This window comes from Pseudorasbora parva, chromosome 2 (assembly GCF_024679245.1).
Source record: "Pseudorasbora parva isolate DD20220531a chromosome 2, ASM2467924v1, whole genome shotgun sequence".
Classification (NCBI taxonomy): domain Eukaryota; kingdom Metazoa; phylum Chordata; class Actinopteri; order Cypriniformes; family Gobionidae; genus Pseudorasbora; species Pseudorasbora parva.
This window is the reverse complement of record NC_090173.1, coordinates 53,958,588-54,080,483: the sequence shown is the minus strand read 5'-3', so window position 1 is coordinate 54,080,483 and position 121,896 is coordinate 53,958,588. Positions and strand designations below refer to the sequence as shown.

General features: G+C 38.5%; 6 protein-coding genes across 7 annotated transcripts; 3 read left to right on the top strand and 3 right to left on the bottom strand.

Annotated features, from left to right (window-relative positions):
* Positions 1 to 3,780: 3,780 nt before the first annotated feature.
* LOC137055441 (uncharacterized protein LOC796453 homolog) lies at positions 3,781 to 8,704 on the bottom strand. Its single transcript, XM_067429211.1, has 3 exons — positions 8,189 to 8,704; positions 7,282 to 7,393; positions 3,781 to 4,733 (listed from the first exon to the last, which is right to left on the bottom strand). Exons 1-3 carry the CDS (start codon positions 8,203 to 8,205, stop codon positions 4,494 to 4,496), a joined length of 369 nt encoding a protein of 122 aa, XP_067285312.1. The 5' UTR covers positions 8,206 to 8,704; the 3' UTR covers positions 3,781 to 4,493.
* A 2,851-nt stretch (positions 8,705 to 11,555) lies between these two features.
* Positions 11,556 to 58,237, top strand: hid1a (HID1 domain containing a). Of its 2 annotated transcripts, XM_067424545.1 has the most exons (19): positions 11,558 to 11,727; positions 30,934 to 31,083; positions 33,363 to 33,533; positions 34,391 to 34,513; positions 36,763 to 36,869; positions 39,704 to 39,820; positions 42,065 to 42,272; positions 42,406 to 42,462; positions 42,546 to 42,686; positions 42,770 to 42,860; positions 44,389 to 44,540; positions 44,660 to 44,738; positions 45,817 to 45,981; positions 47,043 to 47,270; positions 50,565 to 50,710; positions 50,780 to 50,869; positions 52,140 to 52,231; positions 52,311 to 52,469; positions 56,986 to 58,237. In XM_067424545.1, exons 1-19 carry the CDS (start codon positions 11,662 to 11,664, stop codon positions 57,047 to 57,049), a joined length of 2,406 nt encoding a protein of 801 aa, XP_067280646.1. In that variant the 5' UTR covers positions 11,558 to 11,661; the 3' UTR covers positions 57,050 to 58,237. The 2 variants fall into 2 exon arrangements, with proteins under 2 accessions (XP_067280640.1, XP_067280646.1); XM_067424539.1 differs by having other exon boundaries at positions 11,556 to 11,727; positions 50,565 to 50,869.
* A 383-nt stretch (positions 58,238 to 58,620) lies between these two features.
* On the bottom strand, positions 58,621 to 64,457 carry otop2 (otopetrin 2). Its single transcript, XM_067429200.1, has 7 exons — positions 64,414 to 64,457; positions 63,244 to 63,617; positions 62,198 to 62,334; positions 62,040 to 62,098; positions 61,577 to 61,710; positions 60,115 to 60,929; positions 58,621 to 59,200 (listed from the first exon to the last, which is right to left on the bottom strand). Exons 1-7 carry the CDS (start codon positions 64,455 to 64,457, stop codon positions 59,030 to 59,032), a joined length of 1,734 nt encoding a protein of 577 aa, XP_067285301.1. The 3' UTR covers positions 58,621 to 59,029.
* A 1,809-nt stretch (positions 64,458 to 66,266) lies between these two features.
* On the top strand, positions 66,267 to 75,394 carry ush1ga (Usher syndrome 1Ga (autosomal recessive)). Its single transcript, XM_067429186.1, has 3 exons — positions 66,267 to 66,574; positions 71,558 to 72,008; positions 72,727 to 75,394. Exons 1-3 carry the CDS (start codon positions 66,411 to 66,413, stop codon positions 73,531 to 73,533), a joined length of 1,422 nt encoding a protein of 473 aa, XP_067285287.1. The 5' UTR covers positions 66,267 to 66,410; the 3' UTR covers positions 73,534 to 75,394.
* Positions 75,395 to 76,103: 709 nt separating this feature from the next.
* amn (amnion associated transmembrane protein) lies at positions 76,104 to 78,129 on the bottom strand. Its single transcript, XM_067429174.1, has one exon. It carries the CDS (start codon positions 78,118 to 78,120, stop codon positions 76,693 to 76,695), a length of 1,428 nt encoding a protein of 475 aa, XP_067285275.1. The 5' UTR covers positions 78,121 to 78,129; the 3' UTR covers positions 76,104 to 76,692.
* A 1,625-nt stretch (positions 78,130 to 79,754) lies between these two features.
* Positions 79,755 to 85,722, top strand: zgc:112148 (uncharacterized protein LOC550424 homolog). The gene is made up of 7 exons (XM_067429162.1): positions 79,755 to 79,843; positions 80,055 to 80,125; positions 80,903 to 81,047; positions 82,885 to 82,974; positions 84,590 to 84,715; positions 85,248 to 85,376; positions 85,448 to 85,722. The coding sequence occupies exons 1-7, from the start codon at positions 79,832 to 79,834 to the stop codon at positions 85,472 to 85,474; spliced, it is 600 nt and encodes a 199-aa protein (XP_067285263.1). The 5' UTR covers positions 79,755 to 79,831; the 3' UTR covers positions 85,475 to 85,722.
* Positions 85,723 to 121,896: the final 36,174 nt, after the last annotated feature.

The window sequence follows — 121,896 nt, the reverse complement described above, 5'->3', positions numbered from 1 at the left end:
TGTAAAAATATAAACAGAAAAGAACAGTTTGTAAAGTATAAAAACCATTCCGCTTATGGCGAGTTCCCAAAGATAGCACCAGACATTCGTTGGTGTGTGTGTGTGTGTGTGTGTGTGTGTGTGTGTGTGTGTGTGTGTGTGTGTGTGTGTGTGTGTGTGTGTATGAACACACACACACACACACTTCATGTGGCACTAAAGACTGCGGCAATGATGCACAAAAATAGATTATATTTTACAATTATGGCTTGATGAGCATATGAGACTACTTTCATAATAGCTATCAAAAATGGTATATGAAGTCTTTACACGTCACCATTTCGCTCGCATACACTTCACATAATAGGCCTATAGGTGGCACTTGGGCTTCATTAACTATCATAGTTTCATTAAATATTAAACGGTATATTAATTTATACAAGTGGATTGAACACTACTTACCTTTGTAGTGCTTTCATATAATGAAGGGAAAAATATCGCTCCATGCACCTCATATTCCAATGAAATTTGAACTTTTGCCAGATCACGACTGGCTGGTGTATTATACATTACAAACGTGAACTAATAAATAATATCGTTTTAAATTAAATCAGAACACTTTAAATATTGATAAAAAAAATGTAAAGGTTTATTTTTTTCCTTCCGTCGACTGGTTGAAAGAACCATATGGCTCGAGAGCTAACGTTACCCATAGCAACGCGTTATGGCAACGGCTCAGGCTGACAGAAACGTAAACATAACCAGGACTTTTGAGCAATGCGTGACTGATTTTGTACACAGTGTAATGTTAATTGTTACTCAAATGCATTTTATTTTATTGACCCCGATATTATCATTGCTATTTGTCAGATAGGGGCATTTTTTATTCATTTTGAAGCCCCCTCCCCTCTGCACGTTTATAGTAATAAAAACAGTAATTATAACAAGTAACTAACCAAACCAACTTTATAAGCAGTTAATTAATAGTACTCAGTACTTATTGTAACCCTAAAACAGCTTAGCTGTGCACATTGTTAAACTACTGAAAGATGGATTCATTAACTCACTACTATAGTCTTTTTCGTGTTCTTCTTTAATGTGTCAATCTTTAAAAGATTTCCAGCCAATTATACAAATGTCATTGTCAAACGATAATTTTCTGTGAATAAGGTCCATTACGGTTATGGAAGAGATGTAATTGCTTGCTCTGAAATCTTTATTCAGCCCTTTGTAGGAGAGTAAGGAAGGGCATATTTAGTTTGAGGACAACATGGCCCTTGATGTGAAATCAAAAGTCAAGAGTTTATAAGATAAGATAGATGAGATGAATCTGGGTGATATAGAACATATTATAAACAATATGACTTGAGATTATTTATGTGGTTTGAATATTCACACTTGCAAATGCTCAATAATTTAAAACCTCCCATAGACTTGCACTGAAGGAGAAACCCGAGTAATTTCTAGTAATTTTCTAATTTGAGGTCCTGTTCACACCCATGTATTAAGATGCGTTTTGGTCAACCGGATCACAAGTAGGCGAGGGAGACACATTCCTGTTTACACCTGGTGCTTTAATCTGTCTCTTTTGTCCACTTTCAGCAACTTTTGTCCTGATTTCTTTGAGGGAGGGGTCTATGTATGGTTTTTTTTTTTTTTTCCAGCTCTCTCAAACACAACACCAGCAAACACTGTGTGTTATAAATTAAGAATGGAGGAAGAACATTTGTGCTTGGGTCATTTTTCATCTTCAACCCATTTCATCTACCAACTCAGCCGACAAAATTTAAATCCTATCTGGCTATGCGCCTCCCATAATGTTAGGTGAATAGACTTTTAGTGTTTGAGCAATCCACTCAAATGTGTTTTCCACTACCTCTGGAATTGGTGTAAAGTGGACAAGCTGAAAATGTTCTAGACCCCAGGTACACCTGTATTAGCGTCGGCCACTTGTGATCTGATTGACCAAAACCAGGTGTAAATGACCTTAGATTGACTCATTTCGCTATTAAGAAACTACATTTTTTGTCAGAAAATGTACAAATCTAGTGCGTTCTTCTGAAGATAAACTGGCCCGGAGTCATTTTGGACACATCTATCACGCGCTTGCAGGGAAGGAAGGAAGGCCTGTGTTTTCAGCAGGAGCTGTAATGAGGACGCAGAGACGGGGAGCCGTGCTTACCAGAGGCAAATTAATATATGTAATCTGTTATGCAGTGCAATGTGACAAGACAAGGACATGTAGTGCTCTAATTAAAGTGACCTTTTCCCACAACTCCTTGAAGCACAGGTCATCTCTCATTAATGCCTGCTCTGGCGCTGAGCTATAATTCACTGCACATCCAGAAAAAGGCAGATTTCCCCCCGTGCCTCTGTCGTCTATTGAATGCAGCCATGCATAAATGAGCGGACCGCACAAATTCTTTCCATAAATAAACATTTGATCCATAGAAAAGTACTATTTGAAAATCAGAAATACAAAGATACTGTAAAGCCTTTTAATAGGAAATGACAATCATAACAGAAAAATTACAATGTCATAGATTCTAATGTCATATATTTAGAGTTTATTGTATAATACGCAAACACACTACTCGGCTGTTTGGATTTAAATGATTGGATCATTATTACAGTGATTATTTCTAGCATGTTATATGTTTGGCAACAGTTCTTCTAACCCTAATTGGTGGAGTGTGTGGCTTTTCGTCACAACCATGTAGGAAGACACATCATGGCCATATTCCAGGAAGGCAATGTCAAGATTCATCAGCTCAAATTGTGAAAGAATAAAGAATCATTTTCACACATGAATTGGCGCCGGTGAGTCCAGTCCCTAAATTCACTGAAAGTCTTTGGGATGTGCTGGGGGAGACTTTACACATGGCTGGACTCTTGCATTGACTATACATGATATTGATCAAAAAAAATTATGGAAATAATAATCACAGCATTCATTTCCTGGATAAGTAATTCTCAATGATTTAAGGTAGTGAACTTTAACTGTTGAGCGAAATCGAATCCTGCTTAGATGACGTATTTTTGTTGGTCAACCTTTAAGATCACATCACATTCCCTCTACATTTTCCCAATGGATTATGATTATTATTGCAGAAAATAAGCTCTGTGACCAACAAAAGTTAACAATTAGACATTCTGCATCAAGACGATCTTCACAAATTAACGCAAATTATGTTTTATGAAGCCTAAAAGCATCACCAGAAGTAAAAAGCTAAAGTTGGGCTATAAACAAACTTCCACCTGATCAGATGATTTCCATGTCATCACCATTAACTTTCAGGCCACTCTTCTCTTTCAGTCTTTATTTAAAAAAAAAAGTTGAAAGTTGAGCCTGAATGAGGCCGTGAAAGCATCTAGTTTTGGCAGCAAAAGGGGGACCAAAACAATATAGGAAGGACATTGTATTTACTCAAATAAGTACGGAGCAATATTAACTGCATGTATTCTCTATAGAGATATGGTTACGGCTTGGTTTAGGGTTATTTACTTGCAATTATGCATAATTTAGTTATTACTATAGTAAGTACATGTAGTTTTGTGTACCTGTCACCTTAAAGTGTAAGCAAATGTGACAATATCTTGAGCTTGTGTTCACCACTTTATTTCAGACCTTTAACCAAAAACCCATTGACTTCAGGACGATGGAAGCGCTAAAATGCAAACTTTACCAGGTTAAGGACTCATTTATTCCCAGAAATCCTTCAATCTCAGTTCAGGACGTTCGTTAATGGCAAAAATAAGCAATTCCTCAGGAGTTAGTCACACAAGTTCAACACGGGTTTGCTTAAGAACATCCATCTTTATTTAGAAATGTAGATGATCTGAATGTAAAATGTAAATGTACATCTTTCAATACAAAAAGGTATAGTAAAATAAACAACAATCTTTAAAACGCAATCTGAGTTCGAACCGCACGCAAGAAAGCCTCGGCAGGGTCTCGAAGGCCTGACGCCTGGATGAGCAACCAGCTTTAGCGATGGTTGGGAGGCGAGAGATCCTGCAGAAGGGTGTCGAGATTAGCAGGACATCTCCCAGATCTGCACAGCCTTTGAGCGTGTCGACCGGCTTCTTTATGCATTCGTTACAGCACTGCAAACTAATCAACAGAATATCCTGGCACGCTTACATGCCTCCCACATGTGGTCCACATCAATATTTGATCAACAGAAATCCCCAAGTGCAAATCCCCACTAAAATGTTCCTTTATTCTCAATACAGCTGTACTCAGAAGAAAATTACACAGTGTGAAAGTCACAAAAGTTTGCATCATAGTCAAGCCGTTATTGCTTACAATGAACACTTTTGTGCTCTAGTTAGTCAAAGAGCTTACAGTACCAGGGCATGTTTTCCATCCTGTGACATATCAACATAACATGGGCTCTGGGAAAGAGGGGGAGAGAAGAGAGAGAGATCTAGAAAGTAGGAGTAGGTTTGAATGAGGATGGAGATGAAGACGTTTTACCCTGTCGCTACTGGGGTTTGTCGGTCCCTGAAAGTCATCTGTGCTTGGACTGAGTTCGGCTCTGTAAGCTGTGGAAATGGGCTTCCCTCAGGACACGGTTGATGTGCTGGTAGGACAGCAGGTCCATGGGGCCCGCCTGCTTGGAGGCACTGTGGGGACTGCGGGGGCCGGGGCCGCTTTGGGGCCCGATATGGTCTGCTCCACAATGGCTGCCGGTGCTGCTGCCGGCGCCGTGATCCGGACTGCTGATCCAGCTGCTCTCGCTGCTGGAGGACTGTGGAAAACCACCAGAGCAGGTTAGCAACATCACCTCGGAGAACCAGGAAACTCAGATTTGTTAAAGGGTTAGTTCACCTAAATATGAAAATTCTGTAAAGACTCTGTCTTTAAAAAAACAACCTAAATAACGACTTATATAGTGATGGGCTGATTTCAAAACAAAGCTTCGGACCGCCGTTCTCCAGCTTCTGAGTTTACTAGAAGCACGCAAGCGCAACTCAGCCGTCATTATATTAAGCCCCGTCCACCGACTCTATACACGATGTGATTGGCCCGACCAGAGTTTGGCTTTTACAGCTCAGTAAGTACTTTCGCGCAGAAAGTACATATACACTAGAGTCGGCATATGCTTATTGTGTTTATGTTGTTTCACGTGTTCATGTTGAGAAAAACAATAATATCTACATCTGGGTGACATCGGTGTTTCAGTCTGATAACAATACGGCCGGCTGCAGACGTCGCAGGGACACAAAGATAACGTGTGTGTGTGTGTCTGTCTCTCTGTGTGTGTGTGAGAGAGAGTGTGTATGTTTGTGTGTGCGTCTCTATGTGTGTATTAGTGTGACTAAGTGTATCTGTCAGTCTGTCTGATTGTGAGAATGACTGTGTGTGTGTCTGAGTGTATCTGTGTGTGCGTGTGTGGTCTGTGCGTATCTGACTGTGTTAGTGTGACTGTGTGTGTGTCTGAGTGTATCTGTGTGTGTGCGTGTGTGTTGTCTGTGCGTATCTGACTGTGTAAGTGTGACTGTGTGTGTGTCTGAGTGTATCTGTGTGTGTGTGTGTTGTCTGTGCGTATCTGACTGTGTAAGTGTGACTGTGTGTGTGTCTGAGTGTATCTGTGTGTGTGTGTGTTGTCTGTGCGTATCTGACTGTGTAAGTGTGACTGTGTGTGTGTCTGAGTGTATCTGTGTGTGTGTGTGTGTGTGTGTGTGTCTGAGTGTATCTGTGCGTATCTGACTGTGTTAGTGTGACTGTGTGTGTGTCTGAGTGTATCTCTGTGTGAGTGTGTGTGTATTGTCTGTGCGTATCTGACTGTGTTAGTGTGACTGTGCGTATCTCTGTGTGACTGTGTGTGTGTGTGTGTTGTCTGTGCATATCTGACTGTGTGTGTGTCTGAGTGTATCTGTGTGCGTGTCTAAATGTATCTGTGTGTGTGTGTGCGTGTGTGTTGTCTGTGCGTATCTGACTGTGTTAGTGTGACTGTGTGTGTGTCTGAGTGTATCTCAGTGGACCTGTGCGTGTTGTCTGTGCGTATCTGACTGTGTTAGTGTGACTGTGTGTGTGTCTGAGTGTATCTGTGTGTGTGTGTGTGTTGTCTGTGCATATCTGACTGTGTGTGTGTCTGAGTGTATCTGTGTGCGTGTCTAAATGTATCTGTGTGTGTGTGCGTGTGTGTTGTCTGTGCGTATCTGACTGTGTTAGTGTGACTGTGTGTGTGTCTGAGTGTATCTGTGTGTGTGTGTGTGTTGTCTGTGCATATCTGACTGTGTGTGTGTCTGAGTGTATCTGTGTGCGTGTCTAAATGTATCTGTGTGTGTGTGCGTGTGTGTTGTCTGTGCGTATCTGACTGTGTAAGTGTAACTGTGTGTGTGTCTGAGTGTATCTGTGTGTGTGCGTGTTGTCTGTGCGTATCTGACTGTGTAAGTGTGACTGTGAGTGTGTCTGTGTGTATCTGTGTGTGTGTGTGTGTTGTCTGTGCCTATCTGACTGTGTTAGTGTGACTGTGTGTGTGTCTGAGTGTATCTGTGCGTATCTGACTGTGTTAGTGTGACTGTGTGTGTGTCTGAGTGTATCTCTGTGTGAGTGTGTGTGTATTGTCTGTGCGTATCTGACTGTGTTAGTGTGACTGTGCGTATCTCTGTGTGACTGTGTGTGTCTGAGTGTATCTGTGTGTGTCTGACTGTTAGTGTGACTGTGAATGTATCTGTCTGTGTGTCTGTGTGTGTGTGTGTGTATCTGACTGTGTTAGTGTGACTTTGTGTGTGTGTTTGTTGTCTGTGCGTATCTGACTGTGTTAGTGTGACTGTGTGTGTGTGTGTGTGTGTGTGTGTGTGTGTGTGTGTGTGTGTGTGTGTGTGTGTGTGTGTGTGTGTGTGTGTCTTCAATGAAAACAGCACATTAATACGATGATTAAACTGACTGGGAACTAGCCGTGCATCAAACGGTTTTAACTCGCACCTTCCAGCCAATCAGAATCGAGTACTCAGACGGACCATGGTGTAAATATTTAATAATGCATCCTAAAATGTAAGGATTTAATTCATTATTAGCTTTTCATCCACTCACAAACTCCCTGCAGTTCACACCATGAAGGATAATGATAATGATAACGATAATGATAACTATTAGCCTCCACAACAAAGCACAATATTGTTCTGTTCATTTAAAGTGTGTCAGTTTTGTCGTCCATCTCTTTAAATGCTCAAGCTCTTCTGATTGGCTGTCAATGTTTTTATAGTTCATCAGCTAGAAAAAGTATTGATTCCAACTATATGGTTCTTCAGTGCCGTTTTATCATTATATTTGTGTGTGGGCCTTCATACCTCGGACTCCCATGATTCTCTGCCCGTCTCCGAGCTCTGGAGGGCCGAGCTCAGTCTCTTGGCCTGAGGCATCTGAGCATCTTCTTCATCACCTTCACCGCGCTGACGCTTCCTTTAGGACATCATTACAGCTTACAGATTATCAACATAACATTCGGAGTTGTGCCCTAGTATTATACATGCTATACTTCACTTAGTAATGTATAAATTGTGACCCTGGAGCACAAAACCAGTCATGAGTCTCACGGGTATATTTGTGGCAATAGCCAACAATACATTGTGTCGGTCAAAATTATCCATTTCTCTTTTATGCCAAAAATCATTAAGATATTAAGATCATGTTCCATGAAGATATTTTGTAAACGTCCTACCATAAATATATCAGAAATGTATTATTAGTAGTATTAAGCATTCCTAAGGACTTCATTTGGACAACTTTAAAGGAGATTTTCCAATAGTTACATCTTCAATAGTGTAATTAGATTACTGTACAAATGACTCTAATTTGTATTAGCTGACCAGAGTATTATAAATGTGAGAAGGATATATAAAAACATTTGACTTAAAATTGATGTTAATTTCACTACTGTATTATATATAATTGTTCAACAGACTATACACAGTATTTAGTTCAATAACATCAGAATTAAAAAAAAAACCCATAGGAGTAATCCCTTTCTTTACTTTCTCGAGGGGAAAGTAGTTAAATTACAGTAACTAATTACTTAGTAACACTGGTCAGATATAATATTTCAAAGCATATTACGTTTCTTTGTATTCTGATATGTATGCTAGGATCTAGCACAGCTCATCTGTGAATCAAGATGTATGATTAATAAACCCCCCAAACAAGTCGTATTGTTTAGATGAATTAATGATGATTATAAAGCATAATCTGTGGCCTCACCTGTTTTCTGTCAGCATTGTCTGTGGCTGTGAGAGGAGATGATCTATCTCGTGTTGTCTTGAGCTCAGCTCTGGTCAACAGCCTGCTGTGTCATGCTACACTTTAACACTAACACACACACACACCTCTGCTAGCGGCTTAACACACACATATACACGACATCTTCGGCTCGATGAAGTACAAAGCAGTAAATGGCATGTAAGAAAACAAAGTGAAGGTCGTATTTGATGAACTCCGCCGTCATAAATGTGTGAGACTCGAACTCATCCGGCTAGTCTCTATCATAGCTGTGTGCTAACTGACACTTCACTAGCTGTGAGCTCTCGCGGTATTTTCTATTGCTTTTGCCGCTGTATTCCTCTCGCAGTCGTACTTTCATACACGTAGCAGATGTAATATGGTTATCTGTGAATATAAACCGACTATTTGTCTGTTTGATGAGCCTGTGCGACACAAAACAAACCACCGCGGCTGCTGTTATTTACATGCCACTGCGCATGCGCGACACTCAAGCCTGTATAGCACGAGGGCGGAGCGGGATTGGCTGATCGTGCGATGACATCACGTCCGATGTTCACAAGCGCTCTCTGGCTGATTTAGTTTTTGTTGTTAAAAAATCTGTTTTGAGTTGTAACAGTGTATTTGCTTTTATATATGTTCAACATTAAGGAAATAATTATTCCACTCGCCTCACTAAAACAAATTTGTATTTTAGCATGTCGAGCAGACAGTTATACTGATATTATGATGTTTTTCAAATATTGCGATCGAGCACACCGAATCCATGACGCACGTGATCACTGCCGACGCCGTTTTTCATTGTAACGCTAAACAAACAGTGTTTTCCTAGCAACCATATGTATGCGTATCTATGCTAGCAACTGCCTTGTGCGTTTGGAATTTATGAATCCTACTATGGCTGTTTAGGCAGAGGCCTTGCTTATGAATATTAATTAGAGCCGACTGACGTTGCTTGGTAACCTTTCTGGGGCGTCTAGTTACGTAACAACCTATCTAACGGTAATATATTCAGAAGTCATTGACTAGTGGCCGCTAACGGTCGGCCAGAGCCATGACTCCCATGGAGGATGAAACCTGCAAAAACAATAAATAAACAAATACGCAAATAAATAAACAACATCTCTCTCTAATTGTGCCTGATCATATACATACATGTATGTATGTATATATATATATATATATATATATATATATATATATATATATATATATATATATATATATATATATATATGTGTGTGTGTGTGTGTGTGTGTGTGTGTGTGTGATCAGGCACAACATTATGACCACTGACAGGTGAAGTGAACATTTTGTTCTCAAAGTTGATGTGTTAGAAGCAGGAAAAATGGGCAAGAGTAGGATTGGAGCGAGTTTGACAAGGGACAAATTGTGACGGCTAGACGACTGGGTCAGAGCATCTCCAAAACTGCAGCTCTTGTGGGCTGTTCCCGGTCTGTAGTGGTCAGTATCTATCAAAAGTGCTCCAAGGAAGGAACAGTGGAGAACGCATCTCAGTTTGTTGCGTATGGGGCGGCATAGCCGCAGACCAGTCAGGGCACCCATGCTTGACCCCTGACCCCGCCAAAAGCACCAACAGTGCCACGTGAGCATCAGAACTGGACCACGGAGCAATAGAAGAAGGTGGCCTGGTCTATTGAATCACGTTTTCTTTCACATCACGTGGATGGCCGGGTGTGTGTGCATCACTATGGGGAACACATGGCCCCAGGATGCACTATGGGAAAAAGGCGAGCCAGCGGAGGCAGTGTGATGCTTTGGGCAATGTTCTGCTGGGAAACCTTGAGTCCTCCATCCATGTGGATGCTACTTTGACACGCACCACCTACCTAAGCATTGTTGCAGACCATGTTCACCCTTCATGTAAACGGTATTCCCTGGTGGCTGTGGCCTTTTAATGTTGGGGGAATTTTTTTAAAGGAAATGTTAAACTGAAAGTTGACTTTTAACTGTTTATTCATTTTTGAATGTAGCTCCGTATTTATTTTTCCTAATTAGTGGTGCCAACTATAGATAGATATGTACAGTATGTATGTATGGTGTCATGGTGCAGGTGCACAATGGGGCACACAGACCACCTTCTGATGTTTGATTGACACCTCCTTATTAGCATGTTGCGCCAAGGAAATATAAATACGGAGCTACATTCAACAATGAATAAACGGTGAAAATGAAAAAAGTCAACTTTCAGTATTTATTTTAACATTTCTCCACCAACAGCTATTTACTTATTTATCTCCTTGCACATTTAATTATTAATATTAAATGTTCATTCTGGAATAAGTTTAAGTATTTATTTGCACATTTATTTATTTATGTAGAATTTGGATTTATTTGGTTGTTTTTTATTATTTATTTATTTATTGTTTTTGCAGTTTTCATCCTCCATATGGCTCTGGGCTTGCCATGTAACGTCATATTATTTTTATTAAATGCATAAAAAAACAGTAACAATAATTTCCATTTCAGTCTTTTCTCTAAAGTGTTTAGAGAACTCAATGGTTTCAAAATACATTCATCTCAAGTTTAAATGCTTAAAAAGTTACATTTATGAATATGGTATTTGGCTTACAGAAAAATAAGGTTTATATAAAAATAGCTAATTTTTCATTTCACCTTAATGAAAACCAATTTTATATATATATATATATATATAGGCCTATGTAAATTCAAAATTAGGATTCACATAACATTTGATAAAATCACAATTCACACCAAAATGTCTGTAAAAGTAGATTCAGGTTTCTCTAAACAGAAAGAACAGAAGGTATTAATATCCTCCTAAAGTCTTCTGAGAGAACACTTCTCTGGGTAAATCTTATCTTACGATTTAACTTAAAGGTAATTTCTCTGATTTTGTTGGTTATCAGGTATTTTTGAGGCAATGTCCAAACTTTCTTCCAGGGAATATCACAAGTACAAACTATTCCAGTATTAGCTAATACAACTTCCTCCTGAAACAATACTCTCGTTTTCTTAATGTTTTTTATTATTATTATTCATATGTATAAGGCTCTAAAAACTTTAGTAGCGTATATATATATATATATATATATATATATATATATATATATATATATATATATATATATATATATATATATATATATATATATATATATATATATATATACAATCTAGTTCCTACACATTATGTGTCTAGATACATTGACTCAAAGGGGTCTCTAACCTGCAATATGCCCTTTAAAGTTTCGCCTACCGGCTTCCAGTCATCTATTTAATATTCATGAGCCAAGCCTAGCCCATAGTAGGAATATAAAACGCTCGGGTGCCGGAAGTGTGTGTGTGTTTAGCGCAGCACCGCCGCCTCCGCAGATGACACACACACACACACACACACACACACACTGGAGAGGAGGAGGTGACGGGGATTAGAGCTGCGCCTCATCATTAAACCAACATATCAGGAGAAAATGGGAAATACGGACTCGAAGCTAAATTTCAGGAAGGCGGTGATACAGCTGACCACAAAAACACAGGTTTGTGTCGCTGCAGTTATCCGAGAAGGTTATTAGGAGCGTGTGTTTGTTTCCAGATGGAGCTGCGCTCGCCGACCGCCAGACCTCAGACTATTATTATTAGGGGTTCAAGCACGAAGTGCTGAACACCTATTGTATTTGTGCTGATTTTTATTATTATTAGGGGTTCAAGCACGAAGTGCTGAAACACTATTGTAATTGTTAGGGTTTTTATTATTATTATTATTCTCCCCTAAAACGCATCGTGCAGACCAAACCGTAAGGGCTAGAGACTTGACACTTTGCCACATGGTAGCCCAAAAATCGAGGAGAGCTTATCAAATTATGACCCCGATTGGCCAATAGGGGGCGCTACAGCAATCAAAAGCGCAAAATGGCTCATAACTCCTAAACCGTTTAGTCCACACTCAAGTGCCTTATATCATTGGAAAGCTGAGACCATGGCGAACAAAACGTATATCTCCGATTTTATTTCCGTCTGGAAAAATTTTCCGCCATTTTGAATTTTGTCGAAAAACTACTTTTGCGAACTAGTCCCTGGTTTTTCGACCGATCAGAACCAAACCAGTGCCAAAATGTTTTCTGTAGTCTGAATATCAATATTCATAGAAAAAAAGTTGAAATTTCGATTCACGGAAGATAAGGGGATTCAAAATGGACGCTCAGGGCGGAGCCTATTTTACTAAAAAGACTATAACTCAATAATTAAATGAGATATCTTCACCAAACTTGGTACACATGTGTATAGGCTCAATTTGAGGTCACGATAAAAAAATCGCGACGATTGGCCACTTGGTGGCGCTATAATGTGAAAAAAACCTGCAAATAGCTATAACCATGCGACTGCTACTCCGATTTATCTGAAAATTGGTATGCAGTGTCTTGGCCCAAGGTAGCATGTATTTCCCTGAGGATATTGGCGTATCTCAAAAAACATGGCCGCCATCGGCCAATGAAGTTTGAGCACCTATTAGACAAGGTTATCGGAGGCGGATCGGAACGAAACTCAGTGGGCATGTTTGACTCATGGTCCTAGAGGTCTGTAAGAATTTTGAAAGAAATCAGCCACTAGTTGGCGCTAACGAGTTTTATGGCTCTGTAATCACGTGGTGTAGCATACATCGGCAAAATATGCATATCATTTGATAGATCTCCTCATGCTGAACAACTTTGCCTCTAGAACCATTGCTGTCAATCAAATCGTTAATTAAATATTTGCAATTATGTTAAAAACCTACTTTTGCGAACTAGTCCCTGGTTTTTTGCCCGACCGGAACAAAACCAGTCTAGGACAATTCTATACACTCTCTAGATAAATATTCATTGAAAAAAAGTTGAACTTTTGCATTTGGATGGCTATATCAGGGCCAATTAGAAAAGAAGCGTGGCAAAATATACTCAAAAGCCTATAAATCCTAAGGGAAAACTCAAAACTTCACGAAAATTGTTGGGTATATGTGGCATACCATGCTGATGAAGCATGCAACGTTTTACAAAGATCGGAGTATAGGTGGCGCTATAACTGTTAAAAAGCTTTAAAAACCATGCATTTCCTATGGTAAATTGCCCATATTGGCTGTAAATGGACTTTTCCATCTATTATTTTAGTGTTTAAAATCTTGCTAAATAAAACTTAATGTCTTTAATGCCTATGTGCTTAAAAGGCCTTAAAGGCTTGAACCCCGCTAAATGCTGCTTGCAGCTTTAATTAGGGGTTCAAGCACGAAGTGCTGAACACCTATTGTATTTGTACTGATTTTTATTATTATTAGGGGTTCAAGCACGAAGTGCTGAACACCTATTGTATTTGTGCTGATTTTTATTATTAGGGGTTCAAGCACGAAGTGCTGAAACCCTATTGTAATTGTACTGATTTTTATTATTATTATTATTATTATTATTCTGCCGTAAAACTCATCGTGCAGACCAAACCGTAAATGCTAGAGACTTCAAACTTTGTCAACAGGTAGTCCAAAAATCGAGGAGAGGTTATCAAATTATGAGCCAGATTGGCCAATAGGTGGCGCTACAGCAACCAAAAACGCGAAATGGCTCATAACTCCTAAACCGTTGCTCCTAAGGGTCAAGTGTCCTATATCATTGGAAAGCTGAGACCTTGTCGAACAAAACGTATATCTCCGATTTCATTTCCGGTATGCAAATTTTCCCGCCATTTTGAATTTTGTCAAAAACCTACTTTTGCGAACTAGTCCCTGGTTTTTTGACATATCAGAACCAAACCAGTGCCAAAATGTTCTCTCTAGTCTGAATATCAATAATTATCAAAAAAAAGTTGAAATTTTGACTCATGAACGAAAAGGGGCGTGGAAATGTACATTTAAGGCGGAGCCTATTTTACTAAAGAGGCTATAACTCCAGCAAGAAATGAGATATCTTCACCAAACTTGGTACACATGTGTATGGGCTCAGTCTTTGGTCACGATAAAAAAATCGCGACGATTGGCCACTTGGTGGCGCTATAACATGGAAAAAACACAAAATGGGCTATAACCACGCGACCGCTAGTCCGATTGACTTGAAAATTGGTATGCAGTGTCTTGGCCCAAGGTACCATGTCTGTCTATGAGAACATTGGCGTATCTCAAAAAACATGGCCGCCATCGGCCAATGAAATTTGAGCACCTATTAGACAGGGTTAACGGAGGTCGATCGGAACGAAACTCAGTAGGCATGTTTGACTCATGGTCCTAGAGGTCTGTAAGAATTTTGAAAGAAATCGGCCACTAGTTGGCGCTAACGAGTTTTATGGCTCTGCAATCACGTGGTGTTGCACACATCGGCAAAATATGCATATCATATGATAGATCTCCTCATGTTGAACAACTTTGCCTCTAGAACTATTTCTGTCAATCAAATCGTTAAAAAAATATTTGCAATAATGTTAAAAACCTACTTTTGCAAACTAGTCCCTGGTTTTTTGCCCAATCAGAACCAAACCAGTCTAGGACAATTCTCTGGACTCTCTAGATCAATAATTATCAAAAAAAAAGTTGATTTCTTGCATTTGGATGGCTATAACAGGGCCATTTAGAAAAGAGGTGTGGCAAAATACACTCAAAAGCCTATAAATCCTAAGGGAAAACTCAAAACTTCACGGAAATTGTTGGGTATATGTGGCATAACATGTTGAAGACACATGCAAAGTTTTATGGAGATCGGAGTATAGGGAGCGCTATAAGTGTTAAAAAGCTTTGAAAACCATGTATTCCCTATGGTGAATCTCTGTAATCAGGTGGGGTTAAAACAGCCACATAATATGCATATATTATGATAGATCTTCTCATACTGAACAACTTTGCCTCTATAACCAATACTGTCAATCAAATCTTTATTTAAATATTCACAATTATGTTAAAAACCTCGTTTTGCAAACTAGTCCTAGGTTTTTTGCCTGATCGGAACCAAACCACAGCAGTATGATTCTCTGCACTCTCCTGATCAATTCATATTTAGACTTTATAAAGTCATTATTATAATATTTAAAATCACATTTTGTCAGTTTATCACTTCATTTCACCTGATATCTCTCAAATTCATTCAGTGCTTAAAAGCCTTTCATGCAAAAGGTGTCAAATGCTTAAAAACCTTAAATGGCTTGAACCCCGCTAAATGCTGCTCGCAGCTTTAATTATTATTATTATTATTATTATTCTGCCGTAAAACTCATCGTGCAGACCAAACCATAAATGCTAGAGACTTCAAACTTTGTCAATAGGTAGTCCAAAAATCGAGGAGAGGTTATCAAATTATGAGCCAGATTGGCCAATAGGTGGCGCTACAGCAACCAAAAACGCGAAATGGCTCATAACTCCTAAACCGTTCGTCCTAAGGGTCAAGTGTCTTATATCATTGGAAAGCTGAGACATTGGCGAACAAAACGTATATCTCCAATTTCATTTCCGGTATGCAAATTTTTCCGCCATTTTGAAATTTGTCAAAAACCTACTTTTGCGAACTAGTCCCTGGTTTTTTGACATATCGGAACCAAACCAGTGCCAAAATGTTCTCTCTAGTCTGACTATCAATAATTATCAAAAAAAAGTTGAAATTTTGACTCATGAACGAAAAGGGGCGTGGAAATGTACATTTAAGGCGGAGCCTTTTTTACTAAAGAGGCTATAACTCAAGAAGGAAATGAGATATCTTCACCAAACTTGGTACCCATGTGTATGGGCTTATTTTGAGGTCAGGATAAAAAAAATGTGAAGATTGACCACTTGGTGGCGCTATAATGTGGAAAAAACACAAAAAGGGCTATAACCACGCGACCGCTAGTCCGATTGACCTGAAAATTGGTATGCAGTGTCTTGGCCCAAGGTACCATGTCTGTCTATGAGAACATTGGCATATCTCAAAAAACATGGCCGCCATGGGCCAGTGAAATTTGAGCACCTATTAGACAGGGTTAACGGAGGTCGATCAGAACGAAACTCAGTAGGCATGTTTGACTCATGGTCCTAGAGGTCTGTAAGAATTTTGAAAGAAATCGGCCACTAGTTGGCGCTAACGAGTTTTATGGCTCTGCAATCACGTGGTGTTGCACACATCGGCAAAATATGCATATCATATGATAGATCTCCTCATGTTGAACAACTTTGCCTCTAGAACCATTGCTGTCAATCAAATTGTTAAATAAATATTTGCAATAATGTTAAAAACCTACTTTTGCGAACTAGTCCCTGGTTTTTTGCCCAATCAGAACCAAACCAGTCTAGGACAATTCTCTGGACTCTCTAGATCAATAATTATCAAAAAAAGTTGATTTCTTGCATTTGGATGGCTATAACAGGGCCATTTAGAAAAGAGGTGTGGCAAAATACACTCAAAAGCCTATAAATCCTAAGGGGAAACTCAAAACTTCACGGAAATTATTGGTTATATGTGGCATAACATGTTGAAGACACATGCAAAGTTTTATGCAGATCGGAGTATAGGGTACGCTATAAGTGTTAAAAAGCTTTGAAAACCATGTATTCCCTATGGTGAATTGCCTGTATTGGCTGTAAATGGTATTTTCCATCTTGTTAATCAGGTGGGGTTAAAACAGCCACATAATATGCATATATTATGATAGATCTTCTCATACTGAACAACTTTGCCTCTATAACCAATACTGTCAATCAAATCTTTATTTAAATATTCACAATTATGTTAAAAACCTCGTTTTGCAAACTAGTCCTTGGTTTTTCTTGCCTGATCGGAACCAAACCACAGCAGTATGATTCTCTGGACTCTCCTGATCAATAGTTATCAAAAACATGTTGACCTTTACACTTTGGGTAGCTATAAAAGGATCATTTAGAGAATAGCTGTGGTAAAACATGCTAAAAAGCCTATTAATCCTGAACGAAAACTCAAAACTTCACAAAAATAGGTGGTGTGTGTGTGTGTGTGTGTGTGTGTGTGTCTCTGTCTGTCTGTTTGTCATGCTAGCAAACAGCACTTCCAACATGCTACACATGCTAGCAGTGATTAGCTAAGTGTTAAATCAGGCAAAGAACATAGTAAGAACTCTATAAACATTATAGTAACCATCTGTGACAGTTAACAACTGCCTAGCAACACCATAACAACCATCAAGAACAACCTAGCAACCACCTAGCAACATGTTTATCATGTTAGCAAAGTAAAATAGTAATTTTGTCATACAATTGATTAATATTGTTCTATAATTCATATTTAGACTTTATAAAGTCACTACTATAATATTTATAATCATATTTTGTCAGTTAATCATTTCATTTCACCTGATATCTCTCAAATTCATTCAGTGCTTAAAAACCTTCCATGCAAAAGGCGTCAAATGCTTAAAGACCTTAAATGGCTTGAACCCCGCTAAATGCTGCTCGTTATTATTATTATTATTATTATTATTATTCAGCCGAAAAACGCATCGTGCAGACCAAACTGTAAGGGCTAGAGACTTGAAACTTGGCCAATAGGTAGTACAAAAATCGAGGAAAGGTTATCAAATTATGAGCCCGATTGGCCCATAGGTGGCGCTATAGCAATCAATTGCGAGAATGGGCTCATAACTCCTAAACCGTTTGGTCCACACTCAAGTGTCTTATATCATTGGAAAGCTGAGTCCTTGGCGAACAAAACGTATATCTCCGATTTCATTTCCGTCATGAAAATTTTTCCGCCATTTTGAATTTTGTCGAAAACCTACTTTTGCGAACTAGTCCCTGAGTTTTTGACCGATCGGAACCAAACCAGTGCCAAAATGTTGTCTGTAGTCTGAATATCAATAATCTTTGAAAAAAAGTTGAAATTTCGATTCACGGAAGATAAGGGGATCAAAATGGACGCTCAGGGCGGAGCCTATTTTACTAAAGAGGCTATAACTCCAGCAAGAAATTAGATATCTTCACCAAACTTGGTACACATGTGTATGGGCTCAATTTGAGGTCACGATAAAAAAATCGCGACGATTGGCCACTTGGTGGCGCTATAATGTGAAAAAATCATGAAAATGGCAATAACCACGCGATTGCTAGTCCGATTGACCTGAAAATTGGTATGCAGTGTCTTGGCCCAAGGCCCCATGTATGTCTATGAGAACATTGGCGTATCTCAAAAAACATGGCCGCCATCGGCCAATGAATTTGAGCATCTATTAGACAAGGTTATCGGAGGCCGATCGGAACGAAACTCAGTGGGCATGTTTGACTCATGGTCCTAGAGGTCTGTAAGAATTTTGAAAGAAATCGGCCACTAGTTGGCGCTAACAAGTTTTATGGCTCTGTAATCGCGTGGTGTTGCACACATCCACAAAATATGCATATCATATGATAGGTCTCCTCATGATGAACAACTTTGCCTCTAGAACCATTGCTGTCAATCAAATCATTAATTCAATTTCCGTAATTATGTTGAAAACCTACTTTTGCGAACTAGTCCCTGGTTTTTTGCCCGATCGGAACCAAACCAGTCTAGGATAATTCTCTGGACTCTCTAGATCAATAATCTTTGAAAAAAAGTTGAACTTTTACATTTGGATGGCTATACCAGGGCCATTTTAAAAAGAGGCGTGGCAAAATACACTCAAAAGCCTATAAATCCTAAGGTAAAACTCAAAACTTCACGAAAATTGTTGGGTATATGTGGCATACCATGCTGATGAAGCATGTAATGTTTTAAAGAGATCGGAGTAGAGGTGGCGCTATAACTGTTAAAAAGCTTTAAAAACCATGCATTTCCTATGGTAAATTGCCTATATTGGCTGTAAATGGACTTTTCCATCTATTATTTCAGTGTTTAAAATCTTGCTAAATAAAACTTAATGTCTTTAATGCCTATGTGCTTAAAAGGCCTTAAAGGCTTGAACCCCGTTAAATGCTGCTTGTTATTATTAGGGGTTCAAGCATGAAATGCTGAAACCCTATTGTAATTGTACCGATTTTTATTATTATTATTATTATTCTGCCGTAAAACTCATCGTGCAGACCAAACCGTAAGGCCTAGAGACTTGAAACTTTGTCAATAGGTAGTCCAAAAATCGAGGAGAGGTTCTCAAATTATGAGCCAGATTGGCCAATAGGTGGCGCTATAGCGCAAAAAACAAAAAAAAGTCACTATTTTGCTTATATCTCAAAAACCCATTGTCGCACAATCAAGTGTCTTACATCATTGGAATTATTGGCTCAAGCCGAACAAAAAACATAGGAGGTATTTTATTTCCGGTATGCAAATTTTTCCGCCATTTTGAATTTTGTCAAAAACCTACTTTTGCGAACTAGTCCCTGGTTTTTTGACATATCAGAACCAAACCAGTGCCAAAATGTTCTGTCTGGTCTGAATATCAATAATTATCAAAAATATGTTGAAATTTTGACTCATGAACAAAAAGGGGCGTGGAAATGTACATTTAAGGCGGAGCCTATTTTACTAAAGAGGCTATAACTCAAGAAGGAAATGAGATATCTTCACCAAACTTGGTACACATGTGTATGGACTCATTCTGAGGTCAGGATAAAAAAAACGTGAAGATTGACCACTTGGTGGCGCTATAATGTGGAAAAAACATGATAATAGCTATAACCACGCGACCGCTAGTCCGATTGACCTGAAAATTGGTATGCCGTGTCTTGGCCCAAGCTGCCATGTATGTGTATGAGGACATTGGTGTATCTCAAAAAACATGGCTGTCATAGACCAATGAATTTTGAGCACCTATTAGACAAGGTTAATGGAGGTTGATCAGAACGAAACTCAGTTGGCATGTTTGACTCATGGTCCTAGAGGTTTGTAAGAATTTTGAAAGAAATCGGCCACTAGTTGGCGCTAACGAGTTTTATGGCTCTGAAATCACGTGGTGTTGCACATATCCATGAAATATGCATATCATATGATAGATCTCCTCATGATGAACAACTTTGCCTCTAGAACCATTGCTGTCAATAAAATCATTAATTAAATTTTCGTAATTATGTTAAAAACCTACTTTTGCGAACTAGTCCCTGGTTTTTTACCCAATTGGAACCAAACCAGTCTAGGACAATTCTATAGACACTCCAGGTCAATAATTATTGAAAAAAAGTTGAACTTTTGCATTTGGATGGCTATAACAGGGCCATTTAGAAAAGAGGCGTGGCAAAATACACTCAAAAGCCTATAAATCCTAAGGGAAAACTCAAAACTTCACGGAAATTATTGGGTATATGTGGCATAACATGTTGAAGACACATGCAAAGTTTTATGGAGATCGGAGTATAGGTGGCGCTATAAGTGTTAAAAAGCTTTGAAAACCATGTATTCCTATGGTGAATTGCCTGTATTGGCTGTAAATGGTATTTTCCATCTCGTTAATCAGGTTGGGTTAAAACAGCCACATAATATGCATATATTATGATAGATCTTCTCATACTGAACAACTTTGCCTCTATAACCAATACTGTCAATCAAATCTTTATTTAAATATTCACAATTATGTTAAAAACCTCGTTTTGCAAACTAGTCCTTGTTTTTTCTTGCCTGATCGGAACCAAACCACAGCAGTATGATTCTCTGGACTCTCCTGATCAATAGTTATCAAAAACATGTTGACCTTTACACTTTGGGTAGCTATAACAGGATCATTTAGAGAATAGGTGTGGTAAAACATGCTCAAAAGCCTATTAATCCTGAACGAAAACTCAAAACTTCACAAAAATAGGTGGTGTGTGTGTGTGTGTGTGTGTGTGTGTGTGTGTGTGTGTGTGTGTGTGTGTGTGTGTGTGTCTGTCTGTTTGTCATTCGAGCAAACAGCACTTCCAACATGCTACACATGCTAGCAGTGATTAGCTAAGTGTTAAATCAGGCAAAGAACATAGTAAGAACTCTATAAACATTATAGTGACCATCTGTGACAGCTAACAACTGCCTAGCAACACCATAACAACCATCAAGAACAACCTAGCAACCACCTAGCAACATGTTTATCATGTTAGCAAAGTAAAATAGTAATTTTGTCATACAATTGATTAATATTGTTCTATAATTCATATTTAGACTTTATAAAGTCACTACTATAATATTTATAATCATATTTTGTCAGTTAATCATTTCATTTCAACTGATATCTCTCAAATTCATTCAGTGCTTAAAAACCTTCCATGCAAAAGGCGTCAAATGCTTAAAGACCTTAAATGGCTTGAACCCCGCTAAATGCTGCTCGCAGCTTTAATTATTATTATTATTATTCTGCCGTAAAACTCATCGTGCAGACCAAACCGTAAATGCTAGAGACTTCAAACTTTGTCAATAGGTAGTCCAAAAATCGAGGAGAGGTTATCAAATTATGAGCCAGATTGGCCAATAGGTGGCGCTACAGCAACCAAAAACGCGAAATGGCTCATAACTCCTAAACCGTTCATCCTAAGGGTCAAGTGTCTTATATCATTGGAAAGCTGAGATCTTGGCGAACAAAACGTATATCTCCGATTTCATTTCCGGTATGCAAATTTTTCCGCCATTTTGAATTTTGTCAAAAACCTACTTTTGCGAACTAGTCCCTGGTTTTTTGACATATCAGAACCAAACCAGTGCCAAAATGTTCTCTCTAGACTGAGTATCAATAATTATCAAAAAAAAAATGAAATTTTGACTCATGAACGAAAAGGGGTGTGGAAATGTACATTTAAGGCGGAGCCTATTTTACTAAAGAGGCTATAACTCCAGCAAGAAATGAGATATCTTCACCAAACTTGGTACACATGTTTATGGGCTCAGTTTTTGGTCACGATAAAAAAAATCGCGTCGATTGGCCACTTGGTGGCGCTATAACATGGAAAAAACACAAAAAGGGCTATAACCACGCGACCGCTAGTCTGATTGACTTGAAAATTGGTAAGCAGTGTCTTGGCCCAAGGTACCATGTCTGTCTATGAGAACATTGGCGTATCTAAAAAAACATGGCCGCCATCGGCCAATGAAATTTGAGCACCTATTAGACAGGGTTAACGGAGGTCGACCAGAACGAAACTCAGTAGGCATGTTTGACTCATGGTCCTAGAGGTCTGTAAGAATTTTGAAAGAAATCGGCCACTAGTTGGCGCTAACGAGTTTTATGGCTCTGCAATCACGTGGTGTTGCACACATCGGCAAAATATGCATATCATATGATAGATCTCCTCATGTTGAACAACTTTGCCTCTAGAACCATTTCTGTCAATCAAATCGTTAAATAAATATTTAAAATTACGTTAAAAACCTACTTTTGCGAACTAGTCCCTGGTTTTTTACCCAATCAGAACCAAACCAGTCTAGGACAATTCTCTGGACTCTCTAGATCAATAATTATCAAAAAAAAGTTGATTTCTTGCATTTGGATGGCTATAACAGAGCCATTTAGAAAAGAGGCGTGGCAAAATACACTCAAAAGCCTATAAATCCTAAGGGAAAACTCAAAACTTCACGAAAATTGTTGGGTATATGTGGCATAACATGTTGAAGACACATGCAAAGTTTTATGGAGATCGGAGTATAGGGGGCGCTATAAATGTTAAAAAGCTATGAAAACCATGTATTCCCTATGGTGAATTGCCTGTAAATTGTATTTTCCATCTCTGTAATCATGTGGGGTTAAAACAGCCACATAATATGCATATATTATGATAGATCTTCTCATACTGAACAACTTTGCCTCTATAACCAATACTGTCAATCAAATCTTTATTTAAATATTCACAATTATGTTAAAAACCTCGTTTTGCAAACTAGTCCTAGGTTTTTTGCCTGATCGGAACCAAACCGCAGCAGTATGATTCTCTGGACTCTCCTGATCAATTCATATTTAGACTTTATAAAGTCACTATTATAATATTTAAAATCACATTTTGTCAGTTTATCACTTCATTTCACCTGATATCTCTCAAATTCATTCAGTGCTTAAAAGCCTTTCATGCAAAAGGTGTCAAATGCTTAAAGACCTTAAATGGCTTGAACCCCGTTAAATGCTGCTCGCAGCTTTAATTATTATTATTATTCTGCCGTAAAACTCATCGTGCAGACCAAACCGTAAATGCTAGAGACTTCAAACTTTGTCAACAGGTAGTCCAAAAATCGAGGAGAGGTTATCAAATTATGAGCCAGATTGGCCAATAGGTGGCGCTACAGCAACCAAAAACGCGAAATGGCTCATAACTCCTAAACCGTTCATCCTAAGGGTCAAGTGTCTTATATCATTGGAAAGCTGAGACCTTGGCGAACAAAACGTATATCTCCGATTTCATTTCCGGTATGCAAATTTTTCCGCCATTTTGAATTTTGTCAAAAACCTACTTTTGCGAACTAGTCCCTGGTTTTTTGACATATCAGAACCAAACCAGTGCCAAAATGTTCTCTCTAGACTGAGTATCAATAATTATCAAAAAAAGTTGAAATTTTGACTCATGAACGAAAAGGGGCGTGGAAATGAACATTCAAGGCGGAGCCTATTTTACTAAAAAGGCTATAACTCCAGCAAGAAATGAGATATCGTCACCAAACTTGGTACACATGTTTATGGGCTCAGTTTTTGGTCACGATAAAAAAATCGCGACGATTGGCCACTTGGTGGCGCTATAACATGGAAAAAACACAAAAAGGGCTATAACCACGCGACCGCTAGTCCGATTGACTTGAAAATTGGTAAGCAGTGTCTTGGCCCAAGGTACCATGTCTGTCTATGAGAACATTGGCATATCTCAAAAAACATGGCCGCCATGGGCCAATGAAATTTGAGCACCTATTAGACAGGGTTAACGGAGGTCGACCGGAACGAAACTCAGTAGGCATGTTTGACTCATGGTCCTAGAGGTCTGTAAGAATTTTGAAAGAAATCGGCCACTAGTTGGCGCTAACAAGTTTTATGGCTCTGAAATCACGTGGTGTTGCACATATCCATGAAATATGCATATCATATGATAGATCTCCTCATGATGAACAACTTTGCCTCTGGAACCATTGCTGTCAATCAAATCATTAATTAAATTTTCGTAATTATGTTAAAAACCTACTTTTGCGAACTAGTCCCTGGTTTTTTACCCAATTGGAACCAAACCAGTCTAGGACAATTCTATAGACTCTCTAGGTCAATAATTATTGAAAAAAAGTTGAACTTTTGCATTCAGGTGGCTATAACCGGGCCATTTAGAAAAGAGGCGTGGCAAAATACACTCAAAAGCCTATAAATCCTAAGGGGAAACTCAAAACTTCACGAAAATTATTGGGTATATGTGGCATAACATGTTGAAGACACATGCAAAGTTTTATGGAGATCGGAGTATAGGGGGCGCTATAAGTGTTAAAAAGCTTGGGAAACCATGTATTCCCTATGGTGAATTGCCTGTATTGGCTGTAAATGGTTTTCCATCTTGTTAATCAGGTGGCATTAAAACAGCCACATAATATGCATATACTATGATAGATCTTCTCATACTGAACAACTTTGCCTCTATAACCAATACTGTCAATCAAATCTTTATTTAAATATTCACAATTATGTTAAAAACCTCATTTTGCAAACTAGTCCTAGGTTTTTTGCCTGATCGGAACCAAACCACAGCAGTATGATTCTCTGCACTCTCCTGATCAATTCATATTTAGACTTTATAAAGTCATTATTATAATATTTAAAATCACATTTTGTCAGTTTATCACTTCATTTCACCTGATATCTCTCAAATTCATTCAGTGCTTAAAAGCCTTTCATGCAAAAGGTGTCAAATGCTTAAAAACCTTAAATGGCTTGAACCCCGCTAAATGCTGCTCGCAGCTTTAATTATTATTATTATTATTATTCTGCCGTAAAACTCATCGTGCAGACCAAACCGTAAATGCTAGAGACTTCAAACTTTGTCAATAGGTAGTCCAAAAATCGAGGAGAGGTTATCAAATTATGAGCCAGATTGGCCAATAGGTGGCGCTACAGCAACCAAAAACGCGAAATGGCTCATAACTCCTAAACCGTTTGTCCTAAGGGTCAAGTGTCTTATATCATTGGAAAGCTGAGACCATGACGAACAAAACGTATATCTCCGATTTCATTTCCGGTATGCAAATTTTTCCGCCATTTTGAATTTTGTCAAAAACCTACTTTTGCGAACTAGTCCCTGGTTTTTTGACATATCAGAACCAAACCAGTGCCAAAATGTTCTCTCTAATCTGAATATCAATAATTATCAAAAAAAAGTTGAAATTTTGACTCAGGAACGAAAAGGGGCGTGGAAATGTACATTTAAGGCGGAGCCTATTTTACTAAAGAGGCTATAACTCCAGCAAGAAATGAGATATCTTCACCAAACTTGGTACACATGTTTATGGGCTCAGTCTTTGGTCACGATAAAAAAATCGCGACGATTGGCCACTTGGTGGCGCTATAACATGGAAAAAACACAAAAAGGGCTATAACCACGCGACCGCTAGTCCGATTGACTGGAAAATTGGTATGCAATGTCTTGGCCCAAGGTACCATGTCTGTCTATGAGAACATTGGCGTATCTCAAAAAACATGGCCGCCATCGGCCAATGAAATTTGAGCACCTATTAGACAGGGTTAACGGAAGTCGATCGGAACGAAACTCAGTGGGCATGTTTAACTCATGGTCCTAGAGGTCTGTAAGAATTTTGAAAGAAATCGGCCACTAGTTGGCGCTAACGAGTTTTATGGCTCTGCAATAACGTGGCGTTGCACACATCGGCAAAATATGCATATCATCTGATAGATCTCCTCATGTTGAACAACTTTGCCTCTAGAACCATTGCTGTCAATCAAATCGTTAAATAAATATTTGCAATTATGTTAAAAACCTACTTTTGCGAACTAGTCCCTGGTTTTTTGCCCAATCAGAACCAAACCAGTCTAGGACAATTCTCTGGACTCTCTAGATCAATAATTATCAAAAAAAAGTTGATTTTTTGCATTTGGATGGCTATAACAGGGCCATTTAGAAAAGAGGCGTGGCAAAATACACTCAAAAGCCTATAAATCCTAAGGGGAAACTCAAAACTTCACGAAAATTGTTGGGTATATGTGGCATAACATGTTGAAGACACAAGCAAAGTTTTATGGAGATCGGAGTATAGGGGGCGCTATAAGTGTTAAAAAGCTTTGAAAACCATGTATTCCCTATGGTGAATCTCTGTAATCAGGTGGGGTTAAAACAGCCACATAATATGCATATATTATGATAGATCTTCTCATACTGAACAACTTTGCCTCTATAACCAATACTGTCAATCAAATCTTTATTTAAATATTCACAATTATGTTAAAAACCTCGTTTTGCAAACTAGTCATAGGTTTTTTGCCTGATCGGAACCAAACCACAGCAGTATGATTCTCTGCACTCTCCTGATCAATTCATATTTAGACTTTATAAAGTCATTATTATAATATTTAAAATCACATTTTGTCAGTTTATCACTTCATTTCACCTGATATCTCTCAAATTCATTCAGTGCTTAAAAGCCTTTCATGCAAAAGGTGTCAAATGCTTAAAAACCTTAAATGGCTTGAACCCCGTTAAATGCTGCTCGCAGCTTTAATTATTATTATTATTATTATTATTATGATTTACACACAGCCTTACTTCAGTGTTTGTGTGTGTGTGTGTATGGATGCGCTGGTCACTGGGCTTTCATTCAGAATAATGGTGCTTGTGTTTGCTCCTAATAATAAAGACAGGTGTCATGTGTTTATATGTCAGTATCTGCATTCTGTCGCCTATTCAAACTTCCTAATATATATTTTAGAATTTAATTGTATTGTAATATTGTATTGTAATATTATTAAAACGTCTAACCGCTTGAATTTTGAATTGTTTAAAAGATAAATCTGCGTAGCTCTAAACTGTTTTTTATATATAAATAAACCGTTTATCGTTTTTTTTCAGTTGAAGCATAAACCTTACCTAATAAAGCAAAATATCAATTTAATATTTATATCGATTTTAATGTTTTTTTGTTTTGTTTTTAGGTGGCAATAAGATGACGTATGTATGTTAGACCCCGCCCCTATACTGACGTGAGGTTTTCCGTTTTTTTTTTTTTTTTTATTTTTTTTATTTTTTATTTTTTTACTGTCAGTCATCTAAAAGATATTATAATATTAAGGTAAAATACCCCAGGGGAATTTGATAAAAATTGTAACTAGGCCTACTAGACATCACCATATTTCTACAGTTGATTGATTACAATAAGAATCCCATGCAATTGTCTGAAATCGTGTGCTTAAATGTGCAAATGAGACATTATCTAATTAGATATGAACTAATTTGCATACCTTGAGCACAGAAAACTAGACGTTAGATAAAACGACTCAACAGTTTTTTTTTATTTTTTTTACAGAGGGAGTTTTGAAAACTAAGCAGAAATGACTTTCAACAGCCAGAAAAATCAATAAATAAATACATGTATTACAATAAATAAAATTTACAATCATGAACAACCCCTTTGAATATTGATAGTATTAAAACTGTAACGTGTGGTGCATGTAAAGCTGCTAAAGTGGAGATTTTTGACTCAAATTGAGAAAACCAACTGCGATTTAAATCTACAAAATCAAATAGATAAAGTGCAAAAACAACCCTGTATTTTGGATGTTTTTCCGTTAGCCTGAAACACCACATTATGCCAAATTATTATTAGGCCAAACAACTATTAAGCCAAATAGACTGATGAAAACAGTTTTTGCCTGTAGTGTCGCGTAACAGTCGGTTCTGGAGGAAAACATTTTCTCCATAGAGAAATTGATTTTTAATAATAGCTTTAAAGGCAGCCCTACTGTGAGCTACGAGGCTGTTAGTCGATGGCATTTGCTTCTGCTGAAGTTACCCAGCGTTAGTTATAAATAATTGTTTAGTGGTGGTAAAAAACTACATTACCCATAATGCTGTACATAAAACTCCAACCAATCAGACAGCCCAAACAAGCCAAATGTGCCAAAAGATATCATTAGCTTATACTGTGAGACATTATTTGGAAATGATTTAGCTAGCTTGTATGCACATCATGGTCTCTGTTTTGTTTCACAGTGGCTCTAAAGGGTATTTGACACTTGTGTGAATGTCTGAATAACAAAAGACATCGGGCCCTGTTTTAACAACCTGAAGCTCATGGTGCAGGTGCACTAGGGTGCATCCGAATCCACTTTTGCTAGTTTAACGACGGAAAAAACGGTCGTCGCTCCAGGTTTATAGTCTAAAAGGGTTGTGCCTAGTTTCTAAATGAGTCAAAACGCTAGCGTCGTGCCTGGTGAATCATTGCACAGGGTGTATGATAGGGCCCATCAATTATTTTATAAAAAGATAATGCAAAGACACATTTTGAACAAAAAAAAAAAAAAAAATTACCCATGATAGTGTACAGAAAATTCCACCAATCAGAGAGTAGCTCCGCCCGCTCCCATGAAGCACTGTTAATGGCGTAATCTTGTTAAGCTTTATACTTAAATATTTATATATATATATATATATATATATAATGATAAAGATATAATGTATTTGTAAATCCGTACTTTTATATTTCTCCATCGTTTTTAATTTGATTGTGCTGTTCGCAATGCATCATGGGATTGTAGTTCTTTTCCTTAATAAAGCTAAATTACTTGCGCACAAAATAATGAATTGGTTTGAGTAGAGCCAACTCAAATTAAACATATTAGTTCAGTCAAATGAACTTTTACGAGTGTTTAGAACTTTCTTTTTCTTGAGTTCTCAAAACTCACCCATTTTAAGTAATCTAATGTTTTCTTTTAATTTAGACTAACTTAAATTTAACTGAAAGTAGGCTAGGATTTCTATTTCCCACAATTCTTTGCCATGACACTCAAAAGGGACAGTAAATACCAAAATTAAGTGTTATATTAGTTTTTTTAGTGCAAGATTAACGTTAAGTGGGAGATTTAGTGTGTAATATTATCATGCCTGTTATGTTGGGTTTGTAAGGTTTTTCCATCATGTGACGAGTGGAGCTTGCGCTTAGTTTGAGAACAGTTGTTGAAATGTTTTTTATTGCTGTCCTTATTCAGTAAGTGCTCTTCACAACTGTTCAGCGCTCTTCACAAAGTGCGGCGCAAGCATTTGAAACTGAAAGCCTTCTGTCAGTGAGTTTCCTATTTTAAATATATAAGCACTGCATCCAAATGACATAAATGAAGAGCCTTCGTAGAGCATTTAAGGAAAACCCAGCAGGCGAGAACACACATTCCCCAGTGTTGAATTAACACGGGTCGGTGTTCATATGGGAACCACCAGCAGGGTGTTAAAGTAACACTGGAGCAGTGTTAGAGTTAATAAGATACTGAAGTGATTAATTGAGGGATGATTGTTTGATTATTAACCACACCTGATGATAATGAGCAGAATATCTGAAGGAAAGATGGCGCTGTTTTCTTGACATGTTTGATCACCATTATGGAGATCAGTGTTTCCTTTAGTTGGGCAGTTTGACTCTTGGCTTCTGAGGTCGTTGATGATGTAGTTAACGCTGCTCCGCAAGCTAGAGGGCGCTCTCGTGCAGGGAACTCCAAGTAAATGCCGCAGAAGTACGATAGCATTCACGGAAATCCATGTGGAAATCGCTATAGCTATGAACATCATACTATCGGTGAGCTGAATAAACATATTAAAACACTTTAATTAAACATGAATAAATGCTTCTCATGTTTGAAAAGATGCTTTTTCAAATGCATGTTATAAGCAACTCAAACTTGCAGTGCTTTCAGATGGAACAGCATTTACTACTGATCACAGAGCCGTCCTACACTGACAAACTGCGCATAAAAGATAATCGCAGCCTTTGCGATTTGATAATCACGATAAGCCAAATCGCGATAAGCATGTTTTCATGTAAAATGCGATTTATCATGCAGCCCTAGTCAAAACATAATTTTCAACACACGTAAATGCATCTAATATGATAAACAGAGCTGCGTTACCTCATACTTATGAGCGGAAATGGCGCCGGCGACTGTGTCCCGTCATATTAAAAGTCCCGCTGCTCGTGAGCCGTGTGTTGTTCATCTCATTAACAATCGTTCCAGCTGCCGTGCTCAGCTCCACAACACTCGGTCCTGCTCTGCTTTACACTACAGTAACGTTAATAACCGCATCCATCAACATGATTGCTGGCAGAGGCCTATTTTCCACCGGCTGTGAGGTGAAGACCACATGTCCCAAGATGCTGCGCTCAAACTTGGTGTCATCAAACTGCGCCTTTGTTTTGCATAGGCGCCCTCTAGTGGACGGAAAAGTTACATAGTGCAGCTTTAGTATTATCACATGAGCAAGAGTGTGTTTATACTGAGTTTTATCACAGCAGCAGCTGTGCTGATATTCAATACAACAGCTTTTTGTATCATGATTAAATAATCCACATCATTTAAAATGCTAATCATATAAACTGAAATCATATTTCTTTTTTCCTCAACAACTACAACGCTGTATTATACCCCACTTTAAAATAGCTTTTCAATGAGAACATCACTCCATGGGTCGCCGATGTCACTGCTTTACTTGTCAAAACTTTACTTTTTTTATCTGGCAATGTGAAATAATCACCTGTTTCTTGTTCTCAGCTGGATTAATGTGATTGCATTGTTATTTTCAACTGTTAATCAAATATTGATGTGGTTTATGAACTCATTGTTTGGCTCAGCCCAGCTGTTGCTCCAGACTGGTGTGTGTGTGTATTAAACCTGTATGTTCCTCGCCCCCCCTCCAGCCCGTGGAGGCCACAGACGACGCCTTCTGGGATCAGTTTTGGGCGGACACGGCGACCAGCGTGCAGGATGTGTTTGCTCTTGTGCCGGCCGCGGAGATCCGAGCTGTGCGCGAGGAGTCGCCCTCCAATCTGGCAACCCTGTGCTACAAGGTAAACACAGTCCTTGACATTAAAGGGTTAGTTCACCCAAAAATGAATGACTCCCCCTAATGTCGTTCCACACCCGTAAGACCTCTGTTCATCTTCACACACACTTTAAGATATTTTATATTTAGTCAGAGAGCGTATGCAAGTGTATGCACACTATACTGTTCATGTCCAGAAAGGGAATAAGAACATCATCACAGTAGTCCATATGGGACATCAGTGGGTTAATTAGAATCTCTTGAAGCGTCGAAAATACATTTTGGTCCTCAGGCACACGTCAGCACTGCGCAGTCACGAACGCAGATTGAAAACAAACCAGTAAGAGAAGACAATGCTGAATAAAGTCGTAGTTTTTGTTATTTTTGGACCAAAATGTATTTTGGATGCTTCAAGAGACTCTAATTAACCCACTGATGTCCCATATGGACTACTGCGATTATGTTTTTATTCCCTTTCTGGACATGGACAGTATAGTGTGCATACACTTGCATACGCTCTCGAAAACTGTGTCTGAAGATGAACAGAGGTCTTACGTGTGTGGAACGACATTAGGGCGAGTCATTAATGACAGAAATGTCATTTTTGGGTGAACTAACCCTTTAAAGCTGTAGCCTCATCAGTAACGGGCAGTGAGAATCTGAAGCCAATGGTGGGACAGGAAAACAGCTGGCGCTTTCCCCTTCCTGTCTCAATCGTTGCGCTTCCGTTTTGAGGCGGCCCATCAGAAAGAAAACATGATTAGCAGTCTTCTTGGTCCTCAGGCTCACACGCAGACAGACGAGCGAGAGAGAGAAGGGTTACTAATACAAAAAAAGTGTGTGGCACTTGTGTGAGTGTCTGAATAACACAAGGGAAGATAACAAGAAGGGATAACAAAGGGAATTTATTTTATCGTACAATAGTACAAACACATGAACAAACCATTTCACAAAAAGATGCTTTATTAATAAATGGTTTAGTATACATTGCTGTTTAAAAGTTAGGGGTCAGATTACTGAATAAAATTCTTTTATTGAGCATTTGGATGTTTGAAATTGATAAAAGAAAATTACAGTAAAGACATTTGTAATGTCAAAAAAAATCTATTTTTCAAATAAATGCAGTTTTATTCATAAATTACTCCTGGGAAAAAAAGTGTCACTGTTTCCCCAGAAATCTGAATTTATGATTAATAATAATCATAAATGTTTCTTGATCATCAAATCCTGATATCAGAATGATTTCTAAAGGATCGTGTGACACTGAAGATGGAGTAAAATTCAGCTTTGATCACAGGAATAAATTATATTTTAACATATATTCACATCAAAAACAGCTGTTTCAGATTGCAGTAGCATTTTACAATATTACCGTTTTTACTGTATTTTGATCAAATAAGCATAAGTTATTTAAAAAAAAATTAAACAATCTTGCAGACCCCAAACCATTTAATGGTTTTGTTCAAAATAATGTGCAACTTTGTCAAACGTTAATGATTGTTAGTCACAGTTAATGGTGCAGTGTGTGAATTTGAGCGGCATCTAGTGGTGAGGTTGTGAATTGCAGTTGTCCACCGCTCGCCCCTATCTTTCATTGCACATAGAGAAGCTACGGTGGCCGACACAGGACGAAGATGTGGTGACCTGAGACAGCAGAGAGTAGCCAGGTCTCTGTAGAAAAGTTTGTCCCTTTAGGGCCACCGTAGAAACATTGCATTTCTGTCAGTAGATCCTCATAAAAACTACACACTGCCATCCAGTAAAGGCCGTTTACATGGGATCGCTTTTAAATAAAAAACAATTGTATGTGTTTTGGCCATTCATTTACACAACAGCAGCATTTTGGGTGCCTGAAAACACAAACTTTTGAAGACTGGTTTCAAGAGTGCACGTTTTTGAAGACGATAGCGATTACCGTCTCCGCCAAAACTACAAAAATTTAACATTTTGAAAACGGTGATATCATGCATGCATATTATGTGTTCAATCTATATGCATGCGTGTTTCGTGACATTGCCATCTACTGTTTTAGTCTGGCTGCATGTTTTGGCACCTCTGTATGTTTGTGGGTGTAGCGGGTGAACGTGTTTATACTGGCTTCTATGTATTCTGAGGTGTGTGTGTGTGTGTCTACTATAGGAAGCATGTTTGTTGGGAAAAGAACTGCATAATCCCTTAGAACTGCATAATCAGTTTAATCTGTTAGAATATTCCCCAAAAATGGATTGCCATGTTAAATTGATTTGTAATGTGGAACCAAATAAAGTATATAAAGTGTGTGTGTGTGTGTGTGTGTGGTCACAGGCAGTGGAGAAGTTGGTTCAGGGTGCCGAGTCCGGCTGTCCCACAGAGAAGGAGAAGCAGATGGTGCTTAACTGCAGTCGAATGCTGACTCGAATCCTGCCCTACATCTTTGAGGACCAGGACTGGAGAGGCTTCTTCTGGTCCACCATCCCTGGCGCTGGCAGAGCGGGGGTGATGCTCCAAATAATAACCATTTAGTCCACAGAAACTGATATCATCCATGTAACTTCAAACCTATGTTTAAGTGCTTGCGGAAAATAGCAGTGTAGGATTATGAAACCCTCTCAAATGAATGTCCTGTACATTCACACGAGTACTTTTTTGTCCTAGTTGTGGTTATTTGCTCTAGGAGAAATCCAACTTCCTAAAAACCCATTTTACACATTAGATTTTAAATGTTATCATCAAATAATTGTTATAAACAATTATTAAATTGTAGTCTATTAAAAAAGGCATCTGAAATAAGTGCAATGTAGTGTTGTCAAAAAATTGATTTTTCGATACAAAGTGCGCACACATAAAGCTGCCTTGAGACCATTTTTGCTGCTTATTGTGCTTAAACACTCAAATACACACAAAATAATGTCAACATGCCAGTCTTGGTGACTATTCACGTTAACACAATCAGTTCTGTTGTCTGTCCAAAGTGCATAAAAAAGTATTCATTGCAAGTATTCATCAGTCAGTTCGGTTGTAAGTGAATGCAAACAGTTGAGAAAGAAAACGCATGTGTGACCGTGTAATGGATCAGTGCGTCCAATGGTCTTAAAGTGACGGCAGCCTAATAAACCTGCTGCCAAATTTTGAGTTAATATTAAACATATCTATATAAGAGTTTTTCCCCATGGTATCAATTTCAAACGTGTGGCCAGTGAAAATGCTGAATGGCTAGAAACTTTGGAAAACCAGTGGCCACAGAGGCTGGCGAGCAAAAAAGTGAATGTCAAGCCCTGGTTATAAGTAATAAGTAAAGTAAACCAGTTGAAGTACAGTATTATTTTGAGTGATGTTTTTTTTTCTCTGGATAGATGGATGATATGGAGGATGAGGATGAAGGGGCCCGTCCGCTGGCAGAGTCGCTCTTACTGGCTCTGGCTGACTTGCTCTTCTGTCCAGACTTCACCGTTCAAAGCCACAAGAAAGGAAGACCTGTGAGTTCACCACTGTCTGTCTGACAAAATGCCCAGTAACCGAATCAAACATTTGATTTGTAGCCCATCATCTGTACAAGTGTTTTTAGACCGTGCAGATTTCCAGTCAGGATTTAGACCGTATCATAGTACTGAGACTGCTCTAATTAGAGTTACAAATGATTTACTCTTATCATCTGATCGTGGTTTTATCTCTCCATTAGTGTTACTCGATCTTAGCGCTGCATTAGATACTATCGATCACAATATTCTTCTGAATAGAATCGAAAATTATGTTGGCATTAGTGGAACTGCTTTGGCATGGTTTAAATCGTACTTATCTGACCGTTATCAGTTTGTAGCAGTAAATGAAGAGATGTCACACCGATCACAAGTTCAGTATGGGGTACCGCAAGGCTCAGTGTTAGGACCGTTGCTTTTCACCCTGTATATGCTACCACTGGGAGATATCATTAGGAAACATGGCGTTAGTTTTCATTCTTATGCTGACGATACTCAGCTCTATATTTCCTCACGCCCTGACGAAACCTACCAATTCACAAGATTAACGGAATGCATAGCTGATATAAAAAATTGGATGAATAGTAATTTCCTGCAACTTAATTCAGATAAAACTGAATTTTTAATTATTGGACAGAAAAGCTCCACAAGCAGTAACCGAGAATACTGTCTAACACTTGATGATGACTGCTCTGTCAAGCCCTCGTCGTCAGTGAGGAACCTGGGTGTGCTCTTTGATACCAATCTTTCATTTGAAAGCCACGTTTCTAGCATCTGTAAAAGCACATTCTTCCATCTTAAAAATATATCTAAATTACGGCACATGCTTTCAATGCAAAATGCTGAACAGTTAGTACATGCGTTCATGAGCTCAAGGCTAGATTATTGTAATGCTCTACTGGGTGGTTGCCCTGCTCGCTTAATAAACAAACTCCAGCTGGTCCAAAATGCAGCAGCTCGAGTTCTTACTAGAACCAGGAAATATGATCATATTAGTCCAGTTCTGTCAACATTGCACTGGCTCCCTATTAAACATCGCATACATTTTAAAATCTTGCTTATTACTTACAAAGCACTAAATATACTCCGTCATGTCTATTGCGGTCTCAAAACTCACGCCAGTTGATAATACCTAGAATATCTAAATCAACTGCAGGTGGTCGACCCTTTTCCTATTTAGCACCTAAACTAGGCCTAAATTTAAAATGTAAAACATTTATTATTTGAATTGCATATAACATTTCCATCCATTTGGATTACATGGTTTTAACATGAACAAAAAACATAATAAACATAAAAATAGGTAAGATTTCTGTAATAGTGCTAATAAACTGAATGTGTTTCATATATTTATGATCAATAAACTTAATGCATTTCAATCTCCTATATTTTAACTTACTGAATATGGCTTGTTGTAGCCAGGTTTAACTGTTCATACTTTTTAACTGAATAAATGTAATTGTTTTTACAATGAAGAGATTTATGCTGATTCTAAGCAATGTGGTTAAATTGATTTTGAAAGTATGATTATTTCAATAAAGTTATATACTGTAGATGCAATTAGTTAATAATAATAATAATAATAATATCAAAAATTATGCCATAATGGTTACAGTTTTGCATTTTCTGTTTTTATGGACTTAGTTTGGGCCCGAGCACTGATAGTGTGGATTGCTCAGTCTATTATTCTTCTTCTCCTAAAGTAATCACATTTTTGAGGGCCTAAACATGCTCGAAAACTCATGAAAATTTGCACATGCTTCAGAAGTGGTGATAATGTACGTCTGATATGGGTTTCAGAATTAGGTGTTGCAAAATGGCTCCATAGCGCCACCTACAAAATTTAAATAAAGTGCCGTTCGAGCTATGAAATTTGGTACCTACAAACAAAAGGAAGAGAAATATTTAAAATTTTCTCAGCAAATGTTTTGGCAGTTTTCGCCATTTCCAGGTTGGAGTTAAACTCAGCAAGAAAATGGACTTTAAGGGACAGAGTTGAGTGTGTGGATGAGAGGTCTCTTATTGTGACCTATGTGTCTTTAGAAATCACACCAAATGGGTCAAGTAAGGTCTTATCATTTTATATAAAAATACATTTTTCAGTGTTACACATATTTACTTCAATTCGAATGGGATCATACAGTGTCAATATGTCAGTGATGTAACAAAATGCTCTTAGTTAATTTGTCTCAGTCTGTCTCTGTGTGTACATTATATTCAGTCTCAGATTGAGTTTCTCTCATGTGCAGGAGTCGGTTGAAGACATGCAGTCCCTGGACAGCTGTGAATACATTTGGGAGGCCGGGGTGGGTTTCGCTCAGTCCCCCCCACTCAACTACATCCACGATCTCAACAGGTGAGACGTGAGCTTGGGCCTATTGCACAGAGGTCGACTGTAATTAAGTATATTTACTTAAGTACTTTACTTAAAGGGTTAGTTCACCCAAAAATGAAAACTATTTCATTAATTACTCACCCTCATATCGTTGGACACCCGTAACACCTTCGTTCATCTTCAGAACACAAATGAAGATATTTTTGTTGAAAGCTGAGAAAGGCTTCAAAAAGGCCTCCATTGGCATTCAGTACATTCCCACTCACAAGACCCATAAAGGCACTAAAGACGACTTTACAAAGTCCTTCTCACTACAGGGCCTGTACAATAATGTTACGAAGCGACGAGAATAGTTTTTGTGCACAAAAAAAATCTAAATAATGACTTTATCCACTAAAGTTATTGTCTTCTGTGTAGGTCTCTGACGTGAACTTACGCGATAGCAGCGCTCCTCCTCTTCTGGGTCATGATCCAAACGGCAGATCTGCGTCATATTCTCGCACATGCTCTTTAAGTACACTTTTTGAGTATCTGAACTTTACTTGAGTATTATTTTTTCTGGAAACGACTTTTACTTTGCTACATTTAAAAGACAAATATCATACTTTTTACTCCACTACATTTCTATCAAGGTCCTCAAAGTTGAAAGTCATTTCTGGAACCGCTTTGAAAGCCAGTGGATGATTTTTTTTCTTCTTTAAAAGGTGTTGGGGTTTTTGCAGAAAGCCTTTCAGATATCACTCTTGTAGGGTCACATAAAGTTCAATGACTTCCCAGCATTTTTTTTAACACTGATCAGTTTATAGCAAAATGGAGGAAGACTGATGTCAAAATGTTCATTTTGGCGAGTATTAACATAAACAAAGTTGATTATATCTTAAATGAAAGTAAACAGTTGGGGAATATCAGATGTGTATCAGTGTATTGGATCCGTGCATTCGGTCTTAAAGGTCCCATGGCATGGATTGTTTTATTATTTTATAACATTTCCTGAGGTGTACTTATATTGATAGTCTGGTTTTTACATCAAAAAATGTCATAATTTAAAAATAAAAGGCATTTTATCTACACTGATATTAGCCCTCTGTCTGGAATGCTCTGTTCCAAGAGGCGTGTCTGCTGTGAGTCTTCAGTGAAAACACCCACTCCTGTGATTGGCTGACATCTTTGCATTTGAAATGAGATTAGGCGGGGGCGTGGTTTAGTCCGGCACGAGCATCAGCACTCACTGCCAGTCGAGAGAGAGAAGGAGAGCTGGGGAAAGATGGCTGAGGAAGTGTTATTGTACCGAGTTGTTGAGAGCGCAAGTTTATTTTGTTTGTATCTGAGAGCTCTGAATAAACACGAGTGAACTTTGCAATGTTATTTCACTCACAAAATGCTTTCACCACAGCTAACAGCAAAGACGACATCGGCATCGACATGAATAGAGTAAGAGCTTCTGTTGAGCATAATGAGCAGCGTCATTCAAACTGCAGTTTGGACAAGTGTGCACTGCAGATAAACGCGTGATTGACCGATCCGAACATTATAAAGAGTGTTCTTTGAGTGCTCTCTGTAGTTTAATCATTTAAATAACAAATTTGTCTCATGCTGCTAACAGAAATGACGTGAAGTTGATGGTTTTAGTCACTGGCTTGATTCAATGATGCATCATGACAGCCAGCTGCAGGACTGATAGTTTTAAACGATTTAGAAAGAAAGTGTGTGTGAACTTGAATGATTAGCTACACATCAGAACTCACTGATCCCAGATCAGGCTTTAATGAACACTGTTACTCACTGTTTGTGGCGGTGCTGTCGAATCCATATTATAAATCCTGTGCTGCTGACATCCACTGATAAACTGAGTCCATTCTCTACTAATTCTCTGGGCGGGCAAAGCAGAGGAAGGGGAGGAAACCTTTCCTGGTATGACGTCATAACAGGAGAATTCAAGATCAGCTCATCTGAGCTCTCATTTTCTCAAAGGCAGAGAAAGAGCCAGAACTCAGTGTACACCAATCAACATTTCTAGCCAATTGGGGACAATATTCAGGCTAGGAGAACTCATATTAATATGTTGAAAAACCTCATAAAATAAAATGTTTATGCCATGGGATCTTTAAAGTGACAGCAGCTTTGTAACTTTTATACAGGTTTATAAATTAGTTTAATGTAGTCGTATGCTAGCATGTCGGATCGAGCATCACTGACTGGCTTAAACCATGATGGCATAAGGTGCATTCATACAACAGTATAAAACAATATTTTATATATACAGTATAAAATAATGCTGTACATTTGAAAACAAATACTTCTGTACTTTTACTTGAGTAAAAATCTCTTTTTACAACTTTCACTTGTAACGGAGTTATATTTGACCAGTAGTACTTTTACTTTTATTCAAGTAATGAAGTTGTGTACTTTGTCCACCTCTGCTATTGCACAAAACTAGGATAAGGGATTAAGCCGGGATTTCTTGGTGAGCTTGTATGCAAAATTTAGTACACCTCTGTCGTGTAAACGTACCCTGAAGGCACACTCACACCAAGAATGATAACAATAACGAAAAATAACTGTATATTAGTGGGGTATAGATATAACTGTATATTATATATCTATAAATTGAGCCAGGATCACCAAGATATCCCAGCTTAATCCCTAATCCTAGTTTTGTGCAATAGGCCCCTGGCCTCCATTCCCAGGGCCACACGTGTGTTTATTTGAGTTTCCATGGTGACGTTTTAATCAGTAACCAAGACGTCTAATAGCCCGGACCTGTTTTTCCACCCAAACGGATGATCAGATTAGCCAAACTGAGTAGCTTACACATATCCTCCAGTATCCCTCCTCTGTGTGTGCTGTGTTTGTAGGTCTGAGCTGCTGAGATTACTGCTCACCTGTTTCTCAGAGGCCATGTACCTGCCGCCAACAGCAGAGAACAGTATCCTCAACCCCTGGGTCACCTTCTTCTGCTCCGCTGAAAACAGGTCTGACACACAAAAGACAAACCACTGCACAAACATAACACTCCCCAATTAAACACCCGCAGCCGTACGAGTGGTGTTTGCCAAGTCAAGCCTCTAACCCTAAGCATTAAACCGCTGTAAACTTCATTGTGGGCTCTTGTGATCTGGGCTTGTAAGAAACCAGGCTTGGTGAGTTTGATCAAGGTTGGAGCTAAACTCTGACTGTTGTGCGAGGATGCTCTTATTGTGACCAGTCTTTAGAAAGCAGACCAAGTAGAACGAAATGGGTGTGATGTCAAGTTAGTTATTAACATTTTGTATAAAGTAAATGTGTCATTGTTAAGCATATTTAATGTTTAACAAACGATATAATGCGGTGTGAAAATGCCAGTGATGTAATAAAATGTGCCAAAAAACACATTCGCAGCCACATCAGGGAAATTAGCATAGCGAATGTGGAGAGCGAAATGGCTTAAGACATGCTTTTTTTCAGTGTTAATATATGCAAATACCAGTAAATTGACTACCACGGTTGCAAAAAAAGAACTGTGTCCGTTCCTTTTCATTGCTAATTTTTCACTGCTTGCCTTTAGTGAATCCAGACCGTCGCTTTTTTAACAGCAAAGGACGGTTTGGGCTGACTCAAATATGGCTCCTTATATCAATAGCATTGTTTCCATCAAAGGTGCAAATTTAACTTATGTGCAATATTGGAATCGGATAATTGCGCATTTGCAAATAAAGCAGCGTTTTCAACCAATGTGTTCAAGAGAACAAAATCCTCACTTCCTGGAAACTTAAGAAGGGAAGATGTGTTCGGAGTTTTGCCGACCGGATACGGCGAATGTTTAATCTGTAAGCGAGCTCTGCTTCACCTTCGTTGCTCTGGTTGGTTGTAGCGCTATCCTATCACGTGCAGAGGGAGTTTGAAAGACAACCGTTTATTGAGATTGGATTGAGCTGTCAATGGTGAGGAATTTGCTCCAATTGGGGAAGAAACTGTGGCCCTTTTTCCTCCATCATAAATGAGTTGGGTCTCAGAGCAAATACTGCTGTGTTATCTTACATTGGGATGCTGGTGTTTGAGACGCTTCTGAGAGGGAATTAAAGCTAGCCATTCTGATGACACACTTTGGCCAAAGTCCCTTTAAGACAAGTAATTTAATTTGGCGGCCATCTTTGAAACACCTCTCAGGCATGCGAGTGCAGCTCCATCTCTTTTAATGGGCAAACATCAAATTCTCCAAAACTGTTGGCCTAGCTTACAATTAAATTTCATATATGCAATTTCAAGACCACCAAACCAAAATGTGAAATTTTGTGATGCAACTGGTCCACTGGTTAGACCAGTGTTTTTCCATCATAGTTTATACGCTTGTCTAGCCTGACATGGTCATACTTAGTTCTAGTCAGAATATGAGCCTGAAACTGCTCCATTGGGCTGTGATTATGGGGCGTGTCATCCAGAACTCTCTAATAACTGCCTAGCATTACTTAGAAACACCCTAACAACCATCCAGAACTCTCTACTAACTGCATAGCAATACCTAGCAACACCTAACAACCATCGAGAACTCTCTAGTAACTGCATAGCAATACCTAGCAACACCCTAACAACCATCGAGAACTCTCTAGTAACTGCATAGCAATACCTAGCAACACCTAACAACCATCGAAAACTCTCTAGTAACTGCAAAGCATTACTTAGCAACACCCTAACAACCATCCAGAACTCTACTAACTGCATAGCAATACCTAGTAACACCCTAACATCCATTGAGAACTCTCTAGTAACTTCAAAGCAATACCTAGCAACACCATAACAACCATCCAGAACTCTCTAGTAACTGCATAACAATACCTAGCAACACCTAACAACCATCCAGAACTCTGTAGTAACTGCCTAGCATTACTGAGCAACACCCTAACAACCATCCAGAACTCTCTACTAACTGCATAGCAATACCTAGCAACACCCTAACAACCATCCAGAACTCTACTAACTACATAGAAATACCTAGTAACACCCTAACAACCATCCAGAACTCTCTAGTGACTGCATAGCAATACCTAGCAACACCCTAACAACCATCCAGAACTCTCAAATGACTGCATAGCAACACCCTAACAACCATCCAGAACTTTCTAGGAATGGCATAGCAATACCTAACAACACCCCAACAACCACATAGAGCACCTTAGCGACAACATTGGCTTCAACAGTATAAAAGTGTAGTAAACATGGTCAGTGTGTGTTTCTCTCAGGCACGCTCTGCCTCTCTTCACCTCCCTGCTGAACGTGGTGTGCGCTTACGACCCGGTGGGTTACGGGATCCCCTACAACCACCTGCTCTTCTCCGACTACCGCGAGCAGCTGGTGGAGCAGGCGGTGCAGATCCTCATCGTGACCCTGGAGCACGAGGGCGGGCCGCCGTACCGCCCTCCCTCCCCATCCAGCATGGAGGAGCAGGATGTAAGCGCACCACACCCCATAATGCACACAACATCCACTCTGCTAAAAAATATGGGTAGGCCATTTGAATAAAAGAACATGGTCTACTGATAATTGTGTGAGCTATACCTTTTCTTTTCCTCTATATTCATAGTCTGTTGGTCCAAATAACCTCTTTGTGAATTACCTGTCCAGAATTCATCGGGAAGAGGTATGAAGAAACTTCCTCTTAGGATATGTCTAGAATGTTATTGTTCTCTTGATGTGGGAGCTGTGAGGTCCTTGTGTCTGCAGGATTACGACTTTGTGCTGAAAGGTTTGGCACGCCTGCTGACCAACCCACTCACTCAAACATACCTGCCCAACTCAACCAAAAAGATCCAGTTTCACCAGGAACTGCTGGTCCTTTTCTGGAAACTCTGTGATTTCAACAAAGTAAGAGACCGGCACTTCAATACAGTCAGCTCCAAAACACGCCAGCGGCTAATTCACACTTAATCGCTGTTTTTCTGTTACAGAAATTCCTGTTCTTTGTGCTAAAGAGCAGTGATGTGTTGGACATATTAGTGCCTATTCTGTTTTACCTGAATGATGCCAGAGCTGACCAGTGTAAGTGTGCTCAATTGAAGTTTTGAAGGGATAGTTCACCCCAAATTGGAAATGGTGTCATTACTAACTCGCCCTTGTGTCATTCCAAACCTGTAAGTCTTTCATTCATCATCATGTTATCAACTCAAACTCATTGTTGTGCTCCTCAAACCATTCCTGAACTATTTTTGCTTTGTGGCAGGAGCATTATCTGCTAAAAGAGCCACAGCCACTAGGGAATACAGAAAGAGCCACAATACCGTTTCCATGAAAGGGTGAACATGGTCTGCAACAATGCTTAGGTAGGGGGTACATGTCAAAGTAACATCCACATGGATGGAGGACCCAAGGTTTCCTAGCAGAACATTGCCCAAAGCATCACACTGCCTCCGCTGGCTTGCATTCTTCCCATAGTGCATCCTGGGGCCATGTGTTCCCCAGGTAAGCCACACACACCCGGCCATCCACGTGATGTAAAAGAAAACGTGATTCCTCAGACCAGGCCACCTTCTTCCATTGCTCCATGGTCCAGTTCTGATGCTCACGTGCCACTGTTGGTGCTTTCGGCGGGGTCAGGGGTCAGCATGGGCACCCTGACTGGTCTGCTGCTATGCCGCCCCATACACCACAAACTGCGATGCTCTGTGTATTCAGACACCTTTCTATCAGAACCAGCATTAACTTCTTGAGCAATTTGAGCTCCAGTGGCTCGTCTGTTTGATCGGACCACACGGGCCATTTTTCGATCTCCACGCGCATCAATGAGCCTTGGCCGCCCATGACCCTGTGCCCGGTTCTCCACTGTTCCTTCTCCTTGGATCACTTTTGATAGAGACTGACCACTGCAGACCGGGAACAGCCCACAAGAGCTGCAGTTTTGGAGATGCTCTGACCCAGTCGTCTAGACATCACAATCTGGCCCTTGTCAAACTCACTCAAATCCTTACACTTACCCATTTTTCCTGCTTCTAACACATCAACTTTGAGGGCAAAATTTTCACTTGCTACCTAATATATCCCATCCACTAACAGGTGCCGTGATGAAGAGATCATCAGCGCTATTCACCTCATAATGTTATGCACAAATGTTATGTTTGTGTGTGTATGTATATGGCTATATATACCCTGGTGTAAGGGTCCTTCATGAAGGAATTCACTTTCATTTGGAAACAAACGGCGTCCCCTCCTGAAGTGAAGTGCCCTTCAAGTGCACAGAAACATTTGTGTTTGGAATTTGCCCCCCTGTCTCTTCAGAAGCCACTCCGTATATCTGGATTACTTTTGGAATGAAGGGGCAGAAATCTCTCAGGTTTCATTACAAACTCATACGTTTTTCAAAGATGAATGAAAGTAAGGAATAACATGAGGGTGAGTATATTTGGGTGAACTATCCATTTAAGGGTGTCACTTCATTCAAGTCCCGTAGAGAAACCCTCTCTGACCCTTGGTTTTTTGTTACTGTAGCTTTTTAAGGTCTCTAATGTAGATGCCTATAGTTATGATTGTCTGCTGAGCTCTTGATGTTGTTATTGTGCATGTTGAACTTCAGCACGGGTCGGTCTCATGCACATCGGCGTCTTCATTCTGCTGCTGCTGAGCGGAGAGAGGAACTTTGGTGTGCGCCTGAACAAGCCGTACTCGCTTCATGTCCCAATGGACATCCCTGTGTTCACCGGCACACATGCAGACCTGCTCATTGTGGTGAGACGCACGCCTGCTTTAGTTCTACAATTCACGTGAAAGGTTTTAGGTGGTGTTTTTGCATCTGGTTCGAATAGAAACATATAAGGTGTTTTTAAAATCTCTGGCTATGTCTGAAGGTTTTCCACAAGATTATCACCAGTGGCCATCAGCGTTTACAGCCTCTATATGACTGCCTGCTCACTATTGTGGTGAATGGTGAGTAAAAACAGGGTCTGTGTTTGCACTGGGCTTTACTTGGAATTTAGTTTCAATATGTTGTTATGTCACAAAAACTGGAGGTGACTTTTTTTCTTGCTATGCTAAGAGCCCAAGTGATTTATTCCACTTAGGGTGAGGCTATTTTCATCAAAGGGAACAAACCCAATCAGTTTCAAGAGATCAAAAACTTGTAATTGAAGATGAATGTAGAATGAATGCTTACTGTAAAAAAAAAAAAAAAAACGTTCAGGGTTTCCACGGGTCCTAAAAAATTCTTAATTTGACCTTCCACAAATAAAGACCTTAAAATGTCTTCAATTGGAGCAGGAAATCTTAAATTCAATATCATGACATAAAATTAGGGATTTTTGCGACACTAAAAATGGATTAAAACACTGAATTTGAGCAAAAAAAGGCCCTAAAAATGTATTTTTGTTTGTTAAACGTTTAATAAATTGATCCTAAATAGTCTGTTCCATGATTTCAGTTATTATAAATGCTTTTGATTGATAGAATTTAGTTTTACAATTAAAACAGAGAAAAAATAAATAGAATAAACTATTAAAAAAAAAAACTATAAATGAATGTATATGTCAAAAAATGTTCATCTACCTCAGGATTCTTTTTTTCCAGGACAAATAACTAAACATCCTTGAATAAATATACATTTACTTGAGATGGAAAGAAATTAAATTAAGAAATATTTATTATTATTATTTTTTTTTTTTTAGAAATGGTTCAAAACAAGAACAGATCTGTCAATGCATATGAAAATTACTTGCATTTGAAATAAGTTTGATTTTTATGAACACACTGGCAGATATTTGTTCTTGATTTAATCATATCTCAAACTTTAAGCTGTAAAATAAATTAAAACGTTATGAAGGTCTGTAGAAACTTTAATGTCTTGCTGATACAACTCAATTTGAACTCAATTGATGTGTTATGTTGCCCTAAGTTTATTTCTTAAAAGGTCTTAAATGTACCTCCATTTAACCTGCGGAAACCCTGATGTTTAATTTGTGTAGTTTGGTGCGTGTTGTGTTCTTTGTCACATAACAGCTTGTCCTTGTAGTGTCCCCCTACCTAAAGAGTCTTTCCATGGTTGCGGCCAACAAACTCCTACATCTCCTGGAGGCGTTTTCCACCAACTGGTTCCTGTTTTCTGCACCTCAGAACCACCATCTGGCCTTCTTCTTGCTGGAGGCCTTCAATAATATCATTCAGTACCAGTTTGATGGTGAGATCGACTCTCGTTCATCTTTGCCAGATAAATGCTAATCTTGAAAAAAGCCTTGTCTTACCGTTCATTGAAGTCCATGTGGCACTCTTGGAAAATATCGAATGAAACTCTTGTACATACTGTCGTCTTACTTCTGCTAAAATGTTACATAAAGATGACTCCAATCAGGGTCAGAAATTACCTTTTCCATTTAAAGGCCAACATTCCCAAAAAATACATTTCCATTGGCATTATAAATAAATATATATAAAAAATTTGATCCTGGAGCACAAAACCAGTCATGAGTCTCACGGGTATATCTGTGGCAATAGCCAAAAATACATTGTGTGGATGAAAATTATCCATTTTTCCTTTATGCCAAAAATCATTAGGATATTATTATCATGTTCCATGAAGATATTTTGTAAATTTCCCAACGTAAATATATCAGAAATGTATTATTAGTAGTAATATGCATTGCTAAGGACTTCATTTGGACAACTTTAAAGGAGATTTTCTCAATATTTAGATGTTTTTTACCCTCAGATTCCAGATTTTCCAATAGTTGTATCTCAGCTCTTATCCTAACAAACCACACATCAATGGAAAGATTATTTATTATCAGCTTTCAGATGATTTATAAATCTCAATTTAAACTCAATTTAAACAATTTACCCTTATGACTGGTTTTGTGGTCCAGGGTCACATATTGTTAAAATACAGTTGTTTTAATAGTGCAGGGGAATTTTTTTTACCTCCTAATTTTGAATTTGGGGGTCATCTTTGTTCATTTTGTTTGGATTTTGGCCCTCAGATTCCAGTAGATTTTCCAATAGTTGTATCTCGGCTCCTATCCTAAAAAAACACACACACATCAATGGAAAGATTATTTATCCAGCTTTCAGATGATGCTTACATCTCAATTTAAACAAAATGAACCCTTATGACTGGTTTTGTGTTTAATACATTTGTTTTAGTTGTGTAGGAGATTTTTTTGTTGCCTTATTTTGAATTTTGGAGGCCATCTTTGTTCATTTTGTTTGGATTTCCAGCCCTAACTCTGATAATGTTTTGACCAGGTAACTGTAATTTGGTGTACGCCATCATTCGGAAGCGTAACGTCTTCCACCAGCTGGCCAACCTGCCCTCCGACGCCGCCACCATTCAGAAGGCCTTGCAGAGGAAGAGGAAGTCTCCGAATGCCATATCTCGGACCAGCTCTCAGGAGACGGTGTCCATGGAGGGCTCGAGGCCGGCTGTGCCAGCTGAGCCCGGCACGCTGAAGGCCAGTCTGGTGGCCATACCAGGTTAGCTCTGCTTATTGGAGTGTTTACTGACTCGTGTGCTGCATATTAAATAGTAGCATTACTCAGTGTTGGGGGTAACGCATTACAAGTAACCTAAGTTATGTAATCAGGGGGCGTATTCACAAAACATTTTATATTACCACTAAGAGTTCTCCAAAATGGGAGTAAAAGTTCTTAGTTACGAGTTTTCTCTTAACCTGTTCACAAAGCTGCTGAGAGCAACTTTTACTAAATAATAGAGAACAGAGAGAAGTCTTAAAGGGTTAGTTCACCCAAAAATGAACTGTATGTCATTAACTCCTCACCCTAATGTCGTTCCACACCCGTAAGACCTCCGTTCATCTTCAGACACAGTTTAAGATATTTTATATTTAGTCTGAGAGCGTATGCAAGTGTATGCACACTATACTGTTCATGTTCAGAAAGGGAATAAAAACATAATCGCAGTAGTCCATATGGGACATCAGTGGGTTAATTAGAGTCTCTTGAAGCATCCAAAATACATTTTGGTCCAAAAATAACAAAAACTACGACTTTATTCAGCATTGTCTTCTCTTCTGTGTTCCTCAAATAAAGATTCAAACAGTCATTAAGAATCAGTGAATCGATCAATGATTCGGATCGCCAATGTCATGTGATTTCAGCAGTTTGACACGCGATCCGAATCATGAATCAATACGCTGATTCATAACCGTTTGACTCTTCATTTGAGGATTGAACACAAACCCAGAAGAGAAGACAATGCTGAATAAAGTCGTAGTTTTTGTTATTTTTGGACCAAAATGTATTTTGGATGCTTCAAGAGACTCTAATTAACCCACTGATGTCCCATATGGACTACTGCGATGATGTTTTTATTCCCTTTCTGGACATGGACAGTATAGTGTGCATACACTTGCATACGCTCTCGGACTAAATATAAAATATCTTAAACTGTGTGTGTAGATGAACAGAGGTCTTACGGGTGAGGAACGACATTAGGGAGAGGAGTTAATGACATACATTTCATTTTTGGGTGAACTAACCCTTTAAGCTAAGAGTAAGGGCGGGTTGACCTCATTGACCTCGTTGATGTCATCACGCTTGGTAACTATGTCCACAGTGATTGGCTGATAGGGGAGGAGTCTCTGTCAGTGATTTAATTATAGAAATATTTTGTTGAGGTTTCATGTTTCAAATAAAATTGTTAAAATAAGAATATTGCCATATTCAAATAAAGTAGGCTAAGTGTCACAAGTTAAACTGGTTTATGTTCAGCTAATTGTCAGTCTCTTATACATGTATCTTGAGAGATTGCAGAATTCAAACAAAAATTATGTTTTATACATTTTTTGTTGTATGTTCGTAAGGAGCATGTTCAAACTGTCGATCTAATCAGCGTGAGAGGAGGTATATATACTGCCGTTAGTCACCTCCACAGTATTGTGCATCCCCCATTCCTCAATCTCGGTTATCTTCATATCACAACAAAGCTTATCTTCAGACAGCAATTCCTCAATCTCGGTCTTTGATTCGGGGCAGGACTCTGGGTTTGGGATAAAATGCTTCAGACAGCACAACAAATACGCTTATATTGTTTTACTTTATTTAATCATTTGTAAGTGTGAACAAGTAAAAACAACTCCCAAAGGTAATCTGACTTTTTTGTTTTTATTTTATTAAAGAGACATTAATTATCAATATTGCCTCAATGGTTGTATAGTGTCTTTGGACAGATTGCAGCAACAGCCATTATGATTGTTTGTGATTTGGTCTTAGTGTCATAGGAGTCCTCTAGCTTTTTGTTGATTTAGGAGCTAGTTTTAGTGCTAAAATGCTTTGTGAAATACTCGGACTGACACGGCCATTAATTTTAAGAGTTTCTCCTAAATTGGTAAGTTAGGAGCTACTTTTAGCCCTAAGATGTTTTGTGAATACAGCCCCAGATTACTTTTGTCAAGTAACTAGTAAACTAATAAATTACTTTTAAATTTACAGCAAAATATTTTACATTTTTCAAATAAGTAACGTAAGTTACTTTGTTTTCCCATGTATTGACTGACACTTCTTCAGTCCCCTTGATGAGAGAAATCGTGAGTAAGTGCAGAGGCGCTGTGTGTGAACATGATGGGTATTGTAGTTCTTCACTAAATGTGAGCATGCATTTACTCATCTCACTTGCACAAAAACAGATTCAGTGCTCCTCAAAATGAATAAAAATTGTGAAATGTAAATATATTTTATGTATTTATTTAATCTCACTTTATTAACCAATGTCTTCGCTACTGACCTGATAATCCAATTCAACCATAAAAATAAGCACAAACTATTTAAATATCACATTTGCAGACATCCCACCTTTCAAAAACTCATTTCTGGAGAACTAACAAATACAATATCATTTTTTTAAAATGATATAAATATATTTATTTGCATAAACCGCCTAATACAGGTTTATTAACTCAGTGGTATCAGTGTGTCAAACGTGATGTAGTTTAGTGTGACCAAAAGAGACGAGGGTTTCCACAAAATCTGAACACAAGTGGTCACAGAAGACTGCATTTATGTCTCAGTTTTTATTGCTGACACAAGAGGGTTACAATTTCTTTTCCTGCTATAATTAAATGCTAAATTACACAAATATACTTTATGTATTTAATCTCACTTTAATCCAATTTAACTATAAATATCGGAAAAAAACTATTTAAATATCACATTTGCAGACATCCCACCTTTCAAAACTCATTTCTGGAGGATGGTGTAATCTGCCAACCCCACCACCACCACCCCCCAACACACACACACACACACACACACACACAACATAATACATGGAAATTGTTTTATACTATTATATTAATTAGCATAAATTAATTCAAAAGTATTAGTGAGCTGAACGTGATATAGTTTAGTGTGATGAAAAAAAGAGGTGAGGGTGCCCACAAAATCTAAACGCAAGCGGCCACGACTTTTTTTGTTTTGTTTAGTTTTTATTGCTGATGCAAGTGTTGTACTTTCTTTTGCTGCATCCTATTCTTTTGTGGTCCAGAATGCCAGCACAGCTTAAAGGTTTGGCTTTTACATTTGCCAAAAATATAACTTTTTATTATTATCATTAAAAAACAAACAAGCAAGCCCAGCCCTGGTGAGACTTTACTTATGGAAACACATTACTTTCCTTAAAATGTAACCAAGTAACGCAGTTAGTTACTTTTTTAAGGGAGTAATGCAGTATTGTCAAGCATTACTTTTAAAGTAACTTTCCCCAACACTGGTATTAGTGAAGACCAGCTAAGTCAGGCTAACTCTCTTTAGGCATCGATAAACTGACGGAGAAGTCCCAGGTTTCAGAAGACGGGACAATGATAGCAGTGCCACAGGCCGAATCTCCACAAACCCCTGAACACAGCGCCGCAGCCGGAGCCAGCGACACGGAGTCCATATCGGGGAGAGACAATGAGGTGAGACGCACAATCCCATTCACTACTTGCTCTTCAAACGAAGGGGATTACAGCGATGTGTCTTGCCAGGATGTCTTCTACACCGAGGCAGAGATGGCGAGGAGACGTCTGTCCAGCTCTTCATCGTCTGTCAGCCACTGGAACCCTAAGCCCGACTGGGTAAGAAAACCGAAACTACCGAAAAACTGGAAAGTGTTTGCCAAGTCTCATTTTTAACCCCTGAGTTTAAAGGACAACTCCGGTGAGAAATGACCCTAGGGGTAATTAACAGATGGTTAGCGAGTAGATCGTTCTCTGGGATGCGTTTCCATGAAAATCGAATGTAAAGAGTTTTATCTCTAAAAACAGATTCGCTTATAACGCTCGTCTATGGGGCACAGAGTAAGTAACATTAAACCGCTAGTTAATACCACTAACAAGGCTCAAAATAGCCTCACACTAACACGGTAGCATAATGAGGGTCCCTACATGCAAACTGGAGGATTGAGAACTTTGTAAGTGGACAAACAGTTTAAATAGACTATATATCACTATTATTTACACTTAGTGCGAATAGCCGCTGGTAATAATTCAATGGTCAATTATCCCTTACTTGGGCAAGTACAATGTGTAACAAATCAAAATGACTTTCAGTAGTCTTTTTATTTTCTCCAGCAATCCAAATTTGGTCACATTGCCTGGTGGCAGCACTTTACCACACCCTGAAAAAATGAAACCCCTATGTCGTTTATTTGAAGTGCAGGTTTATATTGACAAAATCAAAAATCATGGTTTTATCGAAGACACCCACATCTCAGTCAATGCCATTTTTTCTTTGGCGCTAACCTGTTACACTCGGATGTACAGTCAAACCAAAAATGATCCAGACAGCCAATATGATGTTTCACTAGTGTGTGCAGGACACTATAGTTAATTTATGTAAGTGAGGAGAGCAAAATAAAGTAAACTGTGACACATTACACCCATCCATTCTTCATACAGTGACTCCAGTCCAGTGACTTTTGCTGAAGTGTTTTCTCTTTAACTGCTAATGTGACCTTTGACACCACAGACTGGACAAAATGAAGCATTGCTTGGTCATTGTTTGAGCTAAATTGGTATAATCTAATCATGTCCTTAAATTGAACAGCTGATTGGTTGATTGTAATTCATTACACACCTTTCAATCAAAGTTATCTGACATTATCAAGATAAGTTTGTTCTGACACAGTTTAACTCTGAGCTCTTGTCATATTTTATTACCATTTTCTAAACTATAGCAAATAAACTGTGATCATGGGAGAAAATGTGAATACATTTTGGTTTGACTGTGATCACAATGTGAAAGAAAAGATGTGTCGATGCTTTCGTTTAATCAGTTAATAATTTTAAAGTCTGAAAAAGAGCCAATAAGAGCTCTGTTGACCTGTTTTCTGCTCTCCAATCACAGGTCCTGTCCTGGAAGAGTAAACTCCCATTGCAAACGATCATGCGCTTGCTACAGGTACTGGTGCCACAGGTGGAAAAAATCTGCATTGACAAGTAAGAGAAGAGTTTGTCTCTGATAGTTGCTTGTAGTTTGATGTGCTGCTGTGAATGTGACGATATGTTCTTGCACCAGGGGTCTAACGGATGAATCGGAGATCCTGAAGTTTCTTCAGCATGGCACTCTAGTGGGTCTGCTGCCCGTGCCCCATCCCATTCTCATCCGCAAATACCAGGCCAATGCTGGGACCGCCATGTGGTTTCGCACGTACATGTGGGGAGTCATTTACTTGCGGTTAGTGTGACAATACATTCTGTGGTTGGTTTTCTTGGGTGGTGTTTTCTGGACATGAAAACATACATGATTTATCCGTGCACACTATAAACAACTAGTTTTGTATGAGATTCTGTTAAACTCTGTGGGTCCGATAAAATAAAACAACCGGCGCAATGCTAGTGTTGTTTGCTAGTTTCAGCCCGACGCAGTTATCATTTTCACGTCCAGCTCGACGTAGTTTAAATGTCAAATGCACTGGGGCATCTGTTCCCTCATGGGCGTCTGGTCTGAAAACCAGGAGTGTTCAGGAGCATTGTTGGAGCGTTGCTATTTTGAGGAACTGAAAACGACTGAGCCATTGACCAACACAAACCTGCTCTAAAGGCAATAGTGCAGGATTTTAGTGTTATTTAAAAAGTGTGTTAGTAATGAGCCTATCGGCAGTGCACAATGTCATAATGGATAGTTATTGCATGTATCAGAATTAGCCTACCTACTGTATTTTCCAGACTATAAGTCGCTCCGGAGTATAATTAAGCTAAATATTAAGTTTATTGAAATATTAAGTTAATATTTCAGTTAACAGTTTTTTTTTCTGTTTTCAGTTCATTTTTTCAGAAGTAGGCTACAGGAGCTGCACAAAGCACCCTCTCGTGGTTATAGAGCTAAATGTTTATTCTTGTCAGTCAATATGAATTAAATTTGATATATAAGTTGTAAGGCCGCCCAAATCGTCCCAATGGATCGGCGGGTGAAGGTCGCTGCGCGTTCGTCTTTTCAGCGGGGAAAAGGGGGATTTTATTCCAATTCCTCGTTATCTGACTCCATTTAATGATAATTTAGAATTTAGGTTATGCCATTTGGTTATTTGCCATTTGCCAATGCCATTTGGTTATTTGGTCATTCATTTTTAATAGTTTAACTACACATTTAATCATTCCGTTTAACCCGTTGTTGAAATTATACCCAACCTGAATAATTCCAGAGCAAGTCAGAATCTATCAAAGTGTAACAATTTATTAACAGTCAGGTAAATGTATAATGCCAATTACATAGTCAATTCAAAGGTAATCCATATATAACATCAAATACTCTGAAGTAAAGAATGAAATATATACCTGACTTCTGAAAACTACATAATGCTGGCTATCTTGAGACATCCAGCATTACGGGCTGACCGGTTTAAAGTGTCAAGCCCTGAGCTCTTTGTAACATTCCCTTAAATACCCAGAAACAAATGCACAAACTCTTTGAAGTGTAAACACGAGTTCACAATGGGAATTTGCATTGATCAAGACTTGTGTTGATGTAAAGGCCAAATGGCTGAAAGCCACACCCACCAAACTAAGACCAGATATCTTTAAACTCTTAAAACATTGATTATCTTTTGGTTAACTTCTGTGGGGATGAGATCTTTGTACCAGTCACACTGAGACATTTCAAACGATATCAAACACATATAATACTGTATCGTGTGGATTGACATTGTAATATAGAGATTCTGGGTGTATTTTCAGTGATCTCAGCATGAGAGAGGGAAGGAATTGGGGGAGAGGGAGTCAATAGGGAAAGATGTAGATTAGCTGATAGTGAGGTGAGACTTGCGTCTCCAGTGGTGTGTGAGGGACAGTTCAGATGTTAATTTCCTTTATTTTCTCAGAGAGTCCTTGTTCCTCATTCAGACATTTCGGCATATACTAGTTTTTTCAGTCTTACAAAGTCGCACCTGACTATAAGTTGCAGGACCAGCCAAACTATGAAACTATCAGTTCTGTGTTGATTCAATGCCGTTGTAAAGATCAATTATTAAATTAGTTAATTTCATCTATAAAGCAGTTCTGCAGAAAACTCATCCAACAGCGTCAGTGCAGTCGGATCAATAACACTGTTGAGTATTAAGTGTCCCCAAAATAGGCCAAATTTGACGGTGGAAAGAACCCAAACTCCATCAGGTGACAATTATTAAACAATAATAGAAGGAATGTCCTTTTTTCACAATCAAATGCACAAGAATATAAAATAATAAGTGTTGGGAAGGTTACTTTGATTACAATGAATACAGATAACAAGTAATGTAAGTGTTAATCATTTTCAAACATTTAAACCAGTCAGAGTTAAAGGTGCACTATGCAGTATTTTTGCAGTAAAATATCCAAAAACCATTAGGCCAGTGTTATATATTTTGTTCAGTTGAGTTCTTACAATATCCCAAATGTTTCCAACTATTTGTAAATTGTGATAAAATTGCTCTTTTAACCAATGACCCGGGACGTCTGAGGGAGTCGCCTGTCAATGGCGTCATATCTGCGTTACCCCCGGTTTACGGTTTTATTCTGCAGAAACGCTTGGTGCTGCGTTCCACTTCACTTTTAGACACACTCTTGCAAACTTCCCTAAGCACTTCCCCTCGGGGGAATCCCCGCCGCCATTTTGAAGTGTGTTCCACTTCGTGAAGTGGACAAGGGAAGTTTATATGGACAGACCCTCACTCTCTCGATTTTGCGTATAACGCGGCTTTTGGCTTCTTAAGTCGTATTAAAAAAACTCGAGTCGCTGGTTGCGTTTTTTTGGGCTTATTTTAAAAAATGTGGTTGCTTGTTAGGAAAATATGACATGCAACTTTGTTTCTTTACATTTCATGTTGTTGTTTTGTCCAATACATTGCCTGACTGACACTGTCTTCTCACAACTAATAGCCATTCAATGCAACGAATCAACGATACAAGTACTGTAGTAATTCGTCCTCATAAATCCCGCCTCCTTCTCCCCCTCATTGAAGAAAAATGTGATGTGACGTTAAAAATGCACGTAATGATAATTCGTAGACGTAAGACGAATACATTTTTTACAAGCAATGCAGCAGAAATGTACAGAGATGGAGAGGAAACAGGGAGGCACCTAATTTAATTTAAAACATATTTTTATAATGTGTTTATTATGGCTATTATAAAAACAAAAAACAAGTATAGGCTACTAATAATAACAGTAGGTATGGTTCAAATGTATTTTATTATAAATATGTCGCTATATTGCAGCTTCTGCTCCATTGGTCTGGCCCTCCGCTCCACCTCAAACAACACTTAGTGCTTTCCTGTGTCCCAACTCCCAATCATAGACTGTAAAAAGGGTGCTTATTATTAATCCTAAATAGTAGCTATGTGACATTAGTATTTTTATTTATTTAAATGTAAAATTTTAGGGCAGATTGCACATTGAGATGCAGGGCTTATCTTGTTCTCGGTTTGCAGTGTGCATGTTCACCACTGCTCCTAGTATGTGTGCACTAACTCCGACTGGAGTTACCATAATCCTTCACATCACTTTTTCTCTTTTTCCATCTCCAAACCTCTTCTGTTCAGCCTTTATTGAAATTTGAAGAATTTTGTCAAATCACTTTTTGCTTTTCAAACTCCGAGAGGTTTGAATTTAATATGCTGCAGTAGCCTGACAAGCCAGAGCCACATCAAGATGTTTGGTCTGGAAACTCACCATAGACAGCTCAATCCGAGGGGCGGATAAACGGTTGTCTTTCAAACTCCCTCTGCACGCGATAGGATAGCGCTACACCAACCAGAGCAACGAAGGTGAAGCAGAGCTTGTTGATAGATTAAACATTCACCGCATCCGGTCGGCTAAACTCAGAACACATCTTCCCTTTTTAAGAATGACTTCAGTGCCGTTCTTTGTTCTTTTCTCAGAGAAAAGCTTAACTCCAAGTCTTCCAGAGTCGCGGCCAAAGCTGATTCGAAAGACCGCCGTTCGCCAGTTTCTGTGTTTACTAGAAGCACGCAAACGCAACTCTGCTGTCATTATGGTCCCGCCTACACGACGTGATTGGCTCGTCCAGATTGAGAGGCATACAGCTCAGAAGTGTATTGAGAGTTCCTAGACGACACTTGCGGGCTAAGTAAATTTGCTGCCGCTAGGGTGCGTCTAGATTTCTAGTCTAATGCTGCAGGGTAATTTATTGATAAAGTATTGCTCATAAATTATATGGCTAATAATAAAAAATATAATAATATTGGGCTTGGTTTTGAAGCTGTGGTTGCTTATTTGTCTTGCGAGAGTTGGCAACTGACTGGATATACTGTAAAAAAAAATTACGCTTACTCTCACCACAGTGTGAAAAAGTTTCACAGCAGCAGCAAAAAAAAAAATTTTTTTTAAATAAAATAAAAGTGTTTCACAGTACTGAGCGAACACACATTCCATAACATAGTAAGAGTAAGGCCATAACATAATTTTAAACACACTTAAATGTATCTAATATGATAAAAAGAGCTGCGTTACCTCAAAATGGCGGCGGCGGTTTCAATGGATATCACTATTTGCACTTAGTAAACAGAATCTATTTGCTATTTGCACAATTCGCTGCCAAAATTTGTTGTATAACTAAATTACAGTACGTTTATTTCTGTTGATTTTGAAGTAAAAAAATGTTTGGGATATGTGTGTGGCATGTTTAGTTAGTTTCAGCCAAGTAATGTAACACATTGTTTAGTTGAGTTTAACGGTGTTTTCCCTCTCGCTGCAGTAATGTGGATCCGCCAATCTGGTACGACACCGATGTGCGTCTCTTCGAGATCCAGAGGATGTAAAAATAATCCGCGACCTGTCGGTGTCCGAGAGCCCGCAGACCTCATCCTGCCTGGTCGTTTTTTTTTTTGTGCTTTTGTTGCTTTAACCCGTTCCGCTTCCCCAGAGAAGAGGCGAGACTTCCCTGACTGTGAAACTCCACGAGAAGTGCCACGGCCGTCTGTTTGCTCCGGCTGGTGTACAGATGATAGATAACGCGTCTATATATAAACCATGCGCTCTGATAGCGAAAGCATACTGTGTTCATCAGCTCAGACATGTGAATCTCTCTCACTGTGGTTTTTATAGGAATACGGTGCTTATTAAGAGAAGGAATGCTATTTATAGTATCGAAAACCTTGTGAATCATTCATCTAGGAAGTTGTCGGAAGCATTGACAAAGACTTTTGGATTGTATTAATATCACCACACGAGGGCGATATTGCTGGATGCTCTTTTTCCCCATTGTTACCTAAACATTACTCCCAATGAAGAAAATCTGATTTAGATGAATACCGCCAGTATTCATATACATCATGAAAATGTACAGAACATATAAGTATTAGTTTGATGGTATATATATATCTCTATTTTTGTCTGCATATCAGTTTTGCTAATGAGATACTGTACATTTTTGCTTGATGTTTGAAGTAGAACTACTGGCTACAATATATGAAAAATAACTATCCAATGTTGTCAAATGGCAGAAAGATTAGCTTGTGGTTTCTGAATCATATTGTTTAAAGTGCCGATAACTGTAAACCGAATGTCTTTCTTGATTTGTGGCAGTATTTATAAGAGAGCTTGTGAAGCAGATTGCATTTGTACTTGTGTTTTAATGTGTGTGTGTATTTGTGCAAAATTTGTCCCAATATATTGAGAGGATGTACAGTACAAAAAAAAACACGCTTTTCACTGTGTCACGTTTCAGACTTCATTTATCCGTAAAGAACAAGAGCATAGAGAGTACAGCAATATGTGTGCTCACTTTAATCTGGGTACATAGTGACCAGAATAAACAGAAATTGGGAATGAGAGGGATGTACTTCCCTGAGGATTTCATTGCTAACAGTCACATGAGTGTAACAGGGTTTGGCCATATTTCAGAAGATGTTCACTCACATATTGAAAAGGATTTCAGTTGAACATGGTCTAGGTCTCCACACTAACATACACGTTGTATTGTCCAATAAAAATGCAGTACAAAATTATACATTTCTCTTTCAGCTACACAAAAATATACTATAAAAAATATATCTATTTACAATACACTCAAAAAAATTACTTCAAGTGCTACTACATTGAGTCATTTTTACACATAACAATTTAGTTACACAAACAAAATAAATTCAAGTAAAGCTGACAAAATTACAAACCATTTGAATTTGTCACTGTTACATAATATTTATATGTGCAGATTACTTAATAATGTTATGCTACATTTATAAAAGGTTATTATTTAAGGTGAACACATTTATCAATTTAATTTACCATATTAAATAACTATTTGCTTAAATGTAAGTGGAAAACTATTAAATAACACAAGGCATATTTTTTTTTTTTAAACAAAATGCAAAAATAACTCCCTGGAAATACTCAATCTAACTGAGGGCAGGAATTTCATCCAATAAATATGCGTCTATGATTTCCCACAACCTAAACACAGGCACCATTCTTCTGCATAACCACAATATTACAGAAAATCATAACTGAACATTAAACATATCCTAATGCAGTCACTTGTGAAGCATGCTGGGAACTACAGATCCACTGCCCAGTTTGTTTGTTTCACTCAGCAAGGTTAAGTTGACCGAACAAACACTTATTCAATCAGTAAAGCTGTCAAAACTCATTATTAGTAGAAACTCAGTAAATTTAAGTTCGTGTAGTTACGTGAGTTTTTAAGTAATGTGAACAAGGATGATTTCAGTGCAACTAACAACAGTGAAATTTCATTTTTTTTTAGTGTAAGCTCGTACAGTTCTTGAGCGGTCAGTTATGACTTATGAGGTAAGGTACACCTCGAATAGACTGGCCACTGAGTGCAACCGGTAGAAGACCCCAAACGGCATGCCGATATTCACGACAGCAGCCCACGTCTGGAACTCGTAAATGTCCGATCCGGTGGTGCTGTCGAATTGAGGCCGGGCTCCGAAAGCAGGCATAATCCAAAGCTACAAAACACAGAAATGCAATGTAAAATTAGAATATGAAACGGATCTGACTGTGAAGTTTTAACCCTTATATTTATATACCTCGGATGTTTAGTGACCCCGGACGTCATTCACTACCCTCCACCTCATTCATTTTTTAAGTTAGACATCAACCTTCTTGGTATTCCTTAATCAATTTATTATAAACATAAAATAATATCTTATTTTCCCATATATTTGGGGGGGGGACCGCAAATAGTCACCGCAAAAGAACAGGAAGAATCATCATCAAAACTTAAAATGGCTCATCGATTTACTGAACGCATTTAAATATTACTGTCACTGTCACTTGATGATGGATCTGGTGAAGAAGCTGTTACACTCTAAAAAATGCTGGGTTAAAAACGACCCAAGTTGGGTTGGAAATCGACAAACCCAGAAACTGGTTGTTTGAATCCTAGTAAATGGACCCATTCAAGCAACCCAATTTCTGGGTTTGTCCATTTTTCAAACCAACTTGGGTTGTTTTTTCCCAAGTTTTGTCGTTCAGGTATTGGTGTAACTGTATTTAAATAGGGAAACCGTGGAGGTGTTTGGTACTTCTAACTTGATCTCTGTTTGGTACCATATAGTGAATGAACTGGGTTTAGTGGGCTAAGCTAAATGCTATCAGATCGTCACCGCGCGTCAGAGCACTTAAGTCCACGCGCTGAGACGAGAGAGGTGTGTATCAACTCGTCTAAGTTAAGGGAATAACAGTTTAATATGAAAAAGCGGTGAAGTAACCCTTTAAGATGCGTTTTGGTCAATCAAATCACAAGTAGACAAGAGAGACACATTCCCATCTTTCGACCTAATAAGCTCACGTAATTGTGCCGGCACTCTCTATGCATGGGTACATTCATGGAAAAATAAATCTGGGGCCAGATACTCACAATGACATTGCAGAGTAGCAGAAAGGCGCAGATCTCCTTAAGGATCCTCCTCTTCCAGGAGAGTTGACTCTGAAAAAGCGTCATTGCGATGGGTAGCGTGTGAGCTGGGACGATAGAGCTGCTCCGCCTCTCCGGGTCTCTCTCTTTCACAGCCATGGCGTTGGCAAAGATGGTGCTCGTCTCCGTCTCTTTAAACGGCTCCCGGTGGAGGCCCTTGATGAGGAAAGCGTTCTGTAGGCACAGCTGGATCACAGTCAGGATAGCGCAGGCCAGGCTGAGCCCATTTGCGTGCCCCTTGACCCCTGACGCCAAAACTGCTACTATGGTGAAGTAACAGATCAGGAATTGTCCCAGGGACGCGCCCACGAGCAGCCCCACATCCAGACTCCGCGTAGGGTTCTTCCCCGAAACTTGCTCCCTCTTATCCATCCGGAAGATTATACAACCGACTAGAGTTGTGATGGACATCAGGAGGATGGCGACTATATTCATGACGTAATGCATTATCAGAGCTCCCTCCGTCTTTTTCGGGTCCTGTTTGGCCACGTCCACCTCATACACCACGAATGTAGCCAAACCCGCCACCAGGATGATCATGCCAGCCACCGGACCCACTAGGACGTCCCACGGGCGGAAGCGAAGCTTGTGGCTGTGGTGTTCGTCCATCTGGCGGCCGACGTTTTTCCACATGACGTAGGCCATGGCTGAGGCGAAGAGGCTGTACTCGATGTTAAAGGGGTACAGGTAGTAGTAGGCCTTCTCAAAAACATCACACAAACTATGGCTACACTTGCATGTGCTGCCTTCCGAGCGGCCTGAAAGCAAGACAACAGAGAAGCGTCAAAGTTGCTGCCAAAATTAAGCATATCGATGAATGAAGTTATGAATGATCATGGGAAACTGAGTCAAGTCAACTTGATTGGGCTGTAGAGTCGTTCTGGAGAAAACAGTGATGTTATCAGCTTATTTTAATTTATCATATAGCGACAATGTTGGCAGATCAGTATTATAGTTTATACAATTAAATAAGAGCTAATTAATTAACTTTATTTGTATATTTAGTTGAATAACTTAGATCGTAATTTTAGTGTCCCCAACTGAGCAAGCCAAGCCAAAGGCGACCAAAGGAACCCAAACTCCATCAGGGCATGATGGAGAAAAATAAACCTTGGGAGAAACCAGACTCAGTTCTCCTCTGGCCTATTAACACACAGTCTATGATTATTATTATTAAGGTACCTTACAGGTCAGAAATCATATTAGATATTCAAAATTTCTGGGTATCACGCAAGAGACGGGTTCACTGAGGATGGTGCGTCGATTACACAAGAATATGAATGCTGAAACCAATATGAATATGAAACGGTTGACAATTTGTCAGGAAATCAATGCACTTTGGATGGTCTTTCTAACAACACCACATAAGAACGCACGTCTCAAAAGTGTGCAGTGTGATAAGCACCTTTTGTCGTGTCATTGTGGTCTGAGGAACTGTTGGAGGAATCGTATGGAGCCACTGTTTGATGGAGCGACTCCTCTGTCACAGCCGTCATCCACACCATGAGGTTCGTAGACAAGGTCAACATCAGACCACATCTACAGCGAGAGAGGGTAAACATTACTATACAGTGACACTAGTGTCCCTGTACCTCAGACGCATACATGCTTTCCTATCAAAACCAAACATGTCCTTGAACCAACATTAAAATGTGTGCTCATTGCATTACACAACTCAACAGTCAATAGCCTAGACGTGTTGGTTACAAACACATCATTTCCTTTACGGATCTATAAAGGTGTGATCATTTGTCAGACTTTCCCATTAATTGGCCTTCCTGATGACACAATGAGGTCAAGATGGCACAAGGAAGGAAATTAAATGACTAAACCGTATAGGATTCAGATCTTGGAAACCGAGGACTCACCGTGTGACGATTTGCTGTATCTGTACGCAGTCTTTAGCGTGGACCCAGAGGACGTATGTCTGGAATAGGGAAGAGATTAGGTTTAAAAACTGATCTTTAAACACAAGAACAAATAGCTTAAAAGAGAAGGAAATGTTGTGCATTATTTTAAACCCTACCTGGACAATGACAAACAGAGCTTGCACAGCAGGGAAGGCTATTTTCACAGGCGAATCGCAGTTCATACGACCCGCGTAATAAATTATCTTGAAAATATCCATGATGACGCTGCAGACGCCGAACAGAACCAGTCCAGCTGAAGAAGACACAAGCACAATACAAGCACTTGAGACTTGGCTTTAATTCAACATGAGTTTGATTTCCCAGCAAGCAATTTTGCGTTTTTAAAAGATAGCCGTCCAAACACAGCCCTGACGCCTACACTCTTAAAAATAAAGGTTCTTAAATGGTTCTTTGGCAGGGTGTATGGTTTCATGAAGAACCTTTAATATCTAAAGAACCTTTGCATTGCACAAAAGTTTTTTTGTAGTGCAAAAATGTTCTTTATATTATAAAATAGTTAGAAAAAATGGTTCTTTAAAGAACCTTTCACAAAACGGTTCTTTGGGGAACCAAAAGTGGTTCTTCTATGGCATCCCTGCATGTGAAACCCCATTTTTGTTTCTTCCTGGCACCATTATTTTTAAGAGTGAAGGCTGAAAAATGTCAAATGTAATAGATGTATAACCATATCCCAAGAATAGCCTAGTCATCCAGAACATGAACAGGTCAAAGAAATGACACCAAACACGTTGTAATCATTGTTGACTTTGCTTACATGATGGAATATCATACGTCTCGCAAGTTATTTTGGCAAAAATGATCAAATTCAAGGTTATTTTGGCTAGAAGTGGGTTTACGGTGCTGTCACTGAGGCGATACCCTAAGGTACAAAAGTGAAAAGGCACTTCTTTGTACCTTACTTACCCCTAAATGGTACATATTAATACCTTAAAAGGTCCATATCAGTACTTCAAGAGTGCGAATTAGTACCTTAAAGGTACATACTAGTACCTTTTAGGGTTTGGTACCTTAGAGTACTGCCCCAGTGACAGCAATATACCTTTTTTTCTGACAGTGTAGTTAACCGAGGCATCAAATGACTTGCTGGGTTCACTCAAAGCCATTTCAAAATTTGGATTGGAGCGTAAGAACGAAGACTTACCTCTTAGCCAAACCGGTCCAGCATGACTGTCTTTGTAGAGCACCGCACGGTACACCCGAGAAGTGTGGACTTTGTAGTAAACCATCCATACGGTGGTGAGAATGACGAGCAAGATGAGGAAAATCAGGAGGTGAGACGAGGAGATCTGGACCTTGTTGAAGACACTCCCGCTCACAATGGCGATCCCCAGGAGCAGGATATTTAGGCAGATGAGTCCCGACAGAAGCCATCCCCAGTTGCGGCCCTTCTCCGCAGTTTTAAACGTGCCGTGGGCAAGTACCGGGCTGGGCAAGTTGCTAACTTGGATGGTGGATATCTGGTTCTCCATGGCTTCCAGGTCTTCCTTGGTCGTCATGTTGATTGAGTTAGAAGAGCTGTCCACAAGAAAACACAAGTTGAGTCCCAAGAGTAGCATGTGAAGACCTCCCACAAACGGACAAGTGTCAAGCCAAATGATTAAAAGCGGTCTAGCTTCCTCGAGCTGTATATATACCTGAACCCGCATCCAACTAATCACCTCCCCTGTCTTCCGCTTACGTCTAGTCCTGCGTCTGTCCCACATCTGAAGGGGACCTGCATCCTCAAATCTGACTTGACAATATTGGACATCTAAAGAGATTTCACCTTTGCTTGCACTGGAGCACGGCCAGCCAATGGCCCTCAGCTATTGTGATAACAGTGTTTAACATCGACTACTAGTGTTTAACTACCAGCACAGCCTCTACTCTTGCTCTCTCTGGTGACGGAGGAAACGTGAAGTACTGATCAGACACCCGCAGCTCTGAGTCATCCATAAATATTACGCTTATATTTACTCCAGTCATATCTGTTTTCAAAATATTAAGCCTTTATTTACCCGGCTTTTCGGAGTCCGTGCAATATCGAGCCTCGCCCAATTTCATTGTAAATGTTTGAGTTGTACAATTTGAGCTCAATTGTTCATTGTGTCCTTTGTGTCCCATGAGCGCAACGTATTAACGTTAACACCACAGATATTAAAAGCAGCATTATTATTCACATTTAATCATTTCATAGGCATTTTTATTCAAAGCGACTTGCAACAATATTAGCAGCTCAGAGGTAAACATGGTACAAAAGCTAGAGCAGAATCTGGCATTTATTCAATTAGCAGATGCAGTTAAAAAAGATAGTTTAGTGTCCTTCACTCACCACGAGTAGAAACCGCTGGCCTTCTGAGGAGTGTGCCACTTCATGGCTTATATATATGTTCACTTGCAGACACAATGATTTACTGTAGTAACGCTGAAGGACCTGTAACCTGTCAGACACAACAAAAAGTACACAAATAATTAGAAAAATCATCGCTGTGCAATTAAATAATAAATCCTCAAATATCAGTGGAGCTGGGCATGATAATGCCAAAGTGTGATGGGACAGAGATATATGGCATATATGCATAACGCCCATAAATACAACTCACAGATGCAATATTAAAAATGTATATGCTTATTAATAATTCCCTACATTTAAATGTACAACTGGAGCAGCATTAATGTGAAGAAATTAACATGCCTAATTTAATGTGTGTCAGTTTTTCCATGTTAAAACTTGAGTATTCAGTGAATATTTTGGCCACTAAAGCCACAAATTTAAGATGTGAAATTAAATAATTGCATAACAAAATATCTTAGCAAGAGCATAGGAACACACTTTTCAGGGTAAACACACACACACACACACACACACACACACACACACACACACACACACACACACACACACACACACACACACACACACACATTTCGTATGTTTATAACTCCACTTACATTGTGGGGAACACTGGCTGGTCCCCACAATGTACACTGAAAAAAAGGTGTCTTGGATTTCCATGATTTAATCATGTACATCGGTTCCACATGAATCAGTTAGGTTAAACAAACATAATTTGTTCACATAACTTCAACATCATGGAATGAAGTCATTTTAAGTAACCCAATTGAGTACTCTCAAAATGATTTTAATATGGCTTCCTAACAACAGTGATATGCACAGGGGGGCTTGAGAGCCTGCCTCTTTATTCTAATCACAAGTTTAATCTGTTTTTGTGATCACTTGATTAATAAATAAGACCAACTAACTAGCTTTTATACTATTGGCCAGCATTAGCACATGTTAAGTGCTATGAAATGCTCTTTAATGACATGTGCTGTCTCAGTCCACATCCTAAGCAATCGCTATGGTAACCCAGTATAATTTAAATGGCTCTAATTATTCCAACATAATTAAACATTAAACGCTATAAAACAATATAAAGTATCCACCTTATCTAATTTTGCCCAAAAAACACATAAAATAAAACTTAAGTTCAACAACTTTACTCTTCTCGTCAAGTCCCAAGCAAAGCATGCTGGGAAAACTACAGTTTCAGCAAAAATCATGTTCAAGTAGGCTACTTGATTGGTTCACATTAACCCCAAATAATGTTATCTAGTAGATTGCACATTTTAGAAATTTACATTATTTGAAAGCAAAAAAAAAAAAGAAAAAAGAAAAAAAGAAAATCATATTTAGAAGAGAAACAATTTTGTTGTGTATAGATCACAAATAATAAGATTAAGTAAACTCTGGACAATTTGTGTTTTCCTTTTTTTCATTGAAGGTGATCTCAGGTTTATATTACAAAAACAAGTACACACACACACACAAAAGGTTTGAAAATTATAAAATATTTAAAATTACTATGACAATTTGTGATTGTCAAACATTAGTGGGTAATGTAATGATAATACTGATGAATATACTCTAGCATATTTTTGCACTTCTCAAGTGCAGCTTAAAGTTTTTGGGGCCACTTTACTTGAATATGTATGTCACTAATAATCTATTAAAGACCATAGGCTAGTTTTTAATAATGCAGTTTGTGATGAATATGTGTGTATGTTTTTGGAGCAGGGCTGTTTTTGCAAGAAAGTCTTACTTTCATTAAACAATTATTTGAATCCTAAATCGGTATAATAAAAAAAGAGAAAGAAAGAAAGTGCGTTTTGTAAGCACGGAGCTGAAGCCACACCCTCGCGGGGACGCCGGGGAGCAACGCGAGCGTCCGAGGCGTCCTTGGAGACTCATCGCGCCTCCGGTCAGGGGTTCAGACCTAATGCCCAGCGCCCGTGCGAGAGTGATGGAGGCTGAGGTCCGAGAGCACCATGAATGACAAATACCACAAGGCAGCTCGGGATGGCTACCTTGACTTGCTTAAAGAAGCGACGCGGAAGGACCTGAACGCCCCGGATGAGGATGGCATGACACCGACGCTATGGGCCGCGTACCACGGCAACCTGGACGCGCTGCGGCTCATCGTCGGGAGAGGGTAAGGCCTGCATTTACAGTCACAACAGCTGGGTTTGTTTAACTTTAGCAGACGTTCAACGTGTGTGTGTGTGTGTGTGTGTGGCACCACGGAGGAACCTGCATTGGTCACAGTCATCCGTCACACCTCGGTGGACTCTTCTCTGCGCTGATGATTTTATTAGAGTTAATTGGGTGTGGAACATACAGTTCTTGGTTATCCAAATCTACTTCCTTAAATCTGTACTTGTGATGTTTATGGTGGTTTTATGTAATATTTCAGTTCATACTGAGGTCAAACTAACACCACACCATAAATGACCAGGTTTAGTCACTGTACAACGTTTTATAAAGTTACCCCAAAACAAGTAAACTAAATGGTTTTATTCCAGTCAAAAACATTAAGCAGAACTAAATGTCAACACTGACTATATTTGATTAGGCTACATCAATAAAATACCTTATATATATATATATATATATATATATATATATATATATATATATATATATATATATATATATATATATATATATATATATAAAAGTTATTATAGAAAAAACTAAACAAGAAAAAATACCAGTACAAAACCAGATCATTAGAACTACAGGAACTCGAAAAGCTGGACAAATTCTGGAAAAATGCCAGTACAAAACCAGATCATTAGAACTATAGGAACTCAGAAGAATGAAATAACAAAAATACAAGGACAAAAACAATAATAGCCTTTCTATTATTATTTTTGTCCTGGTATTTTTGAGTTCCTAAAGTTTTAGTGATTCATTTTTGTCCTGGTATTTTATTTTATTTTATTTTTTGGTATTTATTTATTTTTTATTTATTTCATGTTTTTGAGTTCCTGTAGTTCTAGTAATCTGTTTTTGTTCTGTTAATTCCCCAGCTTTTCCCCTCATGTTTTTGATATCATGTCATTCTAAGGATCTGTTTTTGTAGTTATTTTTCCATCTTTTTTCATGTTTTTGAGTTCCTGTAGTTCTAATAATCTGTTTTTGGACTGGTATTTTCCCAGCTATTTTCCATGTTTTTGAGTTCTTGTAGTTCTAATGATATGTTTTTGTACTGATATTTTCCCAACTTTTTCCCCATGTTTGTGAGTTCCTGTAGTTCTAATGATCGGTTTTTGTACTGATATTTTCCCAACTTTTCCCCCATGTTTGTGAGTTCCTGTAGTTCTAATGATCTGTTTTGTACTGATATTTTCCCAACTTTTTCCCCATGTTTGTGAGTTCCTGTAGTTCTAATGATCTGTTTTTGTACTGATATTTTCCCGTTTGTGACTCCCTTTAGTTTTAGTAGCCAGGTTCGTTCTTACGTCCCTAACTCAATTATCTGGATTTAACTATTGACGATTTTTCATGACCTCGGATTGTTTGGTTCTTCATCGTGGACTTGCTGTCATAGCAACAGGTCCGGAAGCTTAAACCTGCTCGGGATTTATTTCATGTAAACAGGATTAGATCGCATCTTGTGGTGATACTTAAAATCTGTCCCAGCCACTGCTACTTTATTACAAGGGTTCATTACTGAACCAGGGGCAATAATCATTTAAAATAATAATAATAATATTTATTTTATTTGAAAATAATATTATAATGTTGTTTAAAAGGTGTATAATACTATAGACACAGCCACTCGATTGAGACATTTATTTGTGATGGAATAATTACTTTATATTGCAGTCTTACTGTAACATTATTCTGAGTCGTGCATTAATGTGAGTGATGACGGATATTATGGGATGGCTTGAAGCAGAGAACTTGATCTTGAAGAAACTTTAATGCTGTCACGTAACAAATCTGCTCCAAATTGACTTAAAAATGTAATGAATTGCTAATTACAACATTGAACTAAAAATGTAAAGGGTGTACAAATACTATAAAATCGTCAGTATAACTGGAAATCATGTTTAAAAAAAAACATTTATCTGTTAAACTTTTATGTTGGTTTGGTCACTTGGCTGTTTCCTTATAAAGGTCCAGAAGTCGTGTTTTTTCTCTCTCTTTTTTTTTTATTTGTCAAGTTTTTTGCCAGGTGGCTTTTTTAATTATATTATGTCATTGCGTTGTCTTGCCGCCACCCAATCGCTGCATTGCTGATCGTGGTTTCGAGTATCGATCATCTGCCCTCTTCAGGGAACAAGCAGTAATCTCAGATAACTTAATCCAGATATTTTAATCCAATCCGCAAATTAATTTAAAGAACCAAATTAGCCAGAGATCAGTTATCACGATTAGAAGATCTGGGATCTGTCAAATCCTCTCAGATGTGTTAAGTGAGGTACGAAGAACGGACCCCTGTTTTGGTACTGGTGTTTATTACCATTTTACTCATGTGTCTGTAGGTCTAGTGATGGTTTTTGGCGTTTTGTCCCATGTTTTTGAGTTCCTGTAGGTCTAGTGATCTGGTTTTGTACAGTTTTATTATTATTATTTACCATTTTCACCCATAATTTTGAGTTCTTGCATTTCTAGTGATCTATAGTTTAGGTTCTGGTGTTTTTTTAATTATTATTATCATACCATTTTTACCCATATTATTGAGTTCCTGCAGTTCTAGTGCTCTGTAGTTTTGTTACTGGTAATTTTTACAGTCTTTCTGTTTTTGAGTTCCTGTAAGGCAGAGCATGCCAACACCACGGTCATAGGTTCGATTCCCAGTTAATGTATGGACTGATTAAAAATGTATACCTTGAATGCACCTTAAGATGGATATACTGCCCTTATTTGTTTGCAGTGTCATTTGAGTTGTTTTATCACTAAGAATGCATTAACAATTCTCCATGATTTGATCGAAGGCCCCTCTGTCAATGCAGATAGATGGCAGATAAAAGCGACCACACAAAAGCTTTCATTAGAGCTGACCTGGTTTCCTCGGCAGACCTAGCGGCCCTTTATAAAACCTCTTAATTGTCAGAAGTTCTCCCAATGCTCAGCAGTCCTGAATGGATAATCGGACTATTTGAACGTTGAAAGCCACTGGCTATTGTGTAATCTCCACATAAAGCAAAGCAAGCATCGCTTTTCTGCTTTAGAGCCAACTTATGCCCATGTACACATAGGGATTCAGTGATTAATCCCTTTATTTGGGTGTTTCTTCTCTGAAGTGATTAAGTCAATGCACTGCATGGATCCCTGAAGCATGAATTCCCACGATAATGCCAAATGTTTACCGAAAAAAGGTTTTCAAGAGGTCATTAGTGCATTACCGTGCATGAGAACAGAGTCTGACTCATGCTATAAGAAGTTAAGCTAAGAAATAGGGATGGTAAAAATAGTAACGGCAGTAAAAATAGACATTTATGGGTGGTGGCGATCATATAGCAGTCATTTGTTAGGAGATAGCATATGATATTATATAAAAGTTCTGTTCTAGTGTCATACATCTTATTATCTGACAGTATTAGTGGGGTAAAAAGGACGGTTCATAACAGCTGCAGGACATGTCTGCTTGTTCTGTATAAGGATTTATAGGGAGCTATGTATTTGGTTAAATGGAAGTATTGGCATGCAAAAAATCAAGGTCAGGCAGGTTAGCGGGTCATAATCCAAATTCTGGCTTGACCCAGTACAGCACACAGCTCCCTTTGCTAACTGTGAAAACCTTGCAGCTTTTCTCATCCATAATGCATCACTGCAAGGCTTCACCTGTCAGCCATTAAATATTAATTAGGCTCAGCCAGCACTAGTTGCAGAAAACAGACTCAGCCTAACTGTATAGTGAAAAGGTTTAGGGTTACACAAATCATATATACGTCATAGTATTAGATTATATTTTTATATATTATATAATGCAATGCTATATTGCATTGATACCTTTTAAAATAAAATGTGTAAAATGTATTTATGTGTGCAATCATATAATTTTCAACAGCTTAGTTAAAGAAGAAATAAATCAACTTAAACTTTAAAACCAGCATTTTTAAGTGCCATTTAAGACATCTTGGATGGCCCCAAAAGTAAAGCAAAACAAAGTTTCAACCTGACTTTAATTTCAAGCGATATAGTTATCATATCATAATGCATCCCATGGTTTTGAGTCTTCATGCAAAGTGTATTGTATAGCAAGTACTTATACATCTACGCTGAACTCTAATGGAAATGTGGGATCATATATTAGATTGAGTACTTCAAATTACCTTTTTGTACAGTTGTGCTCTGTATAGATATTTCGATAAAAAGTGAATATTATGTAGCGTCTAGCGGTCATAAATTAGCAAATTATTGCCTGCTGTGACATTACTTGAGAAATGTGCTGTGGTTATGCAGGAATTTAGTGTGACACAACTCCATCATTCTTCTGAGTAAGGAGACACCCAGTGAGTTACTCTTATTCAGGCAGGCGATCAAATTACAGATCCAATGCTCTGGATCGGCATTAGCGGAGAAAACCCTGGATCACTGGCTTATATAAAAAAACATACTAAGATTTGCTCTATGAGAACGTATGCGTATGTAAAACACACCTGTTTGCTCTTTTATGACATTTGATGATTTTTGTTTGTTTCGGTTTCATTGACCTATGCATTATTTACTGGCCTTCATGGATGATAAGCCGGTGTTGAAAACATAATCAAAAAATCATGGGATTGCCAATGTGAACTCGGCTATTTTTGGGGTATGAAACAAGTTATAATGACACCCGTATCACCTAACACTTGAAAGTGTGAATTATGTTGCCATGTTATGTATTAAATATAACTTTACATAATAGGTCATATGGTCTGAGTCAGGGATGACCAGTCCTGTTCCTGGAGATCCAACTACCTGCAAAGTTTATATCCGACACACCTGTCTGTAATTATCAAGTGCTCCTGAAGATCTTAATTAGCTGGTTCAGTTGTGTTTGATCAGGGTTGGATCTGAACTTGGCAGGAAGGTAGATCTCCAGTAACAGGATTGGGCACCCCTGTTCTGAGTAGTAGTTTCATAAAGGTCACGGTTAAATGCCACACCTGATATGGATCTATCACGGCTCTACTTTCAGGGGGAACCCAGACAAGTGTGACATATGGGGGAACACGCCGCTTCACCTGGCTGCCTCCAATGGCCATCTCAACTGCCTGTCTTTCCTGGTGTCGTTTGGTGCCAATGTGTGGTGCCTGGACAACGATTACCACACGCCTCTGGACATGGCCGCCACCAAGAACCACATGGATTGTGTGCGCTATCTGGACTCCATCGCTGCCAAGCAGACAGCCCTCAACCCCAAGCTAGTAAGCAAACTGAAGGACCGGGCTTTTCGTGATGCCGAACGGCGCATCAAGGAGTGTGTTAAACTGCAGCAGAAGCACCGGCGGCGTATGGAGCGGAAATTTCAGAGAGAGACAACAGAAGCCTCAGTCTCGGATGCCATGAGCTTCTCCAGCTATGCCAGCAGCACCTTGAGTCGCAAGTTACACCACTTCAACACTGCCACTAATGTGCCATATTCCCAGGTCAGAATTTCTCAAATTGCTCTTCAATACTTAAAGAATGAAAAATTCATTAGTTCATCACCCTCATGTCGTTCGACACCCGTCAGACCTTTGTTCATCTTCAGAACACAAATGAAGATATTAGTGTTGAAATCCGATGGCTCAGAAAGGCCTTCATTGACTCCAAGGTCATTTCTTCTCTCAAGACCCACTGATGGGCTGATTTCAAAATAAAGCTTTGAACCATTATGAATCACCGAATCAATTCATGATTTGAATTGCGTGTCAAACTGCTGAAATCACGTGACTTTGGTGATCTGAAACATCGACTCACTGATTCATAACGGTTCAAAGCTTTGTTTTGAAATCGGCCCATCACTATATAAGTCGTTATTTAGTTTATTTTGCACACAAAAACTATTCTCGTGGCTTCATAAAATGATTGTAGAGCCGCTGAAGTGAGATGGGCTTTGTAACGACGTCTTTAGTGCCTTTATGGGTCTTGAGAGAGGAAATGACCTTGGAGTCAATGAAGGCCTTTCTGAGCCATCGGATTTCAACACTAATATCTTCATCTGTGTCTGAAGATGAACGGAGGTCTTACGGCTGTCGAACGACATTAGGGTAAGTAATTAATGACAGAATTAAAATTTTTGGGTGAACTAACCCTATAAATGTTTGATGTTAGTTACACACCACAGTCACTAAAACACATTTTTATCCAACTTTGTCACTCTAGGCTACTATCCACGCCACAGCCAGGGGCAAAACTAAAATCCAGAGGAAGCTTGAGAAGAAGAAGCAAGGTGATGGAACATTCAAGATTTACGAGGATGGCAGGAAGAGTGTCCGCTCTTTGTCTGGCCTACAACTAGGCAATGACGTCATGTTTATGAAGCAGGGTACATACGTCAACCCTAAGGACCGGTCTCGTCGCAACATACGGGACATGTTCTCCAATGACAATGAGGATGCAGTCTCGCGTGCCATCAGTGAACCCGACCTGCACGGTCAAGATGTGGAGTACTCAGAGATCAGCACCGACTCAGGCCACGACTCACTCTTCAACCGTCCCGGCCTGGGCACCATGGTTTTTCGCCGCAACTATGTGAGCGGTGGACTTTTTGGCATTGGTAGCAGAGATGAAGGCAGTCTTGCAGGCAGCGAACGGGTCGATAATGTGCGCCTACGTAGCCGGATGCATCGCGCGCCCAGTCTGGATGAGGATAGCATCGGAAGCGCCCGTAGCCTGCAAGAGAGGAACGTGCAGGAGCTGCCGTGGGACGAGGTTGAGCTGGGGCTGGATGATGATGATGAGCCTGACACCAGCCCATTGGAAGTGTTCCTGGCCACACAGAGCATGAACGAGTTTGTTCCTATTTTCAAAAGGGAAAAGATCGACCTTGATGCCCTATTGCTGTGCTCTGATAGTGACCTCAAGAGCATTCACATCCCCTTGGGGCCCCGCAAGAAGATCATAGACAGCTGTCAGCGCCGACTGGAGGCCATCGATGACCCAGGTTGCATAGAAGACACTGCGTTGTGAAGTTCTTCCATTAATGTCTGTTTTTACATCAATGAATGTTAAAGTTGACGAATAAGTAAGAGTTTACAGAACCATTGTAACGTTTATCTTTAAAGACGGCAAAAGTTACTTTGTCAGCATTTGGCCAATGAAACAAAAAGAAAGCGTAAACTACAAGTGTCCAATCCTGCTCTCCTGCAGAGTCACCTTCCTGCAGGGTTTACACACACAACTCTTAATAGTTTGCTTCTGTTACACTCGCACCCTTAATCTCACGCCCACACGGGTCATGGCACCAATTGTAACCAGTCTTACTTGACCCACTCTGAGTTAATGTGCCTCTTAAGGAGTGAGGTTTGATTCTGTTACACTCACCCCCTAAACCTCACGCCCATCCAGGTCACGGCACCAATTGTAACCGGTCTTACTTGACCCACTCCGAGTTAATGCGCCTCTTAAGGCCATGGGAGTGAGGTTTGATTCTGTTACACTCACCCCCTAAATCTCACGCCCATCAGGGTCACGGCACCAATTGTAACCGGTCTTACTTGTCCCACTCCGAGTTAATGTGCCTCTTAAGGCCATGGGAGTGAGGTTTGATTCTGTTACACTCACCCCCTAAATCTCACGCCCATCCGGGTCACGGCACCAATTGTAACCGGTTTTACTTGACCCACTCCAAGTTAATGCGCCTCTTAAGGCCATGGGAGTGAGGTTTACACACTCAACTCTTAATAGTTTGCTTCTGTTACACCTACACACATACCTGGAAGTTTCTAGTGGTCCAAAAGACCTCTTTTAACTAGCTCAGGTGTGTTTAAAAAGACAAATCTGCCCCTAGAAGCAGGATTGAACACCCTTGGCCTAAATCAACTCTAAATCAGGCAGAAATAAAAACAACCTGTGTTATAAAGAAAGTGTCTATTGTAATAATGCAATAAAACTTTTACAGTAGAGGTTTATAGTGGACCAATGTTGAAATAGCTGAATGACTATATTACCTAACTGACACAAACAGGGCGATATGCATAAAAATGGTAAGAAATGTAATGGTTATCACATGTCATGTGGCAAATCCAGAGAGCGAAAATGAGGTCACATCTCATTACATGCACTCTTATAATATAGCTGCCCCCATGGGGCATATTTCTCAGTGCCTGAATATTTCTATACAAAATGTAATTTAAGACATAACTTGTGTATATAATTTGACAAATGTTTTATAATCTGTCTTTGTTAGACATGCAAAAATAAGTATGTGCTACACAACATGGTGGTAATTGTAGCTGTGCTATTCTTGTTAATTACACACAGGGAGATTCGGATACATGATGGCCAATGCAGCCTTGTGTAGTTATTGGACAGCTGTAAATGGTGAAATGTACAGTAAATTGATTGCTGTTGTGAGGACACAATGTAGGATTGTGTCCTCACAAGATTATGTAACATTGTTATGTAGGATAAAAGCCTTTGTCTTCGCCCTCACATTATGTTACATGTAATGTTTACATGTATCTGGCCATAACACGTTTTTGAAACACAAGTAGTTTGTGTGAAGCATGGTTGAGTTAGTTTGCACAGAGAGCCCTTTGTTGATCCTTGAGCTTTAAGTTGCAGAGCGCAGAACTCATTAAACCGTTTCATGTCGTTTATCACAACAGTAGGTTTTTGATTTTAACTGAAGTATATCGTCAGTAAACTGTATGGTTCATGCACAGGTCTGCAATACAGCAGGTTCTTTAACGTCCAGCTGTGATTGAATTACATGATGTCTTCCTTCAATATTTATTGCTCAGCATTTACAGCCATGTTTTATAACGCATACATCAACTTTATTTATAATGACATTTGCTGGTATGTAATGATTAAACTAATTCATACATTTTTTTTTGTGAAGTGTGGTTTTGTCCTAGTAAAAATATGATTAATGTGTTAACCTTTAAAGTGGAAAACAGCCATTTTGGTAAGCATTAATGATCTGAATCTTTTGTTTCATAGTATTCCCCTGCCTCCCTTTGTCCATACTGCAATAGTTAGGGGTCAGCAAACTTGTATTATAAATGTGATCTCTTACAGGGCGGTTCAAAGCCTGTGGAGAATGAAAGGCTGTAAATGCCATGACTGTAAAAACGAACAAATTTCTTATGAGCACTAGCCTCAATGATCATTACAGGACAATAAGTATGCTAAATACAGTATATGATATATATATAAATAGACATCACCAATAAGAACTGCACTCCTAATAGGAGCTAAACATGGAATCGTTTTATTTTCCAGTTCTTTAGAAAACCATCTTTGTACTAGCGATTTAAAGTGATTTTTAATCTATTCCTGGCGACCCACAGCATTGAATATTTTTTATCTGTATGTCTCATTAGAGAGCTTCATCAACTGAACCGGACATGTCAGATAAAGAAAAAAGACATAATAATGTGCAGTTGAGGTTCTCCAAGACCAGGATTAAAACAACTAAAGGACTAGAAGGCAACACAGAACTAACAAACCTTTTTAAAGAGCCATTTAGCAACTCAAGAAGCCGAAATGGGTCCTTGATAAGAACTGAGTTCTTTCCAGAACAAGTACTGCTGAAGAATCTTTATTTTTAAGGGTGAACAATAGGATTTGTCACAAGCATAGTCAGTCTTGCTATCTGTCAAACATGGCAAGAATCCAGAATTGAAAGTAGTCGCCTGAAAACCGGAGGTTAAACATGATATTAAAACTTGACTGATTGACCTCAAGAGTTTTCTTTGATATTTAAAAGGTATGTTATGGCAACAAATAACATCAACATGGGATTATATTATATAAACACTGCCAATTGCACATAGTATTATTTATGTATTTATTCAAATGCAGGTTTGAGTTAAACTCCCAGAATTGAACCCTGATTTAAAGGGTAATATACAATATTATAGCCAAAAATTTCAGACAACTAAGATTGGCAAGACTGCCAATTCTTTTTTATCAAGTGGTATGAAAGTACAGAAAATTAAGCATGTGTGTATTTATTTATTTTTTTACCACAAGTGCAAGTCTTTTTTTAAATTTTAATTTAGTTATTGATTAAATTCTTGTTCAAATTGTTCGAAAGCTTCAAAAACTTTAAAAAGCTTCAAGAAGTTTCAGGTTATTTTGCCATCACATCCAACATCAGATCAGATAAAACAACACTTATCATCCATTAAAATCAGTTTCATCATAAACAGGATTCACAAAGTGCACTCCCATCTGGGTTAGGGTTATTGAGTTCATCGCCTCTGTCCCGTAAAGCCCTGGGACTTCTGGCATCATAGTCGGCTTGTCAAACATGGGGTTGTCAAAGCCGTGGTCCATGGGGCCACCCAGCTCCCCAATTTCGCTATTGTTCTTCCATTTGCTGAGCGAGGGGAGGCTAGGCATTCTGGGTAGCTTAACAAAGCCACGCCGATAGAGGACAATAACGACTGCGAGTAAACCGACTCCGATTAGGGTGCCCAGAACCGCACCGACCACAACACCCGCACTATTTCCAGCCACTTCGCTGCTGCTCGCCCCAGAAGACGCCTTAAAATCTGCACTGGTGATGCCGAAATTCGAGCCCTGGTTGTGCACATCCTGCACTACATCACGAGCAAGAGTTTCGGCCAGCTTCCCGGCTTCCTGACCCGTTTCCTGGTCCAAAAGCAGCACCTGAATCTCTTCATTGGCCTTGAAAGGGATCACTCCCAGTAGCCTCTGCTCCTTTGACACTTTCGACATGGCCATCAGTACAGACTTATACTTAGGCAGGCTGAGAAAGAGATGCTGCAGCCGTTGACGATACGACTCGAAGTTGAAGTTCGAAGAGAACTGAACGTCCACAACGGCGCCACAAACATCGCAGCAATGTCCCACAGGGTGCAAGGGTTTCTTGCACTCCAACGGATCGCATTTCACGTTTGCACAGATCTCGTCGCGATGTCTAGAGTTGTCGCAGATGCATCCCGTGATATCGCCACAGGCGGAACCGACAATGCTAACTGACGAGGAGCCGTGAAACTCCAACTTGCCCAAGTCGGATGAGAGGTACTGAGAAAACTCAGAGCTGCTGGTGAACTTTTTCCCAAGCACAGACACACTCTTCACAGGCACATCATGATCACATGAAACATCCACGCGGAATGAGGTGGCCTCTCGAAACACAACGTCATCAAACTGGCACGGGACACTCTCCTCATGGACGCAAAACTGATGTGTACCCCTGTGCAGGTCGTCGATTGTGGTCGCAGCCACCCACAGTGACGGGTCGAACCATTTCAGAGACTCTGGGTCTTTAAACTGTGCCGTGACCCCAGATCCACAACCCGGATCTCCGCCCTCTCTCACAGAAAACCCAGCGCCAGATGCCAAAATAAGCTGCCCGTCCATCGGCAAACTCATCCCTCTGATAGTGTGAGCCGTTTCTACGTACACCGACACTTTCCTCTGAGCTAAAAACACCACCTGGTCATTCCCGCAGGGGACAGAGCCTTTATCCCAGTTGGTTGCGTTTTCAAAATTGGTGTCTGGAATCCATTGCTTGTAGAGGGCATTAGCAAATGGTGAAATGCAAAGGAAAAGCAGGACGTTGTGTCGAAGAGCCATCGTGAAGGGAATGAGCAGTAGGAAGAAAAACAGAGCGACCTTTGGTCCGTCACATGAGAGTCCAAACTATAACTTAGTGACAAATTCACAAGAGCTATTTTGTCCGTAAAACATCTACCACAATGACGATAAAGGCCCACATTTGGTTGACTGTAAAATATTTAATAGGCCAGCTGTTGACCCTCTATTGCATAATTAGCTGTGGGTTCCACGAAAAACATGACCTCCCATGAAAAACATGACGAGACATATACCTCTGTCTCTCATTTCCTCTTAAATGTAGACTGTAATGCCATGCTACTTAAGTGGCACTAAAAAATGCATTTCCACCATTTCGCTGACTTAGACACTGAGTTAGACTAGCCCCACCACTACAATCACCATCTCTCCAAAACCATGCCCTCCAAAGACATGACACCCAGTTCAATTAATATCAAACTGTTAATTATGACATAAAAAATCTATAAAAAAGTCTTTGTCCTACTCTATATAAAGATGTATATCATTTATATCCAACTTTATCCGCATTTTGTATAGGCTACTCAAGAAAAGCAAAAACTTCTTGATTATTTTGTAGCAAAATGTCATTATATTATCTCCTAGCTCTTATGTTGGATATATAAGTACACTCTTAAAAATAAAGGTTCTTAAATGGTTATTTGGCAGGGTGTATGGGTCCAAGAAGAAACTTTAATATCCAAACAACCTTTCCATGGCACAAAAGGTTCTTTAGACTATAAAATGGTTAGGGGAAAAAATGGTTCTTTAAAGAACCTTTCATAAAACGGTTCTTTGGGGAACCAAAAATGGTTCTTCTATGGTATCACTGTGAAATCCCATTTTTGGTTCTTCCCGGCACCTTTATTTTTAAAAGTGTATGTCCAACTTTATCCATTTACGTACAGTATGCTATGGCCTATAGCATATCTCAATTACTTGATTGCTTGTCTCATCGCAAAATGTAAACTGTGTTATCAGCCAGCTCTAATCTGCTAAATAAAACTTATAAAGCATGAAAATATTAAGATATTATGAAAATGAACATCATAAAGCTCCTTTGAAACTATGTAAAAAGCGCAATACAAATGCGTTGGACTAAAAAAAGGGTAATGTTGACTTAAAACAGCTGATATCAAGAGAAGCAAAACTCTTTTCATCGTGGACTTTGTTGACCCTTTTCTCTAGTTTCAGAACAGCGTATCATCACTTTTATTATGTCTGTATTAGTTCAAAAAAAACCTTTTGTTTGGGCAGGACCGGTGCTGAAGCTGCATGTCAGCGGCGTTGTCACGTGATGACAGGTGTTTTCTAACCGCTGCATAATCGACCAATCACGATCGTTTCTAAATAATACTGGAGAGTGATGTTTAAAAAAAAAGATTTTTATGTTATTTCTGGGATATATTTCCTTTGTTTCTTACATATATACGAATCTTTGTATATCATATATTTTTAATAATTATATCTGTACTGTAAAAATATAAAAAATATGGTTAAAACCTTTTACAGTCTATGATTAAAACGTCCTGATCATAGACTGTAAAAAAATCCTGATATTGGCTTGTGATTCTTTGAAGAATCGTTATTTGAGCCACCAAGCGCCCCCTACAGGAAGTAAAGCTCAAATGAAACACAAGTAGCGTTTGCTTCTCTAGAGTGGACACGTTTGTTTACATACACGTCAGCAGGAAATAAGGCTACCTGCGCCAGCATGATCAGACAGGTGAGTTGTCACTTATATTCCCTTTAAATAAACCTCTTATGAAAAAGCCCTAATTCCTATATGATTCCTAGGTCGAGTTTTACTTTTTTTGTCAAGTTTAAGTGCAGCTCTGCATGTCTTGTGGATCGTTGCATTTATACGCTATAACTACAAAAAACGTTATACTCAGAGGCAAAAGATGTGCTGAATTGATACATGATTTGTTTTGAAGGACTCTCAGGGTGAAGTACCATTATTCCATGAGGATGAAACCGCATTTAGGGAGAGGAAATCAAACATCAAGTGAGAAAACAAATGGATTAGAGAAATTGACATTGAAGGCACAATATGTAAGATTTTTGGATTAAATAAAAAAAACACTAGAACAGCATATATATATATATATATATATATATATATATATATATATATATATATATATATATATATATATATAAATCGAGGGTAATGTGTCATTGATAGGCAACTCACGGACATGGTCCTGGTTAAAAATGCTTATTTCTCTTGATTTAAACATTCTTGGAAACGTATGTAATCCAGAGAAATTAGCATTTTTAACCAGGACCATGTCCGTGTGTTGCCGATCAATGACATCATACCACTCGATTTTTTTTAAAAGCCATGGAAACAACAAAGCCGCTTTAATATCTGATGTGTTTTATTTGGCAGGTGAGCAACTGTTTGGATCATTGATGGACAGAAACTAATGATTGTTCTCCAGCTCAACACAGTTAGTCTTATTGTTTAAATCTGCTGTTCTTTATTTACCGCAACGAGTGCCATGTTTTACCATGCCTAATATCGCTCTAGCTCACTGCAGTGTGAACAATGGTCTCATAACAGCGCCGAACGAACGCACCGTAGCATTATAGCATAACTTTAACACACTCAAATGTGTGTAATATGATAAAACAGTGCTGCGTTCCCCGACATAAACATTTTAAATAAGCAACCTTTTATTACATATTGTGCCTTTAATTGACATTTAAAACTGTGATAAGCTAGGTCTCATAGTACACAGTGTTTTTTTTTTTTTAAATAATATGTTGTTGTTATCAGACACCCTCTGGCCTGTTTCTTTCATCTTTTCTTCCGCACGAGTGCCATCCTGATCTACCTCTTTTGTGAGTTTCTCAGCCGAAGTTTTATTGCCAACATGGTCACCATCATTTTACTTCTGTCATGTGACTTCTGGACAGTAAAGGTGAGCCTCTTACGTTTCATTTCTTAATGAATGTTCCTGGTCTTATTGAGCATGTTGTTCCAAATTAAAGGGATAGTTCACCCCAAAAATGAAAATTAGCCCATGATTTACTGACCTCAAGCCACAATAGGTGTGCATAGGCTAGTGACAAACAGTCAAAAGGTGCTTTAGTTTTTTAGATACCGGAGGTAGAACTAAACCCTGCAATATTTTCCCTCATCACTAAGGTGTCCCACATATGAAATGGATACTTGGCTAAAAATATTTTACTGCTAAGTTTGTTAAATTAACAGATATTTATTATACATCCCCAAACCAAAAAAGGACTAAAATATAGCCTGTCTGTATGGGAGTTAAGGCATATAAACTAGTGTAGGTCAATCACACAAAACTAAATAGTGTGTCTAATGACAAAGGGTAATATTATTTTGTACTCAAATGCAGATTATTACATTCACTCGATCCTTCTAGCAAACGTCACCTTTTCCACCATATAAGTTAAAACGACAGTCATTTGACAAGGCGATTCATTTTGTAAAAATATAAGTTATATATTTATATTTTTGAGAACTGAAGTAGACCTATGATGTTTTTGCATGCTTGTATTTCCGAGTACATCACAGTCACTGCGTAACGTTAGCCTACATTGTGACTAACGTTATATAAACATGCAATATCGTTGACGAAAAAAGACAAGTCTAAAATGTAGACTGAATGACACACTTTAAGCAGAACATCTCAAATGGAGATTGATGAAATGCAGCTTACTTGTTTATTGGTGTTTTCAGATTATCAGCGCGCGGGAGAGAGAGCGAGCCTATGGTTGCCAGATTGGACATGGTTAGGTAAAACACCGGATAGTATACATGTTCTTTTCACAGAAAAGCTCTGTTTGGGGGATTTAATTTCTGAAATTAAACAGACACAAACTCTTTCTTGCGCACGGATGATCTGAAAACACCAATAAACAAGTAAGCGGCATTTTATCAGTCTCCATTTGAGATGTTCTGCTTAAAGTGTCATTTAGTCGGTCTGTGTTCTGTCAGGATGGTCAGGACTCACGAGCCGCTTCACTGAACTGCTGTGAGCTGCTGAAATAAGCCAATCAGAGCAGAGCTCAACATTAATATTCATTAATCTTCCAAATAAGTAAAAAACAGAGCATTACATCCTAGGGACAATTTATAGGGTTGTAAATGGACCTGAAAAATTGTATCTGGACAATGTTTGCCCTTAAATAAGCCACATACCCTCTATGTAGATATCAGAGAACAATTTAACATATTGTTTCAACTCATTCTAGGGCACATTTAAGGCATATAAACTAGTGCAGATCAATCACACAAGCTCTGAGAGCTTTGAAACTTGAAATGCAAACAGCATATTTTTAGCTAAGAATCCATTTCGTATGTGGGACGCCTTAGAGATGAGGAAAAACATTGTTGGGTTTGTTTTCTACCTCAATTTTCAAAAATTCGGGGGCATTGTCACTAGCCTAGTATGATTGAGTCGTATTAAAATATGTCCCATTTGACCATCGCATCAAAAAAGTCATATACACTTAGGATGGCTTGAGGTGAATAAATCATTTTTGTGTAAACAATCCCTTTAAAAGTGCCAGTCTTTGAATCAATTTTCCTTTTTGGCTGACATCATGATGTCGGTGTGGGCGGAGGCAATTAGCCTGTCAAAATAAAGGTCCCATCGGATATGTTTTCTCCTTAAATGTAAAATGAGGAATGTAAAATTGAGAGTGTGTACTAAACCTGGTCTTCTCTATGTGTGTGGCACATAAATAATGATTGTGTGTGTGTGTGTGTGTGTTGTTTTGGTGCAGAATGTGACGGGGCGGCTGTTGGTGGGCTTGAGATGGTGGAATCAGGTGGATGACGACGGTCGCAGTCATTGGATGTTTGAATCCCGATCAGTGAGTCTCTCCGCCCACAGCTTTACAATACTTTTACGGATATTACAGATTTTTGCAACTCTGGAAGGCAACCATATAATAAAAATCAAGTTTATGATTTTGACTAACAATACTGGGGTAATGTACAACTTCAATATATAGCTATAGCTGACTTTTATTGCAGCTCGATCAAAGTTTAATGGTTTAGTCACTCCGTAAATGTACAACACCTTCACTTAGATCGTTATTTTAAAGAACGGAATTTCCTCTGTTGAGTCACAGTGTTCAAATATGAAAAGAATAGATCTTAGGAAATCTAAATTCCGTCGCATCATCACACATATTGACTCTCTTTGGAACACTATGGAACATTGGTGAAGGATGTTAAGCAGCAAACAGAATAAAAAAAACACCTTCTGAAGTCACATGAGAGCTCTGTGTGAGGGACAGAAGCTGGAAAACAAATTTACCACAAACAATAAAACGCTAAAAATCTCCTGCGCTGCGAGTCTCGAACATTATTCTCCAATCTGCATATTCACACATGCTGACCACGCACACTTTTATGGAGTCGTTTTGTGCTGTTTTGGAGCTTGAACTATCGTTTAATGGGAAAAAAGCACAGAAATTTGCAACTACATGTTTACTTCCATTAGTGTTAGTAGACTGTCTGCTTAAAGGAACACACTCCACTTTTTTTGAAAATAGGCTCATTTTCTAAATCCTTTAGAGTTAAACAGTTAAGTTTTACCGTTTTTGAATCCTTTCAGCTGATCTCTGTATCTGGCGGTAGCACTTTTAGCATAGCTTAGTATACATCATTGAATCTGATTAGACCATTAACATTGCGCTCAAAAAAATTACTAAAGACTTTTAATATTTTTCCTATTTAAAACTTGACTCTTCTGTAGTTATATCGTGTATTAAGACCAACAGAAAATGAAAAGTTGCGCTGTAATATCATCATCGCGCCGCTGCACCCATGGGACAGCAGCAAAGTTCCCTGATTATTACGCAGGAACGAGAGAATAGTCCCTAACCATATCGGTCTGAAAAAATCACAACTTTTCATTTTCTGTGTGGTTTTAGTACACGATGTGACTACAGAAGAGTCAAGTTTTAAATAGGAAAAATGTTATCTTTGAAAAAATAAAGTCTTTGGTCATTTTTGAGCACGATGCTAATGGTCTAATCAGATTCAATGATGTATGCTAAGCTATACTAAAAGTGCTACCGCCAGATACAGAGATCGGCTGAATGGATTCAAAAACGGTAAAACTCAACTGTTTAACTCTAAGGGATTTGGAAAATAAGCCTGAAAAAAATTTCTGAAAAATTTTCAGAAAAAGTGGAGTTTTGCTTTAATATCTACTAACACTTTATTTTGATGGTTCACGTTAGACATTTTAATAACTACATGTCAACTTATTCTACTAACCCTAACCTAACCGTCTGCTAATACTCTAATGAGAGTTAGTTGACATGTTGCAAAGTTTCTTATAGTTAGTAGAATGTCTAAAGTGGACCATCAAGATAAAGAGAAACCACATTTGAGTGGATGAATATGAATGAATACTGAGAGAGTTTTTTTGTTGAACTATTTCTTTTATTCCTGTTTGATGTATTTTCTTTATAGGCAAGCAGTAAAAACGTCATCTCGAACTCTGATTCCCGCATTTTCTGGTTTGGTCTGATCGTGTGTCCGGTGTTTTGGTTTTTCTTTGTGTTTAGCTCCCTTTTCTCCTTCAACATAAAGTGGTTGGTGAGTTTTTTTTTTTTTAAATCTTCTTAAATACATCAGTGTTTTACTGTGTAAAACCTCTGTGAGCTTCAATATTCCAGACGTGTGTGTGTGTGTGTGTGTGTGTGTGTGTGTATGTATGTGTGGCGCGTGTGTGTGTGTGTGCATGTGCGCCGTATGTGTGTGTGTGTGTGGGGGGGGGGGGATGGGGGGCATGTTTTTGTGACATATGAGGACACAAATGTGTATAATGACATGGGTATGACACAGGTATTACAGGAGAGGGTGAAATATGAGGACATTGGCCATGTCCCCACTTTTCAAAATGCTTATAAATCATACAGAATGAGTTTTTTTGAGAAAGTAAAAATGCAGAATGTTTCATGTGATGTGTGTGTGCGTGCGTTCGTGCGTGCGTGCGTGTGTGTGTGTGTGATGGGTAGGTTTAGGGGCAGTGTAAGGGGATAGAAAATACGTTTTTTACAGTATATAAAAAACATTACGCCTATGGAATGTCCCCATATGTCACAAAAACAAACTTGTGTGTGTGTAGGCGGTTGTGATCATGGGAGTTGTGCTACAGTGGGCAAACCTTTATGGATATGTGCGATGCAAAGTAGGCGGTGGAACCAAACTGAAGAACATGGCATCTAACTACTTTGGCTTAACACTCTTCAAAAAGGTAAAGAGAATTACTATCCTGTATATAATACATTCCTAAATATTCCTTAACTGTTCCTTATTCTCTTACAGGTCGCAAACCAAGCAGAGGGACCCTAATAAATCCAAATATTATTGACTAGTGAGAATTATGTCTGGTTGAGCTGGGTTTTTTTTTCAATCTTATAAATTATTTCTTCATGTTTCCACTGACAAGATTGTCTGTTTTGCTAGTTTGGTCAGATTTTGTGTTGCCTTAACAGTATGTGATTATTTGTAAGACAATAATTTGTATGTAATAATTTCGGATAACACTGTGCTGGCGAATCAGTCTAATTAAAAAGCATTATGAAGTCTTGTGGTGTGGTGTATGTGTGTTTCTTCAGCCGGTCTCCAGGTGTCTCTGTTGCTCTGCTGATTTGATCAAAGGGCCATTTTTCCATAATCAATATTTGAGGAAATAAAAAATAATAAGATCTCAAGTGCTAAAAGTGAGAATAGCGGTAATGCTTAAACATATAAAGTTTTACATTATAAATGATAACCATAACTTTTCATGATTAGATGCTTTGCATCGCTAGGCTAGAAGTCTAAATGGTTTGTTTTCTAAATTGTTTGTAAAATATGACTTCTTGAGTTATCTTTTGTTAGATCACTGCATTATAACATTCAGACATAGGTCAGAGTGTACACATAGTTTTATAAATTTAGAGAATATATGAACAAACAACCCTCACGAGTAGCCACTTAAAGGGTTAGTTCACCCAAAAATGAAATTGATGTAATTAACTCCTCACTCTAATGTTGTTCCTCACCCGTTAGACCTCCGTTCATCTTCAGACACAGTTTAAGATATTTTATATTTAGTCCGAGAGCGTATGCAAGTGTATGCACACTATACTGTCCATGTCCAGAAAGGGAATAAAAACATAATCGCAGTAGTCCATATGGGACATCAGTGGGTTAATTAGAGTCTCTTGAAGCATCGGAAATACATTTTGGTCCAAAAATAACAAAAACTACGACTTTATTCAGCATTGTCTTCTCTTCTGGGTTTTTTTCACTCCTCAAATGAAGAGTTATTAATCAGCGTATTGATTCATGATTCGGATCACCAATGTCATGTGATTTCAGCAGTTTGACACGCGATCCGAATCATGAATCAATACGCTGATTCACAACCGTTTGAATCTTTATTTGAGGATTGAAATCAAACATGGATCAAACAGCTACTGGAGCTCAAATTGCTCAAGAGGTTGTTATGCTAGTTATGATTGAAAGGTGACCGAATACACAGTGCATCTCAGTTTGTTGTGAATGGTGTTAGGGTGACCACCCGTCCCGCGTAGCACGTGCGCGCACAGCGTTTGAAGCCGAATTTATGCGTCCTGCAAATTGAGACCATGTCACGCTAATCAATGCTTGTTCAAAAATATTTGGTCGATCTATATCCTCGAAGAAGCCGAGGCAGTCAAACGACCATTACTTGACAGTTCAGCACGCTACTGTTGCCACACCCACCCTTCCTCAGTTGAACTGCTGACAAGGTTGTCAACTTTGTTGTCATGAGAGTGCACGCACGTGCATACCAAGACACTGGGAAGGAACTTTTAGATGCCCGCTTTCCAACTCCAAAAATGGAGTCTGAGGCACCGCCATCATCAATTAAAGAGAGACATGCGAGTTCACCATCCTTCCTCCCCCTTCTCTTTCCTTGAACCTCTGGAGTTATGACTTAAAGCTGCACTATGCAACTTTCCGTCCACTGGAGGGCGCCTATTCTAAACAAAGGTTTAGTTTGATGACGCCAAATGTGAGCGCAGTATTTTGGGACATGTGGTCTTCACCTCACAGCCAGTGGAAAATAGGACGCGGGCAGAAATCATGTTGATGGATGTGGTTATTAACGTTACTGTAGTGTGAAGTAGAGCAGGACTTAGTGTTGTGAAGCTGAGCACGGCTGCTGGAGCGATTGATACACAAACACACGGCTCACGAGTACTGAGACTTTTATTATGACGGGACGGGACACAGTTGCAGGGCGCTCGCACTTCCTCTTTTTTCAGTCAGGTAAAGCAGCTCTTTTTATCATATCAGATACATTTAAGTGTGTTTAAAATGATGTTCTGACGTTACTCGGCGCTGCTGTGACATGTTCACACTGCTAAGAGAAAAGTGCTTCTGCCAAATAAAGCCGAGGGTAACGCAGATATGACGCGATTGACAGGCGACTCGCTCAAACGCTATTCTGACCGACCTGGGTCCTTAGTTAAAATAGCAATTTTCTCACAATTTACAAATAGTTAGAAACATTTGGGATATTGTAAGTACTCAACTGAACAAAATAGATAACGCTGGCTTAGTGGTTTTTGGATATTTTACTGAAAAATACTACATAGTGCACCTTTAAGATTTTTTTTAAACTGTTCCTGTGGTGTTGAGCAACTACAATTTAAGTGAATAAATTGTAATGAAAAATAAATAAAATTAAATAGCTAAAGTAAATCTTAAGTGGAAGTGCATCTGTCAACTCGAATGTTCAAAACATTATGAATCTTTATTTAGAAAAAAAGCAAAACACATTGGTTGGCCTATTCAAGAGCATACATCAGGAATTATACACGTTTAGGGGAATAGGGCATTATTAATATCATGTAAGGTGTTATGTGCTAGAAATGGGCAAACCACTATCAGTGAGTCTGCCTGTGGGGTGGGGCACCGCCGCGCCAGGCAGTGTCCCACATTGTCCCTCAGAAACATACCCCTTGTCCCCCCTTGTGCTTATTAGCACCCTAGTGCCCATGCTGACCCCTGACCCCACCGAAAGCACCAACAGTGGCACGTGAGCATCAGAACTGGACCGCGGAGCAATCGAAGAAGGTGGCCTGGTCTGAGGAATCAGATTTTCTTTAGCATCACGTGGATGGCCGTGTGTGTGTGCGTGGCTTACCTGGGGAACACATGGCCCCAGGATGCACTATGGGAAGAAGGCGAGCCGCGGAGACAGTGTGATGCTTTGGGCAATGTTCAGCTGGGACACCTTGGTTCAGGGCTGTTAGGTTATGCCTGATCGGTGTATATTCAGGAGCCTGAAACGTAAGCAGAATGATTTGTCTATAGAGCTGTTGCTTTTGGGAGACATCATGCATTCTGATCAAGGCTTGTTTTTGTTGAAAAGTCAATCAATCTGACGTCTTTGCTGATCGTTGCACTGGGAGGAACGAGCAACTTTGACCTTTCTTGAAAGGTTTAAGTCATAAAGTAGGCCAAGTGTTGACATGCCGGTTCGCTGCCCTAAGCATTTCAGCTTATAACCTCTATTTCAGTGAACCAGAACCCTTATTGTCCTCAGTCTGTGTCGTGTGAGCACACCAAACACGGACAACATAATGATGACACAAATAAGGCTGTTTTCATCAGACATTCACCAGTATTGACAATATTACAACTAAGACACACAAAAATAGTAAAGATGTGTTCTGATAACTGGGATGTGATATCGTCAACTTGAGCTTCTTTAAAAATGTAAGTCTCAGTTGTCTCCAGAATATATCTGTGAAGTTTCAACTCAAAATGACTCACAGATCCATTTTTGAGTTAAAGGTAAAACATGGCGTTTTTGTAAATGTATCTTTAAATGCAAATGAGCTGCTAGTCCCCGCCCTTTTTTCCAGAAGAAGGCTGTGCCTCTACAGCTCGTGCCTCTGATACTAAAACACCTGCTTGGTTTTGATGATCATCTCACATGATCGCTCACATGACATTGCAGTTCTTCATCACCATGAAAGTTTATTATCTGCACGCGTTTTAAAGCCATATCAGTCTAAACTTCTGATATATGGTTTTCTGAGCGCACACGCACACACACACACACACACACACACACACACACACACACACACACACACACACACACACACACACACACACACACACACACACACACACACAAAGCAAACGCACAGAAACGTGAGGTCAGACAGAGCCTCCTGTGAGTTGTCTTTCACATCTTATTGCTCTTAAATTGTCAAATACACACAAGATTATGTCCAAAGTTCGCATAAACGGAGTCGGTTATGTCTGAACATATGTATTAAATACATGTATTAAAGTGATAATATACAGTTTGTTCTGCTTTATATGCTGTTAATATGATCCAAACAACAAAAGAAAAACAGAAAATCACTGCTCTTGACTGAATAACTTTAGTAGCTTTAATAAGAACACATTTCTGCTGTTAATGCTCTGGTGAGGAGATAAACATATAGCGGTGTGTAGCTCGCAGAGGGGCGGAGCTAATATAAGGGGCGGAGTCTGTTCACAGTCATGGGCGGGGCCTGTGCAATATTGAGTACATTCCTGAACGGCTCATTTTAAAACACAGTTTCAGATTATGAGGAAAATAACTAACGGTGTGTGTGTATGTTTACCACAATAGGTTGGTTGTGTACTCACTGCGGGAACATAAATATTTTTTGAATTTTGTGAAGGGTTAGGGCTGCAAAATAAAATGCTTTAAAATGCTATGTTTGAAGAATTTCTGAATGGCTTTTACATAAAATGTTTATCTGTGAACACTATTCTTTCGTGTTGAACGCACACTGGTATAAGAGCAGTGTTGGGTTTCATTCTTTAGTGACCCACCAAAACTAGACCCAAACCTAGGAGCTTAATCCTGGGCAGGACAGCGGCAAGATGTCGGACGACACCTCAAGCCCGCTAACAAGTGGGTGCGTTTACCTGCACACCAGTAAGCTGACAACACAAATATCAGCTTATTGAAATAAGCAGTTTTCCCTGTTTACATGCAAACCAGTAAACTGACAACGCAAGTAAACCGCGTTTACATGACTTTATTAATAAACCGGGTTATTTCCTAGTAGTGACGTCAAAAATAATAATGTTTTTCAAATGTTAGTCAGTTGTGATGTTAAATAAAGGGAGTCAGCAGGAGATTTACGGCTCATATTATCCCTCATCAGTTAAAGATGAAGCGTTTAGACCGAAGCTCTTCTACTTCTGCTGCATGAGATGAGAACACATCTTTACAATTTTCTGGGTCTTAAACGAGTCTGTGTTTGTGATATATGTCCTTATTTCATGTAAAACGCTCGCTCGCTCTGTCTGGATGCGTTTAAATCTGCTGTAAGTTTGTGTTTTTATCACCTATCACACATGTTCACTTCAATAAGCCGACAGAAAGCAGGCTAATGCATTTAAATGCCGCGCGAAATCAAGGTAAGAGGCAAAAAACTACCTGTCCCGACCGGTTTATGCTTACGCCGTTTATGACCTTACTCCGATAAAAGAAAACGGGTTACCGCGTTTACATGACCATGTTCAATGTCGGCTTATTAGGCATAATCGGCTTATCACCGTGCATGGAAACGCAGCCAATGACACACTGGGGAGCGAACTGGATAAACTAAGGAGAAACATTACTGGTGAACTCACCAGCCTGCTGAATTCATCGTTGGAGTCTATATTTACTCGTTCATTGCTTCTATTGGGTCTACCTTGAGACTCAAGCGACTACCATCACTGATTTGTAAACTAGTTTATCCCATCACAGCGACAGGTTAACACATCTCGAAGAGGAGGTCGCTACACTTCAGCCGAAGTTGGTTTCGGCAACAGAGGAGAATGTCGTTTTACGTGGAAGATCTTGTTTTGCGGTCCAAAAGTCAGAATACACTGTAAAAAAATACCCATCAAATTTACGGTAAAAAAACGGCAGCTCTGGTTGCCAGAACTTCACCGTAAAAAATACGGCAGTAACGTTTTAGGTTTTACGGGACAACAGCATATAATTTAAAGGTTTATAATGTGGTAATTACGGTTAAAAATTGTTTATTTTACAGTTAAAAACCCTATAATTTGAAAGTTTATACTGAAATAATTATGTGTACATAGTACACTATAAAATAATAATGGTAAAAAAAATGTATTGAACTGAAATATTAAATTACCGACTTATTGAAATGCTAATATCTGTTATTTTCCTTTTATATAATTTGACAATCACCAATTATAGTGGTGATGAGAATCACATGATGAATCAAAGCTCATCACACGCAGCTTTTGGAGGGACAATATTAACATATAGAAGGTGCACACACAAACACTAAACACCAAACACCATCATGGTAACACACATGATGTTTTAAAAACGCAATAAACATTAATTTAACAACATTAGATGTAACATAAAACCTTAATGTACATAAGTGATTAGAAAAAACTAAGAAGAAACATTGTTAATTCAATGAAAATGCATCAAATGCGAAGTGCCATGTGGGGAATTCTGGGAATTTCAATTTACGTTTTTTCGCTGTAAATTACACAATGCCCTATTCTTTTTCACTTCATAAAACTGTAAATTTAACGGTATTTTACTGTAAAATAAAATAAAATGTATAAATCTTTAAATTATATAGTTTTGAACTGTAAAATAAATGTTTTTTAACCGTAATTATTACATTATAAAACTTTAAATTATATGCTGCTGTCCTGTAAAACCTTAAACGTTACTGCCGTATTTTTTACGGTAAAGTTCTGGCAACCACAGCTGCCGGTTTTTTACCGTAAATTTTATGGGGATCTGTAAAAAGTGTACACTGTAAAAAAACTACAAAAAAATGTTATTTTTACAGGAAGATGCTGGCAGCTGTGGTTACCAGAGAATTATGAAACTATGCGCACAATGAAATTCAAAATTAGGCGGACAAGTACAAGTCTGTGGTTAGAGGAGGCACAATGTTTTTTATTTTATTTTTTATTAAAAATAAATAGAAAACCAGTAAGTATTACATTAAAATGTAAAGCATAAGATTTTTTGTATGTAAACTGCATATGCATTTCCTATGCATTTGGATTATTTTTACATAGACAAATTAATAAACTGAAGGTGATTGATATATGCCAGTTATACGTAAATGAAACAGTTAGGAATTATGTAAAAGTACACAGAAAAACGGCAATGTTAAATGAACACTTCCTAGTGTTGATGTGTGTGCTCACTACTGAGCTAAAGTACCATTGAAGCAGTGTTGAAGTTAATGAGATAATTAAGAGATGATTGAGCATTAATGATGAACACCTGATGATAATGAGCAGAATCACTGAAGGACAGAGAACTACTACTTCAGCCACAGCTTTAGATTAAATCAACTGAAGATAAAAGAAGACATTAAATCTCTGAAGATCTCATCAGAGGATTAAACAACTCCACAAACAGCATTACCAGCTTCACACATTACTAACCAGACTGACTTTATTGTTGTAATTTCTGTTTTAATTAAAATAATAGTTTTTTTTTATGAAGTCACCATGATGGTGAGCTATGTTTGCTTTAGTTGGGCTCTTGACCCTTGACTCTCCAACATTAGTTTTCTGGCTGCTTTAACTGTGTTTATAAAGCACTTTGGTCATGGCATGGAAAGCCAAAAACCATGGTCAGGTGATTTGGCTCTTTAATGATGATTATATAATCATCATGTAGTGGCTGAATCACTAAACTCATTCAGATTCCAATGCTTTGGATATAGAGGTAATGTGTTAATTGTGTAGTATGTGTATAAAAGCCATGTGGTTTATTTTGTAAACTCATGCATCGTTGTGACAATCAAACAATTTGCAGGACCAAAAAAAAGGTTTAATCTACGGCATTATTTAGACAAACACAGACATCAAGAATCAGTGTGTGCATCTCTACAATGGTGAAAAAAAAAAAATCACAATTCAGATGCATAATTTATTCATGCTGCAATGCATGCTGGGACCCATTGGAGAGTTTTGATTGGTGGTACCCAGCATTCACTGCAGCATTAAGCTTTTCATTGATTGTCACCATTGTTGAGATTCATACACTGATTCTTGATATCTGTTTATGTCTAATAATTGCCATAGATTAAACCTTTTGTGCACTTTTTTTTTTTTTTTTACATTCTGCATATTAGATTGTCACAACAGCGCTCATGCTATAGAACCAACTGGCCACTATTATGATAAAACAAAATTAATAAAACATAAACAGAGTCTTAGACTCTGAACAAGACCAGTGATCACTACATGATGATTATATAATCATGAACTAAGAGACAAATCATCTGAACATGTTTCTGCTTGGCTTTCCATGCTGTAACAAAAGTGCTTTATAAACACAGTTAAAGCAGCCAGAAAACTAATGTTGGAGAGTCAGGGGTCAAGAGCCCAACTAAAGCAAACACTGCTCACCATCATGGTGATTTCAAAAAAAACTATTATATTCAATAAAACATCAACATCCACAGAAATAAAGTCAGTCTGGTTAGTAATGTGTGAAGCTGGTAATGCTGTTTGTGGAGTTGTTTAATCCTCTGATGAGATCTTCAGAGATTTAATGTCTTCTTTTATCTTCAGTTGATTTCATCTACAGCTGTGGCTGAAGTCAGCCGTAGTTCAGTGATTCTGCTCATTATCATCAGGTGTTCATCATTAATGCTCAATCATCTCTTAATTATCTCATTAACTTCAACACTGCTTCAATGGTACTTTAACTCATTAGTGAGCACACACATGAACACTAGGAAGTGTTCATTTAACGTCTGCGATTTTTCTGTGTACTATTACATAAATCTTAACTGTTTAATTTACGTGTAACTGGGATTTATCCATCACATTTAGTTTATTAATATAATTAAATAAATCTTACCTGTTTCATTTATAAATGATTTACAAATAAGATTTCTCTTACTGATTCTTAGATAGTGATTCTTAGTAAGTTGATTAATTTGTTTGTTAAACTTACATAATCCAAATGCATGGAACATTTATATGCAATTCAAATACATGTTTAGACATTTTTAAGTGCATAAACGTGTAAAGTGACTTACATTTTTAAGAACAACTGACAAAAATTTTAATTGTCACAATATTTGCATGTCAAATTAACAAAATAGTTTTTACAGTATTTTCTCAAAAAACTTACAGGTTTTTAATACCAATATTTGTACATAATACAAAAGTTCACTGTGATTCAAACAAAAAAATATATGCTTTTGGGTTTTCTATACTTTTCTGTTGGGATTTTACATTGTTTTTCTGTAAATTTCACGGGCATAAGGTTAGATCTATTGCAGTTATTCACCGTATATAGTAAGGAAACTTTGTGTTAACCAAATAACAATTTTTAACTGTAGCATTTTTACAACCTTTGACCGTTAAAATCACGATCATTTTTTACAGTGTATTCATATGGTTCGCAGAGATTGTCCTTCCCATCCCACTGGAGCCTGAGACTAAAACCCCGTCCAATCGTAGTGAGATTTCACTGCTACATAGAGAAGGAGGCCGTGCCGAAATCGGCAAAAGAATTTACATTCAAGGGACACAAAATCAAATTCGACGAGGACTTTTGCACTTCAGTGGCTTATAGGAGAGCTTTGTTCAACAACATCAAGGGCCTGCTGTTCAATGCGGTGTTCGTTTTGGTATTGTCTACCCGCCAGACTTTGTGTGTCATACAACAATACAAAGTACTATTTTGATATTTGAAGGTTGCAGAAAAAAAATCAACCATCAAAACTTTGTGGAGTAATTTTACGGACGGCGTTGACGATAAGGAGAGATCCTTTTTTTTTTCTCCCCTCTCTTCTCAATCTCTCTCTTTTACTATATCCGTAAATAGGAGAGCTTCGTTCAACAAGATCATGGGTTTGTTGTACAAACGCGGTGTTGGTTTTGTTTTGTTTTGATCTAATTTACTCGGCCAGACATGTCATACAACAATACGGGGTATTATTTAGATTATCCTGAGGCTGCAAAAAAATCTGCCATCAAAACTTTGCTGAGTATTTTTTTACAGGCGACATTGACGATAATGACAGACCCATTTTGACCTCTTTCTCCTCTTCTCATCTCTCTCTCTTTTTGACAATAAGGAGAGACCCCTTTTTTCAACAACAATACGGAGTACTATTTCGACTTTTGCTCGACTCACTTGTTTCTTGCCAGACTATGTGAAACATTAACCCTGTTTATTCTTTATGAAGGTAATTCTGTCTTCTTGGTGTTAGGCTACTTTAAGTTTGTTGAAGTCAACTCACTACATAATTGGTTGTGATAAAATTTTCACCATGTCTAAAAGAAGAGATTTACTTTTGTTATTTTTGATTATGTTTGTGTTTTTGTTCTCTATCTTCTGGGGATGTGTTTGATGGTGGATATTTTGGCGGATGGCATTGTTTTGTTTCTTCTTAAACTATTATGTTCTTCTTTGCGGTTTAATAAATAAGTCTCCTTTTAATTCCAAGGGGGGAGGAGTTGGACACAATGCTAAAAAAACACTGTCCCCTAATATTATCTTTCTCCAGAAGACACATCTGTGTCCAGCGGATCACATCAGATTGTGTAAAAAATGGGTTGGTCAAGTATTTCACTCTAGTTTTAATAGCAAATCCCATTGTACTGCAATTCTGATACATAAAAGAGTCATGTTTTTCTAGCAGAGCGAGTACTTTCAGATCCCGAAGGACACTTTGTTATTGTCAGTGGTGTTCTTTCACACTCCAGGAGTGTTAGTAAACGTATATGCCCCAAATTGTGTTATAAATCTGGGACTAAATTGGTTTTTCCATGGTTAACCTTGTGTTCATGATCATTAAACCAACCATAAAAACTCACATCAAGAAGAAACGCATCAATAGGTGTACATTGTTGGATATATTTTAGTATCTTTAACTCACTTTTTAAGACAATGGTCATGTGCATTTAGCAAACACAGCTTTTTTTAAAGGACTTTTTCCTTTGTAAAATTAAGTCATCGCTACATTTGACTCATTTGGACATTTTTGTCTTGTTTCTAGTCCAAACATCTAACAATTCTTAAAACAAGAAGTATTTACTAGACAAGCAAAAGTAATTGTCTTGTTTTGCGAGAAAAATAACTCGAAATTAAGAGAGTTTTTGCTTAAAATAAGATAAATAATCTACCAGTGGGGTAAGCAAAATAATCTCAAAACAACATTATTTTGCTTACCTCATTGGCAGAATATTAAGCAAAAACTCTCCTAATTTTGAGTTATTTTTCCCCAAAACAAGGCAATAATTTACCCCACGCCACTTCTTTTTTAATGATTTTTTGAACCTTACCTTATTGTGTCAACCTTTTTAACATTTTTTGTAAAAAATAATTATTTTTATTTAATTATCATTGTTGTATTTATTATTATTATTACTTTTTCTTCTCTTCCTACATTCTATGTTTGTATTTAATTTTTATTATTGAAGTCTACCAGGGGTGGTTCAAGATTTGTATGGATGCTTTTTGCTTTGTATTTCTTGGCAAAAAAGAAAGGAAAAATAACTCATTAATAATAAACAGTTGTTAACAAAAAAGACAATCATTTCTACTTTTATAGTAAATGTTTCTCAATGTAAGATTTTTTTTTAGAAACGAGTAAGATGTGTGCAGTTTTAATAAGGGGATTTTAAGGTTTTGTAAATACATGAAGGTAGTAACAAATGTAATTTTGTCTTATTTCTGACCCTGTTTTGATGTAAAGTAAACGGAGTCGAGTAATCCCACAGTGGGAATCGCAGTCGACTCCAAAACACATGCGATCAAACACCCCTACATTTAATATCCGCTGATTGCTAAATATCATTTTTAGTCCATCTCTTTCTACAACTTCTGAAATGATAATCTCCCTTGATGCTGAAAAAGCATTCGATCGTGTGGATTGGAATGATTTATTTACTGTATCAGAGAAATTTATCTTTGGGCACAGTATTATTTCATGGATTCGCCTCTTACATTCTGCTCCCTCTGCAAGCGTTAAACGAATGCAGGTAGTCCTTCATTCTTTCCCCTTTGTCCTCTGTCTCTCCTGCGCTTTTCTTTAGCCACTGAGCCACTTTCTATCGTCCTTTATTTTTTATTTGTCACTAACCTGTTACACTTGGATGTACAGTCAAACCAAAAATGATTCAGACAGCCGATATGATGTTTCACTAGTGTGTGCGGGACACTATAGTTCATTTATGTAAGTGAGGAGAGCTAAATAAAGCAAACTGTGACACATTACACCCATCCATTCTTCATACAGTGACTCCAGTAAAAATGTGGGTCCAAAGTGATTCAGACACTTTGAGCTGAGCATGTTTTGCTGAAGTGTTTTCTCTTTAACTGCTAATGTGACCTTTGACTCCACAGACTGGACAAAATGACGCATTGGTTGATCATTGTTTGAGCTAAATTGGTATAATCTAATTGTGTCCTTAAATTGAACATCTGATTGGTTGATTGTAATTCGTTACACACCTTTCCATCAAAGTTGTCTGACATTATCAAGATGAGTTTGTTCTGACACAGTTTAACTCTGAGCTCTTGTCATATTTTATTTCCATTTTCTAAACTATAGCGAATAATCTGTGATCATGGGAGAAAGGTGTCTGAGGTAATACTTTATTTTAAGGTTCAGTTATTAATTATGAACTAGTTGCTTATTAGCATGCATATTACTATGATATTGGCTGTTATAAAGCACATATTAATGCCTTATTCTTCATGACCTTAATCCTACCTAAACGTAAATGCTACAAAAACTACCTTACTAACTATTAATAAGCAGTAAATTAGGAGTTTATTGAGGCAAAAGTCGTAGTTATTAGCTAAAATGTGTTCCCCATACTAAAGTGTCTGAATACATTTTGGTTTGAATGTATATGAATATTAAACACGTATCACACAATTGCACAGCCAGTTAATTCAGGAGGTTCCTCAGTGAAGTTGGATAAAACATCAGCTCCTTCATGAAAATGAGCAAACATATTCAGCCTCGCTAATGTGCAGCACATAAAGCCCACTTCATCCATCCTCACCGCACCCAACGCCCAAAGACAATCATGTGTTTATTGATATCAACAGCTTCTGCTATCACAACCGCTATCATAGTGTCAACAATCTTGTCTAATCCCATTACAATATCACTTTAATCACCTTGAGCTCCATTGCATGCAACGACACGATTGACTTTTATCTCTTACAGCTGATGTCTATCTGACATATCTGTTTAAATAAGACAATATCTGTTATAGGGAGATCTCTCAATGAAAAACTGATAATATAGTCGCGGGACAGACACCAGCTAAGTCCTAACAGTATTTTAGGGACCCTCCGGCACAAATTTGAGAAATCTAGACCCTGTACTACTGGACTCTGGGTTAAAAAAAATGCTGGGTTAAAAACATCTCAAGTTGGGTTGAATATAGGACTAACACAGCAATTGGGTTGTTCTAACCCAGCAATTGAGTTGTCTTAAGCAAACATTTAACCCAACCATTGGGTTAAAACAACCCAATTGCTGGGTTAATCCATTTTCAACCCAACTTGGGATGTTTTAAACCAACATTGTGGTTTTCATGGACTCAGCAGGTTGGTAATACATCATGATGGTTATTGGACTGAAGTTTCGTGGCACTTCAGACCCTTTTGAGTGTTCAGTCATGTGAAAGAGTCTATAAACGCAAAGATACCGCTCTCCACCAATAAGTTTAACTATATACTATATACTAACATACTAAGAGATTGACAAAAACATGAATTTGTGAAAACTGTGTGGCGTCATTTCCAGCGCGTAGTTTCTTTACAATGGGACATCGCCAACTACTGGCCTGGTTTGAGTAATACAGCGTTTTAAGTCGTTTCCCATGAGAACAGGGGTCGTTTTGATACCATTGTCGCCTGTACATGAAAAATAGACCTCATTGTCATGTAAATGTAACCTAATTCACAGGCTTTACTCTATAAATGCTTTGTGGGTGTGTGTTGTTAGAATTAAAGATAAGAGGACAGAATGGGTTATGTAGGGATACAGCAAAATCCTCAGTGTTAAATGAACACTGCTGGTGTTTATATGAGTCCACTATGAGTCCACACTCAGAGTGATAAAGGTAACACCGAATCAGAGTAGAAGTTAATGAGATAATTAAGGGATGACTGAGCATTAATGATGCACACCTGCTGTTAATAAGCTGTTACCTGATGACAACAAGCAGAATCACTAAAGGAGAGAGAAACACAAGAACTACATCTGACTTCAGCCACAGCTTTAGATGAAATCAACTGAAGATAAAAGAAGACATTAAATCTCTGAAGATCTCAGCAGAGGATTAAACAACTCCACAAACAGCATTACCAGCTTCACACATTACTAACCAGACTGGCTTTATTTCTGTTATACATTTACATAAACTCTTATTATTGAGAATTAATAGAGGTTTTTTTATGTCACCATTATGGTGATCAGTGTTTTCTTTAGTTGGGCAGTTTGACGACTTTTTAATGTTAGTGTTTCTCTCACTGCTGTGACTGAGTTTGCTATGGCAAGAAAAGCAGAGAAAACACGATCAGATGCTGTCGGCTGCTTGATGATCAGAATAAAATCATTGTGTAGTGGCTTAATTCACAGATCTTATGACTGTGTATGAGCAATATGCACTTAACTTTGTTGTATTGTGTTTCTAGAAAAGACCCAGCACAGTGTTAATCAGAAAAGTTGAATAATATCTTTAAACTAATTGTACACTAAGCACTTTAAACTCCTGCAAGCTTTTCTCACATAGACATCCAGATTCAGCGTATGAATCTCAACAAGGGTGACATGCTTCATGCCCCAATACATTCTGGGAGCATCATGTTAAACTCATCCATAACTCCCAGAATGCATTGTGGCATGAAGCATGTCACCATTGTTGGACCTTTTCTAGAATAAGCCACTACAGATGCCGACAGCATCTGATCGTGTTGTCTCTGCTTTTCTTGCCATAGCAAATTCAGTCACAGCAGCCAGAGAAACACTAACATTAAAAAGTCCTCAAACTGCCCAACTAAAGAAAACACTGATCGCCATAATGGTGACATAAAACAACCTCTATTAATTCTCAATAATAAGAGTTTATGTAAATGTATAACAGAAATAACGTCAGTCTGGTTAGTAATGTGTGATGCTGGTAATGCTGTTTGTGGAGTTGTTTAATCCTCTGCTGAGATCTTCAGAGATTTAATGTCTTCTTTTATCTTCAGTTGATTTCATCTAAAGCTGTGGCTGAAGTCAGTTGTAGTTCTTGTGTTTCTCTCTCCTTTAGTGATTTTGCTTGTTGTCATCAGGTAACAGCTTATTAACAGCAGGTGTGCATCATTAATGCTTAATCATCACAATTATCTCATTAACTTCTACACTGATTCAGTGTTACCTTTAACACTCTGAGTGTGGACTAGTGGACTCATATGAACACCAGCAGTGTTCATTTAACACTGAGGATTTTGCTGTGGATGAGGACCCTAATAAGGAATTATTCTAAATAATGATCAACTACTTTTGCACTGGATGGTGGATCCATATCAATATAAAATAAAATAAAAATATGTGACCCTGGAGCACAAAAAGATAAGTCTCACGGGTATATCTGTGGCAATAGCCAACAATAATACATTGTATGGGCCAAAAATCATTAGGAATCATTGTTCCATGAAGATATTTTATAAATTTCCCACCGTAAATATATCAGAAATGTATTATTAGTAGTAATATGCATTGCTAAGGGCTTCATTTGGACAACTTTTAGAGGAGATTTTCTCAAAGGTTTTTGCACCGTCAGATTTTCCAATAGTTGTATCTCGACTCCTATCCTATACAAACCATACATCAATGGAAAGCTCATTTATTATCAGCTTTCAGATGATGTATTAATCTCAATATAAAAAAATATGCATATGGTCCTATGCATAACCTTATATATACCCTTATGTGGTCCAGGATCACAAATAATCAATCAATCAACTTTATTCTTAACTTCTCTGACCAAAAAAACCAACAGCAGATTTTCTAGGAAAGCATTGATTGGGTCTTATTATTATCAATCAGCTGCTTTCACTCAATGATGTAATGACAATTGATCAATTGTTGCTTTGCAAATGCATCTTAATGTCTACAAACATTACAACACTCATTTGTCATTTCAGCTCAAGGCAGGCTTAAGTTATTACACACCGGATCCAAGTAATGAAAACATACTTACAGCTCTTCCGTGTGCCGACAAGTGTCAAAATCCACACCTACACAGAGTACCTTCCCTCTTATAGGTGAGCCTCAGATTTTCTAAGCCACCTTTGACCCTCAGGTCAGTCGTAATTCTTAGAATACAACATTAAATCCTTTCAGCAATCTTTCAAAGCCTGTTCGGCAAACAGAGTCATTCCCAGAAATGATCTCATTGGGCAGCTCATTCTTTTACAACACAGGTTGTTTATATGACCTTGAATACAATCCTAGCCTATTTTTCTTCACTATAGTAGTCGACTCTCATTTTTGAACAGGAATTACTAACTTGCGTCATAAAGGCAATAACCATTAAAATGAGTCACACTTTTTCAAAGGACCAGATCCAGTTCTAATCCTACAGTCTGGACTGGTTTAATGACTTTACATTTATTGTTGCGCACGATGATAATATCAAAATCAGTTTTTATGGAATTGTTGCATTGTTATCTTTACCTCTTGATTGCAATATCTGATTAACATTGAAACGAAAATCAACTTATTTCATTAATTTAACAAGTACTTGTACTACACGCACTGACTAGATAACATTTAGCAATTGATGAGTTTCTGAGCACCAGAGGAGAATGGACGGACGCCTCAAGGTTTTTATTTCCAGTTTTTCCCCTTTGACAAATGGAGGCTTTAAAGGGATAGTTTACCTAAAAGTGAAAATTACCCCATGATTTACTCACCCTCAAGCCATCCTAGGTGTGTATGACTTTCTTCTTTCAGACGAACACAATCAGAGTTATATTAAAAATGTCCTGGCTCTTCCAAGCTTTGTAATGGCAGCCCAAAATATGAAACCTGAAAAGCTTTATGCAAATAAAATGGCTTGAGAGGTAAATCGCTGCACATGTATCAACCCAATCTTCTGCTGTAGATTTATATGTGATGATTTTGATATCTTATCAGGTTTACAGATCATATGAGATGGTTATCTCTAGTCAATCTTATAAGATTTCCATGGGTGTGTCCAATTTTGATAAGTAAATGTGCTTATCTGCGGCGCATCCTTATCTATAAGTTCAGCCGCTCCAGGACTTTTATCATTATGGTGATGGGCTGCCCAAAAGCAATTGGAGATGGTCACATGATAATCAGTTGAAATGCATTTTTATGAGTTTGACATTAATTTAGTTATGAGACAACCTTGACTTTTTGAAGCGCTGGAAGTCTGGGGCTTGTTGGCATGCTATTCATTCAGTGTGTGCTCTGCTAAGCTTTGTGTACACAGTGTAAACGCAGTGACATAACACACTTAATGAACAGTAAAACTGTTTGCACACATTTGCAGGTGCATTTATACTATGATTTATTATTTTTAATAATGTTAAGTGTGCAAACTATTTTTATCAGGAAGCCGTTTTCCTTTGTATGCGTTTATATGCTGGGGCAATTCCGATATATATTTCCAAATCTGTGAATTTTGCATAATGTTCGGCAATGTGTTTGAACTCTCCCTTATTTTTTTTGGTGGAGTGTAGATGCAGGGTTGATTTTTGCAAGGAAAGAGCCATTATGCCTTTGAGCAGGTGCCTAAAAGTGCAGTGTGTATGAGGATCTATTGACAGAAATGCACTGAATGTTTTCAGTGGTGTATAAACCCTTACATAATGAACTGTTATGTTTTTATTATCTTAGAATCATTGTTAGGTGTAACTAGTTACTGTATTTAATTGCTTTCCCCTTGAGAAAGTAAAGTAAGGGATTACTCTTATTTCTTCTGTAATTTAATTACAGTTACTTTTGATGTAATTGAACTAAATACTGTGTATACCACTGTGAAGCTGCTTTGAAACACTCTCCATTTAAGGCAGCGTGTCTGTAGACTGCATAACAATTATGTAATATATTAGCCTGTAATATATACCTAAACTCGCCTGTTCAGACTTACACACCCCAAATAGGCACGAAATCACTCTCACTGACCTTTTTACCTGGTGGAACCAGGGCCGGCGCGTGCCTATAGGCGAACTAGGGCGGCAGCTAAGCCAGGGCGGCAAGAGAGAGAGAAGGCGAGAGAGCTAAAGCGAGAGAAAGAATTTTTTTTAAAATGTATTTGTTAGTTTTACATTAGGTAGGTTACAATTATCGCACTTATATCAACAACATTTTTCCCCACTTCATTAGTATACATTTAAATTTAGAATAAAATTCCCACCCGGCCGCGCCCCCACCTCACTTAGAGCGGCATCGATTAGTATATGCGTGCAAAATACGCTCGACTGTGCCATCCGTTCTGAGGAAGAGTGCTTTTCGCTGCTTCGAGACCATGGGCGCGTATTTGGGTTTTTATATGACATCGCATCTCTCAAAGAAAAGGAGAATAGCCTACAATAGTTCTTCAGGATTGCTTAAGACTGGAAAAGGCCCTGACTCATGGAGACTCACGGGATGTTGATGGGCATGAATTGTTTGAAGAGCTGACTGCTTTGGGCAGACGCCTGGTTGCTGGATCTAAACCACTGGATGCGCTTAAATTCATCCGTGAAAAAGGGATGGAATCAATTTTTCCGAGCCCGATGTCACGAAAATGCGTATAAATAGTCAGAGTTTGCAATCTCGTGGAATGTATACGCTAAAATGAGTTTTGGCGTGAATATGGTAACTTGCGCGGTTTTTCACTTGCATATGATACGCACTTTATGGCGTATTATACATACGAACCCCCCACCCCACCACTCTAAACCTACCCAAGAGCGTGTCATATGCACGCCATAAAGTGCGTATCATATGCACGCAAAAAAGATTTTACATTCGTACTATTTATACGCATGACCATGAGATTGTGTTGATTTTTCCGAATGTTTTTATAGCATTGAGAGTGCTTCTCACTCTCCCCGTCACAGTGAGCTCTGGAGAACACAGTTTCTCAAAGCTTAAACTGATTAAAAATTATCTCCGACGTACAATGACACAAGACAGACTCAATGGACTAGCAACAATTGCAATTGAGCACGAACTTGCTGAAAAAGTTAATCTCGAGGACGCAATCAAAGCCGTTTGCCGCTGCGAAAGCCCGACGCGCACGCTTCTGAAATGAAGGCTATTATGTGAATGTGTGTTTGTTTGTATCAGTCAAGAAAAAATCGAAACCTCCAATGAGCTAAAAAGTTGTGTGCATAATTATGTTTAGTTTTATTCTGTACACTGTCTATTATAAAACAGAAATGATATGCAGCTGTAGCACTGTGTACTTTTTTCACGTTGCAGAATGAAAAATAAAATATGAAAACATGCCTGCACGTTTTTAATTTAGTGTAATTTTATAGATAAAGAAAATATTAATTTGTATGCATGCATCTTAAGGATACCTAATTGTGAGTGTGATGTGGGGGCGGCACGATCGTGCTCTGCCTAGAGCGGCATTTGAGCTTGCGCCAGCCCTGGGTGGAATGACCTGCCTATCTCGAGTCTGTAGCCATTTTCAAAAACATCTTAAGACGAATCTTTTCCAGCTGCATCCGACCAAAAAAAGAATAGCACTTAACTATCCGATTCAATTTTCTGTTTGTTTAACTGAAACTTGTTACAGCACTTTTCGCCCCTTGTTTGTTTAGTTGCTTCTATTGCTGTCACGCCCTCACAGTCATCAGTCACTGCCACGCCCACTCGTTCACCATCACCATCATTCTGAATACCTGGGCACCATCACCAGTCACCACTATATCAACCCCGCTTGCCTTCACTCCCATTGTCTGGTCTCGCACCGATCCCCCCATTGACTACCTGTTCTTCCAAGAAGCCCTCATCTGTAACCGTCTTCACCTTCATCGTCGTCTTCACCTTCATTGTCATCTTCACGTCATTGTCGTCTTCACCATCATCGTCCTCCGTCTGAGTGTCACCATCCACCTAAGTCTCACCTGTGTTCGAACCCTCTGATAATAAACCTTGCACTTGCACTAACCCCACTATCCTCGTCTGTGTCTGACAATTGCTCTCCTAATTTGTAAGTCCCTTTGACTAAAAGCGTGTGCTAAATGATTAAATGTAAATGTTAAATGTAAACTAATTTTGCAAACAGAGTTGTGCTTGGAGTCGATTTATTTTATTTGTGAACGCAATGAAACGTCAAATTGTGCAGACATCACTTTTGGCCAGGCTGTCATGAAAAGCTTTAAGTAAAATAAATAAGCCAAAAATTTTTGTCAGATAAGTACCTTAAGTTTAGTTTAGTTCTAACCTCATAATGCTTTCATTAAACATGTAGGGTCATTAAAAGGAATCAAATTGTATTACTGACCTCAAGGTATGGGTTAGCTTTGTTAGCTTTGGCCACTATTGGCAGATGCCATAACACCATCTTTCCCTCTCGACAACTGCTCTTAAAGGGATAGTTCACCCAAATCTGAAAATGTGATGTTCATCATGCTAACCCCCAGGGCATCCAACATGTAGGTGTGTTTGTTTCTTCAGTAGACCACAAATGAAGATGTTTAACTCAACCGTTGCTCATATAATGCATGTCAATGGGGTGTATTTCTATGAGAGTAAAAAACACACAGATATATTAATCCATATTAAACCCTGTGGCTCGTGACGATACATTGATTTCTTAAGACATGAAACGATCGGTTTCTGCGAGAAACCCAACACTATTTGTTATTTTTTTACCTCATATCAGAGGAATCTCATCTAGGATTCCCAGCACCATTACTTCCGCTGAATAAAGTCAAAATACCAGCGCTATCATAGATATATTTATAGATCCCTCATTAGTGCCTGCCTGGATCGGTCGAATGAGGCATCTACGTAATTACGTGATCGTGCCAGGATTTGTACCTTCTTCATCGGAAGTTGGGGAATGCATTGCCATTACCAATCCAACCCAGTGTAACCAATGGAAAAATGTGTCTGTGGCGACCATAGACTGTAAAAAAAAAGATGGGTGATGCACCTTCACTCTCGTCCATTGGAGAAAAGCCGCAAGTGTCTCAATATGGCGCTGACATCGTGCGCTGATTTGGGACCTGAGCATAGACTGTAAAAAAATATGGACGTAGTGTCCGTGACGTCACCCATAGGATTCTGATAAGCCGTTCTGAAGCTTAAAGTATGGGCGAGCTGGGCGTTGCCATCTTGTGAGCGAGTCAACGCGTGTCACTCCCGGATAACAGAAAATGGGCAAAAAGGCGGGATGTGCGCGGAGCTGAGGTGACGCAATAACTATAGACGGCGGATAAATGGCTATCCACTTGTAACCACGCCCTTAATTATGCAGAACCTTAAGGCTTTATATAACGGAAACGAATGAGTTATAAAAAAATTCACCCCCCTCACAGTTGTCATGAAGATCAAAATTAGCATTATAAGCCAAAACCACAATTTGTACCAGGCTGTAAACATGTTTTTTCTGCTTTAAAGTTGAGAATTTTAATATGGGGCTCAATGAGATTCTGCTCCCTTCTGGAGTCTGCCTCTAGTGGCCAGTTAAGGAATTACACTTTACATTACTGGCAATACATCCGTATTGGCTTCAAGAGAGATCGCGGGAGGTTGCCGCTTGGACCTGAGCCGCTGTATCAAGGCCCCGCCCACACTCTCGCAGAATTGGTTAGTACATTTTACTGCAGAACAGCTCATGTCGGTGTCAAATTAATAGTTCTGGAAATGTTGAAATTAAAGTTGACTCTCCAATCTTCTCCTGAAAATCAAGGAGAAAAGTATGTTAGTGCCTCAGTGCCAACTTCACTCAGAGAAGCCGTCAAGCTCAGCTGTCAATCATTACGTCACACCCTCGCTTATATAGCGTCAAATAACTAAAACCAAACTTATTTAAAGAACGAACACTTGAACTTACAGCAGGGTGATAAAAACTTCCTAAAATGACAGAAACCATCTTTTTAAAAAAAATGATTTGAACTGTAATTGGATTGCTTAGTTTGTCTCGCATGACATTGAGATGTTTCGGCTTCACTTTTCATGACTTGTGCTGCACACGTCTTGGTGGCGAAATAAATTATATCACGGCTCTTTCTCAATTCCAAGAATGCAAAGAACGGTCCTGCAAGGCGACCTTGAAAGAGCAAACTCGGAAGGATGCAAGGACTAAAAACTCATCCTTGAGAGTTTAAAGCTCACAGGCTTCCGTACGTTGACCACCTGCAGCGATTTTCGACGTTTCGATTCTCTTAAGTCTGCTTTCGATGCGTCCTTCACTCTCAGAAAAAAAGGTACAGTGGAGGTACAACTGTGTTTCAACTTGGGGAACAAAACATATAACTGCACCTTTAAAGGTACACAATTGGTCCTTAGGGTACAATTATACCATTGTTTTCCTCAGCTCGGGCCTAGAGAGTCGCTGTCCTGCAGAGTTTGACTCAAACCCTGAAAGACGTCTATAGACGCTTTTATTGAGAATTAGCAGATGTTTAGATGTTGATGTTTTATTGAAAAAGTTTGGTCACCATTATGGAGATCAGTGTTTCCTTTAGTTGGGCAGTTTGACTTGGATTTTCATGTGAGTTTGCTACAGTGTAAAAAAACACACACATAATTGTTCAAAACAAAAGAAGCTTTAAACAAACTGTATCATGAAGAATAAAGTTTGACTAAACTCATCACTGAATAAAAATAATAATAAAGAATATTCTCCAACAATACTTTCTTGCCACAGATCAGATGTTCTGAATTTTGATTTTTAAAAACTTTCTAAACGGGAAGAAAGTTTAGACACACACACAGATATCAAGAATCAGCATACACATCTCAACAATGGTGACATACCTAATGCTGCAATGCATGCTGGGAGCCATGAGTTTTATACTGTGGTGGCTTGGTAGGGTTAGAGCTAAACTCTGCAGGACATCAAATCTCTAGGACTGAACTTGCCTACCCCTGACTTAGAGGTACAAAAATGTACCCTTAAGGCAGTGGTCTCAAACTCTTCTGGGCTTAAGGATTACTAGACACATACAAGCAGGTGTGAGTTGAAGCTGGTTGGAGCTAAACTGTGCAGAGCTGTGGCCCTCCAGGAATTGAGTTTAAGACCTTAAGGGTACAGCCCCAGTGACGGCCACTTGTACCTTAAAAGGTACAATTTTGTACTCTTTTTTTGACAGTGTTGATATCAATAACGCATCCAGGTACGTTCACGTGTCCTCTGTACTTGCGTTCTTGAGTATTGTAATTGAACTTTGATGGTTGATGATAACGTAGAACAAGAACATAAGGGCGCGAGATCGCGTAAGAACGCATTTTGAGAAACGCTGTATGTTGCTTCTTGCACGTTTCACGACACTTTCCAGTGGGTGGCACTAAAATCGCGTCCAAACCGATGGCCGTGGATGTGGCTGTGTTTTACATTGGCTGTTGTACGTATTGCTGCAGTTCAGAAATGAAATATAAGGTGAGTGGCGGTTTTATCCAGAACAGATGAACATGAATCTGGCAGTGCTGGTTGTTGCACATACATAATTACTGTATAGTTGTGAGAAAAGAAATAAAAGTTGTTGCCATTTTATTGTTTTACTGATTTTATGGATAGGTGATAAAGACACGGTGATAAATCTGCATTGATAAAGTAGGTCAACATGTCTGTTTTAACAGTCATGCCATTTTTACTGGATTAAAGTGCTTTAAACAACTGCTTTTGTAATTGTTATTTACAGACATGAAGCATTATTGAGATGTATTAAACTAAGCTGATGTAATGATTATTTATGGCACCGTTGTTGTGTTTCAGATGCTGAATGATGATGTCTGTGAGTGCAGAAATAACACTGTCATTGTAAATTTTCTGTTTAAAGCATTGTGTCATCTAAATACACACAGACATCAGCTTTCAGCTCATGAAACACAACAATGGTGATATGCCAGCATACAAAACACATTTGCGGCACACTCTCAAAAACGAAACAAAAAAGAGTACAAAATTGTACCTTTTAAGGTACAAGTGGCCGTCACTGCGACTGTACACTTAAGGGTATTTTTGTACCTCTAAATCAGGGTAGGCAGGTTCGGTCCTAGAGATTTGATGTCTTGCTGAATTTAACAAATAAGAGTGTAGTAATCGGTTCCTGTCGTATCTGTATTAGGTCTCATTAGTTCTTCTGTGGTTACTGATTAGTTCATCTTTTATCCAGCTGTATAAATACTTCCTGTTTGATGTCTGGTGTGTATCTGTTATCTTTCCTGAGTATTTGAGAGTCATATTAAAGGACTGTTTTGTGGAATTTCCTCTTTGGAGACTGACACACATCCCAGCCAACACGTGTATTTGGGGCCCACGTGGATTAAACATGGGCTACAGGGGTACAGAGTGGGCATGGGCTCAAAATGGACATCTTTTCTGGGGCCCACTTGGGTGAACTAAGTAGGTCCCACATGGGCAAACCCAGCTGGGCTCCCCATGTGAAAATGGACAACTCAGTGGTCTAACTAATTCACAGTCGAGACAAGTGCAAACACAGTCAATTCCAAAGGTTGATTACATGAGCAGATAGTACACAAATATCACCCGTGAAAATGTTTTATTGTTATTTTGACACGTGAACACAATTAATGCGAATTCAATCTAATCAAAATCTAAAAATGCAGACACATTTTAACCAAATTTTCTGCCATATAAAAGTATCAAGAGTAAGTGTATACAAAGAGAAAAAGGCAAAAAAAAGTTTATCTTGTGATCGAAGAACAGCGCCATACAGGGACCATTTTAGCTTTTATTATAAAAGTGTACTCATTGAGTGAAATATTTCCATTCTCAAATGTTTAAAAACTTAACTTTCCACTGAGCAATGAGATCTGAGGAGCTTTATCCATCTCCTCACTGAATATGCACAAAATATACCCAATATAGAAAAACTTTAGAATACTGTTCCAAATAATTTGTAATGCCTTCAGAAGGATTTGGTCATATTGAGTTACACCAGGATCTTCACTTTATAATTTATTATATAATGTTGTATGTCTCCCTCATCTATCAAACCTGACTCAACTCATGAGCTCATTAGTAGAGACTAGAAAACCTGGGTGTGTCAGATTCAGATATAGGGAGATATATTTGCTGTGCTGGTGGTACTCCAAGACAGGTTTGAAACAATAACCATGTATTTTACAATGCCATTAACCTTTAATACCTTTAACATTTTAGTATTGTTAGTGGATTGCATGTAATGTTTGTATTTAGAGGTTTACTATAAGATAACCCAAACAGAAAAATATGGTAGCCCATACAGTGAGGAAAATAAGTATTTGAACACCCTGCTATTTTGCAAGTTCTCCCACTTGGAAATCATAGAGGGGTCTGAAATTGTCATCGTAGGTGCATGTCCACTGTGAGAGACAATCAAAAAAAAAAAAAAAAAATTCCAGAAATCACAATATATGATTTTTAAACTATTTATTTGTATGATACAGCTGCAAATAAGTATTTGAACACCTGTCTATCAGCTAGAATTCTGACCCTCAAAGACCTGTTAGTCTGCCTTTAATGTCCACCTCAACTTCATTTATTATCCTAAATTAGATGCACCTGTTTGAGGTTGTTAGCTGCATAAAGACACCGGTCCACCCCATACAATCAGTAAGAATCCCCTATTAACATGGCCAAGACCAAAGAGCTGTCCAAAGACACTAGACACACCTCCACAAGGCTGGAAAGGGCTACGGGGAAATTGCCAAGCAGCTTGGTGAAAAAAGATCCACTGTTGGAGCAATCTTTAGAAAATGGAAGAAGCTAAACATGACTGTCAATCTCGGACTGGGGCTCCATTCAAGATCTTACCTCGTGGGGTCTCAATGATCCTAAGAAAGGTGAGAAATCAGCCCAGAACTACACGGGAGGAGCTGGTCAATGATCTGAAAAGAGCTGGGACCACCGTTTCCAAGGTTACTGTTGGTAATACACTAAGACGTCATGGTTTGAAATCATGCATGGCACGGAAGGTTCCCCTGCTTAAACCAGCACATGTCCAGGCCTGTCTTAAGTTTGCCAATGACCATTTGGATGATCCAGAGGAGTCATGGGAGAAAGTCATGTGGTCAGATGAGACCAAAATAGAACTTTTTGGTCATAATTCCTCTAAACGTGTTTGGAGGAAGAAGAAGGATGAGTACCATCCCAAGAACACCAGCCCTACTGTGAAGCATGTTGGTGGTAGCATTATGCTTTGGGGGTGTTTTTCTCCACATGGGACAGGGCAACTGCACTGTATTAAAGGTGCCCTAGAATGAAAAATTGAATTAACCTTGCAATAGTGAAATAATAAGAGTTCAGTACATGGACATAACATACTGTGAGTCTCAAACACCATTGCCTCCTACTTCTTATGTAAATCTCGTGCATGAAAAACACCACAAAAAAATAAGTGATTCTCAACATAACGCCAAATGTGACGCAACCGCTGGAAAACATTAATATGTACGCCCCCAACATTTGCATCCGTCCAAACATGTGCATTGTCGGGCGGAACTGACGGAGCCGAGTCATCGGGACTGCAGATAAACAAGACACTTGAGGATAGCAAAAAAGCTCTCATGGACACAAATGTCATGTTCAGGCTGTGCAGGGGACGTGAGGACTTTTCTACCCTTCCCACAGATAAAAAATGTCAACATTCATGGTTGATGTTTATTATAATCTGATACCACAGCAATTTAAATCAAAATCGTTCATTTGCTCTGCACATTTCAAGCAAGCTTCGCTCATCGTCTTAAACTGAAGAAAGGGGCAACTGTATTCCTGCAAGCAGTATAGCAAATTTTATCCACTTGATTGTTTAAACAATTTCTGATTAAATTGAAAGTTTCTTAGACGGACAGCATTGTCTAGATGACACAAGATGTTAGTACAGTAACAACAGGAAACTCCAAGTACCATACAAAACTAAATAGTGTGTCTAATGACAAAGGGTAATATTATTTTGTATTACAAAATACAACCGTAGATACTTTGCCTACAGATCGTTCACTCGATCCTTCTAGCAAACTTCAGCTTTTCCACCATATAAGTTAAAACGACAGTCATTTGACAAGGCTATTCATTTTTGTAAATATATATACATATTTACACAGCAGTTCAGTGAACCGGCTCATGAGTCCTGATATGTATATATATGTGTATCCATGTATATATATGTACATACATATATATACATGGATACACATATATATACATATCAGGACTCATGAGCCGCTTCACTGAACTGCTGTGAGCTGCTGAAAGAAGCCAATCAGAGCAGAGCTCAACATTAATATTCATGAATCTTCCAAATAAGGCAAAAACAGAGCATTACCTCCTAGGGACAATTTATAGGGTTGTAAATGGACCTGTAAAACTATCTGGACCATTTTTGTCCTTAAATAAGCCACATACCCTCTATGTAGATGTCAGAGAACAAATTAACATTTTATTTCAAATCATTCTAGGGCACCTTTAAGGAGAGGATGACCGGGGCCATTTATTGCAAGATTTTGGGGAACAACCTCCTTCCCTCAGTAAGAGCATTGAAGATGGGTCGAGACTGGGTCTTCCAACATGACAATGACCCGACGCACAGCCAGGAAAACCAAGGAGTGGCTCTGTAAGAAGCATATCAAGGTTCTGGCGTGGCCTAGCCAGTCTCCAGACCTAAACCCAATAGAGAATCTTTGGAGGGAGCTCAAACTCTGTGTTTCTCAGCGACAGGCCAGAAACCTGACTGATCTAGAGAAGATCTGTGTGGAGGAGTGGGCCAAAATCCCTCCTGCAGTGTGTGCAAACCTGGTGAAAAACTACAGGAAACGTTTGACCTCTGTAATTACAAACAAAAGCTACTGTACCAAATATTAACATTGATTTATTTTCTCAGGTGTTCAAATGCTTATTTGCAGCTGTATCATACAAATAAATAGTTAAAAAAGCATACATTGTGATTTCTGGATTTTTTTTTAGATTATATCTCTCACAATGGACATGCACCTTCGAAGACAATTTCAGACCCCTCCATGATTTCTAAGTGGGAGAACTTGCAAAATAGCAGGGTGTTCAAATACTTATTTTCCTCACTCTTGGTCCCGTCATTAACCCATATGGACAGACCCAGTTGGGTAGCCCAGGTGGGCCCCAGATATCAGCCCATGTGCGACCCCTTTGAGCCCCACATGGGTGTTGGCTGGGATTTTACCATTTTTAAACTGATTCCATATAATAATTCCCCGAAAGACCCTTAAAATGACTTTTATTACCTAATCAGGTCGATTTCAGACACAGAATTCAGTGTTGCAGGACTTTTTCACCTGGATATTAAAAAAATTTATTAAGCCTACACTGTGTGACTTTTTTAGTTTATTCTTAGCTAAAAACACTTAGTTCTTTCAAAAATATGTGCTCATTAATGTATATTTACTTCTTTCAAGTAATAAAGTATTCTCGTAAGTTTATAATGTACCACTGAAAATACATACGGGTGAGGGGTTCGAATGCTAGTCGCCATGTTGCCCCTCCATCTTGAAAGTACATTAGCCAAAGAGGGACATACCCGTAAATTCAAGCTTCACCTTTCGCGTTTTAACACTCGATGGCACCGTGTGGAATGTGAAGAGGGGGATTGCTTGAGACTGCTATATGAAAACCTGAAAGCCTTTTTGAAAGTCTGCTCCAGATGGAGGATCACTTTTATTTTTGAGAATATGTAACAGAGTCGCCAAGGAAGCGAAAAAGAGAATTAAGACGGAAACGCAACAGGCAAAAGGACAAATCAAAAGTGAATATTGGAGTGGCCTTTCCAAGATGGAAAGAGTTCATGAGGAGCAACGATTTTAAAAAGGACTCCGACGTTGCCTGCTTTCTTCTCGACAGGTAGCGTTAGTTCAGCCTATTTGTGTATATTTGAAGCTTTATTGTTGCTTGGCTAATTCTGAAGGAACACTCATGGACGAGGTCGAACTGGAAGCCATGTTAATCTTGGACTAAATCGGCCACCGTAGGAGTTAAAAAGAAATCGGAATTGAGAGGAACAGAAACTAATATTCACTGGATGGTCATATACCTTTACACAGCTAGATGGGGGAAAATATCACACTGTGTAGCTTTAAAGGTGTCATGAACTGGTTATTTTTCTTTTTTTATACTGTTGTCTGAGGTCAACTAATGACATTTGTGTGGTTTTTACATTCAAAAACATCATGACTAATAAGCAATAGGCTATTTTCTACACTGGTTTTGAGGCTCTCTCCTGAACTCTGGGTTTTGGTGGGCATGCCGCACTGGAGACTTGAAAGTAAACGCCACGGCTAGGATTGGAGAAGATTTGCATATTTAATGAGCTTCAGCTCCTCTGTCAGTTCAGTTCAAATGGGGGAGAGATTATTTTAAAAGTGGCAACTGAAACTTGTTTTTATCAAACAAACACAATGATTTATTTCTCATCTACCCGCGATTGATTTACATGGCCCTCACCCGCACAATCAGTCGACATAAATGCGAACCGCACGCTCTCACACATACACACACGTGCGAGCCCAGATCAAGAAAGAATTTCTGCCGACGGGCGTACGTTTTGGACTGTTACAGCCTCGGGACCACTATTACATATAAAAAAAGACGTTTTACTCACATAAGTTTGTTGCACCATTCCTGTCGGATCCAATATAGAAGGCACAACACTGTGTCTGCAAATCCACCTTGTTTACAAATGTTTCCGCAGTGAACTGAAGCGAACACACAAACGGTCTTCCTCACGTGAGCTGGAACTACATTCAAAATAAATGAAGTATCACACATTCCTAATATTAGGATCCGAAGGACGCTTATGCAGCGACTGTTCTTCCACAATATCTTGCTATCTTCTTCCACATGTTTATTGCTGGTTGTGATCGACCGATCAGCTCCATGAGTCGGTGGGGGGGGCTACTGAATTACACGTGCAGTAGAGGCAGTGTTTCGTCACGCTATGACATAAGAATGAAGCTCACGATCATTTGCTGAGCCTGGTGTCTTTAAAAGCGTTTTAAAAACAAGGAAATTTAGAGGATATCCTTATACTATCATGACCTTTTATATATCAAAAGCTCAAGGGAAAGTTGATTTCTCAATTCATCACCCCTTTAAATGTGTATTTTTAGGCACTCCCTGTAAGCATGACATTGCATTTATTCAAAGTGAGAAATCTGGCATAGGCCTTTTTTGTGTGTGTGTTTGATTTGACTTCTCGTCCATCCACAATGGTGTTTGCACATCAGAAGCAGAGACATAATTGAGCATGAAAAGCCTGACACAATAGCATCTGATCCCTGGTGTGTCTTCAGCTGTCTCTCACTTTCCCCCGCAGAACACACCCTCTAATCACAGTCAGGCTTTGTCTTTTTTTTTTTTCTCTCTTGAAACGCCATCACGCTCACCATTTATTAATGAAATATTTACCGAATGCAAACAAACAACCTCACCCTGCCTGGACCACCGGTGTGACCTCAAAAATAACAATTACTTTATGACTTCCAAATAATCTCTTTATTGGTCATCAATAGTAAAGATCGCAAGTGTGTTTGTAGTGCTTCCTTGTTCAGAACAATAAAAACGGCTTTGAAATCAATTATTAAATCAGAGAGTAAACAAACGCCATTAAATTAATATCTGAAGTGATGCTTTGATATAGTTTGCCCCGAATAGTCAACAAATAGCGGTATTTTAGTTAATACATACATATTTAGGATTAACAGTTTTTTTATTTGAACTTTGTTTGCTATAGTAACAGGGTCTATTGTTGCTGTGGTGACAAACAAATTGTTGTTTGTGTTGCCGATATTTAAGAAAAGAGTTTGCTTCGCTTCATATATTCATCATTTTAGAGCAGTGTGACTGAACTGCGCACATGCCCAGCTAACATATTTTTGTTACAAATAATAACCAGGATGATGAACAAATATTCTCCAAATATTTAGGAAAGTTTTCTTGACATTAGAGGAACGTGTTTTAAAAGGTATGATGTTCCTGAAACATTCTTATCATTCAAACACCTGATGTGAACACGCACTGAAGGACACACTGTAAGAAATTGTGTCGTAAAATAACGGTAATCTACTGGCAGCTGTGGTTCCAGCAATGCACTGTTAATTTACAGCCCTCTACTGTTTATATACAGCTGTCATTTCTTACAGTATTTTACCGTAATAATACCATGAAAGGTAACTTTTAATTTGGAAAACTGACCGCTTCAAACAGTTCTCATTTTAAAACTAGTATTTATAGGTGTTTGTATCGTAAAACTTCATTTGAGTCATTACACACTTGTAAGGTGTAGTAGTAAAATGATTTAGAAACATGACTTTAACTTCAATCTTTGCGGTTCGTTGTGAGCAATAGCGCACACGTATGTGATAAATTACTCAACAAACGGCTCATAACTGCATCAGCAAACACAGTCACTGCCGTTAAATAAAGCATCAGGCAGCATATCATCAATGTTTCTCTGCTCATCCTGGACTGAAGCACAGGCTCTACTCTTCACAGCAATGGTAACCCACAAAACTAATGAATTCAGCTAAAAGATCTCTTCTATATCATCTTGTGCAACAACACATAAACACAGGTCATTTTAATATTTACTCTCCTTATCAGTTACTGACTTTGCACAACTTTTTTCTATTAACTTTCACTAATATTTCAGTGAAAATATCTTGATTCATCTTGTAAATCTGACTGTTACGTTTTACAGTATATTACTGTTTTTCCTTGATTTAACGGTAATCTACTGGCAGCTCTGGTTCCAGTAAAGTGCCGTTTTTTTACAGTACTTTTCCGTAAATGAATTTACAGTTTCTGTTAATTTACGGTTCCCACTGTGGGTTTTTTCATCTAACCCCTTTAACCCTTTTAACCCCACAGCAAAATCTTCAGTTTTAAATGAACACTGAAGAGTGTACACACTACAGAGTGTTAGAGTAATTGAAGCATTGATGAAGTTCATGAGATAATTAAGAGATGAATTAAGTGATAACTGAGAACACCTGTTAACAAGAATCACTGAAGGACAGAGAAACACAAGAACTACAACTGACTTCAGCCACAGCTTTAGATGAAATCAACTGAAGATAAAAGAAGACATTAAATCTCTGAAGATCTCAGCAGAGGATTAAACAACTCCACAAACAGCATTACCAGCTTCACACATTACTAACCAGACTGACTTTATTTCTGTCAGACGTCTACAGAAGCTCTTATTGAGAATTATCAGATCTTTAGGTGTTGATGTTTAATAGAAAATATTTGGTCACCCTTATCGTGATCAGTGTTTGCTTCAGTTGGGCTCTTGGCCCTTGACTTTGTAATGATAGTTTTTCTTTGTCTGCTATAACTGTGTGTTTCTTAAACACATTTATTGTAGCAAAAAAGCCAAGAAAAAAAAAATGGTCAGAAATGATTGACTATGTTTTGTTATAATTGTAAAAGGATGTTTAGTTTGTTAATCTTGCCCAATGTTTTTCCCTAAACAAACCCATTCTTTTAAAAACACATATCAACTCTTATTTTATGTTATTAAACTGGGACCCTTCTGAAATTATCAACCACTGATTAGGAATTAGTTATGAATGATTTATAAAGTCATGATTTTAACAAATTGTTTGCTCTCTGCTGTCATTTAGACTCACATAGACTTGAAGAATCAGCGTATGAATCTCAACAATGGTGACAATCAATAAAAAAAAATGAACAGATCAACTCTGAACATCACAAAACACTACTTAAAGTCAACACAACAACAGCAGCAAAAATAAAGGCAAATAGTAAGAATTAAAGAAAATAACCAGGCTATTCAGTAGCATAATTTATTCGTGCCGCAATGCATGCTAGGAGTTTTGAGTGTCACCACGGCTGAGATTCATACGCCGATTCTTGATGTCTATGTGAGTCAGATTGATTCAGATGTTTTGACCACAAGCTGTTCCCATGCTCTTCAAATTATCTGGTTGTTGCAATACTGATGTTATAAAATTATAGGGTTCAAGTTTTACAAAAAATTAGGCATCAGCTACATGTTTATAGATAACACTAGTAAATTATTAGTGTATTAAACCATTATAAAATAGTCAACATGACTAACTCATGTTTTTTTCTCAGCTTTGCTTGCTATAACACATGTATTGAAAACACACCGTTACAGCAGCGAGAGAAAAACTAATGTTATTGTGTCAATGTTCAAGAGCCCAACTAAAGCAAACACTGATCACCATAATGGTAACGTCAGAAGAAACAATCAAACAACATCTGATAATTCTCAATGAGAGCTTCTGTAGACGTCTGACAGAAATAAAGTCAGTCTGGTTAGTAATGTGTGAAGCTGGTAATGCTGTTTGTGGAGTTGTTTAATCCTCTGATGAGATCTTCACAGATTTAATGTCTTCTTTTATCTTCAGTTGATGAAATCATGTTTCTCTTTCCTTCAGTGATAACAGCAGGTGTTCATCAGTGTCTGAATTCACTCTCTTCTTTCCTCTCTCTCTGTCGAGTGGTCTATATCAGTGAACTAGTGTAGGGAATAGTGAATAAGGGGATAGGGAGTGATTTTGAACACAGCCTCTGAGTGTCGACTTTAAGCGTGTTAATTCACAGTATATTACTGTTGGCTATTTTCTTGAAAATGACAAATATTACCCAGAATGCATTGTTTTCTACAGTATATTACTGTTTTAATGGAAAACAGCATTTTACTGTCAAAATGTGGCCGTTTTTTTACAGCATTTTTTTACAGTGCAGAGAAACACAAGAACTACAACTGACTTCAGCCACAGCTTTAGATGAAATCAACTGAAGATAAAAGAAGACATTAAATCTCTGAAGATCTCAGCAGAGGATTTAACAACTCCACAAACAGCATTACCAGCTTCACACATACTAACCAGACTGGCTTTATTTCTGTTATACATCTACAGAAGCTCTTATTATTGAGAATTAACAGTTTTGTTGAAAATGTTTAGTTTGAGGTCACCATTATGGTGGTCAGTGTTTGCTTTAGTTGGCCTCTTGACATCTGACTTTTGTTAAATCACTTTTTTCTGTAATAGCAGGTGTTATCAGAAAGCATTTTTGAATTGATAAGGGAGATCATTGCTGCTTTAATAGTATGACTATATTAAAGTGGTTCACCAGTGGCGGCATTTAAAAAATCCTTCTTGCCATACAACAACGACATTCCCAAATATGATATCTAAACCAAATGTGGACAAAATCCACGAAAAGAGCTTAACAACAGACTCAACCAAAATACAAAATCTGCCCAGATAGCAGACAAACACTGAATCAGCGTTGAATCAATGTTAATGCATCACGTAAAATATCATTGAATCAATGTTGAGATTTAACATTGATTTTTCATCAGGATTGCACCCTGAAATAATGTTATTTCAATGATGAAAAATAGATCAAGATGGGCTTAAAATCAATAGTTTTTCAACTAAAGCAGCAATCAAAATATAATTGAATCAATATTGAAATGTAACATTGATTTTTCATCAGGTTTGCACCGTGAAAATGTATGGATTGTATGGAAATTGCAGGATTGTATGCCAGCTAAGAGTCTCTTTATTTTATTCCTTTAAATCAGAGATCATGTATGGCTGCAATCAAAATGATTTTGTATCAAAAAGTCCCTCAAAGCAAACAACATCCTTCAGTTTACATGTAAATGTCTTTATTTATGCCCCCACAGTTACATCAGGAAATCTCACATTGACGTAAAACAATTATATCTGAATTTATGACACAAATGCCAGGAGAAGAGGCTGGGGAAATATGACAACCTGATCTGCAAAATGGAAGTAAATACAAATGTAAACTTGCCAATACATACAGAAATGGGACAGTACTTCTGAAAGAAAGAAGGTAAAAGAAGTAATGAAAAACTGAACTCAGGGGTTTCCACCATGAGCAATGTCCCAAGCCTTTTAGGGGCGTAACAGAGCCAGTTCTGCACCGTCCCAGCAAAGATAAACTCTGATGCCTCTTATTATCAGCACCCACTGGCATCTAAAACGACAAGAAGTTAGTAAATATTTGGAAATGTGATTAATTATACATTACAAATGTACTACAAAATGAAGTGAAAAGAGTATTATTTTATTTAATAGTAAATAATAGTAAAGAAATAAAGTGTGAAAGTAAATGAATGATCAAGTAGCTAAATTAATAAAAGAGGAGCTGGATAGACTCTGGTTTGGAAGAGATTTTCCATTTACAACACAAACTGGCGGCGCAACATTTGCTAAATTTCTGCAGTTTCATATATGCCTACAGAATAGGTTTTGATGTACTTTTATTTGTAGCTGAAACATATAGTGTTGGGACATTTTTTCACAAATTCTTTGGGGGAGTAACCTTTTATCATAGTTGCTCTTATCATTATTATTAGGAGTTTATGATTTTATTATTTCCTTATTTGTGTACCCTGGACCACAAAACCAGTCATAAGGGTCAATTTTTTGAAAATGACATTTCACCTGAAAGCTGATAATAAATGAGCTTTCCATTGATGTGTGGTTTGTTAGGATAGGAGTCGAGATACAACTATTGGAAGAGCTGGAATCTGAGGGGGCAAAAACATCTAAATATTGAGAAAATCTCCTTTGAAATGAAGTCCTTAGCAATGCCTAATACTACTTATAATACATTTCTGATATATTTATGGTACAAAATGTGCAAAATATCTTCATGGAACATGATATTAATATCCTAATGATTTTTGGCATAAAATAAAAATGGATCATTTTGACCCACACAATGTTTTGTTAGCTATTGCCACAGATCTACCCATGAGACGCAAAACTGGACTTGGGCTCCAGTGTCAGCCTAGAAATCCCTACGCAACCTAGCGGCAGCAAACCTAATCCAGGGTCGTCTAGCAACTCTCCGTTGGCTCGCGAGCTCAAAAAAACAAACTCTGGTCAGGCCAATCACATCGTGTATTGAGTCGATGGGCGGGATTAACATAATGACGGCAGGGACGGTTCGGCATGTTACTTGAAAACTAAGAAGCTGGCGAACATCGGTCTTTCAAATCGGCTTTGGCTGCAACTCTGGCTTGTCAGGCTACTCCAAGATCCCATTTTTCCTTGATTTCCGCTTCCTGTTTACATCTCAGCCTCTCCATCTCCACGTTTGCCTCTCTGTTTCTACATCAAATATGACCTGGACAGCCTTGCCCCACTCCTCCACTCTCAGTCAAAGTTTGGATCAGTCCACATTTATGTGCCAACATTGCAGCAATTTCCACATTTTTATCAGACAAAATGCGTCACCAACCTGTTTTTATGACATATGTTCATTTTACACCCATGATGCAACGTACAGTCATACAGCCATTAACCTACAGTCATTTCAAGAAGCCTTTTTTCCTTTTCATTTCACTGTAAATGATTATTTGTTGTTTCCAAATGATATTGCTGCTGTATTTCCAACAGCGTCTGACTGCAGGGACGGTAACACGTTACAGTTAGGTTTCATTTTTTTAGTTAGTTGATATTAACTAACAATAAATAATA

Coding starts and splice junctions, on each gene's coding strand:
- zgc:112148 (XM_067429162.1), top strand. Junction 81,048..82,884: donor GTGACTTCTGGACAGTAAAG/GTGAGCCTCTTA, acceptor GTTTTGGTGCAG/AATGTGACGGGGCGGCTGTT. Junction 84,716..85,247: donor CCTTCAACATAAAGTGGTTG/GTGAGTTTTTTT, acceptor GTGTGTGTGTAG/GCGGTTGTGATCATGGGAGT.
- amn (XM_067429174.1), bottom strand. CDS start 78,120: ATGGCTCTTCGACACAACGTCCTGCTTTTCCTTTGCATTTCACCATTT.
- otop2 (XM_067429200.1), bottom strand. CDS start 64,457: ATGAAGTGGCACACTCCTCAGAAGGCCAGCGGTTTCTACTCGTG. Junction 62,099..62,197: donor CTCTGTTTGTCATTGTCCAG/GTAGGGTTTAAA, acceptor TCCCTATTCCAG/ACATACGTCCTCTGGGTCCA. Junction 59,201..60,114: donor TGCTACTCTGCAATGTCATT/GTGAGTATCTGG, acceptor TGTGTTTTGTAG/CTTTGGATTATGCCTGCTTT.
- hid1a (XM_067424539.1), top strand. CDS start 11,662: ATGGGAAATACGGACTCGAAGCTAAATTTCAGGAAGGCGGTGATACAG. Junction 11,728..30,933: donor AGCTGACCACAAAAACACAG/GTTTGTGTCGCT, acceptor CCCCCCCTCCAG/CCCGTGGAGGCCACAGACGA. Junction 42,273..42,405: donor CCAGCATGGAGGAGCAGGAT/GTAAGCGCACCA, acceptor CTATATTCATAG/TCTGTTGGTCCAAATAACCT.
- ush1ga (XM_067429186.1), top strand. CDS start 66,411: ATGAATGACAAATACCACAAGGCAGCTCGGGATGGCTACCTTGACTTG. Junction 66,575..71,557: donor CGGCTCATCGTCGGGAGAGG/GTAAGGCCTGCA, acceptor CTCTACTTTCAG/GGGGAACCCAGACAAGTGTG. Junction 72,009..72,726: donor CTAATGTGCCATATTCCCAG/GTCAGAATTTCT, acceptor TTGTCACTCTAG/GCTACTATCCACGCCACAGC.
- LOC137055441 (XM_067429211.1), bottom strand. Junction 4,734..7,281: donor GAGAATCATGGGAGTCCGAG/GTATGAAGGCCC, acceptor GGTTTTCCACAG/TCCTCCAGCAGCGAGAGCAG.